Here is a 144,179-nt window from a genome sequence, read left to right on the forward strand (position 1 = left end):
GTAAGCACAGGGTCTAGGGGGACTGATTGTTTCATGGCAGTACTGTCCTTTGGGTTTCTGTGCCTTGGGGAGAGCCAACAGCTGGAGGGGGGCCCTATACTGAACACTGTCCCCACATTTTACACAGGAGTTCGTCCTGGAAGATAACTCGCTGCTGAGGGTGACCTGGGAAGCAAGGGAGGGTCTTTTATTACAATGAGGCTTCTGCCCTGGCCTATATGTAGCTTGCCTGTGTGCAGCAATGGTTCCCCCGCCCCTCACGGCACAGTGGCATGGACATGTTAGCCTGACTGGGACAAGGACCACAGTGGCTCTCCCAAGAAACCTGCGCAAGCGCATTGCCCAAGTTCTGGCTGAGACCTTTGAAGAGATCACTGAGGATGATTACCACGATGTGAGAGAGCACATCAACGCCCTATTCCACATCTAGGCATGCATGCAGCCCTAACCCTCCTCGCCCCAAGAGCCCGCACTGAATAACTTCCTTCCCAAATAAAAGCCGCTTACCGGGAACCTCCTCTGGTGTTTGTCCTTCCCCAAGCACCGGCCACTGCAACTGGCTACCTTCCTCCTGGCTTGAGAACAGCTCCTGGCTGCATGCATCTAGGGATTCCAGAGTGTCTTCCTCCACCGCAGCACCCTCGCTCCTGCTTTGCTCCTCCTCCTCGTGCCTTGTTGAACTGGGCTCTGAAATGTCCATGGTGGTACTCAGAGTGGAGGTGGAGTCGCCCCCAAGTATTGAATCCAGCTCTGTGTAGAAATGGCAGGTCGCGGGGGCAGCATCAGAGCGGAGCGGCTGTTTGCCTCGCGGGCTTTGCGGTAGGCATTCTGAAACTCCTTCACTTTAACCCTGCACTGCAGGGCGTCCCAGTCATGGCCCCTTTCCATCATGTCCTTTGATATCTGCCTGAAGGTATCGTAATTCCTATGGCTGGAGCACAGCTGGGATTGGACAGCTTCCTCCCCACCAACACTGATGAGGTCCAGCACCTCGCCATTGCTCCATACTGGGGATCGCCTGCTGCGTGGAGGCATGGTCACCTGGAAAGATTCGCTGAGAACATGCCACCCCTGGCTGAGCAAACAGGAAGGGGGTTTTCAAAATTCCCAGAGAAGTTAAAGGGCGGGTCTGATGGTTGGTCACCTGAGGGCAGGGCAGTAGAGTTCAAACTGATGACCAGAGTGGCTAGAACAGGCCTTGTGGGACACTTCTGGAGGCCAATCAGAGCGCATTAACAGACCAGGCTGTCCACACTGGCACCGCGGCGCTCCAGCGGGGGCACATCAAACGTTATTCCATTCGCCGAGGTGGAGTACCAGGAGCACTCTAGCTGCGGAGTCAGAGCGCTCTACGTGCCTTGCCAGTGTGGATGCGTCATGAGTTACAGCGCACTGGGCTGCTTTAATGCACTCTAACTCGCAAGTGTAGCCATGCCCTAAGACAGTAAACTGGGCTTTCTAAAGTCTAAGTAATCAAATTACAGAAGCCAGTACCATACTTGTAAAATTATGCATTTTTATTGCCATCTCTGAAGAAAGTGTGTGTGTGTGTGTGTGTGTTTTAATCCAGGTTCTGCAAACCACCTGCAATGGCAACTTCTTCTGCAGGCTGAATGGCACTCAGGTTACCATGGCAACAGAAAAAAGGAATAAACCAAATGAAGAAGCTGAATGTTTAAGCCCTACTAGTATCAGGGACTAGAAAAGAGGCCTCATTTACATGTTGGTGCATAAGCCAACTAAGTGATGTTTCCTGAAAAATTTCTGGCTCCTTCAGACTGCAAATTCATTTGGAGGTTTTTTTATGAGCACAGAACGCAAATGTCCCATACCTGGTTTTCTATATAAGTTTGAGGTGGAAAAGATAAGAGAGAGGGGAACTACTCCAATGTACAATTAATTGAATCATATGTTCCAAAGAGAAAAATAGATTTTGATTGGTTTGCTAAAGCATGAGAGACTAGGTTGGAAAGTTTTCTTGCATTTGTGACTCAAAATACATTGTGACAAGAGAACATCTGCCACAGAGTGGCACATTCCTAAATAAAGAGCTTAAGACAAATCTAACTAAAAAGGAAGCTAGTGTTAGAATCCCACTGATTTTACATTAAAATGCAATATAGAGGACTATTTCAGCAAACGCATATGGCATATAGGATTGTAAGCTCTTTGGGGGTGGGAATTGCCTTTTCATTACATTCATTATGTACAATGATGTACTATGATCCTCAAAGGGGGCTTCTAGGTGCTACTGTGAATAGGGTTGCCAACTCTCCAGGACTGGCCTGGAGTTTCCCAGAATCAGCATTGATTTCCTGGTGACTATTGAAAGCAATTCGAGAGATTTTAATAGGCTATTTTAAGAAAATGACATTGTCATGTTGAAAAAAAAAATCTCCTGGAATAGCTTCAGTCAGAGTTGACAACCCTAATCTGTGACAGAAATAACTAATATGTAAAATACACTGAAATGAACACATATTGCAAAAGACTCTTTAGAGATCCTGAAGACCTCTTTTTGCAGTGACCTTGAGATTTAGCTTCTTGTTATAAGGAAAATATACTAAGTGATTTCTGAAAAACCATCTCTTTCCCCATATGATACTGCAGTGGTGAGGATCAGCTGATGTGCTCAAACTTACAGTTCCCTAGTTTAACAGTGCTGCTTAAAGGCTGTTCTCAGTGATAGGCCCTTGGTTCTGAAACAGACTTCTTCCCTTAGTCTGACAGGATCAGACTGTATTTATTTATTCCATTAGCACATGCTTCATGGCCTGGCTCATGTGATGTTAACTCAGTTTTATCACACGTCTCATGATATTTGGTATTTTTCTTTAAGTCCTCGCTCCTGGAATCATGAGATTGTGTGAGCAGCTCAGCTTTCATTTTCAAGAAGAGTAATTTTGTAACCTTCATAGTTCAAAAATATCATAGAATCTCAGGGTTGGAAGGGACCACAAGATGTCATCTAGTCCAATCTCCTGCTCAAAGCATGACCAATCCCCAACTATTTTTTTTGCCCCAGATCCCTAAATGGCCTCAAGGATTAAACTCACAACCCTAGGTTTAGTAGGCCAGTGCTCAAACCACTGAATTATCCCTCCCCCTGCTAATGCTAAAGGGTGAAAACCCAAAAGCCCAATGGCAAGAAGCCAACATTTTGAAATCTCATGATTTTGAAACCAAAGTCATGATTTTGGGCCCGATTATGATCATTTTTGAATATTTGAGACTGGCAATCCTGCAGCAGTTTTACCATGCTTGGATGAAGTTGACACTTAGAGTGTATATGTGTCACGGAGTATGAGGGGACACAAGGCCCTGCACCCCCGGCTTCCTGCGATTCACCATGACTCTCAGCCAGCTAGTAAAGCAGAAGGTTTATTTAGACGACAGGAATACAGTCCAAGACAGGTCTTGCAGGCACAGACAACAGGACCCCCCTCGGTTAGGTCCATCTTGGGCTCCCAGGGCGCCCCGGCCCCCTTGGGAGGTCAGAGCCCCATCTGCCTCCCAGCCATCTCTCCAGCCAGCTCCTGAAACTCTGCCTTCAGCGACCCCTCCCACAGCCTTTGTTCAGTTTCCTGGGCAAAGGTGTCACCTGGCCGCTAACCCCTTCCTGGGTTCTCATGTTACATGCTCAGGTATTCTCCGTCGGTCAGTTTCCCATCCCCCAGTGCAGACTATCCTAGCCACACTCCACTGTCAGCATTCAAAGACCACAGTAAGAACAGTCCCAGTTCGTCACAATATGCAAAGAGCAGTGTAAACTGGTCGAGCCAGTATAACTTTTCCGGATTTTTTTTTACAGGGGTTGGGGGGGATTGTAAAGTATTTCTGTTTTTGTTTCTTTTTAAACAAATCTATAGAGTCCTTTGAATAGATGCATTTTACAGATCAAGGTAATTAACTATTGTATTGTGGAATTTGAACTGTAGTGATTTATTTGCAAATCTACATCCTCTTCCAGAAACATAAATGCTTTCAGAGATGTCAGCAAAAAGCAAATGGCATCTCAAAAGACATTTAAAAAACTCCCTCTTGCCAGAACCATCTCATACTCTCACTTCACCGACTGCAGAGGGGCTGCAAGCAAGGATAGATCTCCCAGTGCACATCCTGCAAAGTTTTACACACATGCTGAACTCTGCATACTCTGAGCAGTCCCACTGGCACTACAATTCACAGTGCATAAAATTAAGCATGTGCATAAATCTTTGCCGGATTGAGCTTGTAGTCACTGATATTTTTCCTCCTAAAAACAATCAAAAAATTGAACTATGAGTAACAGCTAAAAATTTCAGCCATCCATAGCAGCAAGAAATTGCCAAAAAAGTTCTAGCCTTATCAGTTAATTATGTCTTTGAATTTGTAACAATTGTGTTATCTACAAAATATTTTTCCTCCCTTCTCCTTCCTTCCACCCTATGACTGGGGAGGAGGTGCTAATGGGCCACTTCACCTTGACTGGACCTTTGAAATATGTGAGAGACAAGGTGGGGGAAGTAATATTTTTATTGTTGGTGAGAGAGACAAGCTTTTGAGCTAAGCAGAGCTCTTCTTCAGGCCTAGGTAAGGTACTAAGAATGTCACAGCTCAGTTCAACATTGAACAGATCCTTTAGCATAAGTAATTAGCACATATTCTAAGTGACCATTCAAGGTGAAGTAGCCCGTAAACACTTCTATAGTCAAAGGAAAAGATTTGGGGGAGGAGGGTGTTACTGGGTTACAGATTGTTGTAACAAGCCATAAATCCGGTATCTTTAGGCTAAACAATCTATCTCACCTTGTATTTAGCTGTGTGACACAGGGTGCTCTACTCACTGATAGAGTGCCTCCTTCTGGCTGCATCCGGGATTAGCTCTGCCTGGCTGATTCCCCTTCCTGCTGTGCCACTCTGTCACTTTCTATCTCACTCTCAGGTCTCAGCAGCTCTGGCTATGTGGCTTGGCCCTCTGGCCAGGTCACTGTAGTTCCCCCTTATGAGGGATCACGAGCATCAAAGTCTCTCTGGACCCACTGTTGCAGGCTTTCTCTTTCACTGCCCCCTGAATGGTGCCACGGGTCAGTGGCTAGAAGGGCAACCCAGATCCAGCCTCTACACTGCGTTCCAGCGTAGGGACCCTACAACAAGCAGTCAAGGTCTGCACAGTCCTAAATCTTACTGCTATATTGCCCATGCTGCTTCCTACTTTGTTTTTCTCACCCTAACAGTGACTGCCGTTTCTCTCTCTGCAGCCCCCTTCTACTCAGCTACTGGGTTTTCTACACACCCCTTCTGTTCCTGTCCAGCTGAATGCCATCTCTAGTTAGTCCTTGCTCCCTGGCTGCTCCTCCTCCAGGTGCAGCCTAGGTGGTTAGCTGGCCCACCTAGCCACTTTACCCCCTCAGGCCTTGTATGGAGTGGACACCCCATCACTTAGTGATACTCTGAATATGTTTCCCAGACCTGAAGAAGAGCTCTGTGTAGGCTCAAAAGCTAGTCTCTCTCAGCAGCAGAAGTTGATCTAATAAAAGGTATTACCTCACCCTCCTTCTCTCTCGAATATACAAAAAAGAGCAGGTGACTGTTTATTATGCTTAGTTTCTCTTTTGTGAAGTACTTGAGGTACATGCAGTCATATCACCAAGCCTTTCCTTTCAGGGGGGCTATTTTTAAATTCACTTGTATGAGCAAAGTTTTAGGTTTAGGTGGGTATGTATTAGAATCATAGAATATCAGGGTTGGAAGAGACCTCAGGAGGTCATCTAGTCCAACCCCCTGCTCAAAGCAGGACCCTAATCCCCAACTAAATCATCCCAGCCAGGTCTTTGTCAAGCCTGATCTTAAAAATCTCTATAGGAAGGAGATTCCACCACCTCCCTAGGTAACCCATTCCAGTGCTTCACCACCCTCCTAGTGAAAAAGTGTTTCCTAATATCCTACCTAAACCTCCCCCACTGCAACTTGATACCATTACTCCTTGTTCTATCATCTGGTACCACTGAGAACCATCTAGATCCATCCTCTTTGGAACCCCCTTTCAGGTAGTTGAAAGCAGCTCTCAAATCCCCCCTCATTCTTCTCTTCTTCAGACTAAATAATCCCAGTTCCCTCAGCCGCTCCTCATAAGTCATGTGCTCCAGCCCCCTAATCATTTTTGTTGCCCTCCACTGGACTCTTTCCTGTTTTCCACATCCTTCTTGTGGTGTGGAGCCCAAAACTGGACACAGTACTCCAGATGAGGCCTCACCAGTGCAGAATAGAGGGGAATGATCACGTCCCTCGATCTGCTGGCAATGCTCCTACTTATACAGCCCAAAATGCTGTTAGCCTTCTTGGCAACAAGGGCACACTGTTGACTCATATCCAGCTTCTTGTCCACCGTAACCCCTAGGTCCTTTTCTGAAGAACTGTTGCCTAGCCACTTGGTCCCTAGTCTGTCCTAAGTGCAGGACTCTGCACTTGTCCTGGTTGAACCTCATCAGAGGTATTCTGCATGCATTGTCTGTGTATCAGAAATGGTTAAATGTTGTTAATCAAATAATATATTTGACAAATAACTGTAACAACAATCAATTAAGGTATTATTTGACCAGCTCTTCTCTCCATCTGTCTGAGAATATTATGCAAATATTGATTGACTCAGTGGGTGACATCAGTAAAATATTTTCCCAAGGGAAAAGCTAGTTCCTGAGATTGTGATACCCAAAACAATCACAGAAGGAAAGCCTTCCTCTCCAACTGCATCCCCGGGCAATACAGTTTCCTACTATAGCTATCAAAGCTGGTTTGTAGGGTTAGCTTCATTTTTCCAAATATCTCTCATCCCATTTTTAATCATTGAAATTTCTTTTAAAATGTAACCAGCACTTTAGAATGTTAGGGTTTATATTCTCTATCCTGCTTCTCCATGCTATTGCCTCCAAAATGTGGTATTAGAAGCTTATTCTGCTGGGACTAGTAATGTGCCAAACCTCTGAGCAGTTTCAAACAGCTACTTATTTTTTTTTTTAAACAAATCAGAAATATTTTCTTCTTTTCCCATATGTGTGTGATTTTTTCCCTCCCAAAACTGCACTGGCCTGAGGCCAAGAAGAGGAATACATATGCTAGGTTTTAGGTTTGCTATCTTGTGAGGCAAAAGTGCAGGAAATGGGAGATTTATACTATCAAAATGGGAGAACTTCCAAAGCGATATGCAGCTCATACTTCTAGATCTAGGAGAAGGGTTCATCCTGAGATATCAGACATTAAAACCACAAGACAATTAAGTACAGAAAAGAGGGTTGAGCAAATAGTGGATTTTTTTGATTTACTGACAATTCCACTAAAATTAAAATAATAAAAGTAAAAAATGTCCAGACAATTCAGCAAAATCAACACAAGTTTGGAAATGTTTCAGAGTAACCAGATCTGCATTATCATCTGCTTATAACTGGACCAAATTACAGTGGCTTTTCACATGGATGACAAAGGTCACTCCTCTGCCAAATTTCAAGTCCCTGCTCCAAAGCATGGAGCTTCTCCATTCTAGAGCTTCTCACTGAAAAGGTTGTACAGTTTTTTAAAACATGTAAAACAATTTATTTTCCCCTAAACTCCTTCTCAGAAGTCACTGAACCATTTTTATTGAAATTTTCCAGATAAAGTCAGTTTGTGGCAGACAACCAGCTTAGAAAATTTTAGCCTGAATGGTTGAAGTTTGGCAAGTCACAAGCAACTGAAACTAGTGTCTTATAATGGAAAGCATCAGGCAAACTTTACCATAGGCAGAGCCTTCAGTTAATGCAGATACACTGTGTACAGTACCAACATAATCCCTTTGACACAGTATTTATATTAATCTGAAAAAAATAGGAAAATATGAATGTGAAATAAAAGTAAAAATGGCAAAGGAACAGGAGCAATGCTTCCCACAACCACATTCTGATATGTGGAAATACAATTCTCAGGGAATAATTCTATTATGGATTCTTGAAATACTTAAGCCAACCTAACTGCCAAAGTTTCCACCAAAAGGAAGAACAGGAGGACTTGTGGCACCTTAGAGACTAACAAATTTATTAGAGCATAAGCTTTCGTGGACTATAGCCCACTTCTTCGGATGCATATCTATATGCATATCGGGGCTATAGTCCACGAAAGCTTATGCTCTAATAAATTTGTTAGTCTCTAAGGTGCCACAAGTCCTCCTGTTCTTCCTTTTGCGGATACAGACTAACACGGCTGCTACTCTGAAAAGTTTCCACCCTGTCTCTTGCATTGGTATGTGCTGAATGAGACTACAGGAGCAGGGATCAGTTGCTAGAAGTCTAAGGCTTGGTCTACACTAACCCCCCAAATCGAACTAAGGTACGCAACTTCAGCTACGTGAATAACGTAGCTGAAGTTCGAAGTACCTTAGTTCGATCTTACCTCGGTCCACACTCGGCAGGCAGGCTCCCCCGTCGACTCCGCGGTACTCCTCTCGCCGAGCTGGAGTACCGCAGTCGACGGCGAGCACTTCCGGGTTCGACTTATCGCGTTCAGACAAGACGCGATAAGTCAAACCCAGAAGTTCGATTGCCAGCCGCCGAACTAGCGGCTGGGTATAGACGTACCCTAAGTAGGTATGGCTAACTTCATGAAGCGGGAGCAGATTAGCCATGAAAATAAAATGTCTAGAAGTACAATTAGGTATACTCCTTGTCCGTGTTTTGTATCTCTAGGAGACTATTTCAGCAATTTTAGTGTGCTTTTCTAGCCAGCAAACTACTAAAAATAGCAAAATCACCATGTGAAATTGGATTTCACACATCTGCCCCATTTCTCTTTTTGATTTGTGGAGGATACAGTCACCTAGTTGTTAAAATTACAAATTTAATATGCATCTCTAATAATATTCAAAGGCCATATTCATCCCTGGTATAACTTCACTCAAGTCACAGAACTTACATCAAGGATGAATTTGACCCTATATAGTCATTTAATTTCAGTCCTAAATATTCCTCACATTGCTTTAACAAAGTCTGACTTGCAAACCATTGCAAATCCAATAGCATATCTGAAATTGCAAGTATTTTAAAAAATATGTAATCATATTTTTATACCCTGATTTCATAGTGTGATGACTGAGCATCAAAACAAATTCCTGCTTGAGTTAAAGGAGAGTTTCTGAGGTGCAGCACTTCTGCTTGCAGTAAGAAGGTGATGGAAGTTTGCCAACCACATATAATCCTGTTATGGAGTTAGCCCACAAATACCTGCAAGGAGTTTTGTGTTTTACAATGCTGGGTGTACTCTTTACATGTAAATACCAAGAATGCTTTTCCAGGTCACAGTTATATCAGAGCAAGTGAGAGCTACAGCTCTGGGAACAAACTGAAAAGCTTGGGAATACAAATGGGTGCAATGCGACACTTTTTATATCCTCTGCAAGACAGAATAGTAGCAGGCTTTTCACATTTTGGGCCTCCAATACTTGTGTTAGGTGAAGACTGCTTAATGGTGAATATATGGAATACTAGCATCTAAAGATCCCAGACTGCCAGCCAACAAGTACGGAGGTGGCTATTAAAATGCTGATAGTCATTCTGCTAGTATCTGATACAACACAGAGCTAGATTAGCTCCCATCTTTTTCTATTTTGCCAGTTTAGATATTTTCTTATTGTATGTTTGTAAAGCACCTAATATGATGGGGCCCTGATATTAATTGAGTCCATGCACTATTAACACAATTAAAAAATAATCTAGGCTTACCACTACTCTATGGCTTTGTGTACATTTGCTATTATTATATAGATATACTGCCACTCTTACTTATTTATTTCAATAACAAATTTAAAACTATGCACTTAATGTAATATTTTCAATAAATTGATGAATATAGATGTAAAAATGAATGCTGTGTGTGTATATATATATACATTTATATAAACACACACAGTATATGAGAAAATAAGCTATTTTTAAAAATGTGTGTGCATTTTGCCCTGTATTGGGTTACACTAGGGAGAACTTCACTACATTCAGCAAGTGTTTGTCCTTTGGAAACCTGAAATAAGCTAAACTCTTTCTTTAGAAGTGGGTAATTAGGTACCTCAGAACCTGTCACCACCTTCTATTGGTTTCAGAGTAGCAGCCGTGTTAGTCTGTATCCGCAAAAAGAACAGGAGTACTTGTGGTACCTTAGAGACTAACAAATTTATTAGAGCATAAGCTTTCGTGCATCCGAGGAAGTGGGCTGTAGTCCACGAAAGCTTATGCTCTAATAAATTTGTTAGTCTCTAAGGTGCCACAAGTACTCCTGTTCTTTTCACTTTCTATTGGGTGTCAGATATTTTCATCTGATTTCATTTGAAGCAGCATTTCCTGTTGTGTAAAAACTGTTCTTTGCTGCTTTTTATATTGGCTACATTATACAGCTGCCTCCTCCCTATCTTGTAATTAATGATGAGACAATCAATACAATCACATATTAATTCCTTTATGTATGAGCTTCATGTGTTATTGCAGAGAACTGCTAAAATAAAATGGCTGGGAATTAGTTTTAAAGTAACTACATTGGGAGGGAGCTGCCTTGAAAATCGATAGTACTACAGATACGCTGATTTTAAAAAAAGTCTCAGGAGTGAGATACAAAGCTAATTTGTCCTAATGAACTACAAAAGGTCATTAGGAAACTGCATATCTCTTACCGGCTTCAAATATATGAGCAGTGGAACTCCCTGATTTTGGTGCCAGTTCTCTTGAACCACAAAAAATTAAAAGGAGTGGAGAAAAATGTGTTGTTATAACAATGTTCCTAGTAGATATACTATCAACAGGATGCAGTGCCAACAATTTAGTAGTGTAATCTTCTACCCTCTCTGCCTCTGTGCAGCAAGAATGCAGGGTTTTCCTAGACTCTTTCCAGATACTCATTACAACACAAGGAGCACTCTGTAAGTATTCATTGTACTTTAATGAGCATCCCAACCCTCCTCCAGAGGAAATGTATTCGACGTGGGTGTGGGGAGACTGTGGCTTTCTCTGTACCCTTGACTTTGTGTTGGGTGCACAAAATAACATTGGAACTAGGTTACAGTGTGAACGGATAGGTGTTTAATAGTGGTTATGACATGGGTTCCTGAACATCCAAAACATACACTGTTTTGTAAGATTATTGAAAGAACCATATTTGAGAATTTCTTTAGATGCTTGTTCTACAGAGTATCGTTTTAGCAGCTAGTGGGGCAGAAGGAACAAATGAATTCTCCATGTGAAGATATTGGGTCAGATTTTCAGCTGTGCTGCATTTACACCCAATGCATTAGGGTATGTCTACACTTGCAGAGTTTTTGCACTGTAAGGCCTGGTCTACACTAGGAGTTTCTCTTGAATTTAGCAGCGTTAAACTGAATTAACCCTGCACCCGTCCACACAATGAAGCCCTTTACTTCGATATAAAGGGATCTTAATATCGATATCTGTACTCCTCCCCGACGAGGGGAGTAGCACTGAAATCGGTATTGCCATTTCGGATTAGGGTTAGTGTGGCCGCAATTCGATGGTATTGGCCTCCAACAGGACCGTCTTTAGCAGATGCGGGGCCCCACGCTGGGACGCGAATTGTCTCGCGCCCCCCCTGCCCCATTGGATCCCTCCCCAAATCCTCACCCTGGCCCCGCTCCCAGTCCCGCCCCCTCACTGCCCCATTGGATCCCTCCCCAAATCCCCGCCCTGGCCCCGCGTCTTCCCCAAGCACGCCGCATTCCTCCTCCTCACCCCTCCCTCCCAGGCTTGCGCTGATCAGCTGTATGGCGGCGTAAGTGCTGGCGGGAGGGGGGAGAAGCAGGATGCGGCTTTTTTTTTTTTTTCCCGCTCCGCCGGCAGCCCCGGACGTTGCAGGGCCCTCTTAGGCACAGGGCCCCATTCCGGGGAATCGGCCGAATCGGCTTAAAGCCGGCTCTGGCCTCCGGGAGCTATGCCACAGTGCACCATTGTGACTGCTCTGGACAGCAATCTGAACTTGGATGCACTGGCCAGGTAGACAGGAAAAGCCCCAAGAACTTTTGAGTTACATTTCCTGTTTGCCCAGCATGCAGAGCACAGGTGACCATGCAGTCTGAGAATCGAAAATGAGCACTAGCATGGACCGTATGGGAGGTACTGGATCTGATCGCTATATGGGGAGAGGATTCAGTGCTAGCAGAACTATGTTCCAAAAGACGAAATGCCAAAACATTTGAAAAAATCTCCAAGGGCATGATGGAGAGAGGCCACAATAGGGACTCACTACAGTGCCGCGTGAAAGTTAAGGAGCTCAGACAAGCCTGTCAAAAAACAAAGGAGACAAACGGTCGCTCCGGGTCAGAGCCACACACATGCCGCTTCTACACTGAGCTGCATGCAATTCTAGGGGGGGCCGCCACCACTACTCCACCTCTGACCGTGGATTCCAAGGTGGGGGTAATCTCAGCCATGCCTGAGGATTCTGCGGATGGGGAAGAGGAGGAGGAGGAGGATGACGACGAGCTTGTGGAGAGCACACAGCACTCCGTTCTCCCCAACAGCCAGGATCTTTTTCTCAGCCTGACTGAAGCACCTTCCCAACCCCCAGACAATGAGGCCATGGAAGGGACCTCCGGTGACTGTATCTTTGTAAATATAAAACATGGTTTAAAAGCAAGCGTTTTTTAATGATTAATTTGCCCTGAGGACTTGGGATGTATTTGCGGCCAGTGCAGCTACTGGAAAAGTCTGTTAATGTGTCTGGGGATGGAGCGGAAATCCTCCAGGGACATCTCCATGAAGTTCTCCTGGAGGTACTCCAAAAGCCTTGCCACAAGGTTTCTGGGCAGTGCAGCCTTATTCCGTCCTCCATGGTAGGACACTTGACCGCACCATGCTTGCAGCAAGTAATCTGGTATCATTGCATGACAAAGCCTGGCAGCGTATGGTCCCGGTGTTTGCTGGCATTCAAGCAACATCCGTTCTTTATCTCGCTGTGTTATCCTCAGGAGAGTGATATCGTTCATGGTAACCTGGTTGAAATACGGGAATTTAATTAAGGGGACAGAGGTGGCCGTTTCTACTGGGCTGTTTGCCTGTGGCTGAAAAGAAATCCTTCCCTGCAGTTAGCCAAGGGCGGGGGGAGGGGGGATCTTCCCTGATACCAGCCATGTGGTGGGGGGAGGGATAAAGCGATCATCCCAGAGAATTGGATGGGGGGGGGGGTTAGTTTGGTTTCTGCAGGGATCTTCCCTGATACCAGCCACGCGGTGGGGGGGGAGGGATAAAGCGATCATCCCAGAGAATTGGATGGGGGGGTTAGTTTGGTTTCTGCTGCTTTGCTGCACATTAACAGGAAAACCGCAGCACTCAATGGGCTTTGCTTGGTATGTGAGAAAAGAGAGCACTGCTTGTAGGAAAGCTGAAGAAGCCGAAAGACAATGGCTTACCATGGCTGCATGCAAGCCGAATTCTGTTGCCCGGACCTGCGTCTGTGCTCTCTAACACCAAAGCCACAGGCACTCAGTATTAAGATGCAAAATGCGACCTTGTACCGAAATCACATGTGCTATGTAATGTGAATAGTGTTGTTCACCGTGAAAGAGTATAAGCATTGTTCTGTAAAATGTATCTTTTTAAATACTTCTCTCCCATTTTTCCCTCCCTCCCATAGTTGCAAATTTTTCAAGCCTCCATCCTCCGTTCCGAAGCCTATCTCAGATAAGGCGTCAAAAAAAGAGGACGCGAGATGAAATGTTCTTGGAAATTATGGAATCCACCTGCAATGAAAGAACTCATCTGAATGAGTGGAAGGACACGGTATCAAAGTACAGAAAAGATGCCAGTGAACGTGAGGCCATGAGGGACGCTCGAGATGAGAGGTGGCAGGCTGCAATGCTGGGGCTGCTACGTGATCAAACAGACATGCTTCGGCGTCTGGTGGAGCTTCAGGAATGGCAGCAGGAGCACAGAGTGCTGCTGCAGCTGCTGTATAACCTCCCTCCCCCCTCACCATGTTCCATAGCCTCCTCACTCAGACGTGTAAGAACGTGGGGTGGGGGAGGCTCCGTGCACCCTCCCACTCCACCCCAGTGGACAGCCCAACCAAAAGGCTATTATTACATTGAACTTTTTTAGTGGCCTTTTCCTTCGCTTCTATCCTGCTCCCAAACCCTACCCAGGCTACCTTGTCAGTTCTCTCCCTCTTTTTATAATCAATTAATAAAGAATGCATGATTTTTAAATGATAGTGACTTTATTTCCTTTTAAAGCAAGCTGGGATCGAAGGGGGAGGGTGGGTTGCTTACAGAGAACGAGTCAATCAAGGGGGTGGGTTTTCATCAAGGAGAAACAAACAGAACTTTCTGGCTAGTCATGAAACTGGTTTTCAAAGCTTCTCTGATGCGCAGCGCTTCCTGGTGTGCTCTTCTAATCGCCCTGGTGTCTGGCTGCACGTAATCAGCGGCCAGGCGATTTGCCTCAGCCTCCCACCCAGCCATAAAGGTCTCCCCCTTACTCTCACAGAGATTGTGGAGCACACAGCAAGCAGCAATAACAATGACAATATTGGTTTGGCTGAGGTCTGAGCGAGTCAGTAAAGTGTCCCAGCGACCTTTTAAACATCCAAATGCACATTCTACCACCATTCTGCACTTGCTCAGCCTGTAGTTGAACAGGTCCTGACTACTGTCCAGGCTGCCTGTGTATGGCTTCATGAGTCATGGCATTAAGGGGTAGGCTGGGTCCCCAAGGATAACTATAGGCATTTCAACATCCCCAACTGTTATTTTCTGGTCTGGGAAGTAAGTCCCTTGCTGCAACCATTTAAACAGAATAGTGTTCCTGAAGACGCGAGCGTCATGAACCCTTCCCAGCCATCCCACATTGATGTTGGTGAAACATCCCTTGTGATCCACCAGTGCTTGCAGCACCATTGAAAAGTACCCCTTGCGGTTTACGTATTGGCTGCCCTGGTGCTCCGGTGCCAAGATAGGGATATGGGTTCCATCTATCGCCCCACCACAGTTAGGGAATCCCATTGCAGCAAAGCCATCCAGTATGACCTGCATGTTTCCCAGAGTCACTACCTTTGGTACCAGCAGCTCAGTGATTGCTTTGGCTACTTGCATCACAGCAGCCCCCACAGTAGATTTGCCCACTCCAAATTGATTCCCGACTGACTGGTAGCTGTCTGGCGTTGCAAGCTTCCACAGGGCTATCGCCACTCGCTTCTCAACTGTGAGGGCTGCTTTCATCTTGGTATTCTGACGCTTCAGGGCAGGGGAAAGCAAATCAAAAAGTTCCATGAAAATGCCCTTATGCATGCAAAAGTTTCGCAGCCACTGGGAATCATCCCACACCCGCAACACTATGCGGTCCCACCAGTCTGTGCTTATTTCCCGGGCCCAGAATCAGCGTTTCACAGCATGAACCTGCCCCATTAACAGCATGATCTCCAAAGCGCCGGGCCCCGCGGTTTGAGAGAATTCCATGTTCATGTCCTCATCACTCTCGTTGCCCTGCTGCTGTAGCCTACTTCTCGTCGCCTGGTTTTAAAGGTTCTGGTTCAGCATAAACTGCACGATAATGCGTGAGGTGTTTACAATGTTCATGACTGCTGTCTTGAGCTGAGCGGGCTCCATGCTTGCCGCGGTATAGCGTCTACACTGTTCACCCAGGAAAAAGGTGCGAAACGGTTGTCTGCCGTTGCTTTCCCGGACGGAGGGGGAGGATGTACCCAGAACCACCTGCGACAATGTTTTTGGCCCCATCAGGCATTGGGATCTCAACCCAGAATTCCAATGGGTGGAGGAGACTGCGGGAACTATGGGATAGCTATGGGATAGCTACCCACGGTGCAACGCTCCAGAAATCGACACTAGCCCCAGTACATGGATGCACACCGCTGAATTAATGTGCTTAGTGTGGCCAAATACATTTGACTTTATACAATCTGTTGCCAAAAAAACGGTTTCTGTAAAATCGGAATAATCCCGTAGTGTAGACATACCCTAAGTTTCACCAGTGATAGGGAACCAGTGAAAGTAAAGCGCTGGTTTGTGTACTCACTTAATTTCTCAGGCATCAGAGAGTGTTCACTATACATACAATGTGATGGGGGATAATTTAGCTATAACAAGTCAGGAAAAAGATCTTGGAGTCATCGTGGATAGTTCTCTGAAGATGTTCGCGCAGTGTGCAGAGGCGATCAAAAAAGCAAACAGGATGTTAGGGATCATTAAAAAGGGGATAGAGAATAAGACTGAGAATATATTATTGCCCTTATATAAATCGATGGTACGCCCACATCTCGAATAGTGCGTACAGATGTGGTCTCCTCATCTAAAAAAAAGATATACTGGCACTAGAAAAGGTTCAGAAAAGGGCAACTAAAATGATTAGGGGTTTGGAACAGGTCCCATATGAGGAGAGATTAAAGAGGCTAGGACTCTTCATCTTGGAAAAGAGGAGACTAAGGGGGGATATGATAGAGGTATATAAAATCATGAGTGATGTGGAGAAAGTGGATAAGGAAAAGTTATTTACTTATTCCCATAATACAAGAACTAGGGGTCACCAAATTAAATTAATAGGCAGCAGGTTTAAAACAAATACAAGGAAGTTCTTCTTCACGCAGCAATCAACTTGTGGAACTCCTTACCTGAGGAGGTCGTGAAGGCTAGGACTATAACAGTGTTTAAAAGAGAACTGGATAAATTCATGGTGGTTAAGTCCATTAATGGCTATTAGCCAAGATGGGTAAGGAATGGTGTCCCTAGCCTCTGTTTGTCAGAGGATGGAAATGGATGGCAGGAGAGAGATCACTTGATCATTGCCTGTTGGTCCACTCCCTCTGGGGCACCTGGCATTGGCCACTGTCGGTAGACAGGATACTGGGCTAGATGGACCTTTGGTCTCACCCGGTACGGCCGTTCTTATGTTCTTACGTTTACATTAGTAGCACTTCCATCCCCTATGAGAACAGCACTCCTATATGGACTGCTGCACTGGCCAACAACTTACACATTCCTTTTCTCAAGTGAAGTCAAGTCTCACCCAGGAAAACAAAACAAAAAACCAGTTATTCACCTTCTCATAACTGTTGTTCTTTGAGATGTGTTGCATATCTCCATTTTACTGTAGGTGTGTGCATTCCAGGCACAGGTGCTGGACAGTTTTCTGGAGTGCCCTGTAAGCAACCTGGTTTCCTTGTGCTCCGAGCTGAGGGTATAAAAGGTGGAGCCACCTGGCTCTTCCTTCAGTTCCTTCAAACTGCAATCCAGATGATTGACGGTGATGTGTTGGGAAAGGTTGTGTAATCTGTAATGGACATGTGCAACTCATCTCAAAAAACAGTTACAAGAAGATGGGTAAGTGCTTTCTTCCAGCGATTGCATATATCCATCACATTGTAGGTGCCTGTTTACAATGGAGATAGGACTAGGAGTCTCAAAGGAAGAAAGACTGCAGGACTGCTTTCCACACATTCACATCTTCCCTTGAAGTGGTGGTGATTGCATAGTGTCTGGCCAACATATGGACCAAGGACAACGTTGCTGCCTTGCACATATCCACAATAGGGACATTTCCAACAAGTGCCAGGGAGGCCGAATGCGGTCTAGTTGAATGCACTGACAGCTCTTCTCAAGGAGCATGTTACATGCTATGCTGCCAAGGGTAACAATGCAGCTGATAATCCATTTAGAAAGCTGGTGTGCTGTAAGAGAATGACCTCTCACTGGTTTGGCAGTTTAAAATGTATGTCTTATTTCCCATCTAGGTTCACCTTCCAGTGATTGGATCATGTTATTTCTGTCACTGTCTAACCTGCTCTTAAAAATCTCCAAACACCTGTCAGGGATTGTCTAGATAATACTTAGTCCTGCCATGAGGGAGACTGGACTAGAGGACCTCTCGAAGTCCCTTCCAGTCCTACGATTCTGAGATTCTATCTACTGTCATTATTGATGAGGTAGCCATTCTCGATGGTCCCAGTGTGGGCACCAGAGTCAATGGCGGGGAAAGCCACTGTGAGCTGATACAGTGGCATAGCAAACCAATTGGCACACTCTTCCCTTGATACCGGAGTGGCCTTCATCTCTGGTCAGATTCTTAGGCTTTGGATAACAAGAGTTGTCTGAGCTCTGAAGCTTCCTAGAGGATGGCCCCAGTGATGGGAATCTTCCTTGGTCTCTCTGTCTGGCAAGGCTGGGGGAGCACTCGTAGTGGTTGATGAGCTCCCATGAGCTGACCAAGCAGGTTCTGAGAATATATCTAAAGTGCTTTTCTCTTTGCTTCCTCATTCTGGATTTGAAGCCCTGACAGACTGGACATCTGTCTCTAATGTGACCCTCACTAAAGCACTTTAAACCGCAATAGTATGGGTCACTAATGGGCAGTGGTGTAAGCCAGAGGACATTGTCATAGGTTCCCCTGATACTAGGTGAAGGCCAGACAGGCCTGCCAGATCTGAAAGAAAAGAAAATAAGATAAAAAATTAAATGAATAAAGAGAAAGGAAAAACAACCAAAGGACGTAACGACAAGTACCATTAGTTAAATTAACTATCAACTCTTTTGTTCACAGAAGAACGTCGATCTAAAGTGCAAAAGAACTGACCACAGATGGTAAGAAGGAAATAGAGGATGGACTGGGTGGCTCCACTCTTTATACACTTGACTTTGAGCACAAGGAGTCAGGGCACATGTATGGCCATCCTTATTGGTACCACTAAAAATTCTGGCTCTGCTGCATGGGATGTGCACACACCTACAGTATAATGGACATATGAAATCACTCCAAGTTCTCCCTCTGACAGCCTGCTTTCATACTGCTTTGCTTTGTCACCTATTGGCTTAAATAGCCTTTAATAGGGTCTGCTGGCCTGCAATCAGGCAATCAAAGCAAAGCTCCCAAATGCATATTTAGATTAATAGATTCTAGAGCCAGAATCATAGCTGTGGGTGCCCAGCACCTGCAGAAGTGAGACCACTCCTATTTAGAAGCTTTAGCTGGATGCCTAAATTATTTTGATCCCAGGTGCCTATTCCCCTCCAACACAAAGGTTACTGGAGCTCAAATGTAGTGAATGCATATACATTGTTAAAATGCTTTGGGGATAAATATGTATTGTGGCTATAAAATATTAGCTAAATCTACTTGAGATACAATGAATCGAGGGAGGAGGGCTACTTGATTTGGACTGTGGAACTTCCAGTTGTGGTGGTTGTTACCAAGATACTAACATCCCTTCGAGAGGCTAAGTCTGAACTTCGCCAACAGTTACATTTAGGCAAAAAACAAATCTAAAACCCTATAACAAACAATGTAGTGCAACTTCAATGGTAATAGGGTTGTAGGGCTGGCTTGTCAGGTCTGTTTATTGTCCAGGAACTCTGAGCACTCAGAGAGTGTTCTGAACAGCTGCCAGAGATACCATTGGCTCCCTAGATCTAAGCCCCTACACTGTGCCCCCCCAGCCAGCCCTCACCCTTCTAAAGGAGGTAGGAAAAGCCTTTATAATGGTAACATTCTGCCTCCTGGTGCCTGTATTTAGCCCTTTCCTTACTGCTTGGGGGCCTAGGTATACATACACCACAACAGGTGTATGTATACACCTTTAACTTAATCTGAGGAAGTAATAGTTGCTGCTTTTTAGGGATATTGATCTCAAATCTTCTACTCACAGTTCCATCATCTGACCACTAGCCATCATGGGATGAGTACATTGTTAAATTTGATTTAATGTAGAATAATTGGTGGATTTGTTTATCAGTGTATTTTAAAAAGAGCATTCAATGGGTATTACCATACAGTAGGAAACATCCAAGTAAGTACATCTGAAAAAGGATTTTAGGACTTCGCCCCACAGCAGGAAAAAAAATAAAAAATGCTATTTCCCTCCTCCACCCATGCACAGAGTAACACACAACCCAGCTCCAGTCACTCTCAAGGCACTAACCTGTAGTGCAAATATGGTGATGAAGAAATCTAATTGCATGAAATAGAATGTTCCACCTTGTTGAAGCACATAACAAGTAAAGTTTCAATGACAGCTAGAATAGTGGGAAGATTTGTAAGAGTATGAGACAGACAGACAAGAGAAGCTTATGCTGTTCTGGCCTGCACTCATTGAACTATGGCAGTCTGCCTATATCCCCTTCTGTACTCCTCAGGTGTGCTAGGAAAATATCTCCAGGTGGATAGTAAATAATCACAGTAACAAAAAATTGTGAATATGCATTCAAATTCAAATGTATTTCAATTTGTCAACACTTTCATTGCATTGCCAACAAATAATCATGCTTGCAAGTTTTACCAGTGTGAATACTTGTGAAAATCAGTTTGAGTATTTGCTGAAAGCAAATATCAGATTGTGTCTTCACAGTATGTGCTTTGTTTAGTTATGAAAGTCATGTGACAGTGTAGTCTAGTAGGCGCTAGACAGGGAGTCAGGCAACCTGGATTCTGCCACTGACCTGCTGAGTGACCTCAGGCAAGTCACTTCACTTCCCTAAACCTGTTTCCCCACAGAGCCTTTGCATGATTTATTTATATCAATTGTAAACTCTGAGGCAGGAACTGACTCACACTATATGTCTGTATAGTGCCAAGCACAGTAAGGCCCCAATCTCAGTGCTATTGGACTACACATATTAAATAAGTAATAGAAGTATCATCCAGTCAGGGAAGAGAAGCAATATTATATGACTTACAGAATTAACTAGCAGGATAAAAATTGACTGAGTAAACAATTTCCACTCCAATCTAAAAAGAAGGGTATTGTTGAAATAGTCCTAACAAGAGACATGACTGCAGCATTAAGTGAAATATTTGACAAAGCACAATTTGTTTGGGCAACATTATATTATTCTCCATTTTAAAGACCTGTATAAACCATCAAATGCAGATAACACTTGTACCTAATAGAACTTGTATAATAAAATGTCTACTGTAGTGCTTATATTCAGACAGTAATTAAGAAGTAAAATGTAAAGTTTCAAAATGCATGCAGAGAAAATCTATTATCTGCATTACTACATAACAGTAACAACGACCACTATCCAGTGTTTGTTTATCACTATCTAAGACACCATGGAAAACAATTTAGATCCCAGTATTAAACTACAATGACAATCAATATGGAAAATAATGAGATGTAATAATTGAAGAAAAATAGACATTGCTGGGAAGTTGTCTCACTTAGCAAAATAGTCTGACATTTTCAAATGGGTACTTAAAGCCAGGCATCTACATCCATTTTTAGGTATTTAAATAAAAGTTGAGCACTTACAGCTTTTATTGATTATCATAATAAAAATTCTAACTGGTCTTTTAGCAATCCACTACATTCAAATTTCAGGCTTCTCCTACGCTGAATTCCCAAACTAAATAATTCCTGGGAAAAGCCTGGGAGAGACTCTGTACAAACTTATGCTAGGCTCAGCTCCCAGAGTGGACTTCTCACTGATAGATCAGGCCTTATAGCTCCTGGTCTGCACCCCAATAGGTTCTGGCCAATCCACCCCTTCCACCTGACTCACAATTAAGATTTAAATCAACTAATCTATTTAACCCTTTTACATCTGAACTTTCTGAGCCCCCACACTCTGTGATAGACCATGACATCACACTGATTTTTATTTATAAAACAATAAAATTAAGTAGATTTGGAGGGATTGCATGAACTTGTGCAATACCAACCTCGTCTTCCTTCTCCTGCCACTCCTTTTGTTTATCTTGCCTATTTGTGAATTGTCTCCAGTTACATTGTATGGAAAAGGGGGTGTCTCATTGGTTTGTATAGCCCCTAGCTCAATGGTCCCTTTAGGAGCTTAGAAGTACAGTTTAACAATGGTAAAATAATAATTTGTACTCTGATTTTTTATACTGACTTCAGAGAAATCCTTTGGTATTTGTAAAAAGAACAGGAGTACTTGTGGCACCTTAGAGACTAACAAATTTATTAGAGCATAAGCTTTCGTGGACTACAGCCCACTTCTTCGGTTGTACTCATCCAAGTCCATGATGTGATATGTGGTAGTTTCACATCCTTCATCCTTGCTTGAAGGGTCATTATATTTGCATACATATTTCTCACAGCAGTTATTGTTTTGAACTCTATCATTTTGCCAGAAAGAAAGAGAACAAGCAGGTAAACTAATTAGTTGCATGTTCTCCAGGGACAGTTGCATCATTTTGTTGTCAGAGCAATTGCCTATGTGAAAATTAATTTAACCAAATCAAACATCATCTATAGCATCCAATGTTTTCTACAACCTTTTCACCTGCACATTTACAAATGCTTTAGTTACTCCTTCCTCCAGTAACTAACTTTGTCTTTATATAGTCTTGATATACATTAGTTGGTGGTCAATTATACCTAACTCTCCTGCATTACAATTTCAAGAAGGTGGCAACCCTAGGGAAAATGGTACAACGGCCAGCAAGAATATAAATATATATTCATTACTGAAGTGACTTAATAAATCAATGTATTAGTATGAGTATCAATAAACCACATCACTGGAAGTGAATGTTGTCACTGTAGAATGCTGAACAGAAGACAAGAGCAGCTAGAAAGTAAGTTTTTAACTGCTCATTAAAGATTGAGTGTGCATCTGGTTTGCTTTATAGAGTCTTTGTAAGGAGAACTGAAAAGGACTAGCATATGAACATTATAAAGCAGAAGGAGAGTTGGGAATAATTTTATCTGGCCCAGTTTTAATTAATTAGCCGTTTTACCCACTAATAACTCATAAAAGTCTCCGCTGTTAATAAAGTACTTGAGTTAAGTGTGAATGTGTCAGTTGCTACTGCTACTGTTATTGCTAACTCGTACAAGGCTTATACTCTGCATGAAAGAGTTCTGTCTACAGCCCCTGTTCTTATGCTATCCCCAAGTGCTAGGGTTTGACATTAGTTGAAATAGCTCATCTAAACCTACTCTTACTATCCATTTTAGCTTTTAGAAAATTTCAGTCATGTTCCTTCTTGACTATATTTTCTCCGGTGAATGAAATCTTTATTTTTCTGGCCATTATAATCCATTATACAGCTATTAGAATTCTTGTTCCTCTTGGTCAGACCCATTTTATTGCTTTTGTTTCTTTTGTATTGTCTGGTATCCAAAACATGATAGCCTCAACTTCTTACTAATTCTAACGAAGAATATTTGGATAATTTCTTCAGCATTGTGTTCAGCTACCGAAGTGTCACATCTTTCTCCAGGATGCCCATTGTTCATGGAGGGAAGTTCCTATCATTTTAGTAGGGTCCATTGTTTTTTTTGTAATTAAGGGGTGTCCATGACTTTTGCAATCAAGTTTGGGTGTATCTCTTGGTGTTAGAGAAGGGGTTCTGTTCCCTTAGACCAAGCATGAAGAAAGATAAGTATTGCCAGTGTAGTCTAGCCCTGAACTTTCGATGTGGGGGTGGTATGTTCAATGCACGATATAATGGGCTCTCTGCAGGAATGAGAAGAGCTTTTAACACCCTAGCCAGGATGAGAAACTGATTGGTGGGTAAACCAATCAGGGAGAGGGTTCAAATATCATGTGTGAGAAGGTCTTGTTCTTAGGGCCCCCCTTGAAATTATCCTGGTAGACTGCACTGAAGAGCATTTGCTTCTCTTTCACCTTAGGTGTTGTTTGTGAAATGCCAGCTCTGTGACTCTACTAGGATTCATATGCTCCATGGTTCTTTCAAGGAACATGTTCCACATGAACACCTAGGCATGGGTGGATGAAACTGCTGGTTCAATTCTGAACCAGCTTGTTCTAGTTCTGATTTGAATGTTCTACCAGTCCAGAGTAGCAGATGTTTGAGGGAGTTGCATCGTAAGACAAAGCCATTTTGAGAGGATTATACATGTTTGATCATTAGGGATCAATTTCTTGGCACTGTTGCTGTACAGACCATTTGGAAAATTTATGTAGGAATTCTTCAGGCTGCGATAGTGCTGATATTAGTCAAAGCAGTTTGTTTGGGTTGTCTTTAACCTCTGCATTGCTATCATTTCTGATGAAATAACCAAAGGTCGCAGAGAGATTGCACAGTGATGAAAACACCTTTACCTTATCTTCAAGCTGAGCTGGAAAGTAAAAAGGGTTGAGAAAGTGAGATTGATTTATTTTATTCCTGTAGATTTATAAAAGAGAGCTACAGTTGAACAAATGTCCATCCTACACTCTGGACACCATTACAATAGTTCAAATTACTATTCAGTACCTGAGCAATGAGCTGCTCATCCTGGCATCAAATTCACTCTCTTCCTCATCTTCCTCCAATCTCATGTGGAAATAGATTTGAACTTGGGTCTCCCACTTTGTAGGAGAGTGACCTAGCCACTGGGATATGTGCCGTGTATGTCTCCCCCCGCCCTCACTCCTGTTGAAGCAGTTCCACTGTGCATAAACAATTAAAGAATCATTAGAGCAAGGACTTGAACTTTAGTCTCTCACATCATAGGCAAGTGACTAGACTAATTTTCTCACATGCTTTTCCTGGGCATCATGAATGACAAATTTCAAAATCATGGAATTTGCTGCAGAATTGAAATCCTGGTTCCTTCACAGCTCTACAGCTTGATCTGATTTGTTATTGTCGTAGCAGATCCTGTTGATGCAATGGTCAAATCCAAGTTGTCTGTGGCTGTCTTTTGCTAGCATAGAGTTATACCAATCTCAGATAAGGATGTCACCACATATTTGGGATTTCACTGACCTGCAACTTACCCCGTTGTTTTATTTCAGGAAGCACAACGTGCCCATGGATTCCTGGTGCATGTGAGATTTGAATAGCTCTCATTGTTGCTGAGCATGACTGCCAGATTCTAACTCATTTCTGAAATGGTTCTGACTTGTCCTATATGAAAATTGAGAGGTGTTCTCTGTTGACTTTACATACATGTCTTCTGTTACCCATATCCTTTCTTGCCTATCTAAAACCAAACGGTACCACTCACTAGTGATCTTTCTTTACTAAAGTTCCTCTTTTAATCATGGTTTCATGATTAACCTCTGCATTGATATCTTTTCCTAATAGCAGGTACAGTCATACTAGCCCCCACTCCTCAAAATAACCAAGGCACCAACCTTCTTTTGCCCAGTACCTTCTTTTCCAGACTTTGTGTGCTGAGATTAGTCAGGAAACCATAGCAAAAATGCCTGACACTATTGTATGTTTAGATAACAGAGGGACAGATTTTGTCCCCAACATCCATACATGGTTTAGCCTACAGATGTGGAAAGTAGATCAGCCACCTTTGCAGCATCATTACCTCCATCCCAGAACCGCACAGAGAGCCCTATATATGCTGGGATTGGGCAGACAATGGATGAGTAGACATTTTCTGAAGGCCCAGATTCACAAAAGGATTTAGGCATGGCAACGCCCAGCCACCCAGTGCAATCCACAAACCCTAGATTAGGCGTGAAGGCTCCCTGTACAATGTATGGGGAGAGCTAGGTGCCTGAGAATGGGACCCACAAAAGTCAGCATGCTAGCTGTGATGCAGCCTACACTAACCTCTAGCACAGTGGGGGTTCACGAAGTGGTACAGGGGGTTCTCAGGAAAAAATTCCCTAATGGCAGACAGAGCTGTCCCTAGGGACCCCAGGCAGCATGGGGCCAGCAGCCTGGAGCCTCTGGACTTCCAAGAGCTAAGCAGTTCAAAGGAAGAATATCTATCACACCGAGGAGATTTAAACTTCAAGACTCCTTATATGAAATGGAAAGGGGAGGTGGATATTTTTTGCTGTTTTTAAAATTAAATAGGCAGCTAGTATTGTTTTTAAAATTATTATGAAGAACAAGTTTAAAGCTTTGTTGTAACGTGCGTTGTTTGCCTGGACTGCTCAAGACCTGAATGCTTGTGTAGGAGGAACTCTGAGTTGGCTTCTTAAATACCTGCATGCTGTTTCACTTCTGATACTCCTTGATGAAACATAGGAGCCTTATCTTATAACAGGCTTATTCAAAGTGATACAAGCTACGAAAGTGAGATCTTGGAACAGCATTGCCGTTTTCATAATGTAATAAAAATACTGTAATGATAAATAATAATTAATAATAAATAGTGTGTAATAAGCATGTCATAAAAACAAATTTTATATTTCCAAGATCACTGCTTTTATAATTTATACTCAGATAAAGGAGAAAATCCCTGGAAATATTCATTTTTAGGAGGGGGTTCGTGAGACTTGTCATTTTAGTGAAAGGGGTTCACAGATTGTTAAAGTTTGGGAACCGCTGCTCTAGCAGATACTGATTAGAGGGCTGTATCCTACGCCCTGCCTCTCTGAAGGAGTTTGTGCTTAAGTCTGGGTTGGAAAGAGGCACTTATCTCTGCTTGTGATCCACATCGAGAGCCCTCTGCTGGAGTCAGATGCCTAGACTGTTTTTTGACAGAACAGTGGCGGTGCATGCCTAAACTTTAAGCAAAATGGCCTAGCGGGCATGGAAGGATGCCTTCCTTGTGATCTATACCCCAGTGGTAAGATGTTCCTGAGAACTAGGAAACTCTGGATAAATTCCCTTCTCTGTTTGATGATGAGAAGGGATTGGAACATCGGTTTCCTGTCTCTCATTGCATCCTCTTGATGCAGTGAGGTAAGGGATACTCTGAAATACAATCCTCAGAATTTTCCTGCCCCTCAAGCCCCTCTTGTGAGTTTTACTATAAGGAGGGGACGACCCTGTCCAGAAATAATATTCTTGATACATATTGAATATTTGGTCATTATTCAACATCAACAAAAAGAGCCTGTGGCTGTTTGATTGTGGTCACTGCAGCTCAGCTCTACAATGAGGAAATCTATAGAAAACTGGAAACAGTACCCCAGAATGAGCTTGCAACTAACATCATCTGTAATCTTCACATTACAGCTTAATTATGAATGTCATTAACAAATACAAAGCAGTTAAAACTCTCTCTCTGTGACACATGCGAATGGTAAAATTGAAGCCAGTTGAGGTGACACCAGGGGTTTAATAAGAAAAAAATTTGCACAATTCCAGCCAATGAATCTTCTTTATTATTACAATAATTGGTGTCCACACATCTGAGAGAACAGAAACACGCCCAGTAAAAAGCAGCTCATAAACACCGAGCATTCCCAAATGTCACCCTTTGAAGTTTGCTTCCAAAGTTCTGTGCAAAGTGGCCAAATACGTTACAGCTAATTATGTCAATGTTATCTTCTCATAGGGGATGACTTGCAGCATCGCTGCACGCAGGCGATAGTTTTAAAAAACAGTTTGTGACAGAATGGCATTTCTGTATTGAATTTGTGCACAAGAAAAATGGCAAATAAATGCAGTCTGTGTTCGGGCTTGTGGCTTTCATATCACAAGAAAGGAGGACCACTGAAAGGGGAAGGGAGGTTGAAAACAAGTGAAATTATATAATTTAAAATGCATGTGGCAATTAAGGTCTAGAATGGCTAAGATCACAGCCCATAGTAAGGAATGGTGCACTGGTGTACAGTACACCCCCAGAAGCATCCCAGGGAAAAAAAAGTCCCCATTCCCCGCCTTAGTCCAAGAGGTAATAATTCTCTACTGTCTCGTATCAGCAGCACATTATTAGTACCCTTTGTAATGGCTCAGCTGCTATAGGTGACACACTGGGAGCAGAGCCAAGGTTCTGCCCATTTTCTGCCACTATCTTATCTACCCATCTGCTCTGATGGCCATGGCAGGATCCACTTACCCCTTTATTCCTCTGCACAGCCATTTGGTCAAAGTCACAACTGAGCCCTGTATGGAAAATGAACAGATTAACGACATGTTTAGTCATGATTTATCACAAATAATTATTAAACACAAAAGTATCTGTCTAGAGACAAAACTATAGGTTGGTATGGATACGGGAACTATGCAAATAGTCTCTGTGTGAAAAGTAACTGAAATATATGGGAAGAAACAGGGAGGTCCCAATTCAGCAACACATTTAAGAACATACTGAAGTCCATCCCTAATCAGCAATGTATTTAAGCACACGGTTAACTTTACTCTAATTATTAAATCCTATTGAAATCAACATGTTACTTAAATTAAACATGCGCATAAATGCTTTGCTGATTTGGGATGGACTACAAAATTGGAGGTCTGGATGAATGCAGCTCTATTGTCCTTAATGATGATATAATGAGGTGTGTTTGAGTCTCTCTTCTTCTCCTTCTCTTGACCTTTCAGCTCATTCATTGCAAGGAAGCATGAATCTGGATGACTTTCTTTGCTACTGGAGTTATGTTGAAGAAGTCCACCCAGTAAAAGTACAGACTGCTGTGTAACAAAGCGGCCTCTGGCAGGATGCAACTGAGAGTATCAATTCAGGACAAATTGCTTAGAGCAGGGCAGTCACAGCCCAAAGCTGGGGGTCCTTTACATGTAAGGCACGCCAAACCAGCCAAACCGAGAGGACTTTGGTTTTACCCCACTGGCTAACCAGAATCATACAAGCAATTCCCTCAGATACTCCAGTTCCCTTGTATCACCACCAGCACCACTCCTTATGGGGATGAATGGTTATGAAAACCAATACCCCAGTAAAAGAAAAAGGTTCTCCCAATCTCAAAGGACCAAGCCCCAGACCTAGGTCAATATACCAGTTAGATCTTACCCACAAATCACGCTGTTGCCAGTCCTTTAGAATCTAAAATCTAAAGGTTTATTTATAAAAAGAAAGAAATATAGATGAGAGTTAAAACTGGTTAAATTGAATCAATTACATACAATAATAGCAAAGTTCTTGGTTCAGGCTTGTAGCAGTGATGGAATAAACTGCAGGTTCAAATCAAGTATCTGAAGTACATCCACAGCTTGGATGGGTCATTCAGTCCTTTGTTCAGAGCTTCAGTTTGTAGGAAAGTTCCTCCAGAGGTAAGAAGCAGGATTGAAGACAAAATGGAGGGGTTTCCAGGGCCTTTTATATTCTCTGCCATGTGGAAGGACCCTTTGTTCTTACTGTGGAAAATCACAGCAACAAAGTGGAGTTTGGAGTCACATGGGCAAGTCACATGTCCATGCATGACTCAGTTCTTTACAGGAGAGCAGCCATTGCTCACATGCTACCTTGAACGTCCCCAGGAAGGCTCCTCATATGTGAATTGGAGTCTCCCAAGGTCCATTGTCAGTTAAGTGTTTCTTGATTGGGCACTTAATCTGAAGGTTCCCTTCTCAATAAGCTGGCCAAATGCTTCACTGGTGCTACTTTGAATCAAACACATTGAGATACAAGTACATAGCCAATATTCATAACTTCAAATACAAAAATGATACACACACACAGACAGCATACTCATAACCAGCAAATTGCAATCTTTTCATAGACACCTTCTTAACCTTCTTTGTAAAAGATTTGGTGCCATTACGGGACCTTGGTTTCAACAATGATCTATATGGTCACAGTTCATGTCAATAACGTCACATGCTGCTTGTCCAGGTTGGAGGCTTGTATGAAGGGCCAAATTTAGGTGCCTAAAGATGCAAGTCAACTCTTAGTGGGGTTTTCAATAGAAATTAGATTGAAATCAAAAGGAATTAGGTGCGTAGGCACTTTTGAAAATCTCTCTAGGGGCCTAAATACCTTTTAAAATTTGGCCTGAAGCACCATCTTACATGACATTAGAGAGATTCATTGGATGAGATTGTTAACTACGTTTGAGAGAGCATCAAAGTGGCAGGCAGATCTATTCCAGAAGCTAAAATTGAGTTAAAACTAAAAGAATGTATCCTGGGGAAGAACCTAGAGAGTAATGAGAGACTAAAGGAAGAAAATGCATTTGCTAAAGTTAATCTTATACACCAAATGTTGACAGTGCTCTGGAATACACACACACACAGAGAATTATGAATGCTGGTGTCTATTAAATAATATCTACCAAAAAAGTAGAGCTGTCTGAACTACTCATTACAAATAAATTATCTGAGGATTTTTCTTTCCGTTGGTGCAGCATTCACAAACCAAGCCAAGTGCTCATCAAATAATTTTTATGAAACTATTTCAGCCTAGTGGTTTTCATGATCTCTTCACTTTGGCTGTTTTGCTATTTATTAATCACGTTGTATGATTTGTCACGTAAGTCACATGGTACTATTTCTGCTTACTACTGATGGGATGGTGGAAAAAGAAATGACTAATAGTAAAAAACACAGAGAAAAATTCATTCGTGGGTAGAAACCTGCACATGAGCTATGCATTATAAGTCCAAGCCTAAAGTGGGAAAATGGAAAAAAGGGAACATTATTAAGTAGTACTTAAGTGATAGATAAGTCATATGCAGGCTCTCTGCACAGGAGTGAATGTAACCATTCCCCAGACATTTGTGTGAACAAAAATCCATTTGTGTGAATGATCATAAATAGGCCTTACCTCTGAAATTCATATTCAGAGCCAGATCTCGATGCAGATTTGAGCTTCCCTAAAGTATGATGCAGTTCAGATTTGATGTTCTGGGTCAGGCCATCTCTGTTATTGGTTGTTCTAGAGATATAAATGCCGCATTGCCAACTTTTGTGACTTTTCTGTGAGCTTTGTAATGTTTGTTGTTTTTCTTAAAGCTCTGGCTCCTGAAGTGTTGTGATTACATGAGCATCTCAGCTTTCAGGTTTCCTGTGTTTTTAAAAAAAGTAAGATTCTAGCCCTCATCATTGTGAAGAAAAGCTTCAGAATGTAAACCCTAAAGGCTCCAACAGCAGAGAGCAAATAAAGAGAGCTCAGAATGTGCTATTTTTGTATAATCTCTTGTTTTTTTGGTGACTTGCCTCACGATTTTTGAATACTTGGGGTTGGCAATATTGGCAGAGCTCTTGAGATGTGCAAGATGCTGAGCACCTCTTGGGAGTGCTGACCATCATCTGCCACTGAAGTCTGTAGAACTTGTGGGTATTTGGCGCCTTAGGAGATGCACTAAGCATTTTACAGGATCAGGTTCAGAGAATCTAGTACAGCACTATACTCATATTCTGAACCTCATTTATCTCAGACTTTATCTAGAACAGGCTCATGTCATATGGCTTCATTACGTTGAATATCTGAAACTTCAGTCATTCAAACCCATCCAGTTCTTGATGATCACCATGGAAATCAATGGCCCCATTTTTTCTTAATCCATGAGAAAAGTATGAGTTTAAAATATGTGTGGGGGGGGAGTGGAGGGAGGATTATGGTTGGTGCAGGAAGGTAGGGGGTAGAAGACTGTATTAGCTTTAGATCATGCACAGTACAATTTAGCCTCTTATTTTGCATACCAGGAAAGCACAATATTTTTTGGAGTGGAAGAGGGTAATTGTACTCAGACTGAGTAGTACCTTAACCCTCTTCACTTTGATCAAGCATTCAGCCATGTACTAAAAGCCTCAGAGACCTGCACTGGGAGTGCAAACAGACTCTATTGTATAATCCATATTACATAAATCCATAAATAATCCCTCAGGTGTAATATATGTGCATTCACCAAGGAAAACCATATACAAAAATGGTAATGAAATGAGGTGGAACACCCTCTAAAAACTGCTCCATTTTTACTAGGGAAACCAGATCTTTCAGAGATTTAACATTTGCTCCTGACACCCAGGCATTACAATTTTTGTTAATGTGGTAGGCATGCCGGGTAAATGACACATCAGGTTTCCACTTTAGGGCTCTGAACCGCCACGGGCATGCTCGGGTGTTAGCCCCATTCTGAGTTTGGCCTTGTTTTTAAAAAGTTCATAACTGTTCATGTGTTTCTTAGGCATTTTAGCCGCCACCTCTGCTAAGGGTCCACTGAGCTGCGGCCTCAGCTCTACCATGTACTGGTCTGCAGAGATGCTGTATCCAAGGCAGGCCCTTTCAAAATTTTCTAAGAAGGCCTTAGTATCATCGCCTGCCTTGTAGGTGGGGAATTTTCTGGGATGGGAAGTGGTACCTGGAGAGGGGTTGTTGGGATGGGCTGTTGTATCCGACTTAGCCTTTGCTACTTCCAGTTCATGCTTTCTTTCTTTTTCTCTCTCCTCCATCTCTTTTTTTTCAGCTCCATCTTTTTTTTTTCAGCTCCATCTCTTTTTTTTCAGCTCCATCTCTCTTTTGTGGGCCTCCTCTTTGGCTTTCTCTTCTCTTTCTTTCTGCTGTGTCTCGAGTTTTGTTAATTGAAGCAGTTTCTGATGTTTTCTTTCATTTTCTTTTGCTTCTAGTTTGGCCAGTTTTATTTTTTTAGCTACTTCTTTGGTAGTTATTTTCCTGTTTTCTTGTGCTGGGTCACCCCCTCTGCAGTTGACTGAAACTGGGAAGCTCTCAGCTCTGGCTGCTGCTGAGTTAACAGAGACTTTCTAACTAGCTACTCCCGAGGATGTAAAAAGAAAAAAAACAATTCAGCTTGTAAATTCCTTTTACCAGTCCTTTGTTTGCTCATTTGAACACTTCTCTTAACAAAGGACCTTGTTAAAAAAACTTAACACCTTTGCCTTCAGGCAAGGAGAGAGAAGATATGCATCTATCTACCTTCAGCTCTGTTTTTCAAGCAGCTAGAAGGAAAAAAAAATTTCACTGGCTTTTGGGTTTAAAATGATCCCACCGCTCTGCCACCATGTCAAGGCTGTATCCCCACTTTGAACTTTAGGGTACAAATGTAGGGGCCTGCATGAAAACTTTTAAGCTTAACTACCAGCTTAGCTCTGGTCCCGCTGCCACCATTCCCAATGGATTCCCTCCCTGGGAAGCCTTGAAAAACCTTTCACCAATTCCCTGGTGAATACAGATCCAAACCCCTTGGATCTTAAAACAAGGAAAAATCAATCAGGTTCTTAAAAAGAAGGCTTTTAATTAAAGAAAAAGGTAAAAATTATCTCTGTAAAATCAGTATGAAAATTAACCTTACAGGGTAATCAAACTTAAAGAGCTCAGAGGACTCCCCTCTAGTCTTAGGTTCAAAGTACAGCAAACAAAGATAAACACTCTAGTAAAAGTACATTTACAAGTTGAGAAAACAAAGAAAAACTAACACGCCTTGCCTGGCTATTTACTTACAAGTTTGAAATAGAAGAGACTTGTTTAGAAAGATGTGGAGAACCTGGATTGATGTCTGGTCCCTCTCAGTCCCGAGAGCGAACACCCTCCCAAACAAAAAACACAAAACAAAAGCCTTCCCGCCCCCAAGATTTGAAAGTATCTTGTCCCCTTATTGGTCCTTTAGGTCAAATGCCAGCCAGGTTACCCGAGCTTCTTAACCCTTTACAGGAAAAAGGATTTTGGAGTCTCTGGCCAGGAGGGATTTTATAGTACTGTACACAGGACAGCTCTTACCCTTCCCTTTATAGTTATGACATGTGCATTCACCAAGGAAAACCATATACAAAAATGGTAATGAAATGAGGTGGGGTAAATTAAAGCTGCCTTTGGAATAGCATCAAATTATGTCTCAACAAAGTAGTTTTATTTTATCCTGAGTCTGATGGTGAAAATTGAGCAGTTATCCCAGTATGCTGGAAGGGACATCACATGGAACATATGCTGATTCTAACCTCTGAGATGCATACATGTTGTAAAAGGTGGCTTTTGCATAAGTGAGGCCCAAGACTAGAAATACAAGAGTATTTCAGGACAGCACTGAAATTCAATTGCAGTGCTGTCTGGGAACACTTATACAGTGATTTGTCTATAGAAAACTCAGACTCTCTCCATTGTTTGTATTCCCTTGCTTTCATGAGCAGCATGATGATCTAAATTCATTTGATTCTTGGAGAAGGAGAAGGAGAAGGACTGTGTCTTTATTTGCTGTCTCAACTCCGAGACCCGAGCTCAATCCAGTAGATTATTAATAAAATACTTTTCTATATTATTATTTGTTAAGGCTCAGTACTTGGTACAGATCTCTAACAGCCACAGCCACCCGAGTTTTGAAATAAACTAATGTTATGGCTAAGGAGTGGTGTCACCCTTTGTAATCACATTGCTAGTCTCCAGTGGTGTGAATGTCTTGCAGACATTCGTGAACAGTGGAGGGAGGCATCCTATCAGCTGATCAAAGGCACAGTTGCAGCCAGCACTCCTGGAGTTCTCACACAAACAGATAACTCTTTGTGAGCATAGGCAGGGGGTGCTTTACAGAGCTATGTGAGCCCCCCTGGATCATGAAGTGGCACTCCTTTTTAGTCAAGTCCACTTGCTCCTGGGACAGCCGTGTCTCCAAGCTGGGGCAGAAAGGGTGATCGCACCATACTGTGTGTGGTGAATGGAAAATCAATTTTGGGCTTGTCTACGTGGTGCAGCAAAGTGTTGTACAGGGGTGTGATTTGTAAAGTGCTCTCATGTGCTGCACTCTAACTGCTCTGTGCAGACCCTGCTGGTGCACTCTAAAGATACCTACTTCACATTAATATAGTCCACTATGTTAACACAAACTAGTTACCTTTTAGAGTGTGATGCAAACTAGGTATCTTTCCGTTGATACTAGCAGGTCTACACAGGACAGTTAGAGCCCAACACATTAGAGTGCTCTACAAATCACTTTGCTGAGCCCTATAGACAATCCTTTATTATGCCTAAACAGCAGTGAAATGGTTAACATGTCTGTGAAAGATTCTTTCCCAGTATTGGCTGTCTGTGCAGCTACTTCCCCATCTCCTCGGGGCTCTCCTAATAAATGGCAGCAACTGTTACATAGTTGATGATTTAAATCTTTCAGCATCTCATTACCCGCCTTTTCATTTTAACTGCAGAAGTTATTTCTAATAACGTAATTCTTTTATTAATGAAATCTACCATTATCGCACTATAAAAACTGAACACATACCATTATGTCTCATTCACTGCAACAGATGCAGTCATTTGACAAAAAATTACAGGGAATCATGTGAGTTTCAATTATAAAAGCATTTCCCTAAAAATAGAATTTGTGGCTAAATGCAGCTCAGTTAGTGATATGAAATGAACTGGATTTAGAAAAAAAAATCCTTTCTTTGATACAGAATTTTTCTGACATTCAAATCTGGCTCCAGACAGTGTCTCATGCAATATGTGTAAGTCCTCTGTGTCATACACGTCTTCATTCTTTTTATCACTAGAATAGATATACAGTCACGTACATGGCGTACCCATATACAGCATTCATCGTCCTTCTTTTTTAACCTGCTCTGCTATTACCTTTCTCTAAACAATGTGCACAGAAAACTGAAATAAAACCATAAAAAGTTAAAGTAGATATGTAAATCTACATGTATTTTCAGTATAAACATTGATTTTAAGATATCGCTAGCATTTATTAAGTAATCAAGTGTGCCTTATACTCCTGAGTTTACATAGGGCTGGGGTAGAGCCTCACTCTTCCATCAGCGGCTCATAGCATTGTGTCTTAATAAGGTCCCTGAATACCTCCTGGAACTGCCAGGAACACAGGGGAATTTCTCAGCCTTTGAGGGAGTGCAGCATATGCTCCTCTCATTGCTGGCTGACCAGCTCTGCTGGCTAGTGCAGGGGTAAGTATGGTCCTACCGCCTGCCTGCCCCTCTTGGGGTTGTGGTATTCTATGATCTTTCAGTGCGGAGGTGCTTGGAAGACCCTGATTTATTCTGTGTCTGGTTCCAAATGTCAACAACAGCTTCACAGCCTCTGCCCACACTCTGTCTGGGAAGTTCAGCCCTTAAAGGCACAGTCCCCAATACCACAGGAGTTGCTAGCACAGCTAGCCAGGTGCAGACCTGGCACTCAGGGGATTATAAACATTGTAACAGTAGTTAGCCCCTGTAAGGCTCAAAGCCTGCACTCTTTGTACCCTGTTACCCATGTGTGCTTTTGGAGGGTTCAGCTTCAGTCTGGCCCTCAGCCTCAACTGTGTGTATCAGATTTCAACCCCTACAATGAAGCTAACCGGGATTTCTATTCAATCCAACATAAAACAACTTCTGCTTAATTTCAAGTCGTTTGTCCTACTTATATCTCCTTCCATCACCGTTTACAATTCCTTACCCCGTCACAATACTTAGGAACATACTCTGATCTCGGTTTCAATCTGTGCAAAGTTCTGTCTATAGGCTGAGTTCTGCCATCAGTTCTTCTCATGGAACTCCACTGAAGAATGCAACGAAGAGCAGACTTTGGCCCTAAGTACCAACTGAGAATAAACACAGAAATCAGCCTGTCAAAACTCCAGAGTTCTATCCGTATTCCATGAAATCATCTCACTTCGACCATGAAGGAATGAGAAAAGAAAATGTAAATGCAAAGATCTGCCTCCCCGGAAAAGAATAGTTGGTTATTTCTGGTCATTACAAGAAGAACAATAATCTAAAACCACTGTTTGAATATTATTATAGTTCATAGGCTAATTTTGGATTCTGTATTTTAGTAAACTAAAAAGAAGAGTTACAATAGGACGGGACCAATGTGTCTAAAAGTTATTTTGAAACATTGGACCAATTAGGGAGACCCCCACAACCTTTTCTCTCTTGATTTTTGGCTTTGTGAGAATGAAAGTTCTCATTGTTTAATTCAACATTTGTGTGAAGAAAACTATAATCACATTATTATTGCAAACAGCAAAGAGAAAAGGGACAGTATCATGGAATGTTCATTAAAACTCCCCCCTAGTCTCATTGGGCCAAATTTTGCTCTCAATAGCTCCAGAGGGCACAATTTGGCTATTGTTCTTGAATTTAAAAATAGAGGATACATCTAAAAATGAGGACAAATAAAGTAAAAAAGGAAACAGAATTGTGGTCAGACACTATGGTAATGGGTATGATAGCTAGCTATATAGATCAAAGCAAGGTAGCAGCACTGCTGTATTTCCCCAATAATTTAATTGAAAAATAAAATAAAAAAAGACTCATTGTTGAAACGTTCCCCAATTTCTAGCACTTACAGCCTCTGAAAATACTTCTTTAGCTATCTTCAAAGTTGTTCTTTCCATACTTCCAGCTTACCAGACACCAGGAAGTTTCAGAAATCTAACACAAAAATCTTGTTTGGCTAAGGTTAGAATAACTTCAGATAAACACCCAGACTTCTGGATGCTTGTCCAAACCACTGAACCTTTTGAAGTTCTCACATTGCTAATTAGCAATGATGTCATAGCTCTTCCAATGGCAGAATAAATCCAAAGAGTCTCCAGAAACAATAGCAGAAACCTTATTTCAGCTGCAATCCTGAAGAAAAGGGAAATCTCCTAAAGAATATTGAAAACTAGGAATATTCCCTTGTGATCCAGTCTTATACATGGATTTTAAACAATTTTAAATGCTATGCTTAGTCGACAATAGCCAGTCAAACTATATTTAAATCTTGTTTAAAAAATTGATCCATCAACACAGGTTTATCATCAGTGGAGAAAAGTACATCTGCTGGACAGTGAAGGAAATGTTTTCAGGATCTGCCAAAATCTTAGTCTGATGCTAGACTACATGAAAGAAATAACCCTAAGAAAAAAAGACTGATGCTAATGTTAAACAAATTAGCATTGCAATTTGCAAGGAACAACTTGGATTTCTTCCAGTCCCACATACTTTTGATCTTTGTGGATGTGAGCACAATGGATTTGATTCCCCTCTCACTTACTGTACATCGGTGACTATTTAAGCTAATGGAGTTGTGTCAGTAGAAAACCAGTACAAATGAAATGGGAATCAGACTTTCCGGGGGTATAAGTACCAGAAGGGTATTACTTTCATGCTGCTGAAATTCAGTTATAATATAATTGGTCCAGATTCTGGGATCTTGTAAATATTGGTGTAAGTTACCTGGAAGGCCAACGTCTGATCTCAGTTACACTCATGTAACTCCATTGATATGAGTGTTAAATTTACCCCCGTGTTATATGAAGTATAATGAAAGTTTCAGATTGTGTCAGTGAAGTGCACTGCACCAACTGCAACACTGGTGAGGGTGAATCTATACTTGCAATGTAGTTCTTTTGTGAAGAAAACATTCATTCTAAGAGCTCTGGGCCAGATTCTCTTCTGGTGGAAATAATGATAGCGATGATAGCAAAAACAGATTTACAGTAGAATCTCAGAGTTACGAACACCTCAGGAATGGAGGTTGTTCATAACTCTGAAATGTTCTTAACTCTGAACAAAACGTTATGTTTGTTTTTTCAAAAGTTTACGACTGAACATTCACTTAATACATCTTTGAAACTTTATTATGCAGAAAAAAAATGCTGCTTTTAACCATCTTAATTTAAACGAAACAAGCACAAAATGTTTCCTTAACCTGTCAAATCTTTTTGTATAAGTATCCCCTTTATTTTGTAGTAGTTTATGTTTAACATTCGCTTTTTGGGTCTCTACTGCTGCCTGATTGCGTAGTTCCAGTTCCAAATTAGGTGTGTGGTTGACCGGTCAGTTCCTAACTCTGGTGTTCATAACACTGAAGTTCTACTGTACATCAGCAGCCAATTTTCACTCATCATGAACTCTGTAAAACCAGTGTAAATTAGGAATAACTTCAATGACTTCTGTGCCATTACTCCAGATTTACTTCAGCGTAATTGTGACCAGCTTTGGTTCACAATGCTGAGTGTTCTTAGAGAAATCTTCTTTTGTTATTCGCACAACTGCCTACAATATATATATTGTTTCAAGTATAATGTGCTGGGTAATAGTGTGATAAGACTATGTTTCTGGAACTAAACCCACTCTTTATTAAGAATAGGTGCTGTTCTAGCTTTGGGCAAATTAGGCAGCTGCGTAGGGCAGCAGGGGTGGCTGGGCCAAACCTGAGTGGTACTGTAATCCTGTACAGCATGTTGCAATGCCACTCATTCAAATTTGACCTGACCACCAGGAGGGCAGCTGGCCCAATCCTGAATGAATGGCTCTGACCTGTTGCTTGCTCCCCCTTTCTACCATAACCATCGAACCATCAGAAAGCACACTGTGTGCCCTGCTGCCCCCCACCCCCCAAAGTCCAGTGTTCTCCCCTCCCCTGGTTGAGAACCTCTTTTCTGGGTGGTGGAAGGGGGCCACTGAAGTTTTGCCTAGGGCAGCATATTGTCTTGAGCATCCTCTGATTAAAAGAACTGTTTACAGAGGTGCTGCAAATGCAGCTAGCATTTAGCCATAAGCATATAGATTAACTTCCTGGTGTCTCCTCCAAACTCTTCCCTCCTTCAACTGTGCTCCTCCCTCCAAATTCCAGGCCAGTTGCTACATACCTCTATGACTTTTGTCTGTTCAGCAAAGCTAAAGGAGTTCAACAAAGAAATACCAGTAGTTAAAGCAGGGAAAAGATGCTAAAATAATTTTACATTCATTTTAGAAAATGGAAACATTCTTGCAGTATCCAAATCTTCCAACATTTACATATTAGCTTCCATAAAATTATAGAGGGGAGTCAAAGAAGCCATAGTTAATGTCTAAAGGCTGATTTTTGAAAAAGTCATATTTCTTATAGGTTCCATTGATAGTTTAGTTGACAAATCCTCCTCTCTAGGCAGGACATGATTTCTCTGTGGCCTGAATTGGAAAATCCACCATGCATGGATCTGCCCGCACGTGTTTGTAAAATGGGGGTGGGGGGTGGTCAGTCGCCTGAGGTCCATTATCCAACCAGGGGGAGTGATGGCTGCTGAAATGCACATTGCTACTCTCAACTCTATTTCTAGAGAATACTAAGGAAAGAGACTAGAGCTAGTGCCTATATTAACTACTGTATAAACTTGCATTTTATGGTGTCCAACTCCCCCTTTTTTTCTTTTACAGTGTGTTTCTAATAGTGCACATTTTGTTTTCCTAAAAAACTGTGTGTGCGTGGGTGAGTGTGATACGATAAAGTTCTAATGATTGTTTAGGGCAAGTCCTGCTCCCCGTACTAAATCCAAGCAGTGCTTAAAATTCCCCACAGTAACCTTCACACAGGCTGAGAAGTGGCAACAGTATGGCTCTGCAGTTGCTGCTACAGCCTAAGGACACATTAGTGTCTGCTCACTTGCACTCCTCCTACATTGTGATGAGGAATAGCAGGTGGACCAGCATAGTCATGGATCCACTGGCTCCAGACCCAACCCACCCTTCCACCACAGCGGTGCATAGGAGCCCCTGACAGAGTTCTACAATGTGGGATAATTAGTGTGGCCCCTTGTGCGGACTCCTCCAGCAGAACTGCAACTGTTCCACTATGCCTTAGAGCAGGGGTCGGCAACCTTTCAGAAGTGGTGTGCCGAGTCTTCATTTATTCACTCTGATTTAAGGTTTCGTGTGCCAGTAATACATTTTAATGTTTTTAGAAGGTCTCTTTCTATAAGTCTTTAATATATAACTAAACTACTGTTGTATGTAAAGTAAATAAGATTTTTAAAATGTTTAAGAAGCTTCATTTAAAATTAAATTAAAATGCAGAGCCCCCCGGACCGGTGGCCAGGACCCGGGCAGCGTGAGTGCCACTGAAAATCAGCTCACGTGCCGCCTTTGGCACGCGTGTCATAGGTTGCATACCCCTGACTTAGAGCATTGCACATGAGGAGGTGGCAGCATTTGCCCCTATGTTCATAGAAGGTAAACACCAGGCTGTTGTGGTTGGGCAGACCCCAAGCTGCCCAAGTACTTTCTGAACCACTAGAAGAGTTTGGCACATGGCTAGTGAAGTGATGTGGTCACAGAGAAGAGGACTCCAAAGTAGAATTAATCATCTGCCACTGGTGAGAGCCAGAAAGTGTGTTCTTCTCCCACCCTCTATTGTGTTTTAATAGGCTTTGAGGTTTTCTTTCTATTGTTTTAGATAAATAGAAAAACAGACTGGTAAAGTAACTAGCAACTCCAATTAGTTCCTTGCATTATAATTGCTTCTAATATCATGAAAAAAATAAATGGTTTGATGGTTCACATGTATTGTAATTAAATTTGGTATGTGGGCGACATCAGGTTGTGAAGAAGTCTCCAGCAGTTACCATAGAAACAGAATCTCCGTGCGTAGCACTGTGGAGTGGTGTGATGTTGAGTGGGGAGTTCTAACATTTAATTTTTAAATTTAACTGCAAAGATAACCAGGAGGAAACAGCAAAACTGTCAGTTCAGTGTTAAATCCATCCTGGGCTTTGGCTTTTCTGTACAGATTATCACACTGGCTTCTCTTCTGCCTTGGAAATTTGATACATGAGCTGGCAGCTGGCATACAACATCTTGTGAGCACTCAGCATTCCATGTTCTAAGGCTTATAGTAAAAAATAACTTTATAGTTGAGAAATATAATTATAAACCACTTCATAGATGCTAGAGATAAAGCAGTAAGATTCCCTTGAAATAATAATTTCGCTTTGCACATTTTGACATGGGCTTGTTACCACATAAAACAAATGCTTAATATGTTAGTGACCCTGAGTCTCTTTTAATTAGCAATAAAATACAATATAGCCTTTGGTATAAAACATTTCTGAAAAGCAATGTTAAGGAATATGTAATCTGAATGACAATGACTCTCTGAGCAACTGGGAGCTACTTTTTTTGATTGCCAGGGTAGCTGTCATTAAAATAAATACTCAACTGGAACTATTGGTTTTCTAAAATTCTTATGTACAACCCAGTTTGCAAAATCATGAAAAAATCATTAACTTTCTGAACAAGGCAAGTAAATTAGTAATAATTTGCAACCCTCCTTGCCAGCAGTGAATTTTTATTATATCACAAAGATAACTGAAAAATAATCCCAGCAATCCTTACCTGAACTCAAAAATCCCCAGCAAGCACAAAATAAACATAATCACAATGACTTTTCTCTCCTGAGTTCTGCTAGCAAGCCTATGCTCCATTAGTCGCATTAATATTGGATCGGGTTAATGGTAGGTCAGATCATGAGAGAATTATAGCACATGGTGTTCACATGTTCAACAATTTCTAAATCTCTCTTTTTTTTTAATTATTTCCTGTGTTGATCAAAAACCCATAATCAGACAGTCATGCCAGGAACCTGCTGCTCTTACTCATTTGAGTAAAGGCTACTGGAGTGATCAATATTTGATTGTGGCTAGAACTTGAATGTAATTCTGCAGTGTGTTCTGGGTAAAGGGCAGCATGCAGTTGTGCTAACCCAAAAGCAAAGCAAGGCCTTAATTGTGATTGCTACCACAGAGTGTGATTGCAGCTCATCTAGACATACCCTAGATAGCTTTAATCTATCTAGCTAAGGTACCACACAGTGAATTGGTGGCAGCCCGGGCTTCTGCATGCTGTAATTACCCTGGGTTCTCAATGGGCTTGTATAGCTTGTGCTGAAGCCCATGCTGCCATGGCTTCATTGCTTTCGATACCCGAACTAGCTAGGTTCAGCTAGCTGGGGTATATCTACTTGAGCTGTAATCAGACCCCATGATTACATTGTAGACATAACTCTGAGGGAGGGTCCTGATTTCCCCCTTGCTCCATGTGGGAAGTAAGCAGTCCCAACCTTTTCCTGGCACCACTTCACTTCTCCACACAAGAACTCCAAGGAGACTTGGAGTTCAGCATACTGTAATATGAAATATTATCAATAGTGGGGCTATCAGTGTGAACGTACCATGGGGTTCTAAGTGCATAAAGCTGATTGTGGCAGCCAAACTCCTTATGAAAAACAAAGCTGGTGTGCCATAGTACAACAGGAACTATTCATACAATCATAGAATCGTAAGATTGGAAGGGACCTTGAGCGGTCATCTAGTCCAGTCCCCTGCACTCATGGCAGCACTAAGTATTATCTAAACCAACCCTGACAGGTATTTGTCAAAACTGCTCTTAAAAATCTCCAGTGATGGAGATTCCATAACATCCGTAGGCAATTTATTCCAGTGTTTAACCACCCTGACAGTTAGGAACTTTTTCCTAATGTCCAACCTAAACCTCCCTTGCTGCAATTTAAGCACATTGCTTCTTGTCCGATCGTCAGAGGTTAAGAACAACAATTTTTCTCCCTCCTCCTTGTAACACCCTTTTGTGTACTTGAAAACTGTTATTATGTCCCCTCTCAGTCTTCTCTTCTCCCGAGTAAACAAACCAATTTTTTCAATCTTCCCTCAGAGGTCATGTTTTCTAGACCTTCAATCATTTTTGTTGCTCTTCTCTGGACTTTCTCAATTTGACCACATCTTTCCTGAAATGTGGCAGCCAGAACTGGACACAATACTTCAGTTGAGGCCTAATCAGAGTGGAGTAGAGCAGAAGAATTACTTCTTGTGTCTTGTTTACAACACTCCTGCTAATACATCCCAGAATGATGTTTGCTTTTTTTTTTTTTTTTTTTTTTTTTGCAACAGTGTTACACTGTTGGTTAAGGTCTCAAGAAACAGAGATGCCTGCCTGCAAATCTTTACTCACGGAGGTAGTGCTTCCATGCGTAGTGCCAGTGGAGTGAAAGGGACTATGTATGTGAGTAAAGGTTTGCAGAACTGGTCCATTAGTAATTGAATCACTCCCACCTCTCAGAGTCACATGTATTTTTTTAATGAAAAGTTCCATAACTTCCATAACAGAACAAATCATGTCAAACCAATCTGATAGCTTTCTTTGATAGGATAACGAGTCTTGTGGATAAAGGAGAAGCGGTAGATGTGGTATACCTAGGACTTTAGTAAGGCATTTGATACGGTGTCGCATGATATTATCAATAAACTAGGCAAATACAACTTAGATGGGACTACCATAAGGTGGGTGCATAACTGGCTGGATTACCGTACTCAGACAGTAGTTATTAATGGTTCCCACTCCTGCTAGAAAGGTATAACAAGTAGGGTTCCGCAGGGTTCTGTTTTGGGACTGGCTCTGTTCAACATCTTCATCAACGACTTAGATATTGGCATAGAAAGTACGCTTATTAAGTTTGCAGATGATACCAAACTGGGAGGGACTGCAACTGCTTTGGAGGATAGGGTCATAATTCAAAATGCTCTGGACAAATTGAAGAAATGGTCTGAGGTAAACAGGATGAAGTTTAATAAAGACAAATGCAAAGTGCTCCACTTAGGAAGGAACAATCAGTTTCACACATACAGAATGGGAAGAGACTGTCTAGGAAGGAGTACAGCAGAAAGGGATCTAGGGGTTATAGTGGACCACAAGCTAAATATGAGTCAACAGTGTGATGCTGTTGCAAAAAAAGCAAATGTGATTTTGGGATGCATTAACAGGTATGTTGTGAGCAAGACACGAGAAGTCATTCTTCCGCTCTACTTTGCGCTGGTTAGGCCTCAACTGGAATACTGTGTCCAGTTCTGGGCACCGCATTTGAAGAAAGATGTGGAGAAATTGGAGAGGGTCCAGAGAAGAGCAACAAGAATGATTAAAGGTCTAGAGAACATGACCTATGAAGGAAGGCTGAAAGAATTGGGTTTGTTTAGTTTGGAAAAGAGAAGACTGAGAGGGGACTTGATAACAGTTTTCAGGTATCTAAAAGGGTGTCATAAGGAGGAGGGAGAAAACTTGTTCATCTTAGCCTCTAAGGATAGAACAAGAAGCAATGGGCTTAAACTGCAGAAAGGAGGTTTAGGTTGGACATTAGGAAAAAGTTCCTCACTGTCAGGGTGGTTAAACACTGGAATAAATTGCCTAGGGAGGTTGTGGAATCTCCATCTCTGGAGATATTTAAGAATAGGTTAGATAAATGTCTATCAGGGATGGTCTAGACAGTATTTGGTCCTGCCATGAGAGCAGGGGACTGGACTCGATGACCTCTCGAGGTCCCTTCCAGCCCTAGAATCTATTAATCTATAAATGCCAGTAGTTATTCCTGAAATCCTATTTGTAGTACGCAAATAACATTTTTGTCCAGGCCTCTATTTGATTTTTCCATGATTGCCTATTCAACTTTAAGACGTATGCCCACCAACAGTCCATGTAGAAATCAAACCATTCATGTTGACTGGCACATCTCAGCTCATACATAATCATTCCCTCCCTTAGAAATCACAGAGTAAACAGCAACCTGCCACACTCTCTGCAGTCATTTAACAGCAACCTGGTTTTATGCATGTATCACTACCCGAGTTTCCATTTTTCCCTAGAGAATAGGATAAATATAATATTTAGCACGGAAACATTTCATTTTCAAAGCACTTTACAAACATTAACTAATTAATTATTTCTTAGAACATGAAAAACCTGAATTCAAACACTCCTGGATTTTGGTATGGTAGATATTATTATCTTCCGTTTTTTAATTACGTAAAACCAAAGCGGAGGTAATGGTGATAAGTGGTTTTCCTTGGGCCAGAGGAACTGATCCTGAGAAATACTGAGCACCCATAGGTTCCACTAACTTCAGAAGGAATGGGGGTGCTCAGGATCTCTGAGGATCAGGCCCATGGAGAGAATTAGGGTCAGGGCTCAGAAGTTCCTGGTGCCCAGTTTGGCTTATGCAGCATTAGTTCATACAGTTAGATATTAAAGAGAGAGGTTTGATTAAAATTTCTAGAAAGCAAGCAAGCACGATACTGATTATATTTTCACAGTTCCCTCCACCTCCCAATTATTAGACCAGCTTTTGGATTGGTTATGATTTTGGCAAATGGGAAAACACATTTCACAAAGAATCTCATTCATTTCCCCCCACCCCTCACCCCCATTTTTCAACCATATCTAATATTAAATAAAATTGGTATTGTAAGAAAATGGAGTTTGGTTCACTCTGGTATAGACATCAGAAGCAGCCACAAAGCTCAGGATTGGATTCCAATCCAAACCAAAATCCAGGAGTGTTTTAATTATTTTTTTATTTGAGCCACCTCTAATTTTGCTGAATTATAATTGCACCTTTGTGTCTTTTTTTCAAGCTGAGAATAAAATTTATGGTTTGAATTTTTTGAAATAATACTGCTTTGTCAGAGTCTTTCATTGCAACCAACCAGCCTACTTCTCTCACACGTATCACAATGGGTTATTTGCCCTATAATTTAATTAGTAGCTGTCAAAAGAAATTACTCTAGCTCTGACAGAATACCAATTGCACATCATTTAAAATGCTCATTTTTCAAAGCTCTCTTTCCTGTAAAAATGTATAACTTTCATTCTAATTAGGATTGGGTGAACCAGGTCAGAAGAAATGAGATCCGCATGAACCTTTTGAAACTGGGATCAGTACTTCTTTCCCTTCCTTTCACCACACAGACCCCTCTACTTCTGGCGATATTTTGCACACTCCATTACAGGTTTCAGTTGATCTCCCACTTCCTTCTCCCAGATATGGAAACAGCAGCTGGCCTATCTTTTACAAATTAGGGCCAATCCAGCTCCCATTAAACTCCTTGGGAGTCTTTTAGCTGACTTTTATGGGCACTGCATCAGGCTTCCAATGCAGCCAGAAGTTTAAAATGTATACTGGAGTGCTTCAGACCAGGGCAGCCTCTCCAGGGCACAAGTTTTAATACATCAGCTGGTCCAGCAGAGTCTGTTGGGGCTGTGGAGGCCCACACAGTAGATTTGCCAAGAATAGCAAGTCAGAGGAGGAAAGAAGAGTACCATATGGGAAAACATTTATTGCCAGATCCATATGATGGTGGCAGGACAGTAGAGCCAAGAATAATTTAGGAGAGCAAAAGGCTGCACTGGGGCAGGGGAAGGATCAGGTTGGCTTGGCTGGAAAAATAAGAAGGAAATTACTGAGAGGGCCTGATCCAAACCCCTTTGAAATCAGTGGACAGACTCCAAGTGGGCCTTGGATCAGGCCCAGTATGCAAAATGGGGGAAGGAGAACTAAGAACTTTCATATGTATGTTGTAGCCATGTTGGTTCCAGGATATTAGAGAGACAAGTTGGTCCAATAAAAGATATTACCTGACTCACCTTGTCTCTCTAAAATCCCAACTTTTGCCAGTTTAGTCAAAGTAATCCTCCTGGGCTTCACCCATCAGCGATCTCTTTGAATAACAGTGAACATTTAAGATACAGAGGTTATGTAGAATTGTAAAGTGGCATAATACAGTGTAACAAATTTTAGAAGGTGAATATGTCATTAATTTAATTTCCTTAAGTCTTTCCAAAGGTTGTAAGAAAAATTTTCATTTGAAGAAAATTTAATTGTGCTACCTATTGCTGCTAGAATTGTATTTGATAGCCGAAAGAAATGTCAAATCTTCTTTGGGGACTCTGGAAGAACTAACAGGGCCTCCTAATAAAGTCTGCAATTATACAATTATATCCAATTTATAAGTAATCCAAGGGAAAAAAAATCCTAAATCTCAGTTCTTGGGCAAGGAACAAAGAAACTTGTCTTTGTAATGTATCAGTAATCCCTATTATGTGCTACAGTAGTTTGAAATGTCATCCTTGTATGAATGACACCATTTACATCCAAGAGCTCATCTATATTTATCATTCAAAACAAGTTAAAAACAATTTTTGTACACTTCAGATGGCTCCGTATTTCATCATCCTCTGCTGTATCTGATTCTACAGTCCTTAATCAAAAGCTTGAAGCTGTATGTATAGTCACTTTCATGTGTTTCAGTCCACAGCGTTCCTTCTTTAAAGCCACCTTACTATACATAAAGGCATGGCTGCTTGTGATCCCCATCCCATTAGAATAACGGACATTGCCTTCTATGTACCGTGTGAATGGAAAATGTATCCTTGAAGAACTCATCCTCAAGCTGTGTATCATCCTTTTTTTCATTCTTCCTGTTAAATTTCACTTGATGAGAAGAGAAATAGTAGGTTTTCAGTATTACTTGGCTCAAACATATTTGAATTAAGACAGGTACCCCAAAGGTAGATCAATTTTCAATCAACTTCACCATAGAACATCATTAAATACTTTATGATTAGTTTAATTTGCTTCTATCTAATGGATTAAAACATCTGCTGGAATTTATTATTACTACAAAAATATATCTAAGTCAGTACTGAGTTGATTGGCCCTCACTGTCGGATGCTTAAAGACATTGTTTTACTTTAGTGAGCTTTTGCAAAGTTCATGTGAATTCAATTAAGGTAGTTTAGCATTTATCAGTCCAGTTATTTGCATAAATAATGGTATCATAGCAATAACAGAGTAGTGAATAGGAGAGTTATGATAGCCATGGGACTTCCATAATAATCTCCTGTTTTCAGAAATGCATAGCTATAATTGAGGAAACCTACAAAATGTGTTCTGCTATTATTCGTTCTGATTTTTAAATGAATTCACTTTGACTCTGCTCACAACCCAATTGTGTTTTCTTTCCAATAATGTTCTAGCAAATGAGTTCACTAGCAGAAACATTAATTGAAATGGTGATTTTAAAGTAAATATTAAAGAACATTCATGGAAAGAAAATTTTGAATTCCAAATTCAAATATTCAGACCAGATGTGATTTTAAGAGTTAAGATCGACTGGAAACAAGCATACAACATGGTGTATGTACCCTTCCAACAGGTTTTAATACAAAATTTGATACAAAATTTTAAATAGTTACAATTAATTGCTTACAAAGAAGCTACAGGCAAAGAATTATTTGCAAAATCTATTCAGCAAAAGATTAAGAAAAATAAGTAGGTTTAAAAAAATCATGATTGTTTTGTGGACAATTCACAAATGGAAGATGATGTGAAGTCATTGATGAATGTTTGATTAGGAATTGCTCACCAGATGTTCTTACAACTTTCTCAAAAGTGCAACTTTAGGCTTGACATTTTTCTGCTTGGTCTCAGCCCACAGGTAAATTTTTTTGAAAAATCAGAGCAAGACCCAGGAAAAGTAAAAAAATGGTAGACCCCCATTCTTTCTTAAACAGCAATCTGCGAATTTCTAGGAACACTATTTTTCAAAACCTTTCATGCAAATTTGGTATGCATTTTCTCAGTGCATAAAAGACACAATGGCCCATGCAAAACAATAATGATAAAGTACAGCGATTCAAAGGAAAGAAGAAACATGGAAATAAGCAATAATGCCTAAATGGACCCTGGGTAGATAGTAGACTACTAACTAGATATGAGTTTGAAATACAACATGACAGCAAAAAGACAATTCAGTTTTGTATCATATCAGAGTGTTCATGTCATGAATATCATATGACTGCAGAAATAACACTTGTAATATTATGCTTGGTTCCATGCATGTCATTAATAAATTAAAAAATATTAAGAAAATAGAGGGAGTCCCTGGAAAAATGACAAAAATGATTAGAAGAAATGAAAGAGTGAATTGGGACTAAAAGTATAAAATACTCCAAGAAAAGCTATATTAAGCACACACAAATCCCAATGATTCCTAACTCTCAGACTTGAAAAGTGGACATGGAAAGTGAGCAAAAGAGATCATGAACACTGTCAAAGCAAACGCCGGGCTTTTATTTTAAGGAATGTTTGCAAATACTTCTCAATATTCCTCTGTCTCTGTTACAAAGGAAAAAGCTTCTGCAATGGCTCTTCCCAATGGCAGCCCTACATTGTACAGGTTAACTTAACTGGCAGAAAGCAACAGAGGGTCCTGTGGCACCTTTGAGACTAACAGAAGTACTGGGAGCATAAGCTTTCGTGGGTAAGAACCTCACTTCTTCAGATGCAAGTAATGGAAATCTCCAGAGGCAGGTATATATCAGTGTGGAGATAACGAGGTTAGTTCAATCAGGGAGGGTGAGGTGCTCTGCTAGCAGTTGAGGTGTGAACACCAAGGGAGGAGAAACTGTTTCTGTAGTTGGATAGCCATTCACAGTCTTTGTTTGACACTAAACAAAGACTGTGAATGGCTATCCAACTACAGAAACAGTTTCTCCTCCCTTGGTGTTCACACCTCAACTGCTAGCAGAGCACCTCACCCTCCCTGATTGAACTAACCTCGTTATCTCCACACTGATATATACCTGCCTCTGGAGATTTCCATTACTTGCATCTGAAGAAGTGAGGTTCTTACCCACGAAAGCTTATGCTCCCAGTACTTCTGTTAGTCTCAAAGGTGCCACAGGACCCTCTGTTGCTTTTTACAGATTCAGACTAACACGGCTACCCCTCTGATACTTAACTGGCAGAATCATTTACGGAAGTATCTTTTAATACAACTCTGCATGGACATTAATGTGCCAGTTAATGGCAAACTTGATTCCATAGGTTTTCAAAGTAGAGAATCAAATGCAAGAATGTAAGAAACAATGTGTAATCTATAAATAATAAATCCATTAATTAAAAATCATGGCTTAATTGATCAGGCCTGTCTCAGTTAAAAAGAATGTAAACTTCATATCTTAAAACCATCCTATATCATCTGTAGGCCTGGCAAAATTTGATTTTTATTTTTGATATTATCCATCATTATAAATGTTTATTTTTAAGCATTTTATATATTTTTATATATTTAAATTTTCATAGTTGTGGGCAATTATGGGGGGTGGGTCATTCAATGGGGGTGTTATACAATAATTACTTAATTATAGTAGATGCTGAAGTTCAAAAAGTTTTAGCTTTACAACTATTAAAACACAAATTGACACTAATTGTCAGAATCACGTCATAATATACAAAGTAAATATCCTTAAATCAAACTCTAAATTCTTAAGCAGCAATTTCCTTACTCTATCTATACATTTTGATTATTATTGAGGGAAATAATAATATTTGTGTTTATAGGGTGAAATGGATGTTTACTAACATTTACCAGTAAAATTCTAATACTTCCAAGCCTAATGATGTTCCTAAATAGTTTTCTCAAAGAAAAGCGTGTATATTCTGGATCCAGTCATTCCCATCAGACAGAATACAGCAAGTTGTGAGGGGAGGCCATGTCTACACAGTCATGTTATATCAATATAGTTTGTTCGCTCTAAATACAGCAATTTAATTGTAGTGAACTGAAATGTGTCGATACCACTTTGTTATGGCACTTTCATTGTTAATCACTGCACACCTCAGCATTAGTCTGAATTAATCACTCAGCATTCTGGGCCCACATCCCATGGTGTATTGTTCTGCTGCTCCATTGTGTGCTTTATGTTTTTTCATGTGGTACATTCTGGGATGAATACTAGAAACTAGAGGAATTCTGGGACTTGGCATCAAAATAACAAACTCCCATGATTCCTCATCTGGCATTTATTCATTTTGTCAGCACTATTTTCAAATTGGTGTCAGGAAGCTTGGAGGCCCCAGTGATAATCATGACAATCACTAATCTGAACAGGATGAGGCTTATGCATTTTGAGTTGCACAAGCAGGTGGATTTGGCTCTGCAGTTTCATGCAGCTCATGCTGCTCTGGCAATTAAGCTAATGGTGGAGCAGGAAGATGAATGCAGAGCATTTATCTGAAGCAGCTTTACTCTGTGGAGCACTGATGCTGGGCTCTGCCAACTACTAGCAACTAGTAGGACAGGGTAGTGATGCAGAATTGGGATGACCTGCAGTAGTAGCAGAACTTCAGGATGACAAAGGCTATTTCCCTGCAAATCTGTGCAAAGATCATCCTGGAGCTGCAGTGCACTTTATGTTCATAAGTTTGAAGTTCATAACAGATAACTTAAGGCAAAGACAGGGTCATAAAGCTTGGCAATGTGCCAGAGGTTATTGACTGCTTTGAAACAGATCACGTTAGCAAACTGTACTAAGAGCTATTGATGGGATACATGTGCCTATTCTTTGCTCCCCCCACCTGGCCAAATGCTCAGGAAGGTTATTTCTCAATTTAGTTTATAAAGTTTTATTAACTATCCTTAACATTAACTAATAGTAGAGGATAAAAGAAGGCAGAAAATGGTATTAGACTATGTTTTGGCTAACACAAACTAGATAAATATCAGAGGGGTAGCCGTGTTAGTCTGTATCCACAAAAACAATGAGGAGTCCAGTGGCACCTTAAAGACTAACAGATTTATTTGGGCATAAGCTTTTGTGGGTAAAAAACCCCACTTCTTCAGCTGCATGGAGTAAGATAGTTTACTGTCCTTTTTCCTCTGTAGAAAAGTAAAGTGTGCATTGTAAATGGCTTGTCTCATTTTTGTAAAGTCCAGCCACGTGGAAGGTTGTGTGGAAGGTTGGTTTTGTATGAGAGTCTCCAGGTTTGAGAGCTCATTCTTGACTTCTCCTGTCTGCTGTACAGGATGCTGATCAGGTGGTTCCTCAGTTTCTTTGAGAATGTGTGGCACACTCTCTCACAATAGTCAGTGTAGTATGTCGATTGCAATGGATTTTTTACCTTCAGTCCATTTGGTATGATGTCCAGCTGTTTGCACTTGGAGAGGAAGATGATGTCTGTCTGTATCTGTGCAAGTTTTTTGATGAGGTCGATGGATTTCCACTTCATAAGGCGAAATTCAGTGCCTTGCATGGTGTCAGGTATCAGAGGGGTAGCCTCCATGCTAGACAATTGGTTGGAATAACCATTCAGTTTTCAGAATCAAATCACAATAGAGAAAACCCTTGTACTCAAATACTATCTTGGGAAGGTGACTTTGTTTAGCTTTTTGACTATGAATCCCTTAGAATATGGCTTCATTTGTGCCAATTGGTTATCAACTCTAGAAGGTGTCTGGATCTATAGTAGACAAGCCCTTTGATCTAATTCCCAATGAAATATATTAGCCCCATGGTCTGACTGACATTTCTAACTACCTAAAATAAATTCCTACATTTATGACAGACTGTATAGCTTGAGTGTAGATCAAAAATCTTGCACACTTGATCTCATTTTACGCCTATATACACCTAAAACTTGAAAGGCAGTTTAAAACCATTAACTATGGTAGGCACAGTGTTCTATAATCCTAGTTAATAACAGTCACTTGTTTAGTTTTAAGGCTATTTTACAACAATCTTGATTGAAACCTGTTACAAAACCAAGAAACACACACTAACTCTGACAATCTTTAAAACACATACACAAGCATGTCCACTTCCTTACTAATTAGGTCCCTAGTTTCAGGAAGTGGTCAATTGATTGATTTGGGGAATCACCCAAGAGAAAATCTCTGTGTTACTTATCACCAGATCTTTGCTCAGCTGTCAACTTTCAGGTCAGTTATTGTTGACAGCAGGAGCTGATGCTGCAAACAGGTGGTGCAAAGGATGATCATGACTATAATTTTTTTCCCCCTGGTGGGCTAGCAGGCAACCCAAATTGCTGCAAAATAGAAAGAAACAGTTAAAGGTGCCTTCTGAGGTAGGTACTTAATGTCACCAGTAGGACTCCCACATGGCTGGCTCAGGACATCAGTCTTCTGCCCTCTGGGTGTCTTCAGCTTTGATGAAGTGATGTATTGAAGGAAATAGGCCATTTTATCCCTTTTCTGCTGGGTGGTCAAACTTTTGCTTCTTTTTGGAGGTACCATCTAATCAGGGAATGAGACATCAGCTTTTGAGTTCTTGAAACTGGGACTAGAATTTTCCAATGTCTTTGTGCAACACATCTTGTCATACCAACTTGTGTAAGACAAGTTAGGTCATAGCTGTTGGTACAACCATCTTGAGACATACCTTGGACAATGGTTGGTTTGCTCTGGTTAGCAACTTACTGTCACAAGTTGCTTTCCGTGGGTCCCTTTGCAGTGCACTTCTTAGCCGTCTTTGCAGTTATGCTTGCTCATGTTTCAGTTTCTCCATCAATGCTCTGCTAGCTGCTGAAATGTCTAGTTGAAAGTTCATATAATGTATACGAAGGGCCTCCATATTCCTTCATGCTCTTTAAACTCATTTTAGCAATCCACTATACATTGCAAAGTCACTTCAAGAACTATTGTTCTCTAGCAAGCTGAAACAGCTGCATAAATCTACCATTTCTGTTCTCCTTGTTTTAACAACAATGTCAGGACCTTGGTATGTATGGCTGAGCTGAGTCTGTGCATTATTAATCAAACAGTTACATTGCTGATTATTCCACACTGTGGTTGAGTGGCCTTATAAACACACAATGAGATTTCAGTTTGTTTTATCTGCTGCCTCTTTCAGCACAGGTGTATTTCATTAACTTGATAGCATAAACATTCTTGATTCGAAACATTAGTCTTACTTTATCACTGAACTAAAAGAAATCAATAGAAACTCAATCCCTTTCTTTCCTAACAGGATTGCCTATGAGGTAAGCCTTGTCATTAAAGTTTAAAATATTTTGACCAAAGCTGTATCACTTAAAGTTGACTTCCCTTTTATATACATTTTAATTATAATATTAGGTTCCATTATGTCCCCCATTTTACTGCTGTATCTGGCACATCATATAATATCAATGTTTGATATTAATTTAATATTAATTTTAATTCATTTACTTATTCACAGACGGGGGGAAAAGCTGCACCTGCAGCAATTCTGAGCATCCTCAGATTATAGAAAAAATATAGCTGTTAGATCATAGGTTTTGTATTTCTTAGGCCTCTGTTCTATCTTTTGTAAAAGGCTGAACAATTCTTAAATAGTAAAAACTCATAACTTTGGTCCTTAGTTACTACAACTCCATCCCAAGGGGCATGCACTCCATTTTGATCGTTTCAGAATGCTCCAGGAAAGCGTCTTTATCCACAACTTCACCTTCAAGGCCCTCTGTTGTGATAAATTAAACACTTCAGAGAACAGATCTTCTCTAGCTTTTCCCCCTTGAGATTTGACAGCCTCCATGTGGTGATAACTCCCCACTTTGCACAGTTACAGGTGCTAAGGGAAATCAGAAAAAAACCACAAGTACTTATTATTCCACTCCTCCTAGTCTCCATGCCAACAATGATAAAATGTATCTTCTCCCATAATTGTGGAATGTCATTCTCATCTCTTCCCACTCTGAAGGTAACACATCTCTTCAACATGGTAACATGTTTTATAACTTAATTCTCCATACTATAGGGCCTCTGTAGCTTTATGTATGCTTGACATTTTTGTAAATGTAGTTTGGGAGCTGTAGGGTGGGAGGTTCAAGTCTCTTTTCTTTTTAGGGTGGCTGGTTGGGATGGAGGGGGAAAAGCCGGGGAGAGGTTAATAATTGTGTGTGTACTTCTGCAAGCTGTCCCAGAATTGAAGGATAAAATCTTAGGCGAATCACTAGAAGATACAGAAGGGTCCTGTTCAAAAAGGCAATTGGCAGACTGGGGAGATATATATGCCATTACCCCAGCTGATGAACAAGTGGAAGGCAAATACTTGTTATATGGAGAACATTGAGAGAGCTGCTTTGCCATTCAATCTTTGTGTCTAAATTGAGCAGTATCTTTGCTTTCAGTTCTACAGGTCAGCATAAAGTGCATTGCAACATTAATAGAATTCTGTATCCAAATACGTTATAGTGCTCTAAAATATCTAGGTATTTTGAAATGTCTCTGTTGCCTGAGTTGGGTCATTTACCTCATGAACACTAAACTCCTGTAAAAGCTGAGAGTGCTAATGAAACTGTGAGCCAAGTACCATTTCCAATGATTTTGTAATCTTTCTGTTTCAGCGACTACAATAAAGGTGACTTACATGCGATGTAGTTCTTTTTTAAAGGACATCCTGACATCTCGGTGCTGACAGTCTGAGCAAAGAGTGTAGAGGGTGGGGAAATTTCATTGTGGTTCATAGTGGGAGGGAGAGCAAGCAGGAAGCAGCTTGATATGGAGAGGTGTTCAGATGCAGAAAGAGTAGCAGGTGGTTGTGGGATTTAATATTGCAGAGATATAAAAATATAATGCTGGATGGAAGGCAGTTAAATGCTGAGCAGGTGGAGAGAGATTCCTAGGCCCCACATGTCACTGGACAGCCTGTTTCAGGGGGAAAAAGTAGTTTAAAATCACCCTATGCGGTTGTATTGTAATACAGAACATAATACTTACAGGCACCGCTCCCCTTTGAAGCAGTTTCAGCCAGGATGCTGGCTGTGCTCTCTTCCACAGCGTTTTCTGTATAGTTGTTGGCACAGGGTTCTTCTGTGTTGTCCACTCCTGCCTCATTATTCAGTTCTTGACTGCCCTGGTAAATCTCCTCCTGGTTGGACCCCCTGGCATGCATGGAGTCAGGGGAGCAATCAGTGGTTTCTTGGGTGCTTGCCGTACTCTCTGCAGCCCTGTCCACTACAGCAACTTTGGATTCAGTGGTGGCATTGCTTGCTCAAATGTGGTCCAGTTCCACATAAACAAATATTCGCTGCACCAGGAAGATAGACATTGACTCTATAGAACAATGTGGGAGACCCAAATTAAAGTCCCTGCTCCACTGACTAAATACATTATACAAAGTGGAACAGCTTCAACAGGAGAGTCAGAGAGCCCCACACAGACTTTCCCATAAGCCAGAGGTTAGGGAACTCCTGTGGGAGACCTGAGTTACTATTCCACATCTGGCAAAGGAGGGATTTGAATCTGGGTCTCCCACATGTTGGATGAGTGCCCTAACCTCTGGGCTGTTGGATATAAGGAGACCACCATCTCCTCAGTTTTTCAGGGAAAAACACCGACCTGGCTTTGATGCCCAACTCCAGGAGAGGATTCATGGCTAAGAATCCTGCCCAGAGTTAGGCACCTAATTCCCTTTGTGGAACAGGGCTTAGGCCACACCTCTCTCCTCAGCATTTCCTTATGGCTAGGCTAGGTGGCTCCTTGCTCAGCATGCTGGCATCTGTGAAGCCCTCTTTTAGGCACCTATCTTTTCCTGACATGGAGTCGTGAATTCCCCTTGGTGGCAGGGCACCTAGAAGTTAGGCACGGCAGCACTCAGCCTAAGTCCCCCTTGTAAATCCAGGCAGAAGTAACTGTAGTTAGTGTGATATAACATTGCTGAGGAAACACCTCTAAAACCACCTCAGACATAAGGGCTGCAAGACTGAATATTAGCTATCCATCCCCCCTCTTTAATGTACACAGGAGAGTGCTCAGAAAGCTAGTGAGGCAGTGATGGTGCTTAGTTCTACCTTGCCATCTCCTCAAATTGTTGACATTTTTGTGGGGATTTTGACCAGCTATACAACTGATAATAAAAAATGTGGATGAATTTTCAAATTGGAAATAACAGTAGAAAAGATTTAAAAAAAATCTCCTAGATTTTTTAATCATCTTTAGTTATTACTGTTTGGATTGTGGCAACTTCTTGAGCTTCTCAACAACCATTGTGCTAGACGTGGTACAAACCTACAACAGAAGGGTAGTCCCTTCCCTAAAGAGCCTACAATCTGGATATAAGAGGAGAGACTGTAGCTGTGGCTACAACTAACAGCGATGGGAGCTCCAGGTAACAGTCAGATGATTAGGATTCATGCGATAAATAGTTCTTGAGGCTACTTCTGCAGCATGGACACAGCTGAACATAAAATAGTAAATGGAACAGAGCTAATATGCCTCATCATAAATGTTGCTGACATGAGCATTTAATATGCAACAACAACAACAAAAAGTGTGTGGTAATGACATTATAATGAGTAACAGGAGAAATCGGTTCATGCTGTCAAAGGTGTTCTAGATGCCAATTGACTGTAGCAGCTTAGCCATTGCTTCCAGTTGATCTCTTTAGAGCAGACATTTTGCATCGCTACATGTAACCCTTCAGAAATGTTCAACGTCAGTGATTTTTCTGGTTGGTAACTGAACGGGTTATCGCTGCTGTTCACTATCTTACTTTGACTTCGTATGAGCTGGAAACAAGATCAGCGAAGAAAACCAGGGTAATGATAACAACAGATGGCACAGAGAGAACGATAGCTCTGAGCCGTAGCTAGCATAACACTCAGAACACCTACTCTACTCTTTTTTTTTTTTAATTGTAATAGGTAAATGGGAAAAGTAGCTAAAATTAATGGCTGGTTAAATGGTTGGTTAAAATACATAAAACAAAAGAATCACAGTGTGTTACCATTGTGAAATTTAACATTGTGACACCAACGAGCAGTTACAGGCAGTCTGACTTCAGAAGTATTTGGGCAAAATAATATAGTCCAGTGATACATTGCATTGTTTTCTCAGCTGGCGTGATATGACATATGATTTTGCTTATGTGGCAATTTGACCAGATGTGACCACATTACTAAGCACAGATGTGGTTATGTTATCTCACAATAACAATGAAGATAACATGTCATTCATCACTTTTTTTTATAAAACCCATATAAATATGTCTGCATGGTGTATTTATGATATATGTCTTTATGTAGTTTTTATGTGACAAAACACAGTCTGGACCTACATAATTTCCGGCAGTACAATCACCAGTCAGCATTCCAAAATGAATGCCAGAAGGCCATCAAATAACTCAGCCAAGCTTGCCATCCATCTGCCCACTCACAGTTAGCAGAGCAGGCAGATTTTATCTTTATTCATTACAATGTTCTGTAAATATAAAAGTCTTGTTTAGTTTTTGTAAGTAATGCTAGTGCAGATTTTTTTATGTTGATTTCTTCCTAGAGTAACATTATGTCAATTCCAATCAGTAAAAATAAATACAACAATAAAAATCATTTTTATAAATATATTTTTGCATTAAATTTCCCCCTAAATAATGGCAACAGTGTATCCAGTGGTAATATATAAACTGTAGCACTTTTTCATCAATTGTTACAAAAAATCTTGGCTCAAATGCTTTGTTGATAGAATTGTTTTGCCAGCATTAAAAATAGTAAAGCTGTAGAAGAATCATTTTCCAGTAAGAAGAATTTTCATTTTGTTAGCAGTCCAGTATGACTAACCACCAGCTGATGATTCAAGGATTGGCACTTGAAAGAAAAGGAAACTGGAAATGCCGGACTTCCTTTGTTGTAGGAGCAGTAGTGATCTGTACGCTATGTATAACCTGTATGCTCAAAAGGTCTGTTACACTTCCCCCACCCCCCTTGTCTCCTCTCCCTCTTTGAATACCTGTGAAGTGGCTTTCCCCCTCCCCTCCCTCCTGGAATGCTTGTGGGATGAATGGGCTGCTTAAACAGCTGGAAGATCAAAAGAGCTCCCAGATAGACAAGGTGTCTGGGATTCTAATTAGGCAGCACTCACACACCCAATGCATGGACACTGCATGGACACTGGCTGAGGTGGAGTGTGACCAACCAAACGCAGCCCAGTCATCTCTAGTCGCAGGCCATGACACTCTGATTAGGCAGCACTCACACACCCAATACATGGACACTGCCCGAGGTGGAGTGTGACCAACCAGATGTGGCCAAGTCATCTCTAGTCGCAGGCCATGAGGAGCAGGTCCTTAAAAGGGGAAGGGGCCATGTGCTCAGGAGTGCACTCACAAGCTTGTACCTCCCGTGAAGGCCCTTCGCCCTGACCGCCTGGCCAGTGGTTCGCTGCATTGCATTCCATCGTGCCTCAGGAAGACATACCTTCATCACACCATCCATCGCTGTGCTGTGGGACATTTACCTTAAAGGATCGCAACATCTCCAGTGCTGTGCCTGTCCTGGGAGCATGAGTATGCAAGTGTGAGTGTGACACCCTCCTCCCCCTTCTTTTGCACTTAGCTATCAATGTAATAAATGTACTGCTTTCTGCCAAACTCTGGGTGGTTATTAGTCCTCCCTAAGCTTACTAGCTGACCCAATTTCGGGTAACATCCTCTACTTTTTAAAAAAGTGTGTGTCTATATAACAATATTAAAAATAGAAATACATTTAAAAACGTATCAGTGCTTTGTTCAGTATACTTTGGCTATGCAAAAACATTAAGAACTGCACTCAGCCACACAAATACAGCATGCAAATACTGAGTGGGTGTTTCAACTGAAGTCAATGGGAATTTCGATATTGACTTGAATGGGGCCAGGATTTCACTTTTGGGCCATCAGTGTGAGTTCAACTTTAGCACCCAGTAGTGGGTAATGGAAAGCAGAAAGTGCAATGCATTCACTGGATCAGAGGCAGTCATAGTGTCTCTGGTACTCCAGACTATATTTCTGTTTCATCCTTTGAAAGGGTGTACCATCCTCTCTGCACCAGTTGGGTTCCGGTCCTTCCCTTACAGCATTGAGAAAGCTATCACCACTATAGTCCTGGCCCTCCCTGAGAGTAAGAACTGAGACTGTGCTTGGCACATGCAGGATCGCAAGGTCCTTTCCTCCCCTGACCCTTGGAACAACCTGACCCTTAGCCTCCCCTTTTTTCCTTCTTTGACTCCTTTCTTCCTTGTTTTATTCCACTAATTTTGGTCCTGTCCTGAGGACTGGCCCTTGTTTTTCTGTGCACAAAGCAGACTCTATGGATTTATTCCCCAAGCCATGTAACACATTGTTAGTATACTGTAAGCTATTTGGGGCAGAGAATGGCTTTTTGTTAGGTGTTTATACAGTGGGGCCCTGATCCATGACTAGGGTTTATAGGCAGTACTCCAATGCAAATAAATTAATAACTATACATCAATAATGTTATTACTATTTATCATCTTTCTAAATAAAACTACAGTCCACCCAAAAGAATCAGTCATAGAAACAAAACATCACCATAGATAGGTTTGGAAGGCTTAGATTTTGATCAGTAAATGTCAGCAAAGTTGATTTCACTGTACACACACAAACTGATGAAAAAATATTTCCATCAATAACAGACATTTACAGATAGGCACAGTAAGAAAAATGCTGCTTGAAAACTTATTAGCGTTTGATCTGAGGATATTTACTTCATATATTTTGACATTCAGTGTTGACAATTTGTGTGTTAAAGGTTATGAAGCTTTAACTTTTTGAATCTAGGTGTCTGTCATTTAATAATTATTGTCTGCCCCCCCCCCCGATGTGTGATCCGTATAATTTCCCACAATTAAAAACAATTAAATAAAAATTGAAAAAAAATGTTTGAAACCCATAATTTTGTGCAGTGTAAAAGTTTAAATAGATTAAAATTGAAAAAAAAAAATGCTTAAAAATAAACATCAGTGTAAACCATCAAACTTATATAAAAAAGCCTTGAATTCTGCCAAACTTACCCACAGAACTTAGACAGGACAACAGAGGGCCCAGTCCTGTTTCTGGTCATATTATGGAAAAAAAGAATTACATTTTCTTCTCGCTTCTTTATTATACCTATATTTAGTTCAGATTGTGCTGCTTTTGGAGATGTATTAGGGGCAACTGACTCCCTGCATCTTTTCAGAGGTAGGTGTATTAGAGTAACCTGCTATGTGGCATTTAAAAACAATACACACTTAGGACTGTGTTCCTACAGGATTTATACAGGAACAACTCTCACTGAAGTCTATATGAAATACTGTTATTCTGAGAGGTAGTGGTGACTGCATCGATCACCAACCTCTTTGAGACTGGGTGTAAATGTACCCTTCAATTAACATAACTGTCAGGATGTTATTCGGAAGCCCCCCACCCCCTTTGACCTAAGACAAAAGCGGGTTATGAACCAGGTTGGGAGTTTGGGCTGAATCACTGAAGGGGGTTGGTTGATTATTGTTTGTATTTTATTTGTGCATATATGTGTGTGGTGGAGCGGGGAAGGCAGAACATACAGAAACTGAGAATAGACTAGAACAGAGAGAGAGAGAGGCAAAAAAAAAAAAAAAAAAAAAAAAAAAAGGCAAGAAAACCAAGCAGTAGCCAGTGAGCAGTTTGACCCTGGAAAAAGCTAGAAAAAGAACTTTTGGGGCTGTTGGCTAAATTGGTTTGGAGCTGTAAGCTAAGAAACTGCTCCTTTTGTTCTTGGTTGCATTCAGAGAAGCAGGACTTTATAGATTCCCAGTAAATAAACAAGATTGCATCAAAGAAAAGATCAGACTCCATCAATTTCTGCTCCCAGCTGGAATATGCTTGGGTCAAAAAGGGACAACAATATAGTTTGATAAGAGGTGATGGAACTCTATGCAATTGGCATGATGGATGGAAAATATATCTTCATGATTTCAGTTTCTCTAAATAAGGATAAATTATTTATTCAACAGTTGCTTTATTTTCTTAAAATACTGTGAAAAGAAAAAGGAAATCTTTTTGTGGGGGAGGTGGAGGGCAGTGCTAGGTGTAGGAGCTTTTTGCTGTTGTCAGCAGAAAATAATTCTTATGGGTTGTATGCCGACTGCCATTTCTCAGCTGAATTTGAGATATAATGTGACATATGTGACTAAGATTTGGTTGATAGTCCTGATATGAAAGTATTGATCCTCAGGTTCAGAACAGCATTGCTGCAAGCTCTCGAAATTTACAGCCAGTTCTAAGTGCAGGGAGTCATCTTGTCCTCACAGACTCACAATGACAGCCCACTTTAATTTTTCTTTAAATATTTTATGACCACTTGTTTTTTGCTATCCAGTGAAGTTATAGCTGATGCACTAATTTAGGCTTTATGTTGAATAGAGGCACATTACTCATGAATCATGCATTCCAGATTAATTAAATCAACAAAGCAAGCAGTGGCTTGGTTTACATTCAATGAGGTACGCTTTTTTGGGATTTAAAGATTCTTTGTCTTGCTGAGCATTTCTCCAAGACAAATCATTTACTGAATTAAATTACTTAAAAGAAGATAACCATTTCCCATGCAGATCACTTTTTAAGTAATGAACTTAATCATTGGGCAAAACAACCTACTTTATGGAAAGGTACATGGAGATCAAATCCTACAATTTCACTATCAGAAAAGAAGTTGAGTGATTCCTGTCTACTTACATTACACAACATTTGTCATCTTATCTGAAAAATAAGTTATATGTTCACTAATTTTTCCTTTCCAAGAGATCTCAGTTATCAATTCCTGTTACCTATTAACTAACTTAACTGAATGCATCCTTGAAAAAGGACATAATGTAATTAACTAGCAATTAATTAGTAGTGAAAAGTTTATCGGTTTTTAGGGTTGAATTTTCAATTTTAGCTGTGCACAACTGGGCACACACATGTGCACATGGATAAGTTATTCACACTTTTAATAAAACCCCTGGAATGAGGTTTTATGGACCCAGGGCCTTCCCACTATGTCTTAAGTAGACAGAGCTGTGGGACAAAGGAAACCACTACTGAGGGAGAGGGCAGATAGCAGCCTGTGGTTTTGGAGAGAACCCCCTGCCAATTGGCTAGGGCCCAGGTCTGGAGCCTTGATATGTGGGCCAGTCAAAGCTCCCCTCCTCTCTCAGCCAGAACGAAACAGAATGTGTAGCAACAGGATTGCTGTGGTTCCTAGGCCTCCATTGGCCTCAAAATATGCTGGGTAGGTGGGTAGAATATAAGCAGCTCTCTCCCTCATAACAAGAGAAACTGGAGTGAGCTGTAGCTACTGGTAGCCTCTCCTAGGCAAAGGGAAACTCCACCTTGTTTGTTTTGAACGTTGGCTGGCAAATGTCTGGGGAGTGTCTGGATCCGCAGCAGGAACACCAGGGGAGAAGAAACCCAAGGGTGGGACCTTCGCTCTGTATTTTAACACAAGGCTTTCCCTTTCTTTGTCTAAGGCCTGGTCCCCACTAAGCCCCCACTTCGGACTAAGGTACGCAAATTCAGCTACGTTAATAACGTAGCTGAATTCGAAGTACCTTAGTCCGAACTTACCGCGGGTCCAGACGTGGCAGGGAGGCTCCCCCGTCGATGCGGCGTACTCCTCTCGCCGAGCTGGAGTACTGGCGTCGACAGCGAGCACTTCCGGGATCGATCCGGGATCGATTTATTGCGTCTTAACCAGACGCGATAAATCGATCCCAGAACAGCGATTGCCTGCCGCCGGACCCTCCGGTAAGTGTAGACGTACCCTTAGGCTTTGTCACCAGACTCAGGGGAGGGAGGGTACTTTGATTTAAAAACAGCTACACAGGTGTGGCCTTTTGTAAACATAAGTTTGTGCCCCCACCCTTAACTCCCCTCACTTGTGTGTAAATTAACTGTTTACAAATATATGTATGAAATTGCAGGCACCTTCTTTGAAAATCTCTTAGTTTCTCACCTGCATGCAAATATCCATACATAGACTTTATATATAGAACAATATCTTCGCACCATACTGATTCTGGGCTGCTGTATGGCCCAGTGAGATTCCTGGCATAACTCAGACATCAAAAACAACAAGGAGTTTGGTGGCACCTTAAAGACTAACAGATTTATTTGGGCATAAGCTTTCGTGGGTAAAAACCTCACTTCTTCAGATGCATAGAGTGAAAGTTACAGATGCGGGCATTATGTAACTTTCACTCTATGCATCTGAAGAAGTGAGGTTTTTACCCACGAAAGCTTATGCCCAAATAAATCTGTTAGTCTTTAAGGTGCCAACAGACTCCTTGTTGTTTTTGTAGATACAGACTAACACGGCTAATCCCTGATACTTCAGACATCAAAGTTACAGCAGCCAGTCCCAGCTTCCTGATAGTAGCAGCACTACCTAGAATCTCCACAATGCTATGCTTTGCAGCCTTACTCTCTTTTACCTCTGACAGGACCCTCCCACCACCACCTCCGGACTCACCCTCAAAGGCCCCCAAAACTGAGATTGCAGCAGGGGCCTAGTAGTGCAGCATGAACTGCCTTGCACAAAGCCTGCACCAGCCACTGTCCAGTTTTGGGCTTTATTGGTCATTTTATGACACCACAGCATAACAAAGGGGCCATCTGAGGGGTGAAGCTTCCCCCCCACTCCAACATATTACATGCTGTGGACTAGGGAGGAAATGCACACTGACAAACACTAAGCACAGACATCCTTAAAGAAATCTGTCAAGTGTTCTTTCATAGATTCATAGATTCTAGGGCTGGAAGGGACCTCGAGAGGTCATCAGATCCAGTCCCCTGCCCTCATGGCAGGACCAAATACTGTCTAGACCATCCCTGATAGACATTTATCTAACCTACTCTTAAATACCTCCAGAGATGGAGATTCCACAACCTCCCTAGGCAGTTTATTCCAGTGTTTAACCACCCTGACAGTTAGGAACTTTTTCCTAATGTCCAACCTAAACCTCCTTTGTTGCAGTTTAAGCCCATTGCTTCTTGTTCTATCCTTAGAAGCTAAGATGAACAAGTTTTCTCCCTCCTCCTTATGACGCCCTTTTAGATACTTGAAAACTGCTATCAAATCCCCTCTCAGTCTTCTGTTTTCCAAACTAAACAAACCCAATTCTTTCAGCCTTCCTTCATAGGACATGTTCTCTAGACCTATAATCATTCTTGTTGCTCTTCTCTGGACCCTCTCCAATTTCTCCACATCTTTCTTCAAATGCAGTGCCCAGAACTGGACACAATATTCCAGTTGAGGCCTAACCAGCACAGAGTAGAGCGGAAGAATGACTTCTCGTGTCTTGCTCATAACACACCTGTTAATGCATCCCAGAATCACGTTTGCTTTTTTTGCAACAGCATCACACTGTTGACTCATATTTAGCTTGTGGTCCACTATAACCCCTAGATCCCTTTCTGCTGTACTCCTTCCTAGACAGTCTCTTCCCATTCTGTATGTGTGAAACTGATTTTTCTTCCTAAGTGGAGCACTTTGCATTTGTCTTTATTAAACTTCATCCTGTTTACCTCAGACCATTTCTTCAATTTGTCCAGATCATTTTGAATTATGACCCTATCCTCCAAAGCAGTTGCAATCCCTCCCAGTTTGGTATCATCTGCAAACTTAATAAGCGTACTTTCTATGCCAATATTTAAGTCGTTGATGAAGATATTGAACAGAGCCAGTCCCAAAACAGACCCCTGTGGAACTCCACTTGTTATACCTTTCCAACAGGATTGGGAACCCTTAATAACTACTCTCTGAGTACGGTTATCCAGCCAGTAATGCACCCACCTTATAGTAGCCCAATCTAAGTTGTATTTGCCTAGTTTATTGATAAGAATATAATGCGAGACCATATCAAATGCCTTACTAAAGTCTAGGTATACCACATCCACTGCTTCTCCCTTATCCACAAGACTTGTTATCCTATCAAAGAATTTGAACTATGTTCTTTCATTTTTTCTTTGCATTGAAGCCTGATGTGGCTCTAACTTGAATAATCTCATCACACAGAAAGACAATGGAATTTTTAAGAACTACTGAGTGCTGATTTTTATTGAAGATTGGCACTTATGTAGTATAGGACATTCTGTAATTGTGATGAATTCATTGACAAATTCATGACTTTCAAGTACATATGTCTTCAGATGTGGTGTAGTAGTTTTGTATTTCTTTAAGAAATCACGAAGGTGGAATACTGTTGAACTCACGGTGTTTTCCTTGCTAAAAGTGTTTTTATTTTGAGCAATATTTTGATTAATTCATTTGATTAATTAGTTTGGCCTTACAAACAATACTGTATCAAAACAAGCACTACACAGTGCAAACATGCCACAGAGACATAAAAAGATTGGTAACCGTTATGTCCTACACCTACAATAAGGTTTACTAATTTAGACTCATTTCATTTTTGTTAAACATCTTAGATATATCCTTCACACTATCATTTTTTTCCCCTAGCGTAATGCATGCTTCCATGCCATAGATGTTTGGGATGTGTGTTCCAGATGCACTTTCAGGCTGCATGATTAATTTTCTTGTGTCTTTTGAACCCCATGCCCATCTCATTGTTTAGAAGATATATTGTTACCACCCAGAAGAACCTGTGATATTATCTGTGATAATACATCAGAATTTCTGCACCACTTTGCATTTTCACATGACAGTAATACATTCCTAGACCCTATTAATTTTATACTCCACAGTTCATTACAGTGGCTCCTGTTTAAACTAATACCGATAAATTAATAAGGGGACTAATTATTAGGCTACATGAGATGGCAACATTTTCATGACACAGAATCCAAAGACTAAGTATTGCAGAAGAAACATTAAATTAGAGCTAAACTCTGACCAGAACCCTGGCTCTTGGTTTGCATCTGCAGCGCCTCCTGCTGGTTTCTGTCGGGAATTAGCTCGTTCAGCTTCCAAAGCGCCCTCTGCAGGCTGGTGATCTGCCTTACCGCTGGCCCCCATGTCCCTCCCAGGACCCCAGTGCCCCTTTCTCTGGGGTGCTGCCCCTCTGGCAGTAACCCCTCAGTCTCAGGGTCGCCCCGCCCAGGGGAACTCCCACCCCCTATTCCCACCTTGCCCCAGTATAAGGCTACTTCCAGTCACCAACTAGCCCCCATTCCCTGGGGCAGACTGCAGTGTATGCCACTCATCACTGGCAAGGGGGGTTTGGGCCTGTTGCCTCTGAGCCTTGGGCTGTCCCCTACAACCCCAGTACCTGTTTGGCCTTATACTAGGCTGCAGCCTGGGGGGTTTCCAGGCCAGAGTTCCCCAGCTCCCTTAGCCTTCCCCCAGCCCTGCTCCACTCTAGGTACCTTATCTAGCTCCCCAGCAGCCAGGCCCCCCTCTCTCTCTGAAGGCAGAGAGAGACTGTGTGCCTTTACTCCTGGCTCAAGCCTTTATAGAGCCAGCTGGGCCCTGATTGGGGTGTGGCCCCCAGCTGAGGCTGTTTCCCCTCGCTGCTTTTCTCCTCCCACAGCCCTCCTCCAGGGCTGTTTTAAACCCCTCAGGGCAGGAGCATGTAACCACCCTGCTACAGTGTGCAACTGTAATGCCAACAGACCCTGGTCGTTAGTAGGCAGGATTGAATTGGGGACCTCTGGAGCTTAGTGCATGAGCCTCTACCACATGAGCTAAAAGCCAACTGGCTGTTAGCTAAGGCTGTAGAGCAGATTCATTTAACTCTCTCTCTTTAAGTAGTCTCGGTGCCACTAGATGGGACAGAACACCACACTCAGGAGATGTGTGGTTTACACAACTCATCTCTCTCTATATATATAATTCATAGGGCTGAATATGAACAACCAAAACTTTAATGTTTGCATTCAGATTTTGAACTGCTGTATTCAGAAGTGTTCAGATAGAAGGTTTGGATTTGTGCATTTTAGAGATAAACAAGGTTTTAATTTGGTCCCATCTCTCACATGAGAGCTTTGGGAGTTATAAGATCTCTATCTCCAGTATAATTAGTAGATTTTAGATTAATATTAGTGTGAATGACAAAATCCCAGTCCATACTGGGGTTGTTTTTGGATACCAGACTGTTCTGAACACTTGTTTATGCTATAAACAGCTGATATGTTACCCACTGCTCACCTCTACTTTTGATTTGTTCAAGAATATACAAAGGAATAAATAATCTGCAGAGTCATAACAAGGAAAAACTTTAAATAAAAGGCAAAATCAATGAGTGTTAAAAAACCTGCAGAATCTACTGTCATAGAGTCTAAGGTCAGAATGGACCACCAGATCATCTGGTCTGACCTGTGTTACTCAGGCCACCTACACCACCAAGCACCCACAGTCTAAACCCAATAACTGAAATTAGACCAAAGAATTACAGCTCACAGGAGACTCGACTATTGTGTGCCACAGGCAGAAAATAGGAGGGACTGAAGTGCACCAGTGCCTGAGGCCACTGCAATGGCAGACAAATGATTAAGTGAGATATACCCCAGATAATCCTAGCAAGTGACCTACACCCACATGCTGCAGAGGAAGGTGAAACCTCCCCAAGATCACTGCCATTCTGACCTGGGGGGAAACTCCTTCCCAACCCCACGTATGGTGATCAGTTAGACCCTGAGCAAGAACCAGCCAGCCAAGAACCTGAGAAAATGCCTTGAGCCACCTCAGAGCCCTTCCCTCCCCAACCATCTAATGTCCCATCCACAGCCATGGCCATCCCGGATGCTTCAAAGGAAGGAGAAAAAAACTCCAACCCCCCCACCAAACAAACAAACAAACAAAAAAAGCCCAGAATGCAATGGGAAGGTGGGGAATCCCTTCCTGACCTCTGCAGAGGACTGGCTGAAATCCTGAAGTATAAATATAAGACAGTGGGTTTAAGCCCAAAGGTTGCTGAGCCCTGCTCCCTACCATCACAAGCAACTCCAGCATATAATCACACATAAATGTGTCCCTTTCTCTCTTAAAACTAATTAAGTTGTTTGCCCCCCCAATTCCTATTGGGAGTTGCAGACTATCCTAGTATAATCTTAATACTAGTAAGAGTTTCCCTTCATAAGAATTAGTTCTATTTCCATATCATATATACAAAAAAATTCTTACCAGTAGATTCTGCTGTGTGTGTGTGTTCGTTCTTTAAATCAACATCAATATCTTTTCTGCCATGTACATTGGCCAAACTGGACAGTCTCTACGCAAAAGAATAAATGGACACAAATCTGACATCAGGAATCATAACATTCCAAAACCAGTAGAAGAACAGTTCAACCTCTCTGGGTCACTCAGTAACAGACTTAAAGGTGGCAATTTTGCAACAGAAAAGCTTCAAAAACAGACTCCAAAGAGAAACTGCTGAACTTGAATTAATATGCAAACTAAATACCATCAATTTAGGCTTGAATAGAGACTGGGAATGGCTGAGCCATTACACACATTGAATCTATTTCCCCATGTTAAGTATCCTCAGACCTTGTCAAATTGTTTGAAATGAGCTACCTTGATTATCACTACAAAAGTTTTTTCTTTCCTGTTGATAATAGCTCATCTTAATTAATTAGCCTCTTAGAGTTGGTAGGGCAACTCCCAACTTTTCATGTTCTCTGTATGTGTATATATATCTCCTTACCATATGTTCCATTCTATGCATCCGATTAAGTGGGCTGTAGCCCACAAAAGCTTATGCTCAAATAAATTTGTTAGTCACTAAGGTGCCACAAGTACTCCTGTTCGTTTTTATATTATGTGAGTTTTTTTATATTGTGCACAGAATATCCTTTACACTACACTATACCATTGTCTCATTAGTAACTGGAATACTGTAGCTAAACAGGAGATTACTAGCTTATTCTGATTAACACAACTACAATGTTTCAGCTATGCTGATGCCAGAAGTCACGTTTACTTCAAAAAAGCTTATTTTAGATTAGAAAAGGTCCTAGTTAATGGAAAAATTTAATTTTCCAAATGAGCCAGTTTCAGCCAATTGCTTGTGATAATGTATCTTGCTACTCAGAATGAATACAGCCGGGACTACCAACATGTCTGTAGTCTTGTGAAGAGACCACTAAATGATCAGGCTGTGTGCCCTACATCCAGGCATGGAGGGAACCTTCTCTGCATGCTGCTCTCCCTAGTGGTAAAAAAGGAAGTGGGGTAGGTAAACACACCTAAACTTAACTCTATATTCCCCAAATGAGAAGTGGGCAAACTCCATTTACCCATGTTTGCCGTCAACTACACAACTGGAGCTTCCCTTTCCATGTGGAGGGGAGCTCAGCTGCTTCTGTAGCATTGTCCTCATGGGCCCTCTGAAGGCCTGTCCATGTAGTCTGGACTCTGGGATAAAGTGAAAAGGGCAAGCCAGGGTGAGGAGTAGGAAAGACATATACAGGCGGCATGCACATGATCTCTCTTCTGGCACCATGGAAGTGAGGCAATAAAACATCTGCTACGCTGCCATACTTATCCAGTACTAACCAAGCAAATCCACTGTCTGTACTAATTATGCTCAACAGACCACCCCTCCATTGCTGCCCTACTCACAATGTATGCCCTGCAGAATAATCTTCAGATGTTCCAGTGATTTTCATAGGCAACAGTAGCACAGGAACTAAAGGTCGGGACTGAGTGCAGCAAATATTCCTGGTGCTGGCTCAAAATTACTTAAAGTTCTTGGTCCACTTTCTGTGCAATCATTTCCCAGGTCAAAGTATCTCAATTTGACACGAGTCAGAGATATTCCCCACTTTGAATATGTTGCTAATGTCTGTTTCAGATTTCAAAAAGCCCAGAATTTTCTCATTTTGACTACAGCAGGTGAAAAATATTAGCTAACTAAACCAGCCTGTGTATCACATTGTCAGACTCCCCACCTGCTCCATGAAAGGTCTTTGCACAAGCCCCACATAGACTAGTGTGGAAGGTCAAAATAGGGGTGGAATAGAAATGCCACAGAGGTGAGTTGGTCATACCAAGCCTTTTGTTTGGACTGACTGTCCCTGAAGTTAATCCGAACCATACTCAGGTCTTTTCACTCTTTTCTGTATCTTTGTACATATTAAGTTACTGGCTTTGCCTCTTCAAAAAAACCTCTCCTCATTTTCTCTGAGTACGGATCCCCGTTGGACATATTCCTTCTGCACTCTAGCGCGGGGTCTCCCCTTTGTTCATCTGCAAAATGCTGGCAGCTGACAACTGGGACAGATTCTTCAGTAACGGGGTTAATTCCTTCCCCTCTAGCTCCAAAGGCATGCTTCTTTCCTTTAACATACAGGAGCTGGTCTTGGCCTGCACTGGAAATACACTGATTTCTTCTGCTGCAGTGGAGCTGGAGGGACCTTCCCCAACCCCATAGCAGTTTCTGGGTCTTTACCATTTCCCTCTGGAATCCTCGTACAATATTTCTTTTTGCTACAGGTTAAACATTAACGGCATTAGTCATATGCAAAATATCATTCCCCATGAGCATTTCTACAGGGATACTATTCAGCCTCTGCACTGTTAAGTCACTCTCTCAGCCTTCCTATTCCAAATGAACCTTAGCCGAAGACCCAAGAATTTTGTGTTCCCCTGGTGCCAGAAGCTCTACCTCCCGGCCAGGCAACATGTCAGTCTTCTGGGCCATGCTTTCCCTGACCAGTGAGATTTGGGCACCAGTGTCTTCCACTCTTTGCATTCTTTGCCATTCAGCTTGGTGACCTTAATAAATTCCTCACAAAATTAATCAGAGGAGCTGCAGGTACCTCTTGGGGTTCTGTGTTAAGGAGAGCTGCATTAATCAGGAATCGATGGGCTGTAGGCTTAATTTCTTTTAGCTTAGGGAACTGATTTCTCAGGTGCTCAGTGGAGTACCTTCTTGGACCATTTTCCTGCACAAGAAGTCTGTGATGGGGATTTTTAGGAGGGGAACGATTTTGGGGAGATGAGTGCCTGGGCTGCCAACTGTCCTCCTCCTTCCCAGGGATAAAATAGAGTCCCCCCTTTACACTCACTTTGTGCCCCTCATTCTGTGTCTCGCACTCATTAGACAATCTGGCTTGCACAAAGGAATCAGCCAGGATGGCAATTTCCTGTAGAGAGTTTAAAGATTTATCCCATATTGTGTCTCTGACTTCCTCAGAACAGATGCTTAGGAAATGTTCTTGAGCAAAGAGATCAAACAATTGGTTATAGTTTTTAGTCCCCTTTCCCTTTGCCCATTTTCTCATTAGCTCACACATTTTATAGGCATACTCACTATGACTCCTGCTGGCACTTTCCCTGAGATTTCTACATTTCAACCTGTGTACTTCAGGGATCATTTTAAACCTTTGCATGACAGTTTTTAAAAATTCAGGCCCTCTATGCCTGACTGTCCCCCCAGACAAACCTGCTTCTCCTATTACCTGGAGCCGTGTCTCCCTGAGGCGACATGTGCGGGCATGCAGGGTCACACCCTCCCCCACCCCCGATTTCTGCCAGGATTCACACCAGAATGTGGCCAGCAGCAGCCTTTCGGTACTGTGCATGAGGGAACGGATGGGGGCTTCTTCCAGCTGCAGGGAAGGAGGAGGCGGGGCAGGGATGACCTGGCCTGTGTCTTTACAGAGCTCGTCTCTTCTCCCCCTTCCCCATCCTGTGTGGCTGGAAGCAGCTTGTCCCTTCCTGCCCACACAGTTTCAAAAGGCAGCTAACACCTCCAGGCTGCTGCTGGCCACTGACATAACCCAGCCGTCTCCTGTCCCCTGGCTACAGTGTGGGCAGGAAGGGGTTAATCCCTAAGGATGCATTGTGCACCAGGGTCCAGGGAACCTGACTGGAGGGGCTTCAGCGAACCCGGCCAGAGAGGTGGCTCAGCAAGGGAGGGTGCCTAGGGGACAGAGCAGCCAGGTGCTCCCTGTGGGGAAGGACCCAGGGTCGGGTGGGGGGTGAAGAGGGTGCTAAGCCCCTTCCCGGGGGGCTGCTGTGGACTCTGTAGGTTTGTGCATGAACAGGCTGGAAATAACTTTCCCCCTCACTCCCTGCCACTCCAGAGCTTAGCTGAGAGGCGGAGAAGCTTCCCCATGGCAGCACTGTGCGGGGCTTTGGTACATGCAGGGCTTGGCACATGCAGGGCTCCTCCTGGCCAGCGCCCCAGGCCAGGGGGTCTTGGGCTTTCCCAGGGTACCGCCCCAGAGGCAATGGGGGAAGGAAGGAGCCTGCCGGCAAGGCTTTTGGTGAGCTGAGTGCTCCGACCAGGGCTAATTCTCCTCACAGCACTGGGAGTGGGACAGGGATATGGAGGAGCAGCGGGGCTGAGGGGGAAGGGGCAAAGCAGGGAGAGGACAGCGAGAGGGGAAGCAGGTAAAGGGCCGATGGGCAGGCAGCAGAGGCGACACGTAACTGGCCACCGCCTGGGGCCTGCCCGCACTCACCAGCCACCATAGCTCGCAGCACGCAGGCAGCGCTGGCCAGAAACGGGACTGGGGGCAGGGCCCTGCTGGCTGAGAGCCGGCATGCAGCGGGGGCTGCACTGACAGACCAGCCGGGGTAACGGCTAACCCCTGCATGCTGCATCTTTGCCCCACCACTAGCCTTACACACCCACCCCATCATCGGCCACTGGACTCCACCATTCAACGCTGGTTAGCGGGCATCTGACGAGCAAGGATCCATCCAGCAGCAGGACCGCCAGTACTGATGGGGGAGAGGGAGAGAAAATATGGGACAATTTGCCCATTTTTAAGAAAAAGTTGGGATACCCGCAGGAGGGATTAAATATGGGACTGTTCCTTTAAAAACAGGACATCTGGTCACCCTTACTGTGGGAGGCCAACCTAGCTGAATAGTCAGGGGGGACAGTGCTTCCAACAGCTTCCAGGCTTCACCCCAGGTGTGACAACCCTTCACAGTCACCACCTGCCCTGTAATCATGGGTGCCTCGCAATACTTCACTGGTGTAGGTCCCAACCTGGGCCACTCACAAACAGCATGAAGGTCACACCTTGACTGTTTGGAAATAGCTGCACCAGATACACGCCAGCCACACTCTGGCTTCCAGCAGCCTTGATCCTGCTTCCCAACACACTCCCAGTCCCAATTTTTCCTTAAACATGTGTTCTGTGCCATCCAGCCCTCTGCTGGACAGTTCAGATATTAGAAGACCTCTGCCCACCTAAGGGGTCAATGTACAACAGTTTGCTACTTTAATTGGAGTTACCAAACAATTCAGTTTAAACACAACATTGGATTAGTTTTGATTAAAGAATAAAACAAGCTTATTTAACTACAAAGAGAGAGAGATTTTAGGTGAGCACATGTATAAAGCCCTGAAGTCAGAAATGGTTAGAAGAGAAATAAAGATACAACACTTTCTAGTAACTAAAACTTAACAAACTAAACTTGGTTCAAGGTAAAATCCTTACCACATGTTCCCCATAATATAGCTGACCAAACTCTCAAGTCAGAGTCTGCCCTCAAGTTCAAAGGGCTGGGTTCTTGTCTTCCTTGGTAATTATTGACCAGTGAGTTATTAGTTTTCAAATGATGCCTCAAAAGGCCTGTTTTGTACAAAGCTTATTAGAATTGTATATAGGGTGTAAATACAGGGAGGGCATTCAATCACAGGTGGGAGACCGGCATGCAAATCCTTTCTTCCACTCTGGCAGTGGGGAGAATGGGAACCTCTGGTTCAAGTTTCAAATTAGTCAGCACCTCCTTCTCCTCCCATTTTGTGTTTAGCAATGCAGGTTTCTACTTCATTCCAGCAAGAAACCGTTTAGACTCTTAAGCTGGCTGACTCCAGGAGCTGGATTCTCAGTTGTGGAGCGCTAAGCAGAGATAGGTGCTTCCCTGCAGCCCATACTTGGACATCTGTCTCCAGGAGAGGGCAGGACTTAGGACATACCCCTCTTCTCAGCATTTTCCATTGCCTAGCTTAGGCAGCTCCTTATCTAGCATGTTGGTTGTATGAATCTCATTCTCTCCATTCATTCTATCGGGAGCTGAGGCACCTAATGCAGGCTTTGTGGATCACAGTGTAAAAGAAGAAAATTGTGTGCAACAAAATGAAGACTCAGATACAGAGTTAGTTGGATGCTCCAGCCACTGGGCAGCCACAGTTTCTGCTGAGTGACTGTGGAATCTCTCCCTGGTGTGGGATGTGGGGATAAGATTCTTCACCAGCCACTCTCCTTACATCTTCGTACAACCCCTGGACAAATGCAGGGGGTTGCATTAGCCCATTACTAAAGCATCACTGTTGTATATTCCATGATCATTGTGAGTGCTATTTTTAACATTGGACATTATAGACCTCTGATTGGGCAAGGGTTGGATGGGGAACATGGTCCACTGACTTTTCTCATTATTTTATGCTGCTAACCTGCTGAAACCCCTTCTGATTCATGATTTGCTTATTCATTTCTTTGGCTGTTCTTTTATATACAGCAATATACAGTATGTGATTCTTAGAGTAACTAGTGAGAATATTCTCCATGGGCCTGGGAGCTTTTTGGAAACTTAAAAATAATTATATTTCTGTGTGGGAACAAAACTGGGTTACTTGGGGTTACAGAGCAATAAGGCAGGCCTTTAATTAACAGCTGATTAAAATTATTATGCCCTTAGCACCAGTACAAGTGCTAATTGAATTTCATTAGTGATCTACTTATTTGGGGAGAGATTGTGGGGAAAGCATGAAAATGGACCTGCTTTTATAATACTTGTGCTAATGTTCCCATTAAATAGTTTTCTTGCTGTCAAGGGTTCTGCAAATTCAATGTTTTAACATGAGAGTGTCAGAAATACCAATTTAGATTTTAGTCCACAGAAGGGATTCCATCATCCAATTATCTGAGTAAATTAAATTTAATATTTCATTTAAAAAAAAGAAAAGGAATGTAAATTGTTCTGCAGTACTGTTGCCAACAGAGAAACGCTTTATCGGTAGCTGGTTCAGAAATATGAACAAATTAATTATGTCACACTAACCCTATTCAGCTGTTGCTTCCATTCTAAGAATACGGTTTACTAGATTTGAGATTTGTTTCATGTAATAAATTGCATTCAGTAGGGTGGCCATCCTGACTCAGATGAGAATAATACAATCCCAAAACAAAAATATGAGAAAATACATGTAAGGTGACTGGGAAATGTAACTTCTTTCCAGAAGGCCTTTCAGTCTGCAGACTGTTGTCTCCAGTCATATTTACAATGAAGAGAGACAGAGAAAGATATTAATACCTCCTTTAAACAGAAAAATAATTGAGAAAAATCTTGACCAAACAATATATGTATACACCATTACTGTGTTGCCCCAGGCCTTTTTCTTCATTGCTTTAGCTCTCCCAAGAGTTCTTCTCTCTCCTCTTCTGCCAGTCTCTATGCCTCCTGCTGGGTGTCTTCAAGGACACTTTTCCCTTCCATTTCATTGCACTCCCTAACTACCCGTGTTTACCCATATCAGGTTTTACTGTGTCCTTTGTCTCTCCCAAACAGATGAAAGCACTTGCATTATATCACCCATCTCTCTCTCTAGACTACATCTCCCAGAATACCTTTGTTCTGTGCTACACTGGGTTTGGATCCATGCCTGGCATATGGGAACCTTTAAAGGGCCAATGTAGACCCAGTTATACAGACCAAAATACATTTTTCCATGCATCAAAGTTATTATAGGGCCCCATTACAGTGATAAACCAAAGATCAATGGATAGATTTATTCTGCCTTATCTTGGTAACAGTCCAAATATTTTTTGAAGTATATCCAGATATTGATATAAAATTAATATATTGGGGAATTAAAAAAAAAGCTTTGCTCATATATTTTCCAGTAGCAATATCTGCTGAAACAGTAGTACTAATGCATTGCTAATTAGCACTAATGCCTCAGGCATCCACTGCACATCATTGAATTTTGCAAATTAGTAAGAAAACAAACAATTAAAAAAGCAAGGATAATATGTCACAAAATATAGTTGGTTCGTTTGTTTGGACAGGAATAGTTTATTAGAACTCTGCACAGCATACCAGTAAATGTAAAATACAACACTTTGTAGAAGCAACGATGCCTCAGTACAGAACTCTGCTTGTAAATCTTTACTGAGAAGGAAAGAGACTAACATTTTGTTGTGTCCAAATGATAATGCATGTGAATTAGTGAACTGCAGTTTAGCTAGGTTTTACCATCTATGGAATTAAAAGGATTCTGGAATATTCCCCCCCACTCCCCAATAGGTTTTAGATTGAAGAAAGTTGTATATTTTTATAGAGCTCAGACAATGATTTTCTGACTTGTAAAGATCTTGAAACAGATAACTATGTGACATATTTTTGGAACAATTCAACATTTGGGTATTGTGCTGTATGTATGCATATATCACTAAATTACAGAATGCTTCTGGACAGTTTCTAATATATTGGCAAAAATGTATATGCTTACCATAAAGGTATCTATTAACTATATTCTATGTTTACTAGCTATCCCAAATCATCCAATTCTTATGTGAATTATCCTTTTAAAGGGAATGCAATGAATTCAACAGAGCCTTACGTGCAGTTGATTTGACAACTGCTTTCCAGATTCTTATGTTTATACAGACCAGTTGCAGACACTGGAGCTAAAATGCCAGTTGGTGGCTCTGAAGTTTTGTTTTGGAAGAAATATTCCATCCTATTAAACAGAAGAGACTCAGTTTTAGCTTCTCCTTCAGCTTTTCATGGGAGAGAAGGGCTATAAAGTTTTATATTAGTGTGATCATTTCCATAACCTACAGCTGATCAGTCTTTATTCAGAGAAAGTGGCACTTCTGGGAACCTCTGGATGATCATACAGTAAGTCCAAATGTGCCAAAGAAACCACATTATCATGAGCAAACAGCACATGACAACATTTGGCTTTAATGTGCCTGTGCATGTTGATCAAGAGGTTAAAGACCATATTGGGAGGAATTTTATTTCAGTAGCACTTTGAGGCTTCAGCCAAGATCAGAGCCCATAGTGCTAGGCACTGTACAGACACATGGTGAATAACAATCCCTGCCCAAAGAATTTACAATCTACATAGACAAAACAAACAAGGGGTGAGAGGAGAAACAAGGGCTAAGAGGTTGCCTAATGTCAACAGCTGTTGAGCGAAAGAACTGGAATTAGAACACAGGTCTTCTGACTCCTACTCCAGTGCCTTGCCACTTGACCAGTTTAAAATGGAAATGCTATTTCATTACATCAAGTTTATATAATAAGAAAATGCAGTTTTCTTCAGAACGTCCCAGTTTTTTCCTCCAATAAGTAAAATATTGAACCCATTTTTAAAAGGATGCTGATCCGTTAGAATTTATTCTCAATGTTTTAGAGATTATAATTACCTGAGTCTTATCCTGTTTCATTTTGCAAATGGTTATCTTCAAAGTTCCTTTTAGTTACCCTGATTACTGAAATAAAAATAAATGTAGGTTGAAGGATATTGTGACTAGATGGAAAGGATCATTAGAGCAAAACCTTCTTTGTAAACATGGAATATTTTCATTAGTTTGAAATAGACTTGATTCATAAAACCCACAAAGCCGACCAATCCAGTCATATGTCTCCCAAGTGTAAAAGCTTCCAGTTGCAGTGGGCAATGTTAGCCGTGGAGACAAACCCACTTGTCTTGTGTATTGGTCAACTATTGTTCCATGAAGGATTACAGCTGTTTGCCATTACTATTTTAACTATTTTAAAACCCCAAGCCAACAAAACACTCAGCACATGTGTAGCTCTGAGCATCTGTTTAACCCCAGCTGGATTCAGCAAAGCACTTAAGCGATGACTTTAGGCACCTGAGCAGTCCCATTGATGTCAGTGGGACTTAATCTTATACTTGAAGTTAAGCATGTACTTAAGTACTTTGCTGAACTGGGACCAAAGGCTCTTGGTTTCTTAGGGCAAATCTACACTAGAATCGCTACAGCAGCGCAGCTGTACTGATGTAGCTGTGCCTCTGTAGTGCTGCTAGTGAAGACACTCTATGCTGAGGGGAGAGAGCTCACCGTTGGCGTGATTACTCCACCTCCCCTAGTGGTGGTAGCTATGTTAGTGGGGGAGCTTTTCCCACCGACACAGCACTGTTCACACTGGCGTTTAGGTTGGTGGAACTTGCATCACTTGGGGGGTGGCTTTTCCACACCCCTGAATGACTTGAGTTATGCCAAAGTAAGCGCTAATGTGTACAAGACCCTAGACAAGGAGGTGGTAAGGAAGAAGAGGACATCCTCCTTTGCATCCCTCATGCAATGACCAAGCAGCTGCAGGTTCAAGCCACCCAAAAAGAGAGGGTGCTAGGGCCATAGTCCCAACCCACCTCTGAACTGGTCAATCCTGCATGGGGAAGAAGCATGCAGCACCATCCTAAGACACTATCCCTTCTGGAGTGTTCCATGGGACAGCGTGCACCAGTAGTTAAAAGCCACAATGGAGCCTTTAATCTTAAATGAAATACTGTCATAAAGAAACGGTTTTAATGTGGAAAAAAATCAAACTGATGACAGAATATAACTGTATATCACTCAATAAGGCGTCTTATACATGTAGTAGGTAGAGACAAGTGTGTGCACCATTTTGCAGTGGTAATTAGAAGAACTGAAAGTATTCCCAAATAAAACAGGGAATTAGTGAACAGAGAATAAAAAAAGAAAACAAACAAACAAACAAAAACCCTAGACCTAACTGAACAGAAAAAAGAGACCATACTCTGCTCTGAGTTATAGCCAAGTAATCCCACTGGAAGGTTACACCTTGACTTCAGTAGGATTGCATGAATTCTGTTCAGGATTGAGTTTAGCTTCTGTAGAACATTCCCAATCTCTACCAAAATGGAAAATAGATTGATCTTGATATACACTTACATCAGAAGCTAAAAGGACTCCATCTAATAATTGGCATTTATGGAAACCTCCCCTCCCATTTTTCTTGTAATATATTTATATAGAATTGAATGAAAATGTGGTTGTACACAACCTATACATCTATAAGAACTAGATTATTACATAGTTTTCTATTAGGATATGATAGGATTATAATCAGAAGCCTTTGCTCCTGAATATACATAAATCAAGGTTTTATACCTATGATAATTAGCAGTTTCCAGCATCTCCTGTACTAACTTATGATCCTCAACTGTTTGAAAAACATATACATATTAATTGACAAACTCTTTCAATCCTGCTGTAACTTTGAGCTGATTCTCTATCAGTTTATAGTGGAGATCCACTAGAATCCACTGGTTTCATTAATTAACATAAATAGGTATATATGTTCCCAAGATGACAGAGTATTTTTCTTGTTTATTTGTCAAATTACAAACACATTTTGTGTATAAGTAAACAATGCACATTTTCAAAATAATGAGACAGACATCCCAGGTCACTGAAATGTGAGGTTCTTTTGCACTCAAAAATTTGTCATTTCTTTACACGCACACTTTATACAAATATTTAGGTACATGTTTAAATGCTTTTGCTTAGAAATTGCAAATGAAATGCGTAAGAATTTGATCAAGTAGTTCAACAGTACATTATTTTTCAAATGGTGGGTTCTGGAGTACCTGCGTACAGATGAGAAGCATCATATACTCTAACTCAGGGGTGTCAAACTCAATTGCACAGGGGGCCAAAACTCAAAACTCGCGGGCCGAACAGTATAACCATTTATTTAACAGACTAAATATTTATGTTTTTTAACCATTAATATGAACCAAAATACAGGATATCATTCCAAAATAAATACATTTCAACTTAAAATATTTTGCTCTTCATAAAAAAATATCCTGTCAATACAATACATTCAAAATCTGTACATGCTGGAATATTAAAAAATCTGAAAATATAAATAAAAAATTGAATTTAAAGCAAAAGTATAATCATAACAAATCATAACATTCCATTTTCTTGTCCTATTTAGTCAGAGCCTGATACTTGGAGTCTTTTCTTTGCAACAAGTTCGTTTATGTTTGGGGTTAGGTTCTGTGTTGTGAAGATTCTCAGGATCGATTGCAGGTGTTCATCAGTGAGGCGACTCCTGTGTGACGTTTTGTTAATTTTCATCACAGAGAACAGCTGCTCGCACAGATATGTGCTGCCAAACATGGACAGGATTCGAGCCGCATGTTGGCGGAGCTGCGGCATCGCTTCAGGAATGAAGCGAGTGAACTGTGCTGGCCCCGCAGTGTCGTACTTTGCCTTCAGTGTCCCGTTACATTGCAGTTCTATCAGCTCCATCTGCATTTCTACAGGTGCGGTTTCCACATCGACTGCAAATGGGTTGCGAAGCAGCTCGAAGTTACTTTTCTGTGCCTCAAAGTCACTGAAGCGCCGTGCGAACTCAGTGCGCAGCGCGCTGAGTTTTTCAGCAAAGGTGGCATTTGGGAAAACTGTGGCACTTTCTTGGTTCCGTATTACTTGGCAACAGGGAAAGTGAGACAAGTTGCATTGGTGCATTTGTGTCTCCCATAAGCGCAGCTTCACTTGAAATGCCTTCACTGCATCATGCATATCGGTTATTATGTGCTCCCGTCCCTGGAGTTGAAGGTTTAAAGCGCTAAGATGCGACGTTATGTCAGCCAGGAACGCCAACTCACATTTCCACTTTTCATCCCGCAGAACTGTGCAGTCTTTCCCCTTACTGTCCATGAACTGGCAGATTTCCTCTCGCAGCTCAAAGTGTCTTTTGAGAACTTTTCCCCGACTTAGCCACCGGACCTCCGTATGATATGGCATATCGCCAAACTCGCTATCTATTTCCCGCAGAAAAGACTGGAATTGGCGGTGATTTAAACCGTGGGCTCTGATAAAGTTGACGGTTTGTGTTACAGTGTTCATCACATGATCCATTTTTAGGACTTTAGCACTCAGCGATTCCTGGTGTATGATGCAGTGATACACTGTCAACTCACCGGCACAGTTCTCCTCCCGCATCTTTGAGCGCATCCTTCCCACCAGTCCATTTTTTTCACCACACATAGCAGGTGCGCCATCTGTTGTAAGTTCAACGAGTTTTTCCCACGGCAGTTTCATGTCGGTTACACTTTGAAATACATTTCCAAAGATGTCTTCTCCTTTCGTTGTCCCGTGCATCGATTTAATGTCCAGTATTTCCTCTGTTACGCACAAATTGGAATCCACACCACGGATAAATATCGCCAGCTGTGCAGTGTCAGTCGCGTCAGTAGTTTCATCCACGGCAAGGGAGTATGCAACAAAATCTTTTGCTCTTTCAGTCAACTGTGTTTTCAAATCAGTCGCCATCTCACAAACCCGATTAGCAACAGTGTTTCTGCTGAGGCTTACATTTGCAAACGCTCGCGTTTTATCTGGACAAAGGACGTCGCACACTTTCATCATACAATTCTTTACGAATTCCCCCTCGGTAAACGGCCGTCCTGATTTGGCGATCTCTTCGGCCACAATGAAACTTGCTTTCACAGCAGCTTCACTTTGTGATTTTGCTTTGGTGAAAAACGTCTGCTGGGATGTCAAATTCTTCTTCAACTCCTCTACCTTTTGTAGCTTCTGTCCTGCGCTCAGGTTTTTGAATTTGTTCTCATGTTTCATCTCGTAGTGCCGTCTTAGGTTATACTCCTTCATTGCAGCGATATTACTCCCGCAAAGGAGACACACTGGTTTACCTGCAATTTCAGTAAACATATACTCATTCTCCCACCGGCTTTGAAAGCCTCGGTTTTCAGAATCAATTTTTCTCTTGGCCATTGTTGGGGTCTAGCTTTGATTTGATATTAGCGTTGTATACATCAACAGACCGCGAACTTGAACCGCGGCTTGCCGTTGGCGGCAATTGCACTGCATCATGGGATTTGTAGTGTGTGTTATTGGGGCGTCATATCACAGGGCCATTAAAAACAGATATATAAAACGATTTCGCGGGCCGGATATAATTGTATGGCGGGCCGGATGTGGCCCGCGGGCCTTGAGTTTGACACATGTGCTCTAACTCATACTGTAGCCTGCATACTTCAAAGGAGGAAGACTTGCAAACATCTAACCTAAGTAGAGATTGCGTGAAAGTGAAGGCAGAAGACAGGAAAGTGAACATAACCCTGAATATCTAGTTCCTAGGAGTGTGCACTGGCTATCTCCTGTAGATATTTATAAATAAATGCTGGCTTACCTGAAGCCAGAGGCAGCAGCTGCTTTCCCAGAACAGAGGCAGAAAGCCTGTGGCAGTGGAGCAATCCATGTGAGGCTTCTGATTTAGCAGGTTCAAACAAATTCCAAGGTGAACCAAATCTTTTTTAGACTGAAAAAAAAAAATCATTTACCTCTAAAAATAAAATGCTTACCTCCCTGGTTGGTTTCTTCCTTGCAAGTGTTAATGTTCCACAACATAGAGGCTCTTACTGCAGTATTTTTGGCCCCACCAAAATCTGAAATCTTGGAAGAAAATCTGTTCTGGTGAGATTCCCAGCTGAATATTGACAACAAATTGACGCAGATAAGTTTGCATCTAAATGTTTGAGGTTCACCAGGACCAAACTGAGGCTTAGTTCCAAGTTTGTGTCATCTACAAAGGATGCATGATTATGCCAGACACTGGAGTAATTCTTGGCCAGCCCTACCATTCAGATCTTTCCCCCACTCAGGACTCTGCTGAGTGCAGCCCAGGATCTGGGCTATTATTAATCTCTGGTTACCCAGACTAAGCAGGGGACAGTGCTATAGGGATTTGGTGGTCATCTTCTCTGCCACTTATTTCACTTCAGAAGACCTGAGGAAGGGCTGCCATCAGCTCAAATATAGGAAGCAAGGTGCAATGATGACATTCTCTTTCCCTGCCTTTGTATGTGGTGGGATGGTGTTCCCTCATTTTAGGTATCGCCACAAGGTGGGTAGGTGAGACAGAAACCACGAAATACTCCAAAAAAGGTTGGTCAGGCATGGACAAAAGTTCTGGCTGGTTCTTCAAAATCACTCCATGTGTTCTTGTATGGTGACAAAAAATATCAGATCACAAAATAATGGTTGTCATTCTCTGATAGCCTGAGGGCTTGATCGGAAGCCCCTTGGATCCCAGTGACTTCAATGGGCTTTGCATCAGGCCCTTACCTGTCATGCTAGGCAGTTGCTACATTTTTTAAAATCTAAAATTGAACATCCCCCCTGCTGTTCCACTAAACGGAGAATTGTTGATTCAGTGTAATGAACAAAAATATATTTCTGATGCTATTCCTCATAAATATATTTAATGACAAAGGGAATTACAACTCAGGGGAGAATTATTATTTTAATTTACAGCCTGCTATATTTCAGGTTGCTGTATATAAACAGTATATTTCTGTTTGGATAACAGTGGTGTTTCCTAAACCTATTACTTGCCCAACATCTCCTGTATTTTCCTGATTTGCTACTCTGCTGCACATTGCCTTGGAAACCCAAGAGAGGCTTTCACATCACTATGGAAACAAATCAATATAAATATCTTAACATTTTATTTATAGACTAGGTTGTGCAAAAGGCAAAATGCAATTTTGCAATTTGATGCAACATGAAATATGGTAGAATTATCTTGGTAATTTTAATAAATAGAATTATTAGGTGACACTGACATACACTGTCTTTTTTGCACTGCTGCAGGGAATAAAGAAGCAATTGTCACTTCCTGTCATGGGTTACTTTAATTCAAAGATTTTGCATTCTGCCCTTTAAGGATTATATCTATCCATCTGACATTGAACATAAGAAGTAACATTGACATTGACCAGGAGCTCATGCTTTAACTGGAGATGTACCTTACCTAAATTATTTGCAAACTGCTCCTATAAGTGGAGTAGCAGGCAAGTAATCCAACAACTACAATCTTACAACCTTTTTTTCTGTAGTAGATGCTGGAATATAAAACTCCCAGTTGGTTTTACTATGGGTGGCTGAGTCCATTTTGATTTAACCCTGCCTCTTCCCAGGCCTCCCAAAAGGCATAAATGTAGTGCTGCATCTGTTCTACATGATGTAGCCTGATTTAGGGTGTACTGACAATATTAATTTGTATAATATGGGAATTTAATTTATTAATTTAATTTTTATTTACTTTTAATTTAATAATAATAATGATTATCATCAATATTAATTAGTATGGGCTCGCCAATCTGTTTGATCAGAAGATAAAAGTTCTTGTCCTGAATCAGGCTCCACAGAATTTATGAAGGACCCTCGGGGGTATGACAGGAAGCTCACACTGAGACAGATAAAGCCTTAAAGACTTTTTATTAAAATCAATAATAGTAAGTAAATGGTAAAATACCCAGAGTTACAAAGTTACAATTGCATTACTGCTATTCAAAAGATACATATGCTAATATAGTATTATATGCAACAAAGCTTTGTTTAATATATTCACACCCTTCCTTGATAACCTGGCAGTAAGAGACACAGGACCAGCCTTGCAGTTCAGGTTTCTCAATTCTTGGGTGAGGGATGCAGTGCTTAAAAGAAATCTAATGCTAAGAGCTATCAAAACTAAATTAGGATTTACTTGACTAACTTAAACTTAAAATCAAAACCTAATAAAACTAAGAATAAAACTTAGTGAAACCAAGCTTAGCCTAGTTCCCTTGAAACTTAAAGTTTAAGAAGAACAAGTATAGCTTACTAATAGTAGTAGCCATCGTAGATAGATAGAATAGATAGAGTGGAGGGAGTAAGTGAGAATTGAGTAAAGTGAGAATGGAGATGGAGTGAGAAATGGAGTCCTCTATTGAGGTGGGTCACTTCTTTTATAGGGAAAATGCCGGAAATCCTTCCTCTTATGCCCAAATTTTATTCCTCACCCACAGAAATGTTAGGGTACACTTACCCCATAGACTAATATGTATGTGCATATTGATGACAGGTATGTACGCACATCAGTTTCTTGTGGTGTACTTGTTAAGTCTGTGGGTACAACATTGAAACCCCCCCTATGCCATTCTTCATTTCTATTGGTCTAAATAAAAGGCCATAGGTGTAGGTACTTTATCTATTTGAGTATAGGAAAATCTTTGCTTTCTGAGTAAAAGGTCTTAATATAGATATACTAACTTTGCCTTAGCTTAACATACAGGATATGGGCTGTAGGTCTCTTGCATTGCAGCCAAACTTACTTTAATATAAATCTATAAACCTATTACAATAAACCAAATTATAAGAAAAGATATATATATCTGCAAGCAAGCAGGTTAGTCCTATAGGCTACAATGAGGAAGTTCAACAAAGTGGGAACATTAAAATAATGGGCCAGTCTTTATATTTCATGGTGCTGGGTATGTCATTCACCTTCAGTTTTCTATCTAAATCTTGAATAAATAAGACTTTACAATAGGCCAGTGCTTAAATGGATGCAATTTTAGGGACTGGTTGTCTAGGGTGGCTTGGTCATGAGCTACAGAGTCTTTTGACCTTTGGTTACTTGTTTTGACTCAGAAGCAGGTTATCAATAACTGAAAGTTGTGACCATTCAATGGTTCTTCAGTGGCCTATGTGAAATAAGTAGGTGGTCCATTAAATGTGCTCCCTATCAGAGGTATCATCACCACAGACAAAATTAATTAGTTATTTATTGACAAGCTCAACACTGGAGGTTATGATTGAATGGACATGGAGAATGAACTAGTCTCTGCCTTCTGAGAAGTGATCTCTCCAGAAGAGGGGTACTATGTACTGGTACAGCAGAGGGTCAAAGCTTCCACAGTTGCATCGCATTCTGTTTCTATTTTGTGGAGGACTTTGTTATCCATGTTCTGAATTTAAAAATGTTCCCAGTTCAGAGATGGTCTTACAATTTTAAATTAAACAGTAATTTAGATCATGAAGGACCTTCAGGACCTCTCAACCGTGGAGTCTTTCTTAAGGCACAGACACACATACACCTTTGCTCTGTCACTTGTACACTACATTGTAAGAACTGCTACCAAAATGATTTACCTCATGGTCTGACACATAAGAGCAGTACAAAACCTTTTCTGAGTTTTTAAAGCCCTACACAAGACTACAAAGCTAGATTGTGCAGTTAAACTGTACAGTAAAAGTAGTATATACATTTCTCAGTCACGATCTGTACTTATGAAATAAGACAGTAAGACTGAGAGAAAATATATCATTGATAATATATCCTTTCCTCCATCTTAGTATAGAAGTGTACAGTTATGGTATCTGATTATAGTCACCAATTTATTGTACTCTACAGTAACTATGAGCCTGATTGTAATTAACACTACAACCATTTTATGCTATTCTAGAAATGTAAAGTGGCCTTAAAGTGAGTGTGAACATAGATGGCTCTTACAGAGTTGTGGAAAGTGGTTTTGATTTAAATGAGAATCAAGCCCTATGGCTCCATTCTTGCAAACAGACCTGTGCCAGAGGACTCTTGCAACTGTGTGGAGCCCAATTGACTTGAAGGGGTATGCTTGAAGTCAGGGCTCTGTCTGTGGGCAAGGGTTTGCCCATGGGAATATAATTGCAGATTCAGGACATTTGTTCTTTGGAGGGAAAAGAAAGCCCTGTAAAATGAAATCCTTCATATTTTGAAATAATATGACTTGATATTTGACTTTACCTTAGGTTGGCAGCCATTTTGGGAGGGGATGACTTTTTAACATATAGAACCCTAGCATGGTAGCAGCTGGAGTGGTAGTATGCTCCAGTAATTTGTTTTCTTGATGAACCAGAAGAACATGAAGTTCCAGTCAGAGTGTGACCCACAGGTATCGCTATGGTCATTGACTTTCTCTTCAACAAATTTCTTTCTCTCATATTGTTGGAGATGGAGACCTAGATTTGTGACTAGTAGTTTATAGTCAAAGATTAAATACCACAGATATATGCTGCAGAACAAAACGAAACAAACAATAAATAGAGGCCAAATCAATGAAAATAATATGGTTGTGTAGCTTGTTACTGAAGTAATATGATTTCTTCTTTATCTTTTACTTTGTAAATATGCAGCTTTGCTATCAATGAGGCTGGTGAGGTTATGGAAGGAAAACGTAAATGATTGCAGCTGTTCCCAATGTATTTCTTTCAAAACAACTAAGATAGCATAAAGGACGTATTTCATGTTCTTTTTTTGTGGGATGTGAGCAGCAATTTGTGAATGATGTATGAAATAAAAAATCCATACCCACTACCCAGCGATTGCACAAACTGTACTTTATGATTGCTGCTTTGCTCTTATGCATCCTCCCATTCCACACACACAATGATGAACTACAGCCATAACCAGAAAAACCTCAATCAAGTTCAGAAGTCTCAAAAAAACATAGAGGGGTTTGCAGAGAAAATCTAGTAAATTATAAATTGAAATATGTTAAATACTTTAATCTTTTAATTTTGTTTTTCCTTGTTTCTGCCTCACTATAGTCAGACTTTCTCCATGTACAGTGGGTGCATTTAAAAAGTTATTTTATAATTCTAGAAATATTAATGGTTCTAGCAGTGTTTTCCAGGTTAAGTACAGGAATATTCCTGAAACCTTTACTACATTTAAAACCATAATTAACTTTTTAAATGCGCCCACTGTAGAACCTTACTTTCCCCTCTCAGTAAAACCTTATTTTAAAAAAATCTGGTTCTTTAATATTTTAAACAGTGTATTGCTACCTTCCCTAAAGTCTGATATAGCTATAAGATTTCCTCCCAGAATTGTTTCAATAGGAACAATTTTGCTTATCTCACAGATAACAAGGATACCAGTGGCACTAGGATACAGAAAGTTTATGAGACAGTAATCAGTGGATTTCTTGCCCAGGCAGTGTCTGGCACAGTGAGACTCTAGGCTGTGACTAACATTACTTCCAGGTATGAACGGTTTCCAGTTAGGTGTTCCTCAACTTTTTAATTCTCTGAATTACTGTGTAAGAAAGTATCCTCTCTTGGACCACCTTCCCTGTCAATACCACAGAACTGTTAGTTGTTTTATTATGAGAACAACCAAGAAAAACTGTGCAGTCCATAGAGCACAGTTCAAGAACCTTATTTACTTAAAAGGAATGATTTCAGAGCTACTTTTGGACAACATGGTGCTAAATTAAGAAACTGTGTAGACCGCTTAAAAAACATCTGAGTGGCATGAGGACACAGTAGCTAAAGCACCACAGCAATACTTGACCTAAAGTATCTTCAGGTTAACAGAGTAGAGGATACCCACACTACTTGGAAGCAGAAGAACTTTCTGGAAATGGTTCCACCCATTCATAACAATGATCAAGTGGTTCATAAAAAATATTGCAAGTACTCTCAGAGGCTTCCATTTTTATTTTGCTCATAACACAGAATATCCATTGCTATCTCTTGTCTCCTAGTTTTATAATTAAATCTTTATTTTTCATTACTGTAGCCCAGTGGTTCTCAACCTATTTACCATTGTGGGTTGCATGTGCAGCTCCCTATGTTTTTAGCTGGGCCACATCTGCACAATAGATATACTACCTGTATGGCCCTGAGGATGTCACATGGGCCACAGCTGTGTGGTGATTGGGACACAAGCAGCCCATGGGCTGAATGTTGAGAACCACTGCTGTAGACAGAGCATCTGCAATTGAAATAATTTGGCTTTATTCAATACTCATGAATTTTATTAGTCCGATTCTTGTTCAGTCAATGTACAACACAGTGGGTCTGTAAAGAGAGACTCCCAGGTATGAAAAGTTTAAACTTAAAAAGGGGGACCTTTTAGGTGGGATCAATACAATACACAACAGCATTCACTCCTCTCGCAAATATGAACATCTGAATTTCCTGAGTCAGCGGGACCCCCGGTAAAACCATTTTTTGTTTTGATAGCATTAAAATGGCACAGCAGATGAGACAGTTTCTTATGTTATAGTGATTTTCTTTGCAGAGACAAGTTCTATATTATAATTGCTTCTTTTGCAATATATATATTTCTTATTTCCTTTGTCATCTGCCCCACTAATTCTGATTTTGCTGTTCTCTTTAGATTTCAATAGTGTTTTAAAAATGCACGATGACCAAATGATATGTTTTCTTTACCATTACAATAATCAAACTCAACAAATTATGTTTACCATTTGGGAACCATAAAAAATCCGAGACCTAATAAGCTGAGGCTGCCCTGGGGACATCCAGAACTAGTTGCCATACGCTGAAAAGTCGGCAGGGCCAGACCAACCTGCAGATGAGTGGTAGTTTTATGTTCAAGACTCATATATTCTTGAGCTATTCATCAGATTGCTGAAATTTCCTGTTCTTTTAGTCATCAGTAATCTTCCTCTGCCATGGAGATCTTTCTTCCTCCTTCTTCTTCCACCTCAGAAGCTTACCCACAGGGAGAAACCGTATTGCATCATAGGAGATGTAGTCTTGCCAGGGAGCAGGGACCATGGGGGAGAATGAGGGCATGAGGGACCCAGAACTACAACTCCCACATGGCAACATAATGGCTTAGGCAGAGATTAACATCAACCTGACCCATAGAAAATTTCAGTTTAGATTAAACTCCATTTTCCAGTTGGAAAGTGTTTCGGTTGAAATGTTTTGACTAGCTCTACTAATTCTGATTGTTAGAGTGCAGCCTACACTAACTAATCAGTTATGTACCTGGCTGTATATTTTATTACAAGAATTAGTAGATGGCCAAAGGTTGGCTTCTTTTGAGGAGGATTTTGTTATTATTATTAGTCTAGCCAAGAAACCACAATTGAGATCAGGGTCCCGTGGTGCTGTACATGTAGAAAGAGTCAGCTCTTGCCCCCAAAGAGTTTACAGTCCAAATAGACAAAGGAATTATTATTTCCTAATTTTACAAATGGGAAAATGACGCACAGAGAAATTGCTGAAGTCCACACCATAATTCTGTGGAAGACCTGAGAATTAGACATACATCTCTTAAATCCTCAGCCAGTAATTTAGCCACCCGTCCATCTTTTCTCTACTATTAACCACCAGACACAATTCAGATGATCTAATCGCTTTAGTTTCTCAGATAGTTTTACTCAAGTAGTAGAGGATCGTAGGGCCTGATTCTGCACTCCTGGAAACCACTGACTTCAGTGGGAGAAAGGTCATGTCCTCGCAGGCCATGTGTTGCTATATCCGGAGAGAATCAGATGGTGTCAGTAGATGGAGTTTTTGACCACACTCCTACAAATAATTATGCAGATACTTAACTTTATACATGCGAGCAGTCCCATTGAAGTCACTGAAATTGCTCACATGGGTAAAGTTAAAAACATGTAGTGTTTGTAGGACTGGGGCTTTAGTTTCTTACTCTGAATTTTCCATTTTGTGGATTCAGATCAGATTTATGTTGTTCAAAGATCATTTAAAATCCCGAGCTTTTTTTAAAAAAAACCCCCACAAATTCAGCAATTACAATAATCTCAGTCTTTACAATTAGCCTCCACAATGTTTTGCTGCTTTCATAAGGTAGTATTAGTGTCTGATTTAGAAGATTTGGGCTTTGGTTTGTTTCTTGCATTCCTATTCTTTACTGTCATGTGAATAGGAACATGATTGTCAAAATATCCTCCCACAAGCATTTTTGCTATGATATGGCATGTGTCAGTCAGAAGCTGATAGGCAGTACTTTATTCCCAGTGACCATTAAAGACTTCCTATATTACAGTGCAACACTTCTGGAAATCTACAACACATCTACCTGAATACTAAAGGAGTTTCACTAACCAGTGATATTAAAATCAGTGATAGCAGGATGCCTAATATCATTGGCTATTATTAGATAGGCAAAGAGGGAATGGAAAGAAGCCAATAATATTTTCATGTTTTGCCTGTTTTCTTATTACTTGATGGCATTTACTTTGGGTTGATTTGCAACCCTCAGTTTAATGTATGACCATTTGGTTTGTTTAGAGCAGTTGGCCTTGCTCTGCTTTTCTTTTTTCTCAGTGGACTTAGTTTATTTCATGGTCTATTCTGCATTCCTCATCTCATCTAGTTGCCTTGAAAAGAACGATTTGACATGTTTGGTTACAAGGTCTTTGATGGCCTGTATTTGTTAATTTTTAACTACTATTTCTTGCCAGCCAAGAATTGAGACAAAAAATACTGCTGCTTACAGTGTGCTATCTTCATAACAAACAAGTTTTCCTGGCAGCATTAGTTGCGCTCATTTAAATATGCAGATATAATGAAACTTGATAACTCAGATAGCAGGTAGAAGAGGCCAATATAAAACAAAGAAGGGTGTGATCCAGAACCAAACTTCCCTGAAATGTGTGGATTTGGGCTGGACTCTAGTATAAACAAGTATGAAAAGCTAATTGATGGATCATTCACATGCATCTTCAGATTAATAAAAATGACCTGTATAATAAAACATTTAAGATTTCAATTGTCTGTGCTAGGTTAGAATATTAATGTTTCTCATTAGTAGGTTTCCTGCAGGGGAGTATACAATGCCTAATACAAAGTTCCACCTGAAAGCCTGTGGCACTAGATGCTTCTGTCTTTATTATCACTTCATATTAATGCTAGCAAAATGCCAAATGATTGGGCCAAACTGTGCAGTCCTTTAATTTGGTAGTTATCAAATGGGCAGTTGGAAAAGGTGCTTTGATACAGATCCACAGAAATAATCTTCCCTAAGCATATCATGTGGAAAATGACAATGCAGTCAAAACTATTATACTTCAGTTTCTCTATTGTGGAAACAAAATTGGATCCATCAAATACTTCCACCTTTTGACCTTTTTGGGGATGGAAGAAAAGCCAAATCTGAGGATAAAGCTGAGTGTGAAATTTTGGTTTTCTCCTGTCTTATTAACAAAACACCTGAAATACACTCTTATGAGGAAGCAGAGGGAACAGAAGGACGTACCTAGACTTTTTGGAAATCAAGAACTATATTGTTGCCATGGCATTTTGTGTGTGGAAAAATGTAGTGGCTATGGCTGGAAGGGAGGGAAGAGTGGGTTGCAAGTTCTTTAAAAAAAGTTATAGTGATATTGTCAACCTGAAGTACCTTGAAACAAACAACTTTTTTTTCTTTAAAAAAAAAACAAAAAAAACAAAAAAACAGTTTTCTGTAAGACCATCCTTCAAACAGTGTGTGCTAGATTTTTTTTAAATTTCTTTTGTTTGTTTGTGGTTTTTTGTTCCTATAAGGGGCTTTTGTGGCTATGATAGCAACCAAACCAAACAGGAACAGGCCCAATCCTCCCCTCTTGTTTTGCACTTTCCTGCCTTCTGCCTTTTCAGTTTCAGTTTCCGCTTTGCTGCTGTGTCTGACAGAAATCCTCCCTCTTGAAAAGCTTCAGAAAGGCTGGGTACAAACAACAGAATGGCAAAACTAATGAGGCACAAAGCATTATCAAATGCAAAAAGTAAACACAGGGAAACATAATAGAAATATGGTTTCCTTAAATAGTTCCGTTATAATAACCCTAAGAGTTACTTTTAAGAATAGGAGATATAAAATTTTAATAAGGAAATGTGAAGGTGTCCCTTTAAATAAAACTGCTTTAAAAATCATTTTCCGGTCCCTCAGTGTTTTACAATGTGAAACAGCTTCACACTGAGTTCTTGCATTAGACCTATATTGCTTCAGGTCATGCACTGTATCATCATAACTGATGTGGAATGACACAATAGGTTTCATTTTCAGCACAGCTTGCAGGAGAATTAAGGAACTTAAATCATTGTTAATGGGAGTTCTGCCCCTACGTCCATCCGTATATGCTGAAAGTTTACCTCAGTGTCAGGACACATTTGAAGACCTGGCTAAAGGCTTACAGAAAAGAACAACATTTAGTGTCCCCTCACCCTGTATATATAAAGGACACATGGTTGTTTTGTGTTTTTTTTACCTAAAGTGTTCTAGACCAGTGGTTCCCAAACTTGTTCCGCCGCTTGTGCAGGGAAAGCCCCTGGTGGGCCGGGCCGGTTTGTTTACCTGCTGTGTCCACAGGTTCGATCGATTGCAGTTCGCTGCTCCAATTTCCATTTGCTGCCCATCCATGCGGAAATGAATTAGCAGTAAGAAGCTTCTTCATTGCAGCAAGGCAGGATATGGACTTTAAGAGTTTAGGGACAAAAATGAAACATAAAAAAGCAATTAATCATTCAAAAATACCATATAGGGACATACAAGTGGGAAGACATGCACACCTAGGCCTGGTAACTAAATCAACTGGAGGTCCGTGGGCAGAAAAACATAGGAGAAGTTTTGGAAGAAGTGTACTTGTGCGATAGTGAGCAATAGCATCCACATGAACAAGTGAATAGTCTAGGGTCAAGACTTGGGTAAAGGGTAAACCAAAGCATTGTGCCTTAGAGGGCTCATCCAAAGTGATTCTGACATCCTCTGAGAATAGCATGAGTGTATTTTTCATTAAATTGAGGCTAAATGATATTTACCATTATAGTCACCTCTGTCCAATATCTATTAAATAAGAACCGATGAGCACGATGGAGTGACAGCCTCATATATCTGCTCCCTATTTATACTTTCCCTGCACAAAATGAGAGAGAGCGAGAAAAGATTTGTCATCTTTAGGTCCTTTTTCTTTCCTGCTTCTGTTGTGGCTTGGATGATTTATCCTGTCTTCTGCAGTTCACACACTGAGCCTGAGAGGGGAAAATAAGAGAGTGTATCCATCATCATGCTGTTTGCTCTCAGCACTGATCATACATGGCTGCTTTGATCATTTCTGATCCTGTCCCCTGCCAGGACCAGGTGTTGGTATGTGCTCAAGTGGAGGCACTAGATCAAAGAACACACAGAAATACAAAAGTTTATCAATGGAAGGGAACATTCATACATTATCCCCACCCTGAGAGCAGAATTCAGTTATCAGGCTGTTGCATGGAAATGTGTTGTGTCGATGCATCATGTGGAGAGGGCCTAACAACACCAAAACATGCCTGTAATAGAATTATCAAAGGAACTAATGGTGAATGGTGGCCATTATTTTGAAGATTAACATATGAGAATCTGATGCATTAGGCCCATAATCTTCATATCCTCCTGAATTACTGACAAGTTTGTTGGACCAGAAACAAATTCCTTTTTTTAATAACTGAAGTATAATTTTATTCCAGTCTCTATCACAAAATATCATATTAGCTGTAGTAAGTTAACTGTTGGGAAACACAAGCCATGCCTCCTACCAGAGTGGAAGTTTAAGTAACCATGCAACCTCTGATATTTTTTGGCCATACTGTAGTGTTTCCTTCTGCCCATTACCCTAACACAACTCCCAGCAAGCAAGAAATGTGAGCCCTATTACCCTTCACTGCTGATTTTATTGTTACGATTCACCACATGTGAATTTACTTGGTTCTAGTATTCATTTCCAGTCCTGCCATGAACTTCAATTAGCCTCCAGCATCCACACAGCATAGAAGATCTCTGCTGGCAAAAACACACCCAGATTTAAACCAATAAGGCTATTTAAGGCTGTCATAATTCCCATTTTGTCTGACAAACAAATGTTGTGGGTGGACATCTGCTGATGTCTTTAGTAGCTTGAAAGTTTAATCATACACGACTAGGTTAAAGACTCTGACTTAAAACTACATAAAATAGCCTTTAAGTTGTTGTGCTAGTTATTGCAGTACAATATTGCATTCACTGTTCTGGGAATTTGCACCCTCCCTCTTCTGCAAATTCTGGCTTTGGGAGCTTAGACAATGAAATGACATCAGGTCCAACCATGAAACCTTCCTGATGCTCTTTTTCTCTCCCATGTGCTCTGCCACAGTCCCTGAAATTCCCTCCTGGGATTTTGCTCCATTTGACTCTCTTAGCCAGAATAACACCTCATCCTCAAAGTATCTTACTCAGCTATCTGGCTGTCTTTTTTTATACCTCTTCATAGGCCTTCCAGACCCCCAACCAGGAGATACTCAGAGCATCTACTAGTTTCTTTGACTCTCAAGCCCCAAGAGGTCTTACTTCTATTCTAGCCTTTCTTGCACTGAACAAAATGGAGTTCAAATAACCCTGCCCCCTTTCCCTGTAAACATTGCTGCAAGACCTACTCCTCCCAGTAGCCCATGAGACCTCAACTCTCAGAATTCATCCTTGGCAGAAACCAGCAAAAGGACTGTCTTACGGGCCAGAACCACCTGTTATATAACATTAACCCTTAAGCCATGCTAAAAAATGTATAATTGGTTTGCTTGGGTTGTTTATTTTCTCAGTTGTCCTATGGCCATATTGGAAAGCATTACTGTGCATACATAACAGGCTTGATTTTGCTGTCAGTTAAACTCATGCAACCTGATTGGCTTCTGTGGGGTTGCACAGATTTAACTGATGGCACTAATTGGCCCTCAAAGAGCAAAATTCTGCCTTTATCTGTGACAGCTATACAGGGGGAGAAGCTAGTAGGAGGCCACACATCTGCCATTGTAGCTCAAGCTGGCTCAAAGTGGGGCACCACAATGTGCTATTGGGCATTATTTATTACCTCTTTAATTTGTTAGTTTGCCTAATGCTGCTATTGTTGCCTGGTGCAAGCTGCTGCTGACAGCATGTGCATTAGCCAGCAGGAGTCCTACATGTGCCCCTAAACTGACAGACCATTCCAAACAAACTCCAGATACAAATGTATACTCACGATGGAAGTAATGAGGACTCCATGATCCAAACATACTCACAGGTGAGGGGTTAAAATTCTGATCTGAATCTGAACTTTTCCAAAGTTGGGGGTATTATAAACACAGGCACAAGTGCAAACACAGAGTCCAGATTTGCATCACAGGTTTTGTTTCAGACTCATAACTAACCCTTGAGGAAATGTTTTGCAGGCTGTCAAATGTCATAATAAGAGAGCCCAACTCCTAGGGCTCTTTTGAGCATAGGTTAGACATTCTGCCTTCCCTCCCCATTTTTTTGTGGTGGAAGAAAGTTGTTCCCTGCTCCATCTTCTCCACCCTGGCCCTACTTGTACTCCAATGCTACAGAGGGCAGGATTTTACCATTAGCACAAATTGCACATTAAGGATAATACATGCTTAATATTGAATAAAACACTTATGAAAGCCAGAAACTTTCCAGGTCTGCACGTTTGATCCACTTTATTTAAAAAAACAACAACAAGGAGTCCTGTGGTACCTTTAAGGTGCCACTGGACTCCTTGTTGTTTCTGTGGATACAGGCTAACACGGCTACCCCTTGATACTTTATTTATTTTGGAACAAAAGATCTAAATAGCCCCAAAGTCAAATGGTTTCTTTTGGCAAAAGCTATAACAGGAGGAATAGGAAGAGCTGATACAGAAACTGTTTTAAACTGAGAGGAGCAACTCTTCAAAGCTGGGATAGAGGCTATACGGGAGCATTACGTGGTGTTTGTATTTTTAAGTGTTGTCTGTATGTACAATTTGTATTATATTCTTAAAACTAATTGTAATCTTTGAACCAAAAGAATGTAGTTAGCGCTTAGCCCAAAGTCCAGTGTAGTCAATGGGAATAATAATATTATCTACAATAGGCATTTGAGCATGCCCCAGACTCCTATCTAAAAGCCTGTAGTTCTGAAATGTATTTATTTCTATAAGTTTCTACAATTATAAAAACACTCTCTAGAACTATAGACATAAATTACAAAAAGAAATTTAATTATACATTTACCCACCTACTGAATTGACTCTCTTACAAAACAGAAAACACAAAATATTTCTTCTTCATTCAGCTATAGCCTCATTAAACCTCTACCGCTGCATTGTTGTGTAGCATTATGCTGTAGCATCGCACCGTATATAAGTTAAAACATTGCTGTGCAGAAGCACTGAATACTAGCTAACGACAGGCTTTGTTCTGTGTCTGTACAGCACCTAGCACAGTGGGGTCCAGGGCCATGACTAGTGCTCCTGTGCGCTAGGGTAATACAAATAATAATAAATAGTAATTAAGGGGGAAAAGTCTACCCATTCAATTCATGTCAGCTGTTGTGTCTTAATTAAACCCAACAATTTCAGTAAGTTAAAAAGATGTTTGGCTAAATTCCCACTTGGAGTAAATCCTACACCAAATCTAAGTTTCATCTATTAATTCTAAAAGTAAATCAATCTCCTTATGAACTAATCACACAGTGCATTTAATCATATAAAATGGAGGACTTCTCTTAATGAATGTAAAAAGGGCTGAACTCAGAAAACGTTTTCTGACATCATCCAACCCAAAACTGACAAGACTGATTTATTTCAAAATGTGTTAAGGTTTGCTTTTTAGCCTGAGAAATGTTGGCTTTCCTCTTGTCAACATAAAAGCTGTTCATAGAATTGACAGAAACTGAACTACTTGCACTACAAGCTTCCACAAAGAACCCTACAATATATAGTCCAGACTTGTTTTGTTTTAAATCCAACAGCCCCTATTTATGGGGGTTATGATCACCACTTAGCATTGGTGTTGTAGTTATTAACAGGCAGAGTAATAATCACTCCTAAATATCTTATTGAAATAAGTGTGAAATTTATGCAGACAAAATTACTTGTAATTGTGAACAAAATGCAAAATATCTCTAATAGAGATAATAATACCTGATAAATTCTTTATGACATTTTACATTAAAACATCATAATTTAATTCAGTCAAATTAGAATAGAACTGAAAGATTTTTTTGAGCTTATCTGTGTGTCACTAAATACTGAACATATTATCATCACAGCTTGGAGCTGCCTTTATGAATAGCAATAAAATAGTTCTTGTTATGTTAATGACATAGTTTTCTGGATTCCTGCAAAGGAGATGGTAATTATGACCCTTCCTTTATTTTTTCCCTAACTTTCCAAACGTTTGGTGAGTTCAGCACAATGTTACTGTAGTCATGGGAGAATCACTAAAGGTTAGGATCTTAGGTGAAATGTTCAAACTCATCCAAATTATGCAGTAGCAATGGAACCACTAGCTATGGTATCCTATTTGCCCATGTTTGGGATATGGGAGTGTTGACCAGAGGATATGTATAGTCACTATAAGACTGTTCTATTGGCTCATAGACTGATAGATTTTTAAGGCCAGACAGGACCATTAGATTATCTAGTATGACCTTCTGTATGACAGACCATAGAATTTCATCCAGTTACCTCTCTGTTGAGCCCAACTTGTGTTTGACTATAGCTCATGGTTAATAGTTTGCACTTTAATTCTAATTCTAATTTGTCTGGCTTCAAGCCATTTGTTCTTGTTATGTCTTTTTCCATTAAAATAAGAGCACTTTAGCAGCTGGTATTTGCTTCCCATGCAAATACTTATACACCCTAATTAAGTCGCCTCTTGATCTTCTTTGTGATAAACTGATCAAATCAAACTCCATTAGTATATCACTGTAAAGCATTTCCATTTCCATTTCCATAATCATTTTTGTGGCTCTTCTGTGTACCTCTTAAGTTTTTCAACATCTTTTTTAAAATGGGCACAGGAGAACTGGATGCAGCATTCCGGTATCATGGTATGGGGTGCTGGAAAGGTTTACATTGTATCAAGACACCAGATTTTTTCAAGATAAAAACCTTTGTAGTTAAAATGTTGTTTGATACCAACAGAAACAAAATACTATCTTAATGGGAATAAAGTGACATTTAGACTATTTATAAGAAACAACATCTGTTTAATCTGGAAGTGAATTCTGAACAGTTGTGTTTGTCTGACAGGGCCGAGTGTCTGGAATATGGATTAAATCTATTCCAATTTTTTGTCACTTTTGAATTTAGTTTTAAAAATGAATTCTCCTGTAAGATGGTCTGACAATGTCTCAGTGAAACCCAGCCTCATGCCAGGTTCCTCAAAATAATTTCACCTGAAGATCTTTCCTACTTAAATGTAACAAGCTGGGATTATTTTGAAGTTACATTTATTATTTTAACATCTCATGCAACTATGTAAATTAGAAAAGGAGGAATAATGGTTATTTAACTACAAAAATCTGGGCCAGCAGCCTCTATCATTTGGGCAACCACTGGTATTTGAACTGTAATGTATAACTGGCTTTAGCCTGGGATTTATTAGTTCCCTTTTTGTTAAGATTTTTGGCTGATACATACATATAGGTTCAATTGGCACTGATGATGCCCTGTTATATGGCTGAACAGATTGCTGCCTTCCCAAATTGTTAAATAAAGTGTGTTGTATTTAGTATTAATCCATTTGATTTTAACCTGCTAATTAGGTTAATTTGACATTTACATATCTTATCTTTGTTTAATTTGCATCATTAATTTAGGAGTAATTTTTGTAGTGACATGTTTTTTATAATTTTTATTTGAGAATTAATTTATTAAAATATATAACATTGGAAAAATTGGTCAGATCAGTATTTTTGCTCTAAGAATGTGACAGGCTAAAAATCACAAGAGAGCATTTGGGGTTCACAGGCACCATTTATTTCACAATTAGTATATAGGCCCTAGTTGTCCTCCCATCACTGAACCACTAGCCATGTCAACCCAAAATAAGACTTTTCACAGTTGTGGCTGGAGTCCGGTGGAACACAACATCATAGTACCCAGGATGTGCAGAATCCCCTGTATCCTGACCTCTTTCCACCCCAAGCAGAACTTGATTGCTTTTTCTCTCTCTGTCTACCTCACTCCTGTTTGACTTCCCAATCCTTGCCAAAACCCCTTCCCTTTTCATGGTGGCTGTCTTGGAATCCTGTGTCCTAAGTAGGAGCACTGGAATTAATTTAAGTCAAGAAAAATTGAAGATGCAAAAACAAAACAATCAGGATAAACTTTCTAAGGGTCAGATCTTAATACATGGAATGGTCTCCCAAGTGGTAGAGGCACCATTGTCCTTTTCATTGATATCTTGTCCTTTTCACTTCTCCTCCGTTTTTTGGTCATATCCACCTATTGTCTCTCCCTTCATATGCCTCAGCTGTAAACTCTTGGAGACAGGGACAGTCTATTATTACATGTGTATACCACATCTAGTATATTGGGACCTTGATCTCTTATTGGGGCCTCTAGAAACCACTGAAATAAAAATAATAAATAATAATACTCATTGGTTGTGTCATTTACCACTAGACTGATCAGTATGGACAGAGCACTAGTGAATGGGAGGTATTGTACATAACAGCCTCTATTGTGATAGGTATATACACTAAATGATCACTTACAGGTTTTTTCCATCTTTAGCCAAACAGGAACAGTATCTAGAAAGTTTCTGGAACTCAATGGTGCCAGCACCTGGGTCCAAAATATAAATGTGCAGAGTATTGAATAACAATAATATGAAAGCAGTATATGGCCCTCATGGCTATCATTTGGCTTTTGAAGATGTGCCCTAAACTACATCCATCTAACACAGACTTAAACTGTTACATATCTTATTACTCCAGTAGGGAAAATAACAAACAACTAAACAAGTCATGACCCACTCAACACTTTTCAGTAGAACTCAGGTACACTCATGTTTAGCTATGAAATAGCAGAACTGGGCCCCTAATGTGTACACTTCACATTATGAATCATTATTATTATTTCTTTTTTAAACAAAACACTTGTGAGTTAGGGAAGTAATATCCCCATTTTACCAATGGGGAGTGGAGGCACAGATAAATTAAGTAACCTGCTCAAAGTCACATAAGAAGGCTAGAGCAGAGCTTGGAACCTGGAACCCAGATCTCCTGAGTCACAATCTGGTGTTTTAACTACAAGGCCATCACTTCTCCAAAATGAAGAGTGATGACATTGAAGTCAATGGAGTTACACAGGTGTAACTGAGAGGAGAATCAGACCCTTGGTGTTTCTGGATGGAAATGGGAGTATGTTCACATAAACCCCCATAAAACACCCCTCACATGTGGGCCTTCAAATATTTATTAGACACAATGTTTTTTACTCAGTTGTCAGATCTCAGAAAAACATTTTTCATTTTCTCTTTGCTGGTGGAAATGGGGAATGTTCCCATCACTTTAACTGAGCTCTGCTTGAGGGACAAATGTTTATATGTATAATTATTCTGTCAATATACTTCAGTCATGGTGTTAACTGAACCCAATGTAATAAAGTCTGGTTTTCTTTCTGAATAATACTATGCCCATACCCTTACAAAGCTTGTTGTTGAAAACACATAATGTACCAATATCCTAAAGTATAAATCTTCAAGTATGTTTTAAAGATTATCTAACTTTGCATAACTGAATGTAATGTTGTATTTAATTTTTAAACATTGAACTTCTGCCGTATAGCATATATTTAATTGTGAATGGTATACACTCTATCCGCTCTGAAGCTTTAAATAGCCTTATTGGTTTGAACCTGCGTGTGTTTCTGCCAGCAGAGATTTTCTATGCTGTGTGGATGCTGGAGGCTAATTGAAGTTCATGGTAGGACTGGAAATGAGTACTAGAACCGAGTAAATTCACATGTGGTGAATCGTAATAATAAAATCAGCAGGGAAGGGTAATAGGGCTCACATTTCCTGCTTGGTGGTGGTTGTGTTAGAGTAATGGGTAGGAGGTGGCACTGCACCATGTCTAAAAAATATCAAGAGGTTGCATGTCTACTTTAACTGCCACACTGGTAGGAGGTATGGCTTATGTTTTGTTGTCTGGAACCTATTAAAAGAAATAAAAGCAGATATGAAGCCTTTCTTCAACATATGGAAGCATTTTTCTGTCAGCCACATTCCAGGGTAGAAGCTGTCAATTCACAAAGCATTTGTGCATCTTTTCTTATCACAGGCATATCTGTCTCTTACCCCCAGAGAGTATTAAATGATCCATTCCTGTTAGTGAAAGGTTAAGGGTCAGCTTTAGTTGTCTAAATATCAGGAAATTCAGAGTTAAGACCTTATTGTAAATTTCTATTATAAAGTTCTTTCATTATAGCCCAAGTTCATCAAGGTATTTAAGCATAAGCCTAACTTTTAAGGTTAAAGTTAGGCACATATTAAGTCCTTTGCTGAATTGGGATCTATATGATCAGTCTGGATGATAACACTTCATGTGACATATATATATATATATATATCTCACAGGTTTGATAAAATAGACTTTAAGAGTGCACCTCTATGGACTGCAGATATTGAAGATCTGTTGAATGTCTCTATATAATACTTAACCGGTGAGACAGGTAAATGACAGTCACCTCCTAAAGGCTAAAATACTCCTCAACAGCAGTGAGAAGCAGGCATATGGGAGAGCCACCACATAGAAAGCCACCACATATAGTTTGATCATGTAAGTAAGTGTACCATGTGAGAGATTTGTGGGTAAAAGGGGAAAAAGCCTTATTGCTGACATCTAACAAGCTACCTGAGTCAAAGACAATTAATCTTGAATTATACACAAAATATAGCAGGAAACTGGAACAGAAGAAATACTATGACAAAAATGCCAAAATTTATCCTGATATTGCTAAAAGAAGAGAATGTTAGATTCCAAACAGAAAAATGGCCAGCAAAATGCCACGATAGCATCTATACCATCCTCACCAAAATGACATCATAACCAAACTATTAAAAAAAATACAGTGTTTCTCACAGACACAACACATCTCTTTCTCTCTAACATTTTACATATTTTTGATTAAAAAAAAAGATTTTTTTTTCATTTTATCTTAATGGCAAAAAATGCCACTTGTAAATTTCCCCCCTTTTATCCACAGGAAGAGGGTAGAAAAAGTAAAAAAAATATGTTGTCTCTTTGGCCTGAGCCGTTAGCCAGTTTGGGGCCTTGCCAGGTTGTTTCCATTAGGAGGAGAAATTATTTCTTCAGTGCAAATATTTCTTTGGTGCAAACCTGTTTATTTACAAAGAATGTACACAAAGTCCTGCTTTCCTAAAAACAGTGGCAATAAACAATTGTTGACAGTTTCTTTATCCAGAAATCCTAGTCTGCCTTTCTGAGTCCTGTGCCCAAAAGAACCTCTGACTCTCAGCTTCCTCCCAGCTCACCACTGCTTCTATGTCTTTCTTCTGGGTTTTCTTCCTTTCTGCTCCCTTTCTGCCTGTGACACTGCCCCCACCACAAACAGTCAAATCCCTAGCCCCTACTTTTGCAATCAACTCCAGGGAAACACCTCAGTCCACATGGCTTAGCTTCTGATTGGCCTTGTATGTGGCCTAGAGCCATGGGTGTGGTTTCCATTGTCTCAAGCTATTTTATTCCATAAAGGAACTTAATTGCTTCTTCTATTTAGCCTGAGTGAAGGGTAGTTAGAACACAAATTCTATCCAGTCTGTGATTGATCTAAGGATCAAAGACATGCTAGATGACAATCATTAAAACTTTTCAAAGTCAGCTTTTCTCCACTTTCTCTCACTTTTTAATGCCTCTCCCTATGAGTAGTGGAAAAATGTAAAAACGGAGAGAATGTGTTTTCCCTCCTATTTTCAAAACAATAGAATTCAAAAAGTGTAAAATAGTTTTTCTTTTTGGTCAATATTTATCTGGGATTTGTCAAAAACTAAACAAACAATTGACAAATATTTTTCCTCCTCGTGAAAACATTTATTTTAATGAAAATTTCATTTTTAACAAAAAAATCATTCCCCTCCCAACTTCAATCACAACCACCTGAGTTATTCCTACAAGAGGAATGTAAAACTTCTAAAACAAAAACAAGGAAGACACTGGGTCTCTGTTTCTTGTGGGGATTCAGAGTGCTACTGGATTGTTGGGAAAGCATGTTATAAGAAGAAACACATCTATCCAGTGAATGAAAAACATCAGAAGCACCACACACGGGTCGGCCACCCTGACTTCCATCCTAGATGCCTCCATCTGTGAGGAATTAATATTAATTGCTGTATTTGGTTGGTATTATATTTCCATTGGATTTGATTTCCAAAAGGGGAGATATCACAATAGCCTATTAATAGGCTATTACTCTTTTGTAACTGTAAAGCTGCCTGCAGTGACTCAAGAACGTGAATACCAACCTCAGGACACAAACCCCAGATTGGTTGTGAGTTCTATATTTTCATTTCCCAACCAGTTATTAAGTGTAAACTCTTCTGGCACTGTAACAGTCTAAACAGGGAGTCACAGACACTCCCTTTGGGTGCTCTGATTTATCTCGCTACTCAGGTGATCATACTTTTGTGATGGATGGTTCCTTCCTCCAAAGATCACTGCAATAGTCAGGTTACTCCCAGTCCCAAAAGGATCAGTCACTGAGCTAGGTCAATCTTATACCAAAGAATACGTTTGTAGCCAATCCTATAATAAACTATCTAAAAATGTATTAAGTAAGAAACAAGAATTATTTACAAGGTTAAAATAGATAAAAGTATATATACATAAAAGAGTTACAATCTTAAGTTTAAAAAAATAGAAGCTTCTATAATAAGCAAGCTCTATATGTCCTTTAGGGCTAACCCCTAGCAAGCACTGGGGATCTCTTGCTTATGCCTACTAAACCTTACTCCCCAAAGTCCAAGCAGCATAGATATATTATTCTTTCTTGTTAGAGGTTTTGTATCCCCTTCCTTCCTTGTGCTCTGAGCTGTAAGCTCAACTGATGGAAGGAATCCACTTGCATGGAGGGATTTGGGGGGGATGGCAAAACAACAAACATCTTTTGCCATCTTTATTGTCCCACAATAGTCCATCAGGTGTCAATGGACCTTTCTTGTTGGGCAGGATGTAACACCTTCTGTTGCAGATCATCCCTTCACACTAGTTAACATTTTTTTCCTGTCTGGTGATTGGTTGTACTGTAATCCTATGTGACTGTCACTCAAATATTACCTTACAAAGTGGGATACAGATGTTCTAAGCGAGATCAATACATGCAGCTGCTCACAAGCATTCAATAAACACTAGACATATTCTTATAACACTGATTCCAGTTCTGTATTTGTCAGGGTTCACTAAGACACGGGGACCTTGGCATGAGTTGGCACTTGGTCTGCCAGCATCAAAGTAACCCTGATCCGTACCAGGTGACCCAGGCCTAAAAGTTAAGACCAGTTTCCTAGCAGAACCTCTTCATATTACACCTTTTCTACACATAAAATCCTGCGGGGCTGATTGTAAAATATTTAGTTTCATTACTAAAATAAATGAAAGTTTCACTTTTACAAATAACTCATTAGATTGTGTGGGGGAAAGCTGCACTTCTAAGAAGCACCGCTGCTCAGAGAGCTCAGTGGGTGGATGAATTGAATGCCAGTGGCAATTTTCTTTGATCTATGTATTTTCCCAAGCTGTGACTAGCACCAGCTTCTTTGCGACTATTTGTCTGCGTGCCTGTGTGAAGGCTGCTTAAGGACAGTGCAGATACAGTTTTCTAAGGAGAGCCTCAGCAGGTATGTGACTTTTCAGTTTGCCGGCAAATAAATGTGCCTAGTTGAGGAGTTATTTCATTTTATGTGTATTCTTCTCACCATGTAATTAGCTTCCTTCACCAAAGAAAGAAACCACTAGTTTCAGTATGTCTACACTACACACTCCTTTCAACAGCATGCAGAGTACATATGTTACATATCTTCGTACCAGGGGTACAAATATCCATGTAGACTGTGAGACACTTCTTAGATGAGTAAAGACACATCAGAGCCCTGTGCATATATACCATACATAGCTCTCTAGTCATCCAAGCAGTGCCTCCTCTGTCTACATTGCTATTTTTGGTTGTGTAGTGTCCCCCTACCTCCCTGCTGCTGGAGTCTTTCCCCGCTGCTGGGACAGGCTCTAGCAGTGCAGAAAGGCTCTGGCAGCAGAGAATCAGCAGGGAAAGCCTCCTGCAGTTCCGTGCTACTGGTGCCTTTTCCCACTGCCTCCCCCTGCCAGAGCCTTTCACTGACATGTAGCTACACACTGGCAGGGTGGAGACACTTTTCACTGCTGCATGTAGCTACACAAAATCCCACATGCTGCCACAAATGATGTGCAGTGTAGACTTAGCCTATAAAGGCAGGTTGCAACAAGGGAGGCTAGAAAAAACAAATTTGGACAAGCCTGAGACTGATGTGAATTGAAGCTAATAGAATCAGACACCTGTGCTGGAGGGGTCCCTGGAATGACAAAGTGCTGTGTGAGTTTCATTATAGGAAAGAGAGTACCACTCTGGGGATGTGTGTATATGTGAAGACACACAGACTTCTCAAAGAATAATATGGAGGATGCCCACTCTAAGAAACAGATATGAATGAAGATACTCTTCAAAGCATGTAAGAATACCAATACCAGTCTTTGACCTTTCTAACTTGTTAGCTAAGCTTTGATAGTACAAGCTTCTCATGGATGAATCCACATAAGAATCAGAGTCAATGACTTCCTTTGTTGATGACTTCCTTCAGTTCCCTGAAAACATCCGCTCAATGTGCAGAGGCAAAAAAAAACAAAAAAAAAAAAAACCAAAAACAAAAACCCTAACAGACTATTAGGAACCATTAGAAAAGGATAGATAATAAGACAGAAAATATCACAATGCCACTATATAAATCCATGGTATGCCCATACCTTGAATACTCTAAAAAGAGATATAGAAAAGGTGCAGAGAAGGGCAACAAAAATTATTAGTGGTATGGAACAGCTGCTATATAAGGAGAAATTTAAAAGACTGTTCAGCTTGGAAAAGAGATGACACAGGAGGGATATGCTAGAGGTCTATAAAATCATAAATGGAATGGAGAAAGTGAATACGTGTTATTGACCCCTTCATATAACATAAAAACCAGGGATCATGCAATGAAATTAATAGGCAGCAGGTTTAAAATAAACAAAAGTAGTTACTTCTTCACACAATGCACAGTCAACCAGTGGTACTTGTTGCCATGGGATGTTGTGAAGGTCAAAAATATAACTGGGTTCAAAAGAGAATTAGATAAATTCATGGCGGCTAGGTACATCAATGGCTATTAGCTAAGATGGTCAGGAATGCAAACCCATGTTCTGGGTGCCCCTAATCCTCCAACTGCCAGAACCTGGTCCTGGATAAGGGGATGGATCATTCAATAATTGCCCTGTTATTATTCCTTCCCTCTGAAGCATTTGGCACTGGCCACTATCAGAGACAGGGTATTGGATTAGATGGACCATTGGTCTGACCCTGAATTGCAGTTCTTATGTTTGTTTATATCCACTTTTTCTCCATTTTAAAAAATAAAATACGAGACCACTGGGGATGAGAGGTGAATAGGGAGAGAGATGCCCTGGGCTCCACTGCCAACAATTCCTCAGTGATGACCAACTGTCTATCTCATTCTCCACTGATGGAAACCACCAACACTGAGATATCAAAATAGAATGTGAGATCAGCTCCTGGATGAAGAGCAGATGGCTCAAACTCACCACCGTCAAAACAAAAGAACTAGACTGCCATACTTCTCCTTCCACTGAAGCCAGATAGTCCCAATTTGTCAAACTGGTGTGACAAATCTGGGTCCAGGCTGATTCATCAGTGAACTTGAATGACCAATACATAGTAACCAAAAATTCCACTTTCTTTCCATTTTTTAGGACTCTGTGGCCCTTCCTCCTGGATGAGGATCTGACCATAGTCATCCATGAAGCTGTCAACTCCAGACTGAATTACTGTAATCACTGTATCTGAAGATGAATGTGAAAACCATGCAAAGGCTCCAGCTGGTGGAATGTGTGACTACCTGCCTCCTCCATGGTATAGGCTGCTGTGAGCACATCTCCCTGTGCTCCTGTCCCTGTCTCTAAGGTGCCACAAGTACTCCTGTTCTTCTTTTTGCGGATACAGACTAACACGGCTGTTACTCTGAAACTTATCCTTCCACTGGCTCCCATTCACCTCGATTTGGTCCTGATCTTCAAAGCATTTACTGGATCAGGTCCCATTAGAGGCCATATTTTCATCTATGAAACAGCAAGACAGTTGCAGTCCCCCAAGACATACAACCCAGTAGAAAGTGTTTGAGAATTGCAGACAACACATTCTACAGGTGGATCACATAAGTTAAGAATGAATATTCAATGAAATAGATGAAGCTAGAGTCTGACTATCTTTAGAAAATGTTGCAAAACCTTGCTAGTTGAAAAAGTTTTCCCCATCAGATCCAGGATGACATTCATCACACAGCCCACTCCTCCCTCCTTCCCCCACAAAACAAACCCCACAACTCTACCTCACACAGAATTTGAGTAGGGTGACCAGATGTCCCAATTTTATAGGGAGAGTCCCAATTTTTGGGTCTTTTTCTTATATAGGCTCCTATTAGCCCACATCCCCATCCCGATTTTTCACACTTGCTGTCTGGTCACCCTAAATTTGAGTAACTTGAAAAGGAGAAGATTTAGAGATCCACGAAGTCCAGCTAGGAACTTTGTTAATTCACCTGGAATGCAATCAAAGTACAGCACCAAACCCAAAGATAGATCATTTAAATGCAATTGTTGCGTATGGTTCATAAGCATTGTAAACAGACACCTACATAGAACAGAGGGGCTAAGAAATCCATCCTGGACTTGAAGTCAAGTTATTGGTAATTGCAGAGGGAAGGTGTGCTGAACTTGAAAGATCTCAGAATGTGTCTCAACCCAATGGACATATTATCTAGCAAATATTCTGGGTGTGATAAAACACTGATGGAAATAAATGCCCATCCCTTTCACAGTCTCTGTGAAACAAAACATAGCCTTGATTAATAATTTGGGAGAGAAAAAAAAGATAGGTTTGCAGATTATTGATCTGTCTGAGCTAATAGTTTTAAACACTCAAACTTCTGTTTGCCCTCTTGTTAATATTAGGCTTTGACACTGAGCCCGAGATGACAATCAAGATAAACAGAGCCTATCTGATTATGACTAAATTCTACAGTTCATCTTAATAAAGTGGAGGGCAGTAGGTTTCACCTAGATCTAATAAGATGTGAAATTTGCCAGTCATGATTATTTTTAGTAACCTTATTGCAAAAGGGAATCTGGCTATCTGAAAACTGAAGAAGGTTAGAAAGGTGGCTTTCCAAAGGATAAGGTTTTTTATTTCCAGATGTTCCAAAACCTATTCTGTTACATTGCTGCAGATTCAGGCAGCTGAAAAAAGACATTTTCTTTCCTGCTCCATTGGAGGTTCACATGGTTAATTTTTTTTTTACTATGATAAAATTGTTTGATGTGCATGTCACAAGGAATACCCCTCATCTGGAACAGAGGTCTTTCTTCTCACCTTGATATGCCGCAAAGTGTATCAAATCCACTGGACATTTTGCAAACTGCTGAGCAGAACAACACATTTGTAATCAGCCTGCATGCTTGTTGCTCCCAGAACTCCAGGATATCTCAACAAGTGCATTCAGTTTAGATTAGCATGTTTATGAGAATGAACTGGTCTGTTTCAGGTGAGGGAACATATAGTAAAACGGAGGTCAGTGTTTTTCTTTTTTCCTCACCCTCAGTGCTTGTTTTATATGAATATCAATGCTTTTTTTATAACAGCTTTGGCTATAAAAGATATTATGTTCCATTATATCTCTTACTTTAGATTAACCAGCAGGATCTCTTTAAAGAGACACTGCTTCAATTTTATGAACACATGTTGCAGTGTTGCCAATTCAGTGTAGTAGTAAGGCCTTAACTTGGGCAGCATCAAACTTTAATAATAAAGTGACTCCAAGTGCCCCAATGTCCCTCAGCCTTGAGGTGACCTAAAATACAAGTAGAAAATGTTGTACTAAAATTTGGACATGTTCTATTGCTTAGGCATAAAGACAATAATCCACAACAGCTTTTCTACAAGGTTGGATCATTTTCCCTTTCTCGCTGAGAACTATGATCATGCTACATTTTGCCTTTGAACCAGAATCAGCTGCCCTCATGAGTGTCCTTTCATGGCCAGAGGTGGCTCTGCAGCACCCTGTGTCTATTTCTGCTTAAGACCACTCAATCGCGCTCTCCCTCTCTCTCTCTCTCTCTCTCATGGCTAATGCCATCCCTGCCTAGTGCTGGTTTAACAACAAACAGTTCAAAACAATCCTCAAGGTTCCAAAGTCAAGTCCATCATCACAACACAAACATTCATAGTCAGCACTGGCATCCTCTACCACTCCTGGTGCTCTTCTTCTGTCCCAATCTGCTCTTCACAAAACCCCCCACTCCCTGCCCCCAGTGCTTCCTAGCTGGAGCTCAGCCTTCTGGCTCTGGCTTCCTGGCCCCAACCCTTCCTGGCCTCCCGCAGGAGTCTTCTGCTCACTGCAACTCCTCTCCACAATATATCTCTCCCTGTTGTGATGCTGTATGGAATCTGGGGGACACTTTAGGACAGTGGTCTCTAATCTTTTTAAGCACAAGATCACTTTTTGAGTTTAAGTGCAACCCAGGATCTATCTCAAAGAAAATGTAGAAATAACAGTAATCACATAAACCCAAACATCCTTGCCCCTGCCTCACCCCTCCCCTCCACTGAGGCCATGCCCCGGCCCCACCTCTTCTCTGAGGCCCTGCCCCGCTCTCTCCATCACTCGCTCTCCCCTACCCTCCCTCACTTTCACTGGGCTGAGACAGGGTGTTGGGGTGCGGGAGGGGGTGTGGGCTCTGGGCTGAGGCCTAGGGGTTTGGAGTGTGGAAGGGGCTCTGGGCTGAGCCTGGGGCAGGGGGTTGGGGTGCAGGAGGGGGTTCAGGGTGTGGCCTCTGGGAGGGAGTTTGGGTGCAGGAGGAGGCTGCGGGCTGGGGCAGGAGGTTGGGGTGCAGGAGGGAGTGCTGACTCTAGGAGGGGGCTCAGGACTCAGGCAGCAGGTTGGGTGAAGGGTCCGGGCTCTGGGAGGGGGCTGGAGCAGGGGGTTGGGATGCAGGAGGGGGTGTGGGCTCTGGGAGGGATTTTGGTTCAGGGTGCGGGCTCTGGCCAGGTGGTGGCCCATCACTTACCTCAGGCAGCGCCTGGGTGGCGGTGTAACGGGACAGTGGCTCTAGGGGGGGGGAGGGGCAAGTCCACGTGCTGCCCCCATCCACAGGCATTGCCCCCGCAGCTCCCATTGGCCACAGGTCCCCGTTCCCAGCCAATGGAAGTTGCAGAGGCGGTGCCTGCAGGTGAGGCAGGTGCCTGCAGTGACTGAGACTGAGATCGACTGTCAGAGGCTGCATGATCATAGTCCATCCTTAGTCTACCGGTTGGTGACCACTGCTTTAGGATATTATGAATACCAATAGTATTAAATTGCAATGAGTTGTGCCAGATATGCTGTGTAAGGTATCGGCAAAAATGTTATATTTTGCCATGTATGATAATCTTGTTTATATGTGTATATCACCTTTGTATTGTAAGTTATAGATATGTATGGTATATCTGTATTTCTAAAATTGTGCTGTGCATCTGGGTGACACCCCCAGACAGAGTGGCCTCAGCACTGCCTAGGCTACTGGATGGTCCATCAAAGGACATCAACTGTACAATGAAACCATTGAAAGGGTCAGGAGCGACACCTTATGACTCACCAAGGCATGCAGAGACTTGCCTATGAACAGAACTCAAAGGCTTCCATGCCGTGTGCTGGGCAGCCTGTGATTATGTAAGTGGGGGAATGGTCCCGCTATTGTGGGGAACTTTCCTGGCTTCTGCATTACCCCAGTGAAGTGGGCTAGCGAAAGGATCTGAGTCCTCGCTCCCACTTCCTTTACCCAGAGGCCTCCCTGCCCTCGAGGACTCCCCTTCCACTCTCCTGTCTGGCAGAGTCCTCGTAACCCCAACAAGGCTGGGCCAAGGATTCCTGGGGTGCTCAACCCCCAACCCTGCTGTGGTCACCTAGGACAGGGACTAGGGTGTCCCCACTCTGGGGTACTCTCTCTGCACTGGGCACCTCCCTGACCCACTGATCATTTCATACAATTTAAAGCAAATACAAGTTGTTTAATTAACAATTAATTTAAAAAAAGAATAAGGAAAAATGGGAAAGGTTAAAGGAAAACACATCACCCTGCTCGGTGACAGAGAACATTACAAACAGTTTCTCTAGACATCAGGGCACTTCACAGTCTGTTCCTTGTAGGTCCCAGGTCTCCTTCTCAGGCCCTGACAGTGCTGCAGGGATGCTGCGGGTTGGACACTTGCAATGGTGGTGGCCACACACCTCTGGGCTTTGGGTGGTGGGACCCTTCTTCCCAGTGTCAGCCCTCCCGTCAGGTTAAGATCCCCCTCCCAGTCTGGCCTGCAAGGACCCTTGGCTAGCGGTGTCTTTTTGCACTGGGCCCTTTGCCCAAGGTCCCCCCTTGGCTGGCCCCAGTTGCTAGGGCGACCAGATGAGAGGAAGAAAATATTGGGACACATGGGGAGGGGGGGTCCGCCGGCGGAGCAAAAAAAAAAAAAAAGCCATGTGCTGCCGGCAGAGGGGGGGAAAAAAGCGAGTGCAGCCGGCGGAGCAAAATATCGAGACAAATTCCGGGAGAAACATCTAAATATCGTGACGGTCCCCATTTTATCGGGACGTCTGGTCACCCTACCAGTTGCTCACCACACCTGGCTCTGTGTCTGCAGCTCTGCTCCCAGCACAGGATCTGCTCTCCCTGGGCTGTGTCTCTGGCTGCTTTCCTGGCCCCTCTGGATCTAGCACAGCTCTGCTCCCCAGCTCAGGCCCCTGCTTTCTCCTTAGCTCGGCCTCACTCTGTCTGACCCAGTCAATTCCAGCTCACGTGGAGGAGGGGATCCCCGGCCTCCTGACTCCCCGATTAGCCTGCCCGCCCTGTCAATCAGGCTCAGAGGCTGAGGCTGACCTGGAGCATTGGCCTCTCCCCAATCTTTTAGTGCTGGGAGCTAGCCAACCAAAACACCCCCACTGAATGTTAGTAAGGGGGCAACAGTCCCCTTACATTTGGAACAAAGGAAATACAAGCTGCATGGCAAAAGACTATAAAAGGCACTGGCAGCCGCAGCTTTCCCATTTTGTCTTCAGTCCCGCTTCTTGTCTTCATTCCTGCTTCTTACCACTAGAGGAACTTTGTTACAAACTGAAGATCTGAACAAGGGACTGAATGACCCATCCAAGCTATGGATGTATTCCAGAGGGACTTTCAAACCAGCAAACTCACCAATACTGCAAAGAACTTGACATATGGACTTTGAAGTCTGAGTGTATCCAATTGCTTTACCAGTTAACAACTCTCTTCTTGTTCTTTCTTTTTTCTTTATAATAAACCTTTAGTTTTAGGCACTAAAGGTTTGGCTGGCAGCATGGTATTTTGGGTAAGATCCAAACCTATACTGGCCTGGTAATGTGGCTGGACCTTTGGGGTCAGAAGAACATTTTGTATATGTGAGCAATAACTTCTCACTGTACTGGACCTAGGAACTGATTGGGAGCCAGAGAATTGGAATGCAATAAAGGGATCTATGTGATTTCTTTTTTGCTTCTTGATAACAGTATTCAGTGTGGGGATCAGAAGCACAGTTTGTGACTGGTTGGGGAGTTTAACTTCAGTGTTACTCACCAGCCTTTGGAATCTCTCTCTCCTTTTTACGGCCTACCCTGATCTTGGCATTTCCAGTGAGCGCTACCCAGGGTCACACTTGTTTCCTGTTCCCCTTTGGCTCTTTGTAGGGAAGATCGCTATTCTATCAGCTCCCATCAAGGCTGTTGATGAGGCACAGGTGGGCTGGAGCAGGTCCCTCTTAATGTGACCAGTCCACTCTGTGACATTCCTCATCAGTTTTGAATAATGCTGGCTCAGTATTTCACTGAGTACATGGAAAAACTAAAGTTCTCTGCCCCCCCATACTCACACTTTCAAAAGTGGATTAACCCAGTTGATCAAACTGTTGGGCTGAGAAAGGCAGCATACTCCAGTAGACAGGGCAATGAACAATGCATTCTGGGGCCTGGGTTCCATTCCCAGTTTCACCACCAACTGGCTGTGTAACCTTGAGCATATCTATCACTTTCCTCCTCTGTTTCCCTTTCACACTGCCTGCCTTGTCTATTCAGATTGTAAACTCTTTGGGACAGGGACTGACCCTTATTCTGTGATTGTAAATTATCTAGCAGAAACTGATATCAGTTCATGCCTCTAGGTGCTATCAGAATAGAAATTATAATTAGAATTTCAACATAAAATTATTTTTTGAGGAAACAACTCTCTCAGCTCTAGTGTTTCCATGAACTAAATGTACATGTGTGTATATGTTTAGGAAGGAGAGAGAATTGTAAATATTTATGTTTAAGTAAATGCAGGTAATCTTGAAATATTATATTACCTACTTTTGATGGGACATTAGGAAAAGAATAACGGAGAGGAAGGATTTATTGCAAAAATTTAATTCAGACCAGGGTTTTTAAATAAAGTAACAAAACTGGTGCTATGTATGGCATAAACAGAACCCTCCTGGTTTTAATAATCTGACTGTTATATTCTATCATATGTGGAAATATACTATATGAAAGGTTGCATATGATATTGTGTGAGTGCAGAGGAATTGACTTCAATGCTGCAACTCACTGGAAAAAGGTCCAGTGATACTATAGCGCATAAGAGGTTGAGCATATATATAAAATTATCTGAACCTTAAATAATGATCCATTTCAGCATTCCATCACTCCTGCTTCCATTTATTCTACTCCCACAGGCCTTCTATGGACTAGATGACCTTATAGATCTTTTCTCTCCCATATATTTCTATGATTCTATAGCGGGGGTGGCCAAACTGTGGCTCGTATGGCTTTTACTGTTAAAGTGCAGACGGGGGCGTGGGGGGAGCTCAGGACCTCTGCCTTGAAGTAGGGCAGCAGGGTAGGGGCTTCTGCCCAGTGAGGAGGGGGTTCTCAGGGCTTCTGCCCCATGGGGAGGGGGTTTCTCAGGGCTGCTGCCCCACAGGGCGCACCTGCCAGGGTTCGGGGCTTCAGCAGGAGCAGGGCAGGTATCCTCCGGCTCTCGAACTTCTGAAGATTGTCATATTCGGCTCGGCAGGCCAATAAGTTTGGCTACCCCTGTTCTATAGTTTAGAATATAACTTGCAGCCATTTTTCCCCCAAAATATTTTAGCTGATACTAGAGAGAACATTACATTAATAATTATTGTTTTAAGGTAGACAGTTTGTAATATGCCAAGTAATATATTGACTTTTACATTTATTTAAAAACTAATATGCTAAGTTTGGATGTTCTATAACAGATGTTTCGTGTGTTTTGAAAAGAAATTGGCCCAAAATCTGGTGCTGAATTTTTTTGCTTAAAATACATCTCTAATTTTGAAGCTATTGATAAATTACATTCAGTAGTGTATGGTTATTATAGCTTAAAGTTGTCCATTTTGCCTTCGGTTTGGGGCTCTCTAACACTAAATCGCAATTATGGCTCCTTTCTCCTGTGTATTTAGAGGAAAAACTGGACCCTTGATTCTGTGCAAATAAAATCGCAATTACATATAAAGGGATGAGTTTCAGAAGAAACTTCAAATTATGTGACTGTACATTTGCACCCCTACATGAAGTTTTATGGGCACAAATATCTACTGGCGCATTTTACAGCACATAGACATTCAACTAAGTAAGGTGCAAGCAGATACTTAGACTTCTATTGCTATAAAGTGTGCCAGCAGTTAGGTGTGGGCACAAAATTCAAAGTCCTCTTCGGGGCCTTTGAAAAATCAGGGTCAAAGACTTCAGATCTTAAATGCAATAACTTTTTGCTTCTTAGGCAGCTGTCCAGCTCATCAAATGCTTAGGCTAATCCTGCCTTTAGTAGATGACATATGAAGTGACTGGAGAGCTCCATAAGGGATCACAGTTGTGCACAGCTATAGTCCAAAAATGTTTCTCAGTGCTCTGAAATGTCTGAACACTGAAGCAAATTCTGCCATATGGGAGAAGTATTTTAGAATTCAACTAGCTTTAAGGGCCAACATAAAATAAGGGTATATGTCTGTTTTGGTGTCAGTCTCCTTCGTTAATATATAATTTTTCTACAATCTCTTTACATTTATTATGATGTAAACAATCTGTCTCTATCAGCATTTCATGTCCTCATGTGTTGTCATATGTTGAGGAAACCATTCTCCTTCTGCAGCTCATATGCAGTCACCATTCCAAGAGTCTCAATTCAATGAAGCTTTGATGCTTGCCTTTGAGAGTCTATTCTGAAACCCCCAAAATACCTGCTTTAATTTAGCTGCTTATGTCTAACTGGAAAACATGATTGAAATGCTTCATTTTCTACAAACTGTGAGCATTAAATAATGGATCCTTGGGAGTGAATTCCTAGGTTGTACTTTAATCTTTAAAATCTCATGCAGCCCAATTGCTAAAGTAAAAGTGCAGCTTTTTAGTCAAACAGGAAATAATATATTATTTCTAACACAACTGTGATGAGAGCCTTCGCCCGGTGGCTTACTTGTCTGAGATCTGTTACCAGTGAGAAAAGTCTGCCATTGGTTGACCTCTAACAGAGGAAGACATTTATATTTTGTTCGTTTTCCTGTTTAGAATTCTTTGCTTGACTTTGACCTCGGATTGAAAGGAGCACTCCCTTATGTACAAAGATATAAGTCTCACAGTTCATAAGTTTAGACCTCGCCTATTCTCTAAGGGTGGAGTGCTTCTAACAATAACAATGCAAGGGTGCCTGTGCTCTAGGGGGCCTGTTGCCTTTGCATACTGATTATTAGTGTAGTTTCCAAACATAGCAATGGCTTTCCTGACTGAAAAAATGTGGTTTTGGTTCACATCACTTGCAGAATATTGTTTAATTCAAATAAAATTGTCTAGGTTTTTTTTTTTTTAAGCTTCACACAGACACTACCAAATATCGTCAAGGAAATGTAATTGAATAGCAAAAGCACAGAAGTGAAAAGACCATGTACTAGCAATAGTCACCTCAAAAGCTTCAGAACTCAGAAACAATGAAAGGTTGGGGGCTTCTCTGACACTTCATTTATGCACAGTTTTTGTACCCATAATAGACAGCATAAAAGATCAGGTTCTCTTGTAAGATTTCTGGTACTTCCTGTGGCCAATCTGGCTGCAAATACAGCCAACGCAGCCTCTTGTATGATTCCACCTACAACCTGGAGGTAAAATAAGAGACAAATATGATTTTAAGTGGATATTCTATACTTTAAAAAAAGGCTTGACTTGAGATTTTGGTCGAAAGGATGTCTCTCTCTTATCTGAACTTGTTTGTCCATCCTTGTCATATATGTAGTAGATGTATACTGGAGAAGTTCACAGATCTTTTTGATTAGATAATTTCAAAAGGAGACTTATGCAACAATGTTCTTGCAATCCCCTGCCAAAGAGCATCATGTGTCAGCATTTGATTTTGTAATCTAGTGCGTGTACTGTACATGGAACCCTGCACTTACCGACTGGAAACAGGGCTCATCTGCTCAGCAGTGTGTCATAGGCAGTTTACTGTTGAAAGCTACCTGCTCCGTGGGAGGAGTCTGTGCTTCGGGGGAGGATCCCAGTTCTAGTCTTGCTATCACTGAAGTTCCTAGAGGCAATGTAAAGAACATAAGAATCAGGAAGTCTTCTATCCAGACAGATTTGTAAAAATATTATGATGCAGTCTTTAGTAGTAGCTTAAACACCACTACCAGGTAATGCCAGAGTGGGACAGAAGTCTGAGATTAATTGACCACCTTTAAATTTGATCATCACTGAATATGATACCCTTGTGTTTTCATTAGTTAAACTAATATATCTTTATGAACACTGTGGGAGGCCTTAACAGCATATGTTGCATCACTACTTGAAGTAGAGTCAGCAGCTGATACATCCTGGGAGTTGTTGCTCAGATGAACATGTTCCAAAGTAACCTTGGAAAAGCAAGTTTGAGCAGTAATTATTTACTTAATTCAAATGATCTACAGACACAGAGGCTTAAATATGCCTCCAATATTCTTACTTGGTATTTCAAAATAAAATGGCCAGCAGCCCTGATTTTCCCAGGAAAGTCTTAAACTGGTGTTTCAGCCTCATGGAATGAATTACCATTGTTTGGGCTGCTGCATTAATGTTGCAATGTTGCAATTAGTGGGCAGGCTTGGCTGAGTTCTCTAGCCTCCTAGTCACATCTATGCAGATCCCTGCTAGCCACACCCACTTCTTTAGTTTTGCAGCAGTCCATGAGGATTTCTCCCTAAACACCAGGTTCTGCTTCCGAAAAATCAAGCAGCAACCCACTGCAGGCACTGAGTACTACCTGTTCTGGCTTCCCCATTCCAGCCATGCTTGGAATCTGCTGAAATAGCTAACAGTGTTTTCCAATAGTTTGTAAAACATCTTGGCATCTTTGGGTAGGAATGGTGTTATTTCATATAATTTTCCATGTCAACATTTATAGGACTATCTTTGTACCATTAATTCAAAACTACTCGATAACGTGATAGAAGACTACATGGTTTGTGAGCACACTTGGCTCAAACCAAGGATATCTGCTAGAGGGTATGCAGAATAAAGCACTGAGAAGCACTTTTCCACTGGGTTCAATTAGTTGAATCCCATCAAATATTTTATTGCAACACTGTCGAGGAAATCCAGTATTTGAATTCTATTAGTATTTTTTTTAGCCTAGATTTGACATTATCATCTAGCTCAGAGTAAGCATAGCCTTCTATTGCACTGCCCAGGAGCAGCCTGGGAGGGAAACTGTCACCCCAGGACTCAGAATCACAGTCTCCCTCTCAAGCTCTCCTCTGCGTCAGGTAAGCAAAATGCGGTGACAAGTCTACTGCTAGTGCAGTAGATGTTCCTCAGTACACCAGTATAGTTCTATTGCTAAATGCATGTTGGAGGTGGGAGGGAAGCAATGCTCCACCCGTTTCTGGCCCCTTGAGGGAGGTAAAAGCTCTGCAAATCCCCACATGCTGTAAAGGGTGGTTCCGCATAGCAGCACAAGGGTGCCTTAGGCGTGATGTCCGTCTGCATACCTGAGATTCCTTAATCCCCTAATTATAGGGTGTCATTTTCTGACATTCCTTATCAGGTCTGAAAAGGAATTTCCTGGAAATGCTACTAAGCAAATATTTTTAACACTGCAGAGCAGATAACAGTAGTATTTTAAAACAGTAAAAGTTTGCAGGAACCCAGCCCAATAGTTTCATCACCGCCACAGATACATTGCTTTGAGAAAATAATGAATGCTATGTATTGTTTCTTAGAAATGTTATGTGGTCTGAGTGGTAGAATGGTTTTCTAATCCATGAATGGAATATGGTCAGGGAGGGAAGTTAGAGAAAACATAGTGAAGAAAACAGGAAAAAACCCAAACCCCACACTAATTTTTGCATTTTATTGAAAAATATTTGCAAAATATAGTGTCTTAACCATCTAAATTCTAACTTCCAAGACCAAAATTATAACTTTATAAACTCCCCTCTGATTCCTGCTTGGTATATGCCACTTCCTGCCTCCACAGATTTGATAAAAACCCTCTGCATCATAGGGCAGGCTACCTCCCATATAACCCCGCATGACCTCCAGGAAGCCCCCACAAGCAGCTTCTGCCTCACTTTCCCTGTTAAGGGGCTTCTTCAATAACTCATAAACCCATTCAATCCCCTTCTCAGGTTGTGGTTTATTAAACTAATAATTCAAAATAAAATTCTAAAGTCCATCCATTTACCTCCTTTTCAGGTCACTCCCTGGTCTTTCCTGCCTGTAGTCTCATGCCAAAGTTTCTCTGCTGGAGCTTACTCACTCCCAACAGTCTCTATACTGTCTTCTTGTCTGCTCAAGCATCCCCCCACTCCCTTTCTGCAGCTTCCTACTGTTATTTATAGGGGAACCAGGTGATCCCGACTCAGGGGCATCTTCTTATTAACTTGGGGTCGCTGGGGTCCAGGGCTCTGGCCCTTACAGGGACAAGACCCCCTGTTACGTTCTGAAGGGACTTTCTACATTTTACAGGGTTTGCAAAAGAATGGGGCTCTCTTCCAGCAGGGTTTTAAAAAACCTTCAGGGCAGATGGAAAAATTATTACATTGAAGCAGTGCTCAATTACAAGAGACAAGCTTTAATCAATGTTTTTGTAAAGTTTTATCAAACACTTAATTGAGAATAGGTTTCAGAGGGGTAGCTGTGTTAGTCTGTATCAGCAAAAACAACGAGGAGTCCTTGTGGCACCTTATAGACTAACACATTTATTTGGGCATAAGCTTTTGTGAGCTAAAACCCACTTCATCAGATGTATGGAGTGAAAAATACAGTAGGGAGATATATATAGCAGTACATGAAAAGATGGGAGTTGCCTTACCGAGTGGGGGGTCGAGACAATTCAATTAAAGTGGGCTACTATCAACCTTACTGGACACTCAATAACAGACTTAAAAGTGGCACTTCTTCAACATAAAACCTTCAAAAACAGCCTCCAATGAGAAACTGTAGAACTGGAATTAATTTGCAAACTGGACACCATCAAATTAGGCCTGAATAAAGACTGGGAGTGGATGGGTCACTACAAGAACTAAAAAAAACTAATTTCCCCATGCTAATTTTCCCCTACTGTTACTCACACCTTCTTGTTAACTGTTTGAAATGAACCACCCTGATTACCACTACAAAAGTGATTTTTCATCCTGTTGATAATAGCCCACTTTAATTGAATTGTCTTGACCCCCCCCCCACTCGGTAAGGCAACTCCCATCTTTTCATGTACTGCTATATATATCTTCCTACTGTATTTTCCACTCCATGCATCTGATGAAGTGGGTTTTAGCCCATAAAAGCTTATGCCCAAATAAATTTGTTAATCTATAAGGTGCCACAAGTACTCCTCGTTGTTTTAATCAATAATGTTACGGAAATGGACATTGAAATACCGAAAATCAGTTTTAAGAAGATGAAAAAAATCACAATAACCATTTAAACAACGTTTGTGAAAACTGAGTTTTCAGTAAATGAAAAAATTGCAATAACCATTTTGATAATGTTTTGATAAACATTTGTTAAAAATACTGCTAAAACAAAAATGGGTTAATTACAGACCCAGTAAAATGAAAACAACTTTGAAATTTCAAATTTGCCCACAAACCTCATTTTCATTTTTCAACCAACCTTCCATTCACTTTTAAACATTGGTGGACTTTTTTCACCATACACTCTTATTGCAGGTGGGGAAACCTGGGTTTGAATCCAAGATCTGGTGAAATTTTTACCTAGACAGCAGGGTTTGGAAATGCTGCAGAGAGAAAACAAACTGCTTAGTCTCTGGTGGAAGAGATTGCCTATCACTCAGTCAGCAAGCACCCCAGCTAATTAAGCACTGACAAGCTCCTAAAAGGTTTCAGAGTAGCAGCCGTGTTAGTCTGTATCCGCAAAAAGAAGAACAGGAGGACTTGTGGCACCTTAGAGACTAACAAATTTATTAGAGCATAAGCTTTCGTGGACTATAGCCCACTTCCATATGCATCCGAAGAAGTGGGCTATAGTCCACGAAAGCTTATGCTCTAATAAATTTGTTAGTCTCTAAGGTGCCACAAGTCCTCCTGTTCTTCTTTAAGCTCCTAAAAGCTTTCCTTAGCCAAATGGATGATGGCCTTGACTCTGGTTCCTCGAGAGTCAGGGGTTAAAGTATGGAAAAATGAGATCATCCTTAGGGATGTGGAAAGCATGCTGGAGTAAAGAAAATAAAATGAGCTGAGACTGTGGGACTTTCTTACATGTTCCTTTTCCTTTTGATAGAGCATTTACTGCATGAAAGATTCCATGTGTATGTGTTAATTTCACTGATTAGGAGAGGGTAAATTCCTCATTTCATGTGCACCTCTGGAGCAAAACACCAAGAATGGCAAATTACTACAGGAAAGAGAAAAGATTTCTCAGAGCACTTACTGGAATATAACAGCTAGCACTTGTCTGGTTCACTAATCACATATCTTGTACAAAGAAATATTGTATGAAGGAAATTTCAGTAATAATGTTAGAGGAAAACATTATCTCATTTGTAGAGTGGACATAGCGGTAGATGTCATTTCAGGCCCCTAGTTTAGCTTGATTTTTCACACACTGGCTTGAGCATTATTTATGTATTTAGTAACATATGGGATTGTTACAGATTGGGGCAGATGGGTCATACTCCTGTGGGACAGTGTGCATCCAAAGAGTGCACTCTTTCAGATGATTTTAAACTGCAACAGAAAAATGCCTACATTTGAAAAGGTTTGTCATGTCTAGTGAGTTTTGCCTGGCTGGTTTTGTATACAAGAGTAGATCTTCATGCTGGCTTGTTCTTATTCTACATTTAGGATAGACAACAGTTGATAAATGGCATGCAGATATATTTTAAATAGGCCAGATCCTCAGCTGTGCTAAGCTGAAGAACTATGCTGATTTATGTAACTTTCTGTATATTTACTTCTGTACACATCTTTACTGGAAATGCTGTGTTTCAAGTCTTTCAGTATGTCTACACTACAATGTAAGCCGAGGGTAAATAGAACTCAAGTTAGCAGACCCTGGGTTTGTTAATATGGGGCTGGGGTATTTATACTCATTCATAACTCCAGATTAGGAATTGAACCCGGGGTCCCAACCTGGGTCTCCAGCATCCTGCATCATGAAGGCCTGATCTTAACCACCCTATCTCCCAAAAATGTGGCTCCTTTAGCCCTTTGTTTGTGGTGCAACTTGACTGTCCACCTAACTTACTGTCCAGAGGATAAAGAAACTCAGCCCATGGGTTTGTGAGATACTTCTGACAGACTCCCAGAGCAAGAGTCCAGCAGGGTTGCATCTACTCTGCAAAGCAATAGGGCTTGAACCCTGGGTTTTGGCTTGATTCAGGTTTAGATCCTCCACCCCACTTCCGGGGTCCTGAGCCTGTGGTCTGAGCCTTGGGTTAGTGCAATTTGTGTGTAGATGGAAGGGGTGTTTGGTTTGAGCCTGAGCTTACAACATTGCAGTATAGACATGTTCTTCAGTAAATCTTGTTGTTTTTAAACTAATGGGGAAATTGAGACAAAGAGGCTGCATCTGCTACAGGAAAATTAGGTTTCAGAGTAGCAGCCGTGTTAGTCTGTATCCGCAAAAAGAACAGGAGTACTTGTGGCACCTTAGAGACTAACAAATTTATTAGAGCATAAGCTTTCATGGACTACAGCCCACTTCTTCGGATGCATAATTAGTTTGTGCAGAAAGGGTTCAGGTGTTTTTCCAGCTATCCCATGAAAACCTATTTAGAGATATGTAAGAGATTATTTATAACAACAACGATTTCCTATATTGCACCTCTTACCTAGCTAAAAAGAAAGTGTAGGAATTATGTCATACACCACGAAAATCCAAGCACCTTTAGGGTGAACTCAAGAGCTGCTTAAGAGCACACAAGCAACACTTCACATCATCTATGGGTGGAGAAGAAATTTAGAAGAATGTTGCATCTGATTGAAATTGCTGGAGCAATTCATGTTGGCAAAATATAATTTCCTAAATTGTAATTGTCCAGGACAGGGGAATTAACAGCTCTAGTCCTTCAAGAAGTGTCAAGCTTCTATGGATCTTTATTGACTAAGTAGTTAGTACCTACATTTACATCTTGATCAAAAGATAACATCTACTGCAGCACAATGCCCCAGTTCTACCTTAGTGAATTTCATAGATTTATATTCACAGATTCCAAGGCTACAAATGACCATTGTGATCATTTAGTCTGATCTCCTGTCTAACTCAGGCCATAGAACATACCCAAAATTATTGCTAGAGTATATCTTTCAGAAAAACACCCAATCTTGATGTTTGATTCTGTATGGGTGGACTACTGCATCAGCACAGTGTCAGGTTTTTTTGTTCAATTCTGATTAAGAAGAAAAAAAATCTTATCTTCCTAATCAGCAGTACTTTGGTACAACACCCAACTGCTGCTTAAATATCTCTGATGCAGGTATTAGCCAGGTGAGCTTATGTTTCTTTGATAAGATGACAGCACTTGTTATAATAAAACAGTAAGGACACAGATATTTAAAAGTGGGTTCCTAATGTTGGATACTTACACACATATTCAGACACCTAAATAAGCAGCCTGATTTCCGAAAATGCTGACAACTCAGCAACTCCCATAAAAACCAATGAACACTTCTGGGTGCTCAGAACTTCAAAAAAATCAGTATTTAATGATGAATTTAGGAGCCTAACTTTAGGCATTCACTTTTGAAAAGCTTGGTCCTTACTATTTGATCATAACAAATGCTGGGATACTATCAAAGAGACAAACTCACCGGCCTGGTTATTTAAAGAGCAATGGTTTGCTGCTCTGGGTGCTTAGACCACTGTTCAAATCCTGCTAGCCGCTTACTCTGAGATTGTTCTGACAGAATTTCTGTGGAAATTATTTGGAATGAAAATGTGGCTCTTACTATTCAAATCTCATGTTTTCTGAGAACCAAGCTACTGTTGGCCTGTTCCACCAATTTCTTTTCTATGTAAATGTTATATTTTACAAGTCGCAAAAGAAAGTGATAATGATAAGATCATTCTAGAGTTACAATAAAAAGAAAACAATAAAAGCATCAGTAATAAGATACTTTTTCTACCACGGACCAAATCTTGGCAGTTGCACGGATTGCTGTTTTCCTCATTTAAAAAAACACATTTCTAAAAAGAATACTGTAGTGTCAACTGATCAGTCTGTGACGTTGCAGTCTATATGATTTTATACAAATATGCTAATGAGTGAATATAATGTAACTGGAATATGCTTCATGCAAAAGGTCTCTTGTAAGGTATCATTACAAAGTTTATAATCTACTGAGTGTGATCATCCTATTTGTATAAATGTAACAGTCTTGTATCTGAAACTAGAAATATGAAATATAACTCTGAGGGTTGTAATTGTAATTATGCAAAGTGTGGGCCATTAATGGTGGTTTGGAATCTTGATGACTCCCATTAACCAGGACAACTGACTGTGAATGGCCCTGTTTGCAGGCAGCCTTCCTGTGAGTCAGGCTAGGAGGAATGAAGGCTTGGGGTCTTAAAGTGACATGTGATCATGTCACCTGAACTGGAATCCATCTTTAACCTAGTGCTTTTCCATTGAGAAGGAGGGGGTGGGAACCCAGAGGGAAAAAGGATTCCCGTCTTATGCAAAAGATATATAAATGGGTGGAACAGAACAAAGAGGGAGAGCCATCGTAAGGAATCCCCTAGCTACTACGTGAGCAGGAACAAGAGCTGTACCAGGGGAAAGAATTGTGCCCAGACTAGGAAGGCCTCCAGTCTAAAAAACGAAACTTATTGAAACATCTCTAAGGGTGAGATTTTTACCTGTATTCAGTTGTATTACTGTATTAGGTTTAGATTTGTGTGTTTTATTTTATTTCACTTGGTAATTCACTTTGTTCTGTCCATTACTACTTGAAACCACTTAAATCCTACTTTCTGTATTTAATAAGATCACTTTTTACTTATTAATTGACCCAGAGTATGTATTAATACTCGGGGGGCAAACAGCTGTGCATATCTCTCTATTAGTGTTCTAGAGGGCAAACAACTTATGAGTTTACCCTGGATAAACTTTATACAGGGTAAAATGTATTTAATTGGGTTTAGACCCCATTGGGAGTTGGGCATCTGAGTGTTAAAAACAAGAACACTTCTGTAAGCTGTTTTCAGTTAAGTCTGAAGCTTTTGGGCACTTGGTTCAGACCCTGGGTCTGTGCTGGCACAGACGGGTGTGTCTGGCTCAGCAAAACGGGGTGCTGGATTCCCAGGCTGGCAGAGGGAAAGCAGGGGCAGAAGTAGTCTTGACACATCAGGTGGCAGTTCCCAAGGGGGATTCTGTGATCCAACCCATCACACAGTCATCTTCAGCTCCTGGGCTTTCTTAGAGCTTATGGCTGACTCTCTGGGTCCACCCATGCTGAATCAGTTGCTGGATCAGGTCCTTTAGTTAAGCACTCATGACTTACAATACTGGAAGACTTACGCAAATCTTTGCAAAGTTGTTTTCTTTTTATTCAAAAAAAAAATTAAAAATGTATACAATGTTGATATATTTTTAATATTAAGGAAAGCAGAGTTGTGTGTCTACCCTGTCCTCCAGTACTTTGAACAGTTTTACATGAATTCTGCATGTAGCAGCTCTCATAAAATATGTATTAATGTAATATTTGAACAGTGACAGTCACAGCTTTTGAATTTCTTTGGCTAAAATTGTATTAAAATTCTAAGAACTGGTGTTTCATGACCATATCCTTTTTTGGGAACAGATTGCCTTAGTGTATATATAATAAAATCAACACACTGTGACTTTTATCACTGATCACCTAGCACAAAATGACTAGCATCACACACTAGATGATGAGTTTAAAAGGTTCTATAGTATTTATTTGTAGTGCTATATTTTATTTCATTACATAATTTTACAATAATGTTTTATCCCCATTTAATAAAAAAATCGATAGCAAAATCTTTAATGAATCTAGTGCATTTTAAACGTATTTATTTTGTAATGGAAGTCGTGTTCCTGTCAATGTTAGCAGTCATTGATCTGTGATATTCCTTTATTATCTAAAATTGTGAGGAGAGACTATTATCTAAAGACAAGGCCCCATGGTTTTATCACTCTTATTACGCAGTGCTTGCATGAGGAAATGAAGCACTGATGAGTGAACTGGTTCAATTAAAATAAGAACTGAACTGAACTCCACTTGAAGCTCATCTATATTGAGCTATGATAATTTTAGAGGTTAGAAAACTGAATTTAGTACTCAAGACAGTGGCTGGATTGACATCCCTGAAGAAGAAAGTCTTCAACTTATAAAAGGGGGGGAAAAGACATAGCATGGAAAGCTGCAATGATTCCATCTTCATGCCCATCCAGTCCATGTGTCTACTGAGAAAATCAGCCAATTTGGTCAGTGATTTTCATTGTATGTCCACTGAGATCTGGACAGAGCCCATTTAGTCATTAGCTGCCAAACAGCCATCAAATTATCTATATTGGGTCTTGGCTGGATGCTTAATTAGTGATCAAAGGAGTGTTTTTCCTTTTCAGTTCTCAAATTACTGCACTTTCTGGTGTCATCTAGGACCGGAACTGGAAATATAAAACACCAAAGATAGACAGCTCTTACAACTTTTCTCACTCTCAGAAATAAATATAGAATTGAAATCATTGAGAGGATCTGTCTTCTGCTGTTCCAAACAGCATCCAAAGGCCAGGTGCCAGCTCTTGGCAATTCTGTTGGCATTAGCTAAGAACTGACAAACTCACAGCTGGAGACCAGACCAGTTCACTTATGTGTTAGTGTTGCTCAAAATAGGTATTAATCTTATAAGAATGTATTTAGTGTTTAGACTGTACAGAACAGTGGTGGGCAACCTACGCGGAACGTCAGGGTAATCTGCTGGTGGGCTGCCAGGCAGTTTGTTTACATTGACTGTCCTCAGGCACGGCAGCCCGCACTGCTTCTGGCAGCTCTCATTGGCCAGGAATGGTGAACTGCGGCCACTGGGATCTGCGGGCGGCCATGCCTGCGGACGGTCAATGTAAACAAACTGTCTCGCACCCCACCAGTGGATTATCCTGGCGGGCTGCAGATTGCCCACCACTGGTATAGAATGTTTGTAAGTTGCTGCATGCATTAATCTTATTTTTAATGTTTGTATTCCATGCTATAAGGAAATATGTAAGTTTTGTTTTATAACTTTGACAATGTTTGCTCTTAACTTGTTAACTCAGATGGGAAGAGTGTCCCGCCCACTTCCTCCAACCCCCCACTCCCATCCCAGACAACTAACAAAAACAGATGGGCCATCAAGGAACATCACAATACAAAGAACTGGTTAATGGCCCTATTGCACCTTGGAAATGCTATGCGCAAGGAAGTTTGTCCTATGGAGTTGGAGGCTGAATGAATGAAATAAAACAAAGACATGGGAAAATTTTCCATCTCTTTACTGTTTGAACTCTCGTAGAGCCAGACACACCAAGCTGAAGCCAGAGATCCATAGGTGTTACCTCCTAGGTCTGCCCTAAAAGACATTTTGAATTGATAGATCACTGCAACTCTGTCACTCTTAGGATTTAGATTGCAATTCATTTGTGTATATGTATTTGCTTTCTTTAAGCTTTAAATAACTCTCATTTATTTTTCCTAGTCAATAAACCTTTAAATAGTTTATTACAGGATTGGCTACAGGCATTGTCTTTGCTGAGGATCTACCCTGTTTCCCCGAAAATAAGACATCCTCCGAAAATAAGGCCTACTTACAGTTTTGCCTCTCATTGTAATATAAGGCATCCCCCCGATAATAAGACCTCCCCGATAATAAGGCATCCACCGATAATAAGGCATTTTTCATTTCTGAAAAATAAGACATCCCCTGAAAATAAGACCTAGCGCATCTTTGGGAGCAAAAATTAATATAAGACACTGTCTTATTTTCGGGGAAACAGGGTAGGGAATCAACTGATTTGGGGTAAGTGACTGGTCTCTTGGGACTGGAAGCAACCTGAATGTTATGTGATTTTTGGTGTAAGGGACCATATATAGCTAAGTCCAGCTTGCTTGGGTGGTAAGATAGACTGGAGAGTCTAAGGCAGTGGTGGGCAACCTGCGGCTCATCAGGGTAATCCACTGGCGGGCCGCGAGACAGTTTGTTTACATTGACCCTCCAGCCAATGGGAGCTGCGGGAAGCAGTGGCCAGTACGTCCCTGCGGGCCCCAGGTTGCCCACCACTGGTCTAAGGGGACTGTCTATGATATCATGGTGAGACTGTTATAGTGAGCCGTGAATTCACATTTGTCACTGGCTTGGTGAAATCTAATTCTAGAATTTACCACCGGTTTAGGGTGTCTGCCCTGTTTTTGAGAGTCTGCCCTGAGGTAGGCATTCACGGACGTGAACCACTCCAGAAATCCACATAGAATTCAAAGCCTTGAGAGGATTTGTCTTCTGGTATTTCAAAGATTGTCCAAAGGTTTTGGTTTAACTTTTGATAAGAATTTTGGAAGCTTCTCCACAAAGCAGTCAAAATTAGACCTGGTTGTAAAATTTTCTGTTGGAACTTCTTTTATCAAAACCCCCAGTTTTCCATCAAAATGAATTTTATTTTTTATTTTTGCAAGAGGTATATGCTTTCTGTAGAAATTTTGGATTTTTTCTGTCAAAAAACAAAACAAAAAACACCCAAACACCAAAAGGTTTTGTGTTTTTGTCTGAAAGCTGAAATGTTTTGGTAAATAAATGAAATATTCCAATTCAGATATACCACCAAGGTGCCTTGTGAGAGCTGTTCTTTTGCCTCAGATTTTTGCAAATACAAAATGTAGGCACAGATCTCACAGCCTCAATTTATATCTGCTGAAAGGAGGTACAAATACTGGGATATGTACCTGCAATCCATTTTGGTGCATACAGATATTATGAGGGCAATGTGAAGTCATAAGAAGGGAAAATAGCACTCAGCTTTTTGAAAGTTTGCCCTTTTTGAAAATCTGGCACCAACTACTAAGGGTATAAAAAACCAACTCTGTTGATTAGCCAATAGAGTATTTAGTGCAAGCACATAACCAACTGTTAGCATGCTGGTTGTGTGGAATAAAAATCAATGTGTCTCTAGACAGCAGTGCATCTGCTCAATTTAGAAGAAGCTATATATTTGGTGAAGGATAAATCTGATATGACCTTTATGTATAGAACTGATATTGGTTGTCTGAGAGTGAGAGAATGCATGATGGTAGAATGAGTTTTGATGTAAGTTGTATATGTTAACTATATTTTCTGATGACAGAACATTTGTGAGTCAAACTTTTAAATATCCATTTATCAATATTGTTTGAAGCTTGTGGTCAGTATATTAACTATGTTTATAGCATATTTGACAGTTCTGAGCAAATCAGAGATCAGGACACAAATTTTGTAGTGTTTGTTGAGTCCTTGGGGTAGATTTTCAATGAATACCTACATGACTCCAATGACCCATATAAGTGAGAGTCATGTGGTGAGGTTTTATATACAGCATTTTCAAAATGAACTTCCAATTGATTTAACTTTAAAATATAATACTAAAAGTATATGTAATGAGGGATTTTTAATATTGTTTTTTTAATCAGAATTAAAGGCTCAATTTACAAGAGAATTTAAAGACTTTTGATTGCAGATGTCTGCCACAAATCTTCGCAACCACCATTAACTACCTCAATCAAACATCTCTCTCTCTTCTTCCCCCCGCCTGGGTTCCAAGCTCTCATGGTTTTATCCTGAATGTCACACTATTTGATGCTTTTGTTAGAATACCAGTTTCTTGTAACATGTGATTAGATGAGGACCTCAGCTTTTATTTAAAAAAAGAAAATAAAAAGTTTCTAGCCCAGTCATGGTTGCCAAGTAAGGCTTTAAAAGATGATCCAAATGTACCCTGAGGTCTCGAAAACAGAAGGCAAATCAAAACTAGTAACAGCTTACATGACTCATGTTTTTTGAGTGCTTAGGGCTGACAATACTGTGCTCCTTATGAGCTGGAAAATCTCCTTGAGAAAATCCACCAAGTCACTACCATTATCCTTCTGCAGATTCCTCCTTAACACTCACTTGTACCATGATGCCTACAAAGCATACAAAGCAGCTGGTGACAATGGTTAGACAGATAGCAAGCTGAGACCCCCTGCTTTTAATACAGCAATTTACTTGCCTTACTTACTGTCACTTATCTTTCCTCTCCCCCTCACTTGTCTCATCCACCTATTGCCTTTTGTCATAACCTAGACTGTAAGCTCTTTGGAGCATTGTTAGAGTCTGTTCCAAAAAAAGAACAAAATTCTTCACTTCCTGTCCCAAAATATGATTTTGTCTTGGCGATTGATGGATGACTCCCTGATTTGGCCATGTGTTTCAGGCAGCGTGGAGAACACTGGTAATCTGAGTCACGATTAAGGGAGTGGTGAAGGCTCCCTGTTTTAGAGCCACACTTTCCTCCCAACTAATACAATTTTGAGAGAAATGGGCCAAATAATTTCTTATGGTAAAGTCTCTTGTTTAGACTTGCCCCAAGTAAGAAAGTGTTAAAATGCAATATCTTGACAAAGATTAAAAACTCTGTTTTTATTTTTAAATATAAAACACATATATAATATATATATATTTCTGTAATGGAAAGGCTGGGAAGACAAAATTATATGGCACCACCATTCTGCAGAGGACTTCATATGTCTCTCTCTCACACACACACACACATGCTACTGTAGCTACAGGCAAATGAACTGGAGCTAATTTGGCTCTGTGATACTGACATGACAAGCCGGAAGAAAACGGCAGCAGCTTTAAATAAGCACACAGTGATTTAGTTGGCCAGGCAGTATTATTATGCTAGAAAGGCATATTATTTTGTCGTATTAAAGGTGGAGAAGCACATGTGCAGGACTGAAGGTGAAGTCAATGGATAGAGGAATTGGAGCACAGAGAAAGAGAGATGTGGCTTAGAAACAAATAGTAGAAATGATGCATTTCCTGAAGGCACTAATCAGATTTGTGGTCCTCAGTACATGGAGGACTTTGACAGTGTATCAGCATGACTGTTCAGAGTGCAATGTCTTGTCATTTGGGACGTGACAGGAGTTAGGCTATTAGCAGAGCCGCAAAGTGACTGAGGCATTGTGGTAATAGATACAGATCTCAGCTGTACTCAGGATCAAATGGGAGATAAATGAGCTTCTGTTATGCTTAACCCATTTTCCAGGAAGCTCGCTTCGCTCAAGTTTGACCTGCTCTCTTTGATGAAAAGGCGGCTGTGTTTCTTCCTCACAATATGCCTGTACGCACCATATGTCTGCCTCAGACTCCCAAGGAGAAGAAAACATTTAATACAATTCTACCCAGACCCAGTGTTCCAAATGGGATTTACAATGTATTAGCTTTGCACTTTCTGAAGGGCTGACAGCAGAGTAGTGTCTTCTATAAATATGCTTTATGCGGGCAAGTATAAACAGCCAACAGTGATGTTAACATTTAATAGCTTGTAAAAGAAATCCATTATTTCTTAGGACCAAAGCTGAGTTGTGAATTTTATAATCGGGGTGAACAAATGGTTTCAAGTTGATTCTGTCCTGAGCATCAGCAGGATATTAGTGAATAATGTGAATAAAAGATGTTTCAATAAAAGGAGAACTTTCCTTCCCTTGTGGTGTTTATCTACCTTTTTTACAACCATGTGCCATATTTGAAATTAGTTATTTGAAATGTTTGGATTATTCCCAGGAATCAGAACATTAATAAAATCACAGGTGCCTAATGGGAGATATCTCTTTAAGAGATCTATGGGGGTGGGGTGGGTAGGAATTAGTTCTTTGAAATGTTTGGATTATTCCCAGGAATCAGAACATTAATAAGATCACAGGTGCCTAATGGGAGATATCTCTTTAAGACATCTGTGGGGTGGGTAGAAGAGATCTATGGGAGTGGGGTGAGTAGGCACATGCAGAAATAGCACTCCACATCCAGAAGTTTCTGGAACTGGGTCTGGTACTTTGGGGTATACTCAATAGGTTCCCTGTTGCCAGACTCAGACTCCATGAGGGCAAGGAGTCAAGGCAGCTGCTTTTCAGAAGGCCACAATCACTGTGTGGATTGGGAGAAGCTGAGCCCAGGGAGAAGAAAGCAGGCTGTTGTCCCTAACTCTGATGTATTTTGCAGCAGTTTAGGGACATTGTTAACCCTTCAACAGGGAAACCCTGGCAGTGCTAATGATAGAAAAAGGGAAATTGGGAGGGAAAACTGATTTTTTATTTTAGTTGTATACTTTGGATGTTTAATTTTAGCCAAACTGTTTTAGTTAAATTGTCTCAACCACTATGATTCACCAACTTTTTTCTTATTTAAATGTGATGATGGGGAAAGTCATTTATTTTGCTATTCTCAGTTTTGTATTTTTCTTGTAACAGGGATTTTAAAAAAATCTGCATACTTAACTGAGTAATTGGTTAGCCGACTAGCTAACCGAGTGATTTCAGCAGAGGAGGAAGAGTCTGCATGGACTGAAATTTTCTACAAGGAAGCAGAAGAAATATGTTATTTTTGACTCAGTAGACTGGATAGATCTAAGGGCTTGGCTACACTTGCAGCTGTACAGCGCTGTGAGGTAAATCTGTCTTTGTACAGCTGAGTAGGGAAAGCGCTGCAGTCTGTCCACACTGACAGCTGCCAGCGCCAGTGGCGTGGCCACACTTGCAATATTTGCAGCTGTGTTGGGAGCGGTGCATTATGGGCAGCTAACCCAGCATTCATGTGGCTGCAACGTGCTTTTCAAAACGGGGGTGGGGGTGGGGGTGGAGTGTGACAGGGAGTGTGGGGGGAGAGAGAGCGCTTTTTGGAGCGTGTCAGCTCTCTATTTTGCAAGTTCCGAACTCCCGGCCTCCTGCTCATTCATTCACTCACTCAAAGCTTGCTGTTTGCTTTTTCTCTGTGGTACAAGCTTTGAAACTGGCACTTCCGCATTCCTGCAGCCGGTCACAACAATGGAGAGGATTGGCCACTTGACAAGATGATCAGTACAGCGCTGCAGGTTGATTCCTGGTACACACTCACAGGGGAGAGTCGTAGCCACTCCACTGTATCTCTTATGTTTCTCGGGGAGGTGGAGTACCTGCAGTGGTGTACCCAGGGAGATACCGCGCTGTATGTGCCTTGCCAGTGAAGCCGGTCAGTGAATTACAGCGCTGTGGGCGGCTTTACAGCGCTGTAACTTGCAAGTGTAGCCAAGGCCTAAGTGAGACTCAGGTGAACTCACCCTATACTTTTGGGAACTGAGTTTCTTCTCACGGTGTTTGTGTAGGAACTGACCTGTTTAGATTTAATTTTTTTTCTTTATTTATGTACAACTGTGAAGAGAATGTATGTGGCTCATAAAGTAGCCATTATTTATTATGTCTCTTTATCGTAAGATTTTATGAAGTTGATAATTAAGAATTAAATTCATTCCTTTTATTCTTTTAGACTTGACTGCGGGGAGGTTGACCCTGTGCAATTCTTGCTGAAAATCATGTGTGACTGAATTCTGGGTCTCCAGATGCTTTGCTATGGGAGTTGGGTTTTTAGCCACTGGAGGAGGGCAATGATGTAAACTCTAGCCCATCCAAAAGTTACAGCACTATACCCTAAGAATTCAAACTCTATGAATTGTATGGAGGATGTTACATCAAACCAATACTATAAAATGAAAGCACACAGAGAGAAACTGTCCAAGACCATTCAGCAATGTTTGTCTCTTTTGCTCAGGCCAGCACTTGAAAGAACAAATTAAATGTTTTCAGAAATATTTCAGAATTTCCTTCTGCCTTCCCCCATAGCACAAATGAATTCCGAAAGGCTGCTAAAAATGAGAGACTCACATGCTGGGCAGACAGAAAGTTCAGCTCATAAAATTATTATGCATAATTTATGTGGATGTTCTGCAGATCTTACTTGGGAATAGCACAGAAGAAAAATTAATTACACACTTTTAATATTCATTAAACCTTTCTTCCTCAAAGTGCGAGTTGTGACTTCAGTATCACATTCCTAAAGATTATATAAACAACAACACAAGAATAATCTGTCAACAAAACAGGAAAATAAAGCATCCCTGTCTTAGAACCTGCCCAACTCCAGGCTTTGGGGCTGTGCATGGCAGGAGATGAGTGCATCATGTCCTACCTACTTGCCCAAGCAGATACACCACAGTAGTTGGGGTGAGTACTGGAGGGTCCCTTTGCTGACACTTTTACCTGGAGAGAAGTGGGGATCCGAGCAGTTCCCAGGGGGAGGGGCTGTGTGCCATTGCCCCTGCCTCTCTGGAAAGGGAGATGAACCCATGTCACTGCCATTCCAAGAATGGGGTAGCACAACAGAGGTCCCATGTTGCAGTGTGTCTAAGGCACTGGATTGCTTTAATCCAGTTCTGAGTCAGGCAAATAGAAGATCTCTCCCTTTTCTATTTATCTTTGTAGAAAGGTAGGTAAGGTATTGTTGTGAATAAAGAACATTACCAACCATTATATGGAGTAAAATCTGATCTAGGGTAATTTGTAAACATACCACTTACATGAGAGCAAAAGAGGGTCCTCTGGCACCTTTGAGACTCTCAGATGCAAGAAGTGAGGTTCTTACCCACGAAAGCTTATGCTCCCAGTACTTCTGTTAGTCTCAAAGGTGCCACAGGACCCTCTGTTGCTTTTTACAGATTCAGACTAACACGGCTACCCCTCTGATACTTACATGAGAGTATCTAGTCACTGCTATCTGAATAACAAAGGAAACACCTACTATTGTACCCCTATATCAAATGGTTCACTGGAGATTTAGGCACTGATCCTGCAACACTCACGCATTTGCATGGCTTTATTCACATCAGTAGTCTTCTTGAATTCTTGAAAATTCTAATCAAGTGTTGTACTTGTGGGAAAAAAATCTTTAACAAGGCTTTAAAAAGGAAGGCTACAAGGAAGGACTTACCATTTAGGGGATTGGAAGGATGCTCTTGTATTCAGGATGCACCATATGTCCGCAGCCACTGGGAGCTGCGAGCAGCCGTACCTGAAGATGCTCAGGTAAACAAAGCATCTCTCAGCCCGCTAGGGGTGCTACCCTGAACAAGCCACAAACCAAGTTTGGAACACCTGCTCTAGATGTTTGTGCAATACACATGATAATAATATATTTGCATTTTTTCCTTTGTTATTGACCAAAATAATATTTAAGTTAATGCTGAAAAAAATTCAGAGGGATTTTTCCATGGTTCCCCCCCAGATACAGACTTACAGAGCTGGATTCCTTAAATTATTCCTAAAGTACTGTAGCTGATCAGCTTAATTAGTTAAAAAACAAATTGCTAGGACCTTTTGTGATCCACAACTTTCCAGCAGAAATTGAAGACTGAAGCAATTTACCCTGTTGTTAAGATTCGTCAGAAGTAATTCACCCAGTGAGTTCTCCAGTAGATGTGAAGCAATCGCTTTCCTGTAGTTTCACAGGTAGGGTATCCTCTGTTCTTTATCTCTTCTAGCAGGGAATAGAAGTGACCTTCATGTCCAATTAAGAATAAATACCATAGCAAATGCAAATGACTAAGGAGCACCCAGAAGAGTGGATATGTAGTCAACACTTATCTGAAGTGACCCAGGCATTCAGAGACCCTTATAATCCACACCCTACAATCCTTCAGATGTACTGAAAGCTAACTGTGGCATGCTTAAATCAATAGACTACATCACATGAATTCAGAAGCAAAAGCGGGAAAAAAAAGTTATTCAGAAGGTAAAATACTAGTAGGATAGGTTGATTGTAACAGGCACCCTAAAATGTAGATATTGTATTTATCTAAACCTCTCTGCATGCAAAAAATAACATGGAAGTCTCACACCATTACTAATATTTGCTGCTCCCATTCAGGCCAGAAATACAGTATTTTCAGAACTGCTTTCTACATCCTATAGATAAGCACTTCTAGGCCTGACAAGAATCCAGGAAAAAATAATAATGTAACAGAACTTTTTTTGAACCAGAAAAGTACTGGACTAGATTGTAATTTTAGCACAGATCTGAGCATGGCTTTGTGTTAAGCTACACTACCCCACAAGTAGCTCTAAGAGGCTGCAGACACATCTCTGACTCCTGATTCTACCTTGCTCCTAGAGAAATAATTTACTACTGGCATATATGAGCCTAACCCCTTTAAGTGGGTGCAGAGTTCAAGTTGTAATTTACCCTATGATGGGATGTTCACCCCCACACAAACTCTGAGTGGGTTAACCTGGGCCACAAGGGGCCATTAACCTCATATGCTGCATCTGGAGGGGAGCTGGGTATGGATAATGCCTAATTCCAGACAAAATCCAGATGGGGGAGGAATTGAGATAGGATTATAAAGACAGGAAGTGCAAGTAGAGGGGCTACAGGAATGGGGTCTGTAGTTACTTTAGAGAGGAGATGGTCAGGAATGAAGAGAAAGTCCAGGTAGGCAAGTAAGATGTGGTATCCTGCTCTGGATTAGGGAGTCTGGCAAGAAACTAGGAGAGATGAAGTAGCCATGGGGACCAGAGATGGCTCCCATGATAAACCCCTGGATAGACCAGGAGATAAGGATGTCAGGTTAGAAGTAGCTCAAGGAAAACACCCACTGAGACTAAGTAAACCTGGATTGCTGGTCATAGGGGTCCCTGGCCTAGAACCTAGCATTGAGGGTGGGCCCAGATTCCTCTACCAGCCACTGGAAGTAGCACAAGACCAAGAGGTGGGAATGAAAAGCCATCTGAAACAGCATTGGGACAGCTTGTTGGTGAAATTTTGATACCTCAGAAGAGGGGAGGATATAATGAATTGTCCAGAAGGCCAAGTCATGAAGATGGAGCACTTTGAGTTACAAAGAGAGGGGGACCACAGCATGAGCAACAGACAACAGGGACACCATATGGGCTAAAAGCCAATTCCTTGACCTAACACAAGGCAGTGCACCAGCAGTGAATGGATCCCTTTACAATATTGGAGGAGAATGCGGGTATGACTCTGTCCCCTGATGAAAGGGGATATGGAGTACTGTTTGGTCAAAGGAAAGGGAGGAAAAAATAGAGCTGCTATGTGTGGAAGTTTTTTTTCATGGAAGGCAGGTAAACCTTCCCTGGTTGGATCCCAGAGTTTCTGCTCCAGTTTAAGGAGGCAGAAAAATAACCAAAGGGGATCCAGGCACTACTTTTGCAGGCTCTGGAGAGCAAACAGAGACAGTAGAAAGAACAGTTGTATCCTCAGGGATTTTTGGTGAAGCTGGCTAAACAGCAGCAGTATTTATATAGGATCCTGCAGAAAGAAATTAGCAGAGGGGCAAAGATTAGGGCAGAAGAGGTTCTGGAGCCAGGAAGCCAGAGGGTGTGTTATGTCAGTTGGCAGAGGGAGCACCTGACAAGAGTGCCTCTATTTCTATGGTGATAAAAAAGGCTTGCCCTGTAGGGAGGAACACAGGAAAGCACAAAGGCATTCAACCTGTTATGACAGCAGGAGTGGAAGGTGCTTGTTTTTGCTTTGAGGAATTGAGACATAAGGAAGCATTGCCCTCACAAAGAGATGAACAGTAGCCAGGAAAAGGGCAGGGTTCCAAGTAAAGAACAAGAGGTAGCATTTATGGCACTCATCATGGGCCGAATATGAGTAGGTTGGCAGGACTGTAATGATGGAAAGTGGGCAGGAACTGGAAGGGAGAGAGGTTCCTGCAAAGATAAACCTGAAAGATGCAGGGCTAAATGCTGAGACTAACCAGTCTATTGTTGGAACTTAGACCCTGAGGGAAAGGGTACTTGGGGGATTCCATGGAATGACTAAAGGGGCTACGGGGAGAAGTTAGTAGCTGCAGAGCAGCCTTGCAAGTAGCTGTACAGGACCATGAATTTCAGTAGCAGCAGCATTGGGATGTCACAGAAATGAAGGCCAGACTGTTTCTCTCAGTGGGTGACCAGGAGAAGGGTGAGATGACCTGTGGGCCCAACTCCAGGGCAGAAGTCACAAGCCCTGAGCAGGTTAATAAGGGCCAGAAGGAGGGACCGTTACCCTTCTAAGCTGCACCTGGAGGGGAGCCAGATATGGGTAAGGCCTAACTGCAAACAAAAGCCAGCTGTGGGAGGAGCTGAGATAGGATTATAAAACCAGAGCAATCAACAGGGGGCTGCAGGGAAGGGATCTGCAGTCCCTCTGGAGAGGGGAAGGGAATTGATCAGGAACAAGAGAAAGTCAGGTGAGGGAAAGACCTGAGATCTTGCCCTGTACTAGGGAGGCTGGCAAGAAACAGAGGGGTGGATAGCCAAAGGAAGCTTCAGCAGCAAACCCACAGAGAGACCAGGAGATGGAGAAGTGGAGTAGGAGGGACCAATATTGTAAAGCTCCCCTTGCTTCAGATGAATCTTCTTGTGGGTGGGTCTGGGAATCTGTTTTTACCCCATATGGTGCCCTATCATTGGTTGCTTGCACTGTGGTCTCTCCCTCTCTCTTTATGCATAAAGTGCTCCCTCTGAACAGGTCACCATACCATCTCCCTCCTTCTGGGCTATCTGAATCCAACCAGACAAATAATCCAGATGCACTTGAGATGACAAGTAAAGTGTTTCACCTTTAGGTCCTGTGCAATGTCCCATTGACCTGGGAGGGACACCTGGGCCTGTCTGCAACTGTGGATTCCAGCCCAGGGACCCCTATGACTAGCAATCAGGTTTGCTCAGTCTCTGGTCCTGTTTCTCCGATAAAAGGGGACAGTATCCTTCACACCCCACACTGGAGCTTCCCTTTTTCCGCAGGGCTTCTTTACTCCTCTTGGTCTCTTGCCCGACTCCCTGGTCTTGGGCAGTATCCCAGGCTTACTCTTCACCTGGATATCCTCCTCGTCTCTGACCACCTCCCTTTTCCTTTCCAGAGTGACTGCAGACCCCTTCCCTGCAGCCCACTCCTGTTCTTACATACCTATTCCAGCTCTTCTAACCGTTGGGCTTTGTCTGTAATTAGGCCTTGCCTATCCACTGGCTCCCCTCCAGGTATGGCACAGAAGGTTAATCGGCCCCTTCTGGCCCACATTAACCTGCTCAGGGCTTGTGTAGAGTGAACACCCCATTGTAATCCCATTTAGCTTTTGGCAATTATATGGGTCTGGGTATTTTATCCAAACAGTTTTGTCCTTCTCTATTAAGTAACAATCATTTCTCAAATCTCAAAGGCTAAAATTTTCTTACTAGCCTTTCTCACAGTACCTAGAAGGAGGTCGAGCACTTGCTGCTATAAAGCGAATGTACAATGATATTACAAGCCAAAAGAAAGGTTTATGGAAGAGCAACATTTACGGTCTGCAGAGTAGCTATGATTTGGTTTGTTTTTGTTATGTATTTGAAATAAAAAAAACAAACTTTAATTGTATTTAAATATAAATTGTCAACATACAGAGACAGTCACAACCAGAAATACAGTAAGAATGAGACATTCAATACATACACTGAATCTATACAAGTCATTGGGAGTGGGAAAAGAAAAAGTGATTCTCCTAGCAAACCATCTGATCTAAAAGAAACCACTAAACAGTCCGTTCTATTCACTCGCTTCCAGATGGTAGTCAATGGAGCTATTGCCAATTTATTCCAGATGAAGAACTGGCCCTCTAGCTCTGGAGTGAGATCATTATTGACAGATCAGAGAAGGAACACAGTTTAGAAAAAAGAATCACATGAAGAAAAACTGTCAGAGGACTTCACAGAAACTATGTTTGACTTTTTTCCTACCATGTTATTTTCATGTTTTGAAAATGCTTTTTGTAGAAAACAAAAACATCACGGCCCATAGGGCATTAAAATGCCTTGCTATGTAAAATGAGGATAGCTTCAAGTGCAGCTCGAATGCATGCAGGAAATACATCTGGGCGGGGGGGGGGGGGGGGGATTTAATAGATCAAATTAAAGGCTTATTCAGACCGATTCTGAAATTGATACTGGAAAGGTATAAACCTCCCACACTAGGTGAGCAATATATAACCAAGTTTAGTGAGTAAGGGCATCCAAGACTGCATATCAGCAGCTTCAGCAGCTTAGTAAGTGTGGCGATTCCAAGTGGCCCGCAGAACCTGCCAAAAGGACTCATGCTGCTTGAGAAGAAAATATTTTGTTGTGGCACTTAGGTTTTGTGAGCGCCAGTCAAACTAAGAGAGACAGAAGAGCTGTAAGAAATGTGAGGTGAAATAACCACTTGAGTGCACTTTTTCCAAAGATATGTGGACAAGATATTTTTAATGGTGTCTAGTTAGCCACCTAAGTCCCTAATTAGGTGCCTAAATAAATGGCTTAATTTTCTAAAGGGTTGAGCTCCCAGCAGCTTAGTTGGGTACAAACACATACATCAAGCACAATGGGGTCACAATCCTGGCTGAGGTTTTTGGGTGATACAATGAAAAAAATATATTTTGCCCGTTCAGGCAACATTGCTAATCATTATCTGCCTTGCCTATCTTTCCTGTTCTTGGAGCACATCTTTAGTGGAGCTGCTGTCACTGCTGTTGCATAGTGTTAAACTCTTTTCTCTATCTTTCAATGAAGAATGTATATATTGTCTGATTCCCCCTCCAATTTGTACCACAAAGGATGATGATGATCTGTAGACATTTATCCATGCCAAAATCCATCTGCTTCTGGATAGTTGGCAATTTCTGTGCAAAAATACGTGTTGCCGGTGATCTATTTGCAAGATATTTCGTATGGGAAATGTCACAATTATTTGATATAGTAATATGCATAGGAAATTAAGATGGAAAGAACCAGTGATCAAAGGAGTCATGAACTGGAGGATATCCATTAGAGTAAATCACCCAAAGGGAGGGAGTGAGGATAATTCTGAACTCACTGATGCAAAATACTAGCTATGTAGAAATGACAGGGGTTATCAGTTCTCATGCTTCAGGGTGAATACTGAGAAATTGATGAGGTTAGAAAGGAACTTCCCCTACCTAACCCGGGTAATTCACAGTTGGTTATGTGCATTACTATACTTTTCTGTGAACCAGGCTTTGCAGGTCACTATAGGATACTAAACTGTGTGATCCATTGGTCTATTTTTTGTGACAGCTTTTGTATTCCAGTTGGAAAATGTTTATCCTTTCATCCTGCTATCCTTATATTTCTGATTTTTCTCTCCTCCATGCTATGACAGCAGCACTGAAGATACAGGGCCAATTTCTCCAGTATAATACAGCCCTTTGTGCCTCCTGAGTAGTATAGAGGAACTGGTACCAGGTTATAAATGGACAGTAGAGAATTTCCCCTTGTGGAGGGGGACACTCTACTGGTATAAATGTGCTGAAGGCAGCTTCTATGCTAGTACCTCACCTCACCCCAGGTTAAGAGGCCAGGCTGTCATGGGCATGGGCTGAAGAAGAAATCTGCTCTACAGAATTTCCATTGACATAAGGTCTTTTAGGGACTGTAAACCAGTTATGTAAATTAGAGCATTCCTTAGTCTGATTAACTCATGTTGGGGCATGGCAGATGCAGAGGCAGCCTGGTGTAACTGACTCTGTGATGACCCCACTTCCCCTCCCCGTGCCAATTTGGATTTAGGTGGTGTCTACAGTTACTATTAGTAAATCAAGGATTTCCGTAACTATCCATCTTTAATTTCACTCTTGTATGTACACAAAAGAAAAAGACTGTCTTTTCCTAATTACTGCCCATAGTGTGAATAAAATATTTTGTTCATCATTCAGACCTCAAGAACTTCAGTTCACCTTGGACCTCTAAGGGTATGTCTAGATGGCAATGTAAGCCTGGACTCAGGCTCAAGCCCAACCCCCACTTCTGTCTACACACAATTCTTTCTGACTCAGGCCAGCAAGACCTCCTGGTCTGGGCCCCAGGATCCCACAGGGGGTGGATTCAAGCCTGAGTATGGTGAGGACTTGGGTCCAAACTCTATTGTTTTGCAGTGTGGATGCAGCTCAGGCCTAGGTCCCCCAGACTATGGCCTAAGAGTCTGCTAATGCTATCCCACAATCCCATTGGAGAGCTACTCAGCATTTTTATTTTGACTGCTGAACTGCAGCAGAGTAAACCTTCTCCTGTGTTTGCAATGGTCACCAACAAGTAGTCCTTTACCATGTCTGCTGCTACCTGGTCACATAACCACAGTCAGATTTTAGTTAATCTATGGTGTGAGGTGAGCAAAACTTTCAACTTTAGCAAGAATACCAGGAATGACCACATGTACCAGGAAATAGCGAAGAAGCTGGCATCATTAGGAATTCACTACACAGGTGACCCATGCAAGGAGCAGATTAAGCAGGTCAAGACAGACTAGCGGAAAGCCAGCCATGAGAACCACACCTCTGGGAACTCCCTGTCATCTTGCCTCTTTCATAAGGAGATTGACCAGTTGCTGGTTACTCCTCTGAACACTGAGCCACTTAATGACACCCTGGTCACCTGGGCTGGTGACCTTCTCACCCCAGAATCCAGTATAGGACCAGAGGGCAGCCAGCAGGTCCCGTATCAGGCTTTCAAAGTGACTCTAGTGCTCACACCGGTCCCCAACAAGGCTTTGCCACCCGAGCAGCTGCTGCATGTCCTGGATCCATACTCGGAGGAGCTGTTTGATGACCCCCGAAGAGCAGCCTGCCATGGAATGGCAGAAGAATTAGCACAGAGACTGCTACATTTCTGGCTTCATGTTATTTGTTGTTAATATAGGGATGGGAGGGATTTCCCATGTAAGACCCAATGCAAAATTTATTACAAGAGTGGGCAGGTATCTGCTAATGGCAGATTGCATGCCAGTACCCCTCTGCCCCCACCACTGTGTGCAATTCAAAATGGTGACTGGGAAGCACTAACAGTGAAGCAAACATTTCAAATTACATTTTTATTAGAAACTTGCACATCCTTACAAAGGTGTGCCAGGGTGTAACTAACAGTTTTAGATTGCCTTTGCTTTTAGTATGCCCTGCCGTACAAAGTGGCCACGCCACATTGTAACGAGCTGCTTGTAAACAGCAAACTGTACTGGGTGAGGGAGGTTAAATGTGGTCCATGGATAACTAAATTAATGTCTTAAGTACAGCTGGAGGGTTGTATGTAGTCCAGAAATGTACCGGGGAGGAAAGGTGATGGCTATGTAAGTCTTTGTGAGTCTGTATTGCTGCATGTGTTTGCCTGTAGTCCAGGGTAGAGGCATTCAGAACAGTCTTCATCAGAAGCCACAGGGAGGCAATAATCCATGGACATGCTAAAGCAGCATCCTGTTGATTCCCCCATTCATTTTGCCCTAATCCCGAGTGCTGATAGCTGCATATTTTTCCTGCAGCAGATAGTC

General features: G+C 41.2%; 1 protein-coding gene and 1 long non-coding RNA gene across 2 annotated transcripts; both read right to left on the minus strand.

The window, feature by feature from the left end:
* Positions 1-14,195: 14,195 nt before the first annotated feature.
* On the minus strand, positions 14,196-74,105 carry LOC122174434 (uncharacterized). The gene is made up of 4 exons (XR_006176224.2): positions 74,019-74,105; positions 68,740-68,827; positions 27,673-27,719; positions 14,196-18,428 (listed from the first exon to the last, which is right to left on the minus strand). It is a non-coding gene; the product is annotated as an uncharacterized LOC122174434 (long non-coding RNA).
* Positions 74,106-80,218: 6,113 nt separating this feature from the next.
* On the minus strand, positions 80,219-82,577 carry LOC135982307 (general transcription factor II-I repeat domain-containing protein 2A-like). The gene has a single exon (XM_065588326.1). It carries the CDS (start codon positions 82,335-82,337, stop codon positions 80,529-80,531), a length of 1,809 nt encoding a protein of 602 aa, XP_065444398.1. The 5' UTR covers positions 82,338-82,577; the 3' UTR covers positions 80,219-80,528.
* Positions 82,578-144,179: the final 61,602 nt, after the last annotated feature.

The sequence above is a fragment of the Chrysemys picta genome, chromosome 3 (genome assembly GCF_011386835.1).
Source record: "Chrysemys picta bellii isolate R12L10 chromosome 3, ASM1138683v2, whole genome shotgun sequence".
Taxonomy (NCBI): Eukaryota; Metazoa; Chordata; order Testudines; family Emydidae; genus Chrysemys; species Chrysemys picta.

What these genes read in the sequence shown, in the direction of transcription:
- LOC135982307 (XM_065588326.1), bottom strand. Translation starts at nt 82,337, where the DNA reads ATGGCCAAGAGAAAAATTGATTCTGAAAACCGAGGCTTTCAAAGCCGG.